Here is a 144179-nt window from a genome sequence, read left to right as displayed (position 1 = left end):
TGAATGAGGTCATTGTACTGCTGACACCAATGGTGTAACACACTTGTGTCTTTGGGGCTCAGGTGGTTTTGATTCTTTGTGAAAAACCGCTCCGAGCACAGAACAGTAAACATTGCTATAAACATAATATTTGTGTACTGTAAATAAATAAATACCCACGTTTCATTGAACGTAACTGTCAACGTTGATGCAATAAGTGTGTGACACTAAAAGTGACACTGAACAACTGAAGCATTTCCTATTTCTGATCTGCAGGAAGAGCTGCTGGCCAGGTCCTGAGTATCAGCCTCATTGAACGAGGCACTGAACACTTCTCGAAGTGCTGTCAGTCCAAATATACAGTTGGACACAGCAGAGTGATGTAGCATTTGAGGGAGCACAAAGGAGAAGCCTCCTTCTCCTTCCCCCTTACCCCATTTTTTAGGCACTTTCTGATGTGTCTTCTTTCCCCTCTCTCCCCATATTCTGGTTTGTGTAACTAAGATTTAGTCTGTTAGGTAAAAAGTGACCAGCACATTTAGACAAACAACGTTGTTGATTTTTAATAGCATTTTATTTAATAGCATTTAAGAAACTGTGCTGCTGTTAAGAAGGATATTTTCTCAGCTCTGATTTCCTGTAACTAAGTAACAGGAAATTTTTCCATAATATGGCTGAGTTATATACCATAATGTATGGATGGAACTGGACTGTAGTTGAATTGGAGGGAATGTGAAGTCCTGTGTGCTTTGGTGCTTTGTTAGTATTTATCATATATTATTCCAGGCCCTGTAGGAGGCTACAGATTATACTACAGGAATTTACTGTGGTTTTCTTGTACCTTATTCTGAAGCATCTGATACACAATTTTGCCTGGACTGCATGGGTCTGGACTCTGATCTTGTATGACCGTTTCTATCCCTTTTCCTTACAATCCCAAAGAATGACCTTTAGAAAAGAATCTTGATGTACATTACTATTTGAACGGAGTTTGCAGATTTTTTTTTTAAATGGGAGAAATTATTTAGGTACAATAAGGGAAAACCAAAATCAGAGATTAATTTTTCAATTTACTTTCTTTCAGGAGCTGGAGGTAGTGGATTTGTGGCTCTGGAGAGGTTATAATGCCATGGTTAGTTTTTAGTCTCCTCACCTACAAGAAATTACTTTTTGAAAGATAAAACGTCATGCAACCCCTTAGGAGAAATTATTAATAATATATGCATTTTATTCTGCAAAGGAGAGAGGTCTTTTGTACACAAGGAAAGGTGTCTGGAGCAAAGCATTCACTTCCACTGGTGTTCTTTTTGGGTTTGAACAAGCTTTGTTTGCCTGCTGTGTAGCTCCATGTACTAGTTCTTTGTAGAAGTTAGATCAGATGCTGTAGGATTCCCCAGGCAAGTGAATGAGGAAGGAAGAAGTGGAGAGGCTTAAAAAAAAACCACAGAGAGAAGGCAGAGTGGAAAATGAAGGAAGTGTGGTAAATAAGAAATCTTGATGATAAACCTACAAAATTAAAAGGTAACATTCATTTATTTTCCATATGTTTGAAGAGGTTCTCCTGGTATCTGTCCAGACTTGCATATTACAATTGTTTCATATGTGTGATAGCTTGGTCGATTTAATACTGAGTTCAGAAATGCTCTTTATTAAATACTGATTAATGACAGTATTCTCCTTAATTCCTTGTCATTGGTCCTGTCTTTGTCCTCAGTAATATACTACAATTTAGCTTTTTGTAAGCTTACCATTTGTGGACTACTGCCCCTTCAAAACTAAAATTCACAAGTAAGCAAAAGGGGACTGTCCTTGACATCAAATCTGCCTTGAGGTTAAAAATGATCTTTGGTTTATGGTGTGTAATAATTGCCAAGAGGAAAGAATTTTCATAGCAATCACGACTCTTAGAAAAATACAGATTTGAGGCATGTAGCACTATGTAATTTGTTTTTATTATCTGCAACATTCATTAAAAGTATAATTGCTGGCATTAACTAGGAAGAATAATGCATGCCTGTGAGCTGCAGTGCTTTTAAAGGTCCATGTTGTTCCTATTATCAGAATTTCTTAATTTATTGGAATAACTTCAGGGCTGAAAAGGTTTTCTTTCATAATGGGTTGGTGCAGTATATCTCTTTCAGAGAAGTGGTAAATCTTTTCCAACGTGCATGAATCTCACTGTTGTAATCCAGTACAAGTGTGCATGGGAAGAAATACATTTGGATTTTTATAGTCCCATCAAAGCTACTTTATGGAAGAAGGCCTGGGAAGTCCCACAGGAACATTTAACTATCACTATCCATCATTATTGGATTGATAATAGACTACTATTACATAAATAAAATACACATCAAGTAAATACTTCAGGGGAATTATCACAACATCCTACTCTGTGTTGCATGTCTCTTAAAATTACCATACACATTCAAAAGGGAAGAGAAATGTAAGAAACGAGCCATATTACTTCCATCATGAATAATTGAAACAATTTACGTATGCTGTGAAATACTTAAAATACATTTTAAAAGTCTACCTTTTTGTGTCAATGTAGGGTTTATGTTCAAGAAAGATGAACTGGAACTGGAACAAGCAAAAAGAAAGGGCCATATGAATAAACCAGGAATTTGGACAGCTTATGTTATGAAAGAACACTGAAGAGCTTATTCTTTGTAGTCTAATAGTGACAAAACAATAGGTAATAGTCTGATTTCATCACTAATTCTGCCTCTTACAGTTTTTAAAGTTAAGCATATACTTAGTGCTTAGTGCTCCAATTCAAATACCAGAAGATTGTCAAGATGATAGAAGTGTTCAAAAATGTCATAAAGCTGTTCATTTTTAGTGTAATTTGTCAGTAGCATCTGTCTGTCTAAGGTTTAACCTAGCTTCTGTTTTTACCTTATCTAAGTGCTTCATGGACTTGTTTGCTGTCTGAATTCAGTAATTCTCAATGAACCCTTTCTTCAAGGTGCTACATGAATGCTATTCATGGAAGAAGAACCCTTTTGCTTTTGCAATCTTTACATGGTGCTTGTGGTATTTTTCTCAGTGTAGGTGACTGAGTATTTTAAAATGCAAAGTTCCTGACTAAAAGATATGTCTGCTCTGGAAGGCCTAGGTTTCTCCTAATCTCTCTCTGCCATAATATTTGCTGTATTGTGTGAATAGTTCTGCTGTTCATTTTTAGGGTTTTCCCAAAGGTGTTCCTGGGAAAAGCAGATTCTTATTTCAAATTGTTATTCCTGTAGGGTCAAATATTTCTGGTTATTATTTATACTGTCTCAAGAATACCTGCTCAGGGTTTTTGCCAAATGAAAGCCAATCATGAAGATGTGGGGGGGAAAAGTATCCAGGGAAATTTAACACCTTAATAGCAAACCCAGAGGGGAACATCTATTATTAAATTGCAGAGATGGGGAAGAGATTTAAAGAACATAACCGTTGACAGAACTCACTAATAGCCATGTAAGGGGTAATTTAAAACATGATGTGTCTTCATGCCAATCAAATGCAAGGCATCAGCAGTCTCTGCACAAAAAGCAATGAATAACTGGTTAGTGCATCTCTCCACATAACCTTCAGCTCACACAGTTCCTTTTTCTGGAAGGCTAGTGACAAGGGTAGTAGAGGTGCTGTGACCTGTATGGCTTACCCATAGGCTGCATCTTAAATTCAGGCTGGTTCTTGGAGGCCCACATAAGCAGAAGTCCTGATGAGGTAATGCTTGAAGTTTTTTTGCCTCTGCTTTTTCATCATTGTGGTGGGTTGTGTCTGGCGCGGGGCAGCCCCGGCCTCTCCTCACAGAGGCCCTGCAGCCCCCCAGCTGCCAGCACCTGGGTACGGGCACCCAGTCCATGCATTCCAACAGAGAAGACTCCTGTGTGCGTCCGTACTTGCCAGCTTCTCATAATAACATGTTGCTTGATTTCTACTTCCTTGAAAATACTTCAGCATATTCCGAGGATGCTTTCAGGAAAGTGATCAGCTGGAGAGGTGATTAAGTGGTTGTTAATGGCAGTAGTGGTTTTGATCCTTTGATTCGAGTAAGCAAGAGTTAAGGGACTTTCTTTCAGTCAGTTGATATATGTGAATTCTCGTTTCTGGAAGGGATCTAGGCCTGATTCTGGAACAAAGAGATTGAAGAAACCTCCAGCACAAAATGCTCTTTAAACTGAGTAGCATATAACGCCAACTTTCTTTGATTCAACTATGAAGAGAAAATTGAAGTTACATCTCTAAACTTAGCAGCAAAACTTCATTGAAGTTAAAATAATGAACAAATAACATGTGTCTCAAAATAAACATACAGGCCATAGTCACATGAAGGGAGGAGGGAGAGCAGGCACAAAATTGAAGACAATTTAGAGTGACAGCCTCTCGTACATCTGTTTCAAGTAGAATGAGTTATTAATAGATATTCAATTTTTCTCCATAACAATAGACGAGAAGGTCATGCTAATAAATGCCTACATTTATGGTAAGCTTTCCATGTTAAAGGTGGTCTACTTTTTGCCATTACTTTGTATTCTTTTTGATTTATGTTTGTTACCTGGACTGGTCATCATGGATTATTGCTGCCCTTTCCATCTTTTCTGTCTTTAGAAGGATTGCAGGGCAGTTCTGCTGGAGCCCAACCTGAAGACCACGTTGCAAATGATTAAGCATACAGAAAACAGGCTTATTTGTTTTCTTAGTCTAAGGGTTGTTTTTGTACACAACCTGCATGTTTGTCTCCAGGCAATTTTGTTTGATACTGGAGGTGTTTAAATGATTCCACCTCAGTGAGAGGTGAAAGAAGGTTAGGAGGCAGAGAGTTCCTAGCTTTTATTGGCTTCTGACTCTGTGTATGCAAGTCTGTTTAGAAAGGGACGACAGTAGTTTGCCTTTTACAAGCACAGGCTTAATGGTTAAGAAGTGTTAAATGCATTATTCCATAGATACATCATTGTACATTTTATGGATGGATATGATGCACTTTGTCTTTCATCTTGGGATTTCAAAGTCCTTACAGACATTAATTAACAAAGTCTTACTGCACATCTGTTTGGTAAGAATGATTATTATTTCCATTTTGTTTAGAAGGGCACATGATTTCCCCAAGTTTCTGCAATGAGTCAGCGGCAGAGCTGAGAATGAAACCTGGATGTTCCGCCCACACCATAGCCCTGCTCCACTGAGTAAACTTACTGGTAAATGTGTAGATTTATGTAAAATATATATGAAACTTTTTCAGTTTCAATCACTTCCTGATGCAGAAGTTAAAACAAAACAAACAAACAAACAAAAAATACAGCAGTTGTATACTGCTGTATACAACTAGTAGTCATGGAGGGTGAAGTGATGAAACAACAGTTTGTGAAAAAGACACAGATATTTTTATTGACTGCTTAACAGGTGCTTGTAGTTCCCTCCAGGAAGATAGTAACTCTGTCTGACTCACTCTGCAAATACTCCTTTTATCTCCTTTCTGGATACCGTAGAGGCAGAAGTCAAGATTTAGGGCTAGCAGGGAGTTGTTCCTGTTGCAGAAAAGTAAACTGCATTCATTACAGTTGCTGAAAAAGGTATTCATTGTTGTTGGTTCAGAGAGATTGGTGAAGCAATGTGGCTTGTAATACATTGCTTAAAATTCTCCCTTTGTGTTGCTAGCAAACGTTTTTGCCTGTTATCCAAATGTGAAGATATTATTTGTTTGTTACATAACGGGATTCAATTGCTCCCCATCCTTATTTGATACTGTACTAGTTTGTAAGATATACTTGGGATTGTGTGCAACTCAATCTGATCACTTAGGGTTCTGTTTATTTTGGAGTTGACCTGAAGATTTCTGGACTGACCTATGATAAGCTAAATTTGTCTCTGATTATAAATCATTGCTGATGACTTATTCTCTTAGCTTGAATAGTACAGGTGTATGCTTTTGGCCGTAAAGTCTTCAAACTGTAATTTGTAGGGATACTATGACTGGGATCTGACCTATGCAGATCTGTGATGGGTGATGGATAGGAATGTTAGATCTGCTGCTACAACCTTAAAAATAAAATAAAAAAAAATAATCTTTCTTTGGCTGATAGGGAATTCTCCTGGTCCTAAAAATCCTGCTGAGAATCAAGAGATTGCTGGAGACTCCTTAGGAATGGTGCTTCCTGAGAGAATCGGGCCAGGATTTGCCTTTTTTATTTAGAATTTAGAAGAGAAAGTGTATTTAAAGGCTACCATTCTCTTCCTACATGAACAGTGGCTAGAGTTTAGCATGCTGTCTGCACTGGAAGTTTATTAATGTAATTACTCAAGCTGCAGATAGTTAAAACATTGAAGGAATCAGGCTGGCAGCGAGCCTAATCACTGTGCAAAAACAAGCCATACCACAGCAATATTAACCTTTACTGTCTGGAGCATTCTTAGTTTCCCTCTAGTGTGCTTATCTAAGCTTGCCAACAGAACACGCAAGGTAAAGACTTAAAGGAGACGTGGTGTGGTTTTTCTTTTTGTTTATTTTTATTCATGTATTCCAATCTTTGCACTAATAGCTTTCATGCAGAATTAAAATAGACTGTGCACTAATCTGCTCTGCGGAAGGTAAAGAGGTGGAAAGTCGGTGGAAAGATTGCAGTCCAGTTCCTCCGGTTGTATTGTTCTCTTACTCCAGGAAGGAAATGGGAGTACGAGGCTTGGCAGCAAATCACTTCGAGATAGTGTGGTGCTCCCTTTAACATACCAGAGCTCTGACCAAACAAGGGCTTCACAAGCTATTTACAGACCTCTCAAACCTGTCACAATGGAAGTGTGACTTTCACAAGCTAACTCAACCTCATTCTTTTCTCTCACCTATAGCTATTTCTCTGTTGTTTACAGCATGCCATGGTGTTTCACTGATGTCATATGCTAAGTGCATCTTGTCAGCCTGACCTGCTTCTTACTTCCTGCATTCATGAGTGTCTTGTGAGTGGGACCATGGAGCAGAGGAGGACCAAGGGCAAAAGGGCAACTGGGAATGTGCAAGCTAGGTAGGCCTTTTTCAGAGGAATTGCACAGATTGTACATCAGCCAGCAGCAGCCTTGGAGTTTGGCCTTTCCTGTTATGTGCCCTGGTTATCTTGCACTTGTCACTAACTCTTGAGAGAAGAAGCATCTTTCTCCTTATGTACATGTGTACAGTCACGACATGATTGTGGGTTCCATATTCTGGTAGAGAAAGCGTAGTGTCCTGAACTGCTTCAGTACTGACCTACCAGTTGAACCATTAACTTGATGAAGACTCCTTTTCGGCCATTTTAGCATGTGTGAGGTCATAGTTTTACTTGCACCAGTAGTTAGAAATACATGATGCTTGTGTAAGAGAGAGAGAAAGCAAAAAAACTTTTCTAGAAAAGTTTCTGTATGAATTCAAGACGGAATTTAAGTTTGTGGAGCTCAGTCAGTCTAGATTGCTTTAGACAGAAGATTTATATTAACAACTTATACTGGCAGTGATAAAGAAGTAAGATATCCAGGAGAAACAGAATCTGGTTATGAGGAAAAATATTGTAAGCTTCAAGGAATCTTCAAAGTAACCGCATTCCTTAAATGATGGAAAGCAGAAAATTGCAATGAAACTCAATTTCATTAACTGGATCAAAGAGGAAGATAGATGTGACCTGCATATCATCAATTCTATCCTTTCGCTTATACAGGATGCAGACGGAGGCTGGAGAAAAAGAAAATCCTTTAACTAATCTTCATATAACTTAATAGGAAAGTCAAAGTAAATTGATTCTCATTTCGTGGACTTAATTCTGGACCTGTGATAATTGAGTTATTTAACTTGCCTTTATTCAAAGAGCTCCCCTGAAAAAGGGCAAGTGTCAGCAGCTATTATAGGCACAGTTTCATGTGAACTGAAGGTGTAAGCACGGATGTATGTGGGGTTCAGGTGATCTGTTAAATGACTCATAAGAAAAGCAAGTGGGAGGTCAAGGTAAATTTGTTGTAAGTCTAGACAGAGAGAGGACCAGTTATAGCACCATCACAGAGAGACTGTGACAAATGACTAGTGTTCAGGCAGTACTTTAGTAATAAGTTATAAAAATTAGATGGAGAAAGAAAGCTTTCTAATTTTAGTATCTGTCTTAGAGTGGAGATAAATTACATCTTAGAAGTGCCCATTTTTCCACTGACTGTAAGAGGGCCCAGACAACTGGATCAAGTGTAGGTGTTTATATACCTCTAATGAGAAGTAAAATAATCCCATGAAGATTTACATATTCCATTTTGTATAAAAATGGGCTTAGTTTTTAACATTAAACACCTTTAATCTCTATAATTGGAATAAATTTTGAAAAATGTTTGGTTCTGATAAACTTTGCATGATTCGTAATGTCCATGTAGATGATCCAAAATTCTTACTGTCTGAAAAAACAGTTGTGTTTCTTATACTACGTGGTGGCTAGGACCTGAAGACTCAAATCTGATGTTGAAGCATCTCTCTCTGATTTGAGACTGAAGCAGTCCCATTTTATACTCCACAGGCTGAAAAACTCTTTTGATTAGCCCATTAGTGCATGGCCAGAATGACAGATTATTCACCTGTAGAGCTAAAGCTGTGGACTGCAGTGTTTTTGGAACGCAGGGGGAAGCCTGCAGTGCTCAGGTGGCTGTGCTGTAGGGCTAGTCTCTTTGCTAATGTTTTTGGCTGCATATGTAGGCACAGATCCAGCAAGGCTTATGTCAAAGACTTGCATTGGAAAAAAACTGCTTTCTCTCTGCAGGTCCAATTTCTGGTTTGGCAGATACATTTAAACTTGGTCATGAAATCATTTATAATTATCAACAGAGCCCTGATACCAGAGAATTAACAGTGGTACTGCTGTTTACCACTTAAGTCATTGAAAGTACTACACATCGGAGAGGATAGAAAAATCGTGGACTTTACAATACAGGTTCAAGACGCTGCTTGTCTAGTGATGGGAGATTCTGTTTTTGCCAAAATGATACATTTGCTGTTGCCAAAATAGGGATGTCAAACTTGGATGGTTTGGCTATTGAAAGATACCAGCTGTTATCAGATGCCTTCTGGCTTTTGTGTGGGTTTCAGCATTCTTTAGAGAGATGAATCCTTAGTTCTTGTCCTGTTGTTTATGTCAAAAGGAGTTAGACATTTTCCTGACTGTCATTTTCTCATAAAAAGCCACCTTAAATCCTTTTTAAAGGATTTACATTTTATGTTGATAATACTTAGGGCTTAAAGGCCTGATTCTCCTTAGACTTCTGGTAATATCACTCAGAGATAATGCTAGTGAGAAAGATATTAGTTACATGTGTGCAAATAAAAGAAAAATTGGTCTGGCTGATACATAACTCATTTAAATGAAAATCAACAGCCCCCATGGAAAAGATAGGTATTATTTTTGCTTGTGTGTGGTTTCTGCAGAATGATACAGTAGCTTGTTCATACATGTTGCTAAAAATTGAGGTTTAAATGCTTTGCTGAATGGGGGTATAGCTGTGACAGCTCTGATCCGTTGTTCATCTCTTGACATGTGGACCATGGAGTCCTTTGTACTTTTATAAGACCTGAATGTGAAGCATGCATTAATACATGATGTTGTGAATTTTCATATTAAAACAAATATTTTGGACGATTTACCATATCCGGTTTTCATAAAGACATTTTTTTTTCTTCTTAGTTAGTCAGGAGATGTATACAGGTTTGAGTTGATAGCTAATGCAGAGCTTCCTTATAGTCTGTGAAAAATAGTTACGGGCACATTTATCATGAGAGTGATTTCTTATACCAGTTTTCCAGTACACAAAGGTTGTCCCTATTTGCAGCATGAATAAAACAGAGAAATCATCCAGCCTTATGCTAGATAAGCTTTTTCTAATTTGTAAATTATGGGAATTATTTGATATTCCTACTTCATTAAAGAAATACTTGGTAGTATAGAGATGTCACTTGTGTCTTTATCTTAGTTTATACTTGTAATTTTTATCTCAGAGTGTTAAAAAAAAAAAAGGGCAAAAATTTCATCTAGGTAGCCAGATTGGTATTTTTCCCCAAAATCACATTTCTTGCTCTTGCCACAGTATTTACCAACATGTTCTGTGATACTCTGGTTTTTGAGACATATAGTTAGGAGTGCTTTTTAGATGTAAGACACTAACACATGAGTTGTTTGCATCATGACCTCATATCCAGAAGGTACCAAAGTAAAGTGGCTTTGAATTTGTCATAAAAACTTTGACAGCAGACTCTTGCATTGAATTTAGGATAGATTTCTGCAGCTAGGTGTTTAACTAATTAAATTCGGAGCAATTTGTCACAGTAGCTAAAAATATGTGAACCCTCAAGACTGCAGCGCTTTGGAGAACTGATGTCAGCTAAAGCAAGAGCCATTAAGAAAATTAGTGATTGAAAATGTTTTAAGCTGAAAGGGCAAACCTATGTAATATTGAATGCATAAAGAAGAGTAAAATTAAGGCAAGGATATGAGAAGTGATAAGAGGCTTTTGTAAATACGAGTTTGCTCAGTGCAGCTCCCACCAGTGCTAGTTTTTGTGAAGAGTTATCAGTTTGATGGAGGAAGTGTTTGTGTGCTAAGAAGGTTACAGGCTATCTGCTTCAAAAAGTGAAGAGGGAGCACAAAGTGATGGTGATCACTGACAGAAAAAAGCGTGGAAGAGTGGTCTGGAAATTGCACTAATATAGTTGTTGAAGACTTCATTGCTTATGGAGCAGTGACTTCATGTAATTTGTCAACTTCTTAGGGAAACAGTTGGCTTGTTTAAAACAGTCATTGCAATATAAACTATTGGAAAGGTGGCCTGCGTGGTTGTTGGGCTTGAGATGCACAGTGGACCAGGAAATAGTACCGAAGTCAAATTGGAAATGTGCAAAGACTTTTTGCATCCAATGGTCCTGGTTCTGAAAGTTGGAATGCACCATGTTCTAGGAAGAGTTTTTCAGGGAGCACACAAACTCAGATCTTCAAAGGTCTTCAAGGATATGTGTTTCAAGTGGCTAAATGTCTACAGTTTGGCATTGCTTTCCTGTTCAGGAACCTAAATGAAAGCTAGATTTTTTGTTTTTCAAAAGCACTGAGCAGGTATCATGACTTCAGTGTACTGGGCTTTTAGAAAATAGGGCCACGAGTAATTGCAGAGTTACACTCTGGAGGGGAATATTACACAGGAGGAATATTTCAACCCTTACAAGTACATATAATCATCCCAATCAAATGCAAGTCCCTGCTTATTGGCTGAGGCAGTAAGATGTATTTTCCCCAGGGTAATACAAAGCTGGAACCCTTCAGTGAGGATAATGTTATACACTGAATGCACTGTCAGGGCTCTAAGTGGGAGGTGAACTAACTGGGTGGAAATGCAGACCAATTCTATATCATTGTATCTCCCACGCACCTTTCCTTATAACAGCTGGACGTGCTGGAAAGCATACATACTATCTTAGCTGCCAAATGTCAAGCCAGTTTTGTCACAAACATGACCGATGTGTGTTCACATAGATTACTGTTACTTAACCACCATGTACCAGATAAATGGTACAAGAGTAACCCCATTGTTATAGATCCTATGTTTATTGACTGTTAAAATACAGCTTTGGTGCTGGGATTCAACTTTTTGAAACAGTTGAGTAGAAAAGAGATGTCACTTACCCATGTTATAGGAAGGGTAAGTAAGTGAGGTAGGAATACATCCTAGGGCTCCTCTAATGCCATACCTCGTGTCCTAAACTATACTACCTCTCTGTTAATGTTGTGTGGTAGCTGTAGGGTTTTTTTTAAAAACTATTTATTATTTAAAAAAAAAATCCCAAACTTTAGCTAATTTTTGTTACATTCATTTTGAAGGAAGTAGTTCCCTTTGCCAGGTAGTTCAGTTATCAAATCAAAATAAATAATAATTTTTTCTACAATTTTTCCCATTGGGTGGGGTATGCATTCCATGGCTTATCAAGTGTTATTCTTGTGTCAACTGTCTGTTTTTATTTTATCATTCTGATGATGTAGGCTATAGGATGTTTCTGTTCCAGTGCTGTGATTGCATGCCTGGATAGCCTCCAGTACAGCCTATTGTTCTTTCTTACTTTGAGTTGCAAGGGACAAGTGAGCTCTAATTTTTAAATTTATTTATTAAAAACTCTAAACAACAATCTTCCCATTCACAATCAAGATCACCATTCATCCAAAGCTAGATCTGTATAATTACCCTCAAGCTAAACTTAGCATTTTCAGTAGTGTTTCCTATTTCCTGTCATAATGGAAATTGTTCAATCTGGCTGAGATTGGAAAGATATTTGAACAGAGATCGGGCACCATCAGTGAGTGGTTTTACTGATATGGACAATTAGGAATCACTTTTCCAACTTATGTATCATGCCCGGGTTTTCTTACCTGCTGAGATACTTGTCTAATCCATCATCGCTATGGTACTTCTGTGGTTCCATGTCAATAATATAGTTTATTCCCAAACTGCTTGGCTTGAACAACTTTTTTCCTCTTTACAAAGAGGCTGAATGAATTATCCAAGGTCAGAGGCTGAGTCTTTGGAGCCAGGTAGTAGATCTGCATCGCCTGAATCCCATTCTTGTGCTCCGATGACAAACATTTCTTACTCATTTATTCTTGGTCCTATGAAAGAGGTGACAGAGAGTCACCAAAGTACTTTTCATTAGCAACCCAAATTAGCAGAGGAAGCAATATTATTAAAGGTCACAATCTTGTCACAGCTAGGCCAGAAAATGAGTCTGTGATCACATTTGAAGCCTGATATTTTGCATATCACCAGAGCTCATTTTCAAAAGCAAGAAGTGGGGGGGGTTTAGCTGAAATCAACAGGGTCTTCATGTTGTCAACTTCTTGAAAAATTCAGGCTACCTTATTGCCACCAGTTTGTTGTCAGTCTGCCATGTTGTGGTTGTTACTGTTCTGCACGTCTTTATTGCACGGCGAGTATAAAAATAAAATTCAAGAACACTACCTTGAAAATAAAAATCAAGAGCTGTAGACTAGTTGCTAGTTTCATGATAACCCAGAACAGTAGGGACTACAGACGTGTGTCCCGTTCTTATCTCATCCAGAAGAGGGCAGTGGCAATACACCAGTCATTTCGTGTTACTCACAAAAAATGCATGAGGGTTTCCTTCAAGATGGTAGACCTTGTGGAAGACCTGTCTAAAGTATCGAGTACTGAGATGGATTTTGTAACTGAGTTAAAGAGTATTGATAGGAGGTGGGGTGGGTGTATTGTCACCAAAATCTGAGCCGATCAGGAGCCCAGTAATTCATACAAAATGCAGATCCTGCTCTATGGAATCTGATGTTAAAACTTCTCTGGGATTAGCATCTGGCCAAGTAGAAAAAGAGTTCACTATTGATATCATCTAATTAGAGCTAGGTAGAATATTGCCTTTTTCCTTCAATCTCATTATTACCCCATTCTCACTGCAAAAATATTATTCACAAAAATTGATTTAGATAATCAGTTGCTTTACTTCAGTAATATTCTGAACTTCTTTTTGTTTGCTTTGAATGACTAATGACATAGGTATGTTTTATTGCAAGAAATGCTGGCATAAAAGGAAGGTTTTATATGTCTTTACATGAACAGGCTTTGAATGGATGTTCCAGCTAGGAATGCTGAAATGGCAATCTTGAAATACTCTCATGCTTCACAAACCCCAAACTGGAAACAGAAACACTGAATAGAATAATGAATGTTCAAGTAATCATGGCTTTTAAAGCTAACAAATGGTGTGAGTGGTAATGATGGGTGTAGGAATATAAGGAACACAATATAACATAATTCTAAGAACATAAAATTACTTCAGAGCAAAGGTCCACTTAGTTCAGTATACTTTCTTCAGCTGTGATCAACAGTCTGCTTGGACAAAAGTAAGAGCAAGGTAAATGCATAGTTATATTTTGTGTGCATATTCTTCCAATCTCCAACAATTTGCTGCTGAGGAGACTTTCTGAACAAGAGGTGGTGTCCGTAATAGCTCTTAGCGTATATTTCACATAGTACATGCTATGTAACTTTGCACAGCAATCTTTTTCTTAAGCAGTCTCTTCACAAAAAAAAAAAAATTGCTTATATAAACAGATATGAACTCATTAATTGGGCTGCTATAAATATTTACCTCAATTTTCATCCTGGCTGACACTCCAAATGTTAGTGAAGTGTGAGATCTTAACACTTTTTGATGAGCTTGCTCATGGATCGAATGTTTAAGATTATTTACTCCGGATCAAGGACTTTGCTTGATGGTAATGAGCAATGATGCCTTGCATCTTCCTAACCATGTTCTATAATTTAATTTATTCTGTTTTGCCACTGTACCAAGAAGTGACATTTGCATGTCTGAATCCTATGGCACACAAACATTTTCCTTTGAAAGGCCATGAATGCAAAATGGAATTAAAGATTTCATACTGAATTCAGTGTGTAATGTGGATCCTCACATGACCCGTTGTCTTAAAGATTGATACCCTGGTTGCCTGTAGTCTGAAATGTATTCAGAAAGCTGGTAGAAATCACTATGCAACTCCACTGGGTGTCATCAGTGGAATATTTTGGGATGTTGGCTTGTTTAACCAATGAACATAGTTTATTTTCTGCTCCAAAAAAGTTATTTAAGAAGTTGTGATTCTTTCTTTTGAAGTCCATAATATGATATTCAAAGACAGCTTGGTTTCAAAACTTCCAATATCACGGAGCTAATTAGTTAGGGACTATGCAGGTAGTCATCCTTTCTAAAAAGTGGTCAAATGAGCAGAACCAACAACAGAATATGTTTGATCTCAGCCTGGTGCTCATGAGACTACTTGTTTCTTAAGTCTAAGCTAAATACTCATTCTCTTCAGATGTTTAAGTAATCCTATTGAGCTGACTGTACATATTTTTGATAGAAACAGTTTATATATAATTTATCTTGCAATTACATCCATTTCAAACATCCAGTTTATTGCAAGATAGTTCTTCAAGCATCTTTATCTCAAAAAATGATCTCACCTGTATAAGCATTTGATATTCTGTCTTTTGGTTGCTGTGATCTGCAGAGCCTCTTTTTGGAGTAATTCTGGGGCTGCGCTTCATGTGACTGGAAGGTAATTTACTAAATGACCAAAATGGAAATATTCTCCATCGTGTGTTTGGACCATATTTGGGCTTGTGAAAAGGAAGGGAGCACAGACAAAGGATGGCAGAGTAGACGATAGGCATAGTGCGTCTTGCTGGTATGTTGTAGGCTGGTCACCTTGATTCATATTAGCTGGGGTTTTGTGTGGGAAGAATTGACTTTAAATTCTATGAGCTTTCTTGTTTTTCTAATGGTGCCAAATAGAATAAATTGCTTGAAAACCATTTTCAATAAACTGGATTTCAAACTAGAGGGACAAGTATAAATTTAGTTTAATTAAAGGGTCTAAAATCAGGCAGGAAGGGAGATTATCTAGCAAGAACCCTTAATCTGCTGGGAGATAGCTCTGTTGCTAGTAGCAAGCCCAGTTAATAGATGCAGCAGAGCCTGGAATGTTTTTGTTTGGTCTCTCAAATTTGTCATGTATGCAGCTGTTTCTCCTCCCATTTTTTGTTCTTTATTTCATTAAAAAATATTCACAAAAATTAATTATGGTTCCATCTACTGCTGGTTGTGCTGTCATCATTTGAAACTATTTTTTTCACCAGTTTTCAGTGGCTAGTAAGAGTCTGAATTTCTCGTCTCTTCTTGTCTGTGCCTGTGTCCCTTGATAGACCCCAAAAGTAACAGGTTTCAGGTCACCTTCTTATGTATCCTGATTCAGAAATGATTAAAATGCCACGTTAGTACTCCTTTCCTTCACCCAAATTTTCCTTTGGTGGAATATCTCCCATGTCATGAATATTTTCAGAGTTTCCTGTATTGTACATGCAGAGCTGTCTCACAGCTCTCAACCTGCAATTACAGCTCTCCCTTATAAATATTTAAATGGCAGTTCAGCTTTCAGGCAGAGTACACTCGTGACAAAGGTCAAGCTTTCTGACCTTTTGTTAATTTGCCCAGTGAAATAGAATTCCCTTGCTCTCATTTTTTGCATTTAACAGAAGAAATTTGCATGCAGAGAGGGTGTTGGCATTTCTCATTTTTGTTGCTAATTTACTTTTGGTATGCTTATTCTAATAGATCTTAAAGAAGAAAGTCACTAGAAAGTTTTATCAGTTATGCATGAGAATATGAAAGATAGAATTTAAGTAAAATAACATTTAGGCTCTTTATCAAGGAATGACGAGAAATTTCTGTTATACCGTGTTGGAAAAAAAATTTCAGCAAACAAAGCAAAAGTGGAAATGTGTCTAGACCAACAGGGAAATTTGCTATTCTAAACGTAGTTGGTGTTTCATAGCCCTTTGCATAGGGCTAGTTGGTGTTTCATAGCCCTTCCTGAGAGATCGATTCCTGCTTAGCACATGAGAAAACTCAAAAGTAATTTACAAGCAAAGAGTACAGTAACAATAGCTGCTTACTTCACAGATGGAAAAGGGCAAATTGTGTGTTTGGGATGGCAAGGATTTTGCCCTAATCAAGAAACAGTCTGATGAGAGCCTGACAACAAGTTTTGAGAATCATAGAGATTTGGAGGGACAGGAGGCAGGTTAAAAAAATGACTCAGTGTGTGTGATGAAAAGTAGAAAGAAATGGCAAAAATAGCTCCCAAGTTGTAGGATCTAATGATCGGGAGGATATGGCTGTGCTATCTGCAACATTGCAGTAAGGAAGGAACATAAATTAGCTTTTAGCTCTCTTCTTTGGGAGAGAGAAAAAAAAAAAGTTTTGGGCAGAGCTGGTTAAAGATAATGGAAGGACAGAGGCTATTCCTAGTCATTCCAATCTCCTTTTTCACTGAAGGTCACTGAAGACCAGCACCTTTCCCTTATGCCCAGTTAAAAAGTGCCAAATACTTAAGAAGTTTCTAAGGTGAACTTTTAGGAGACAGAGCATCTCATGTCTCTGATCACATGCCCACCAAATAAGAAAGATTCTGTAGGTTAATGGAGAATATTTTACTTTTTTTCTTGAAGCAGTACCATTGTTGCAGAAGGATTATTAATCTTTTCTATTAAAATACCAAACAGTAAAAAATTATATTCTGTGATTGTTAATTACGGTATTAGAAGTTGATATTGAGCAATTCTGTATTGACACACTTCTCTTTAGATCCAATAAGTATTTCTCGCCATGATAATGCTTATGTTAGTATATTTATGGAGTGAACATTTAGCTAGCAACGCCACTGGTACTCATTCAGAGATAATGCTTTTTCATGAAAAGAAGGCTGATATTTGCTGGATAGGTGCCTTCAAGGGAATTGAGTTTGCAAGTATTAGAAGAGAGCTGTTTTTAAAAAAATGATATCTGATTTGAGAAGTATGAGCAATGGTTTTGTTTGAATTAGAATACTGTCCTTTCTATTTGAAACAGTAATTTGTTAAAAAAGAATACATCTCCATGTGTAGATGTTGTAGAGATATGAGGGTCTGCAAAAAATGAGATTAAATTTGGGCTTTCCTGGTCAAAGGATTGAGGTCAGGATTTATATACAGCAGGATGATTTTCAGAGTGCGTCTGTAATAGGTTTGAAACGCCAAAAATATTAGGAAGCAAATATTCTTTAAGCCAATATGTTTTGGAAACTTTACATGTTTAAGTCTTCACACCTGATGCAGACCAAAGCATATACAATGCCAAACCAATCTGAACCTCAAGGAATGTTCAGAATCCTATTGAACAGAAATTCATGTAAGATACATGTTGGGATTTCAACCGGATTTCAACCTTTTCAACCGGACAGGATCAGTCACTGGCTCAAACATTAACACCTCCTAAAAACTGGAATCGCATTTTACTGCAAACTCTGTAAAGGGAAAGTACATCTTTTCATTCATTAATGAAAAGCACTTAGATATATATATATATCGGCACTTTAATGATTTAATGATATTAACAGAAAAAAAATTGCCAATACAAATATGTATGTGTATCTGTATAGAATATGTTAATAAGTGGGGTGAATGAATCTGAATGACTTCTACATCTTCCCAGTACAGAATGGTTAAAAAGGGCAGCACATTAATTTCATGGCTAACATGCCATAAATTGCAAAGCACTTTGCTCTGGAAAGAACCACAAACTATTTATGATAATAGTAAAGCATGAAGTTGGAAAATCTCAGTTATTGCTTTGGAAATGAAATTATCTATTCTGAAAAATACAGCATCTGCATGCCCTTGAAAGTTAATGTTTCAATTATAAAATAGAAAATTTGTGCAGAAATACAGGGTGGACTTTCTGCACCCATTGAAACAAATCAGTGATAATTCATACAAGTATTTGCATGTATAGATACAGCTCTTTCAGTGAGAAACAGAGAGGCTTATATAAATCTTTTTTTATATAGGAGTAAAGGGAGACTTAATATATATCAACAGTTTACAACTGTTTTCTTTGCCAAACAGCCCCTACTGATTGTTTCAGATTCAGATGTAGTAGATTTGTACGAGGGAATTCGAACTTGGAGGCATCCTGAAAATAGTTTTGCCAACCTAGCTGCACCTCTCCGATCAGTTTACCTGAAGCAGCTAAGCTTCCTATAATACATTATCTATTCTGCAATTGACACTCCTTGTCTCAATATCGATTTTTGTTTTCCATGTCAGGACAGCATGTCTAAGTGTATGATAAAAGCGTGGTGTAAAAATTCCAGTGTATCCTCACAGTATATAGATAAAAGACCTGCCATCTAAACTGAGCTTTTGGAGTAACTAGAAAACTGTGACGTACAGATTCTTAAAACTGACAGAAAACTCAACAATGAAGGGTGTAAATATAATCCCTAATTCATTAGATTTTCAGGAACTGCAAAATCAAAAATTTATCAGTCATGATAAAACCATTGTAAAACCTAGCTAAAATTTTCATTTTCTTTGTATTTGTTATGAGTTTATTATGGATATTTAAAAGGAAGGAATGCTTGCAATTCTTGGAGCAGAGGTTAAGGCCAGCCAAATACTGTGAAAGCTCTTGTGCTGGCCTTATAGTTTTGCAAGTTGCTCTTTGTTTCTTATTTTATATGCAGCCATAAATGAATGGACATAGCTATAAAGTTGATTAAAGAAGGGACTTAATTAAGGCTTGTAATTAAACTAGTGGAGGAAATTACAATGGAATGGAAAATTCAAAATGAGCCTGTGATGTAAAGGCTAATGGTGTTAAGGCAGTAATCTCTATGAAATAATTGATTCTGTAGCCATTAGTCTTTTCTAATGAGATTAAGGACGAGGTGGCACGATCTTGCTAATTAATTTGTTTTGTGACTTTGAAATATGAAGTAATAGTACAAAACTGGGGATTGCTTAATACACCAGAAAGCTCTCAAATCATAGGACAAATATCATCAAAGTATTTCCATATTCTCAGTTGTAATAAGGATGGAATATTTGACTTAATACTAGAAAATTAAAACAAACATATATTGCATGGTTTAGCCTTACTGATGGAGAGATATCAGGAGATGGATTCTCCAGATGGCATTTGAGATGTTTTGTGAGGAGTTTATACTAACCGTTACTGGCACCAAACCTGGTGTGTGGACCACTCTAAGAACATTAGTGTAGCACCTTTCAAAATTTTATTTTCATATTAGATTGAGCCCTTGCCTGTTAGTTGAGTATTGCCTTTAACAAAAAAAAAAAAAAAAAAGCAAGAGTGAGAAATAAAATTATTTTCATTCCTTCTTAACGAAACATCAGTTGTTACTATCACTGTGATGCAGAGGTTCTCTTATTTTAAGTCATTGCTTTCCCCTCGCTCAGATTTCTCCATGACAGCTCCATGTTTTCAGTGAACTCCATACTGACACTTCTCACCTACGCAACAACTATTGGAGCACTTGTGTTGTATTTCCCCCCTGTATTCTAATATGACAGAAAATATCCCCTCTTCTCTTGCAGTCAAATCCTGGTCTTGGAGTGCAAGATCAGGGGGAGTAGTGCAACAGAAGAGCAAAATACATTCAGAGTGGAGAAATTAGGTCTGCAGTTTTGTGGTTAACAAGTTCAAAAATGATAGTTTAGGAATCATGAAATGCCATGTTGTTTTACTTGTTGAGTCCTTCGATTAACAGCAAGTGTCTTCTTGCAGGGCAGTAATAATTTTGCAAGTGATTAAAAGTTTTTTTTCTTGTTTGAACAGTAATTTTCATAATTCCTCAAGGCTTGCTTCTTAGGAGGTACTACTATTTTAAAAGCTTTTTGGTGTTTTAGAAAGCTTGTTACCTCTTCTCCAGTCTCTTCCGGGTTCCTGTATATATAATTTACAGTTAACCTCAGACATATTGCTGTGTCTGTGGCTGTGTAGATCAGCTGATTTGGATAAGATTTGGTGGTAATGCAGAATTGTAATAAATATTTTTTTTTCTTTTTTCTTCAGTGAAAAAGTGAAACATGAAGTAAGATTGCAAAGCACATGAAGTGGTTTTTGTGCTGGCAAGGCTGTATGAAGAGTAAAGTCTGTGTTTATGTGTATCATTTGTAAAGGTGGTTGCCTGCAGCTAAATCACTGCACTGTGACCCTGTCAGATGTTATAAATGACACAAGGTCAGGCATGGGCCAGTGATGTGGTAGGAAACTGAGGAACCATCCCTGGAAGCTGCAGGCAGTTGTGCTGAAAAAAACATGTAGCATTTTATGTTTCATTGGGGCTTGATTTTTGGATCAGTTCTTTGTTCTAGATCTAGGAGGAACTGTGGGGGCGTTCTGGAAGTAGTGACGATGCTGTCTTTTAGGTAAGATGCAGTACCCCACCTTTTTTTTATGGTCATAAAGATCACATTATTTTTTGCACATAATGTAGTGCTATTTCAATGTCCCAATGGTTTTACTTTTCCTTGTTGGTGAAAATATGCAGGCAGATGTAAAATTTCATAATTTTTCATTTTTTAAAAAAGTTGCCATGTATGAAGTACTATGGGCAAATAGAGATTGTAAGCTTGTTGAGGCATGCAATATTTTTCTCTGCTGTAGGTAGTACAGTGTGCCATGTCCCTTGACTGATACTCTGCAATATTGTATTGCATTACCACAATACAGATAATGAATTTGTTCTCTGTGGTATTTTTAATTTAAAAAATTAAGAGGCATTTCCACAGTACTGCTAGTCCAGGGTTTTCCTTATTGTTACCTACTTAGACTTAATAGGACAGTAATAAATTGTAATAAATTAATTATAGTCAGTAAATAAAATATATTGTCTTGCTTAGCATGTGTATTAAATATATCTTTCTCTGCACACATGCACACACCCACACAGAGTGTAGAGCTGCATAATTATTATACATTGTAATACTACTGATTATTTCACTAATACTGAATATTTCTATGATAGAGGCAGAAGAGAAAGGGCATGTATTAAAAGCAGAGGCAGGTCAGGGTAATCCTTTCAATTTAAGAGGAAAGACTGAAAAGTGTTTTGTGAAGGATTTATTGAAGTGTCTTACATTACAACTACAACATTTAAAAACTGCTTCAGCAGACTGATAACTCTATAATTGTTGCCATGTTGCCTTCCGTGTTGAATGTTATTGTCTTTCATGTAACTTGGCCACTGATTCTTCAATCACAATACATTTGTCATTTGCAATATGAGATCAAAGTCGACTGCTGAATTATTTTTAATGTATAGTTAGAGATTGTGAAATATATGACACGATGACAGCATCTTTCAAATTAATTTCCCAAACACTATTTCACAACCCTGTCAAGTAAGGAATAGTAATGTAATTTGGTTTTGTAGCGATATTGTTTTACCTCAAAGTTAGTAAAGTATTTATACCTCACCAATCAGAAAAAGTTTAGCTGTCATAGAATACATTGGATGTTGTAATCTGCATGAAATACTGTTTTAGACTCCAATGTGACTTAGAGTTTTAAGGAAACTTTAACGAAGGTGTGATTTTTATAGATGCTCCTTAGAATGTCAGTATTCAGATTTAGACCTCTACATTTTGCTGACATTTGCATCTTGCTGATTTCAGCTTGAAAAGAAATACGTGAACTGATAAAGACTTAGATCTCCAATGGACCATGATAAAAAGTCTCATTATGCTGCACCTCTATGTATCAAAACTTTGTATCACTGTATTATGAAATAGCATAATAACTAAGTAATGTTAAAGTTTAAGATATCCCAGTGAAGTTTCTGGGACTCGCACATTGGTTTTGCCTCTTACTCCTTTCTGGAGGTCAGTCACCCTAAAATATTACAGCGTCAGAACTGTTGCTTATGATAATGTCTGCTTTCGGTTAATAGCCAATAATGAACCGTATGTATTGAATCCCTTTTAGATTATATCATGAATAAGTATAAGCAAAAGGTTTTGCATAGGGATGTCATGAGGAAGAAGATTAAATGAGTTAAGATCGCTGAAATACTTGCAGAAAGATCAGCTGTAAAAGCAACACCAAGAAAGATTTTTAAATGAATATAATAAAGGGCAGGAAATGTTGGAAGGCAAAATCCCTAAGAAAATGTTTTTCAGGAAAGTGTCCCTGGCCAGTCAGCTGAAGACAAGGAGAGAGTCTATTTAGATTTATTTAAGTTGAGTAAATGTATTTTCATCTCCTCACTCATCTTTTATAACCATCTGTTTTCGTGTTGTCCATTCCAATGGTCTTCAGAAGTTCCTTGTTCATTTAGTGGGAATTTCCTGGTGTTGTAGCTGTAATATAGTATGCAAGCCCGTGCCTAGCACACGTTTCTTGTCAACTCAAGTGACGCCTATCCTCAAAAATTGATACCTCCCATGGGCCTAGAGGGAAACTGGAATCATTATTTGTGAAATAATTCCTGTTTCAAACTGCTGTCAACTGCAAACAGAACGGTAAACTAGAAAACTGCATGTCCAGCTGAGGATCTTGTTATAAACTGCAGGGCTTCATGCTGGTGGGACAGAGAAAGAGCTGGAATGTCTTTTCTCCTCCTTCCTATGACAGAGATAAGTCTTAGTTTTAAATTAGAATGAAAATCCCAAAATATCAAAGCCCAAAATCAGAGGATGAAGCTTAAAAGCAGCCATTCTCCAGGGTTCAAAAAACTCTGAGGGAATGCAAACACCCCAACTCAGCACCTCGGGTTTTTTATATTTGTTCCTTATTTACAATGGAGATGATGTGAAAAAGAATGTAAAAACAGACTTATTTGCCATTATGAGCATAACTCCTCTGTAACCTGCTTCCTTTGTAAACCATTACTGTGCTCTTTTGGCTCCAAACAGAGCTGTTAAGCAGTAGCCAGCAGTAACTGTGGTCTATCACTTGACCTCGTGTGCTCTGCCTCCTAGGTGATTTTCCTAGAATGACTCTTTCAGTTCTTGAGCTGACTTTGATATCATGTGTATACTATAGCAGTGTTCTCTGGAAAAGATCTGTTTGTAAAGGGTCAACTATTCTTGCTGTTTCTGTTACCTGAAACTTTCCTGATTGAAAACTCTGTAATGAGTATTATAAGGATATGGCTCTAAGAGGTCATTTCTTACCTGCATTTATAGTAATACTGTAGATACTAGAGCTGTAGACTTGTGAAACTCCGGTTGACTCCTTGTCATTTATACTCAGATAGTCCTTTGGAAAGACTAGCATTTCAGAGGAATGGTAACAGCTCTGTTTGAAAAGCTGATTGCAAATCCTGTGCTTGAATACCAAGGCTTGAGCACTTCAGAAACTATCCTGTTCCAGAGTTCCTGTGGCTGTGAGCTTGCATTTTCAAGGCCTGTGCCCGTAAAACATCCTACTGCCCATTGACAGAATGCTTGCAGCAAAATGTTACTGTTACAGGTGTGAAAGTGCTTCACTTCATTTGTTTATGTTTTTAAGAAATAATTTGATCTCTCAAAAACGAACTTTGATAAACTCATACTGCATAAAGTGGCTTCTCAAAACATATCTTCCCCTAACAAAAGGCTTTGTTATTATGAAACAGAGTTCTTCAGCAGTCAGCTTGCACCTTAATGAGTCATTCAGACAAACAGGTTCCAGTGAAGATTGAATTACGATCCTATTCAGCTGACACAAAGCAAGCACTAGTTCTTCTCAGGAAACTCATGAATAAATAAAAGATCCTGTGCTTCCAGGCCCAAGCCTAACAGAAATGTAAGGATGCATGCTTTTCAGTGTGATTTCCCATGTCCTACAAGTACAGCCTTGATGTTGCCATCAGAATTAGATTGGTGCTGATGAAGACATCAAACATTATGTAAGTAAAGACATTTAAAAATAGATGGAAATGTGGGGGTATGAGTGGAAGTATCTATCATTAACTCTGAACAATCTGTTAGACAATAACCTCTGATATTTAGCTTGTGCATATAGGATGCAATTCATATGCCTTGCCATTTTGTGTGTGGAGGGACATTATCCAAAGTTATTTTTAGAATTCCATTTTAGTGAAAAATACGAGTTTTAAAGTCTTTGGAAGAACTTATTCATGCTTGTCATCTACCGAGGCCAATAAATATGTCAGCTCTTCTCTGTTGTTACATTATGGGGTTTGGCACAAATTCAGACTCCAGAGAGTGTTGTGCTACATACATGTAACAACAAGAGTGATTTCTCTGAGAAGTCCACAGTTTAGCAGGTGATACAAGATTAAGACGACAGAAAAAGGGAGTGGGAGGAAGTCATAGAACAACATTGGTGGGGATGAGAGTAACCTTGTTGTGTCACCTGGCCGAGTATTACTTAGTTTTCATAGGTACCAAAGCAACTGAGAATTTTAAGGGGGACGGTTGGATACCTTTGACAAATGCTCACAGGGAAGCTTTTCTTGGGCATAAGGAAGAAGCACAGAGATGCTTATGTGAAAATGCGGCTATTGAGGGATGAAAGGTGGAACTGTTGGCTGAACAGAGGTGGGAACTGATACCTTGATGGTTTTTAGCAGGATGTAGACAGGACAAGATCTAAGTGCTGTTTACTGGGTGGAAGGAAGCTATTGTCATGTTTCCTCTGCTTGACTGCACAGTGTAGTCTGCTGGATGCCAGGCACACTACACTGTGTGGGCCGTGTTTGAACGTTTGTGAAGTTCTTTCCTACCCTCTTGCAGTGTAGCTGAAATGAAGCCATCTCTGCAAAGATGGGGGCTCATCTGAATTTAATTTGCTGAGCTTAATCAGCAAATCTTTCTACTGGAATTTTTTTATTTTCTAGTTTTTGAAATGCAATCTGAATCAAGTATTATGGAAAGGTGCCTTACTGCTTCACAGCTGTGGTTGCAACACCATTTATTTCTAAAACTGTTCTTTCAAGAGCTCTAACATCTTTGCACACAGTTATTTTGACCTGAATATTGCAAAAAGAAGGATGTGAAGGTAGAGCATGTGGTTCAGAGTTGTGAAGACTTTGTGCAAAGGTGAGGACACAGCGAAAGTTCTTGCAGAAATTAACTGCAAAACACCCTCTGTTTTCTGCAGGAGTATGTCTGATACTGGTTTCAGCTTATGGAGTCTTCCAACTGGAAAAAAACTAGAGAAAGATTAAATTACTTCCTATCAGATGTGCCATGGTAAAATTTATTAAAAAGATAGTTATGGAAAGGTCAACAAGGGTGCTGAGGACCTCAGATGGGTAAACCTTTACATTTGTGGGCAGAAAAAAATCTAATGGGTTAGAGAAATTGATCTCCATGAAACACATGATTTAAATACATGACTCTCTTCAGAGGAAGTTAGAAAGTTTTCTGTTGAGAGTAATGTTTATATGAGGAAATGAATCATCATAAACAGAATACTCTGTATTATTAAATACTTGTGGGTGTGCTGTAGCTATAAAATTTATTTAAGTTTTTCGTGCTATAGTCCTGCCTAGAAATCTCATTCAAGAATCAGGTACTCACTGAACAGATTAGAGTCCTGGCTTAGTGACAAGATACAAGACAAAAGCGCAGATGAGCAAATGAGCATCTCAGTATACTTTATCTTTTGTAGTTAGTCTTAAAAGTGAGAAATTCTGAAAAAAAATTATCTTTACACTTCTATTTCTTCTGTTCTTTTAATCAATGCACCTAATACCATTGAATACTCAGCCTTTCCAATGTATGTATGTCACGAGTTATGTGCTGTACATGTTTTAATTCAAGGGATGGCTTGTGAATAGGCATATAAATCTACTGGCCCCATGCACTGCTCAAATCCTTGATGTTGTGCATCTTTTGGAAGCTTTGAACTGGAGTTTCAGAGGGAATTTAACCAGGCTAGTGGAAGTTTCTTTCTTTCACATATTTGCATGCTGTCCTTCCAGTCAATTTATTCCATCACTTGAATTATAGCCTTGTAAATTAAGTCTTAATCGTAGGGTTTTTTGACAGACCTACATCTGATCCTTACGTAGTGGAAACAGCCACTTATCCATGATTGTCCATGAAGTGGACAGTCACATACTTATCTTTATATGTAATCATCTTAGTGATTTGCTAAACTACATCTGGGAATAGGAAGAACAAGTTAATCGCATTTCATGCTAGACTTTACTTCAAACTTCATTTAAAACTCTCACAATGCTGATGCTATGTTACATTATTTTTAAAATCCTTTTTTATTTTTAAAAAACTTTTTCACCATTTTTCATATTTCCTGAGGAAGCAGCTTAAAGTTCATATGATTCTTGACTTGCTGTAGATGGTATTAAAATTGATTGACTTCTGGTGTAAGGAAGGGAAGCTAATTTTGCCTGAAGGGAGTACTGCTTTATTGGATCTTTCTTGGGTTATGAAGCTAAACTATAAACAATTAGGATCTTACCCAAAGATCAGTAGGAGCTTTTCCACTGGTTTCAGTGACTTTGGGTTGTGCCTATCCAACAATTTATGGTCTCTATCGAGTCATTTTGCAAATGGTGTTTGATAGCTGGCCAGAAAAGAAAATGCGAAGCAAAGGATTAAGTAGTTTTGAACTATCCCAAATTCAGGATCTTTTAAGATTCCTCAGAAACATGTGCATTTCAAATTATATTTACACGAAAATGTAGTGTATTTGAAGTGGTGGTTCCCAAACCTTCTTTAAAAAGGAATTTGAGAATGTTGACGTCGCTGACTCCGTCCAAAAAAATTTGAAATATCAAACGTAATGATCCCTCTTAAGCTAGGGAGCACTGAGAGTTGTGTGGGTGAGCTGGCAAAGGATTTCTAATGGTACTTTGTATAAGCTTTGCTGGAACTTTGTTGTTAATATAAAGAGATATTCTGACAAACTTGCAGACTCTAATGATAAACAGTCAGCATTTTTCTGCTTAGTTCTATGTCCCTAGATTTTATAGAAAAAATATTGAAACTAAATTTTTTCATTTACCCTCTGAAATTAATTTCCTGCAAGGGACCAATGACCACACTATTTTAAGTCTTATTTTGGAGGTTTGTTGGACTTCAGTCTTGTTGCCTGCCCTGACAAAATGTTCATGAGCAAGGCTGAATTTATTAGTTTAGGTTGGCTTCTATTGTATGTAATACATTTAACCATCACTTTCAAGCAGCTTTTGGGGGCTCGTGCAATGAAAAACATGTTAATGAAACACAGTGTGTTGTAGGAAGAGCAAATGCTAGTCAGCTAGTACAAATGCAGTTTTAACAAACTGGTCTCTTGACTTGTTTTGTTTTATTCTACACAGTTTGGAAATGATCCATCATGTCTGCAGCCTGCAACATCACAGAAAATATTTGATCAGACGCAGTTTTTAGAAGAGACCCAGATTTTGAAGTCTCATGTCACCACCTTAAATCAAGAGCATCATCACTGGCAGTTTTTAGTAAGTCCTGTCTTTGTTTTTACTATTTTGTGGCAACTGATGAATTAAAGACAAGTCTATTTTTGCAGTCCATGCTGCTTCTTTTGTATCATTGATAGGTTGGTAGGGTTTTTTGTTTGCATGTGCACTAACATCAGGGGGCTGGGGTTTTCTGAGGAGGAGTGTTTGGGGCAAGGAGGGTTTAGCTCCACGATCTTTATAGCAATAGATTTTGTATTGATTTCTTAGAATCTTGTAGAACAGTAGTAGTACTTAAATAATATACATATGTACTAGGGATATAATTTAAGCATTAAATAAGAGTTTAATAAACAAAAATATGATATAAATAGTAATTCCAATGCTTTACTCTGGATGCGTGCATACAAAAGTGCAGGATCCAGTGCTTAATGGTTATGATCAGCACATTCCAATCTGTGTTGGTGTATACATCCTGACACTTGATTCTGAATGTCAGCAGATTTTTTTCCGGTTGGATTTCTATGTGTTTGCATGTGTTCTGATTTTCAGACACCTTTTGCATTCAGAGAAGAACCTTTTAGAAAGGTTCTTTGAATATAAAAGCTATAGGATAATGTTAGTGTACCTGAAGACAACTTCCAGAGAGGAATATGTGTGGCAGTGAGGTGCCTTGAATTCCTCCTTTTAGATAAAATACTTCCGCTTAAGTACAAAGACATTTGAATACATAAACGGACAAATTTCTGTTTCTTTTTAAAATCAGAGTTGCAGATGGAACACTACATTTTGTTTCCTATAATTAATAGCTGTTCTATCTGCTTTTGCTTTCATGACACCAAGGAATTTACTACTTTTTGGACTGTGACATTATAATGGGTGTGATTTATTTTAATTTTTTTAAAAAAAAAACCTTGGTAATGAAAACAAAAATATTGTGAAGAAGGAAGACAAGCTTTTGGAAGTTTTTGGAGAAACTAGATTCAACTAGTTGTCTTGAGTTGAATTTTGGAGTCAATTTTCAGCACTAAATGCAGTTTGGTGAGTAGAGGAGGAGATCTACTGTGTACAGGGTTATCCTCTAAAACTTGCCAGTTGCCCGAGGTAGCTAAGCCATAATTTTGCAGTTGTCCTTTTCATAGAAGTGCCTGCTTAATCAAGCTACTTCTCCCCCTGCCCACCCCAGCATTATTTTTAGCACAGATCAGTTTCTCATGCAGTTCCTTCTACAGCTGCAGAAGCAGTTGTAATGACATATTTGGAAAGTGTAGTGTGCCTATGGGGAGTGAGCAATGGGCAGGTGACTGGTGCTCATGCTACTGCCAGCAGAAACAAATCTTAGCACTTAATAGTGCATAATAATACTGGGACATGAGAATCCTTGTATGAACTTCTATAATTGCAGAAAATGTCTATATTTTAACGACCATTTCAGAAACACTGAAAAAACCACAACTGACTGACTCGATTCAATAATGACAGTGAAACAAATAAATAATATTGATGTTTGGAACTCTACATTGCCTTTATTTGTTGCTTATTATTTGGTCCTAGTAGAAGGAGAACAATTGCTTCTGAATGTAAAGAAATGTCAAAACTTTGTGGCTTGGCAAGGAAACATCTGTCTATCATCTGTTAGCAGTGGGGTTTTTGTTAGTAGCTGAACCAAACCGTGTTAAAATCTTGTTCTTTCTCTATCAAGACTAAAGCATCCAAAATTGTGTTTAGACATACTAGTTCAAGATGAAGTAGCGTAAGCCATTTCTGTTGTTTGAGTTCAGAATTACGTGAAACGGAATAAACTACAAGTTCCAGAGCTTCCATTTAGATATAAACTTCATGGCTTTGTTTCTCAACCTGATGCTGTTTTACAGAGAAATATTATTTTCAAATGAGATAGAATAATATTACTCTCCAGTGGTAAAACAATTATACTTTTTAACATTCAGTTTACAAAGCAAAACCTCAAAGCTGAAATGTGCTCGCTAGATCTCTTTATGTCCCAACATTGGCAGCCATTGCACTGAATTCTCCTTGCCAAAGATACAGATGATTTTATTAGTCTTAAGTTACTCTTTATTTTAGCAAATATGTTTACTATGGTGGTGGTACTTTGATGTGTAAGTAATGATTGGCTTGGACATGTTCTGCACAAAAACAGGGGCCATGTGTTCAGGGATGATATAGTGAGTTTATTACTCTTCAGAAAACATGTTTCCTACTGGGTGACTATAGAGAAGATGGAGCCAAACTCTTTTGGAGATGTACAGTGAAAGCACAAGGGGCAATAGGCACAGGCTGTACCAAGGGAAATTCTTGTTAGATCCAAGGAAAAAAGATCTTTAAAATTAGGGTGGTCAAACACCAGGGCATTTTGCAGAGAGGCTGTGGAATCTCCTTCCCTGGAGAGATGAAAACCTCAACTGGTGAAAGCCCTAAGCAAACTGATCCAGCTCTGAAGTTGGCCCTGCTTTGAGAAGGAGGTTGGACTAGGTGACCTCCAGAGTCCTCCAACCTAAATTATCCTATGATTATATACATATGAATGCTTACTTACATGCATAGATTTTCCTTATTTATGATTATTGATTGTATATACTTGTCCTTACAAAATGGTCCCATTACATTTATAGTGAGTTCAAACAATAGATTCTTGAAATGTATACAACAGGGAGTACTAAAATCATGCTTGGTATTGTATGGTATCCTTCTGTAGACTATCTTAATGATGGTAGGTAGTATTCTTAAATTCTATGGAGAATGTACTGTATTACTTTTAATGTATGAGGGGCAGAGGACTTACTAATAAAGGTTAGTTCTATAAGCATGCTTTATAGCTGTAAACACAGTTTTTGCACTCTGCATAGAGTTGATTGCAATTCATTATTGCATAATTGAAGTTATACCTGTATTTAAACAAGACACGATCCTATAACTAGACCTGCGTATATGAATATTTGCTACTACTGTATACTCTCCCATTTTAAAAATGAGCTATTGTGCCAGCTGAAAAGCATGTAGGTCCATATCTGTGTGAAGAATATGTGCGTACTGTAAGTCCTTTAGACCCTTCAGGACTGGCAGGTGTTATGAAAAATGAGATAACTGTGATTTATTTTCCAATGGTAATGAGTTCTGAGGAGCTTATATGTTGGTCAGTTACTTCATCCACATCTCTTGGTGACTGAGTTATAAGATGTAGTTCATATATCACCTTTGATCTTCAAAGCACTTTGCAACCAATAACTAACAGAATAATTTAAAGAAAATCCATAAAAAGATATCATTTTTAAACCTAATGTTCTCACTATTTTAACATTGTACCTCACTGAACTGAAAGTAAAGGCTTAAAGCTTTGCTTTAAGAGCCTGATTTGAAGCTTGAGGTTCTAAATTTGGTGCTGGATTTATCCATTTGAAGGATATGAGTTTGATTGCATCAGAAGTAATTATATTTAATATGACAAGAGAAAAGTGCATAAATGTGATATTTTGAACGGCTGTTAATGCCTTCTTTGCATCTCTGCTTCTGAAAAGAATAATTACATAGCTGTGATGTGAACTGAATGTTAAGGTCTGGTGAAAGACATTTCTGGTAAAAAAGTGAAGCTAATCTTCTAATGTTGTGTGTAGAAGTTCCCTTAACAGAAGGCATTTGAGAAGTTAGGTAGTTGTTTGTAGACCCAGACCCAGTACACTTACAAAAGACCAACTTGAGGCAAAAATGGGATGCCATTGAAATTAGCAGGAATTTTGCTGTTAATTTCATTTGCACAAATAATTTATGCTTTCAAGAAGCATGAAGTTGAGTTGTAAAACAAAAAGCAGTTGTTTGGATAAAGGTCTTGAGAATAGAATGGAGAAATGATTATTTGCAGGAGCTCGTTTCAGTCCAGTGTAGACTGTGTCTTTGAGTCCATTCAGAGTCTATTCTTACTGCTTGGTTTGTCAATATTGAAGGGGAACACAAGAAATCTAAATGGTTGCTGGGCAGTAGCAGCCTTCTGGATAAAGGGTAAACTTTGGACACTCAAACCAGCCTCTATTTAAAACACTACTGTTTACATAGTATTGTAGTACGGATAGTGAGAGAGCTAGACACTCTGATGCCAGGATTAAAATTTCCTAGCAAGATATTAAATAATGTTTCTTTCATACTGCAGTTACAGTACTTTGGGGGTAAATTTTAACTTACTGTTCACTCCTATTTAATTTTTAATGAATTGCCACAGCTATATCAGTAACAATAACTTTTAATCATTTACACTGAAGATCGGAAGAAATACACGCAATTTTTCATTCTGGTACTGTATGTTTCAGCAGTGGTTTCACTGCAAGAGGAAGATCCTGTATTTTAGTAAACAGAGACCAAATTTGTTATCTACAGACAAATGTTCCCTTCGTCTTCTGTCATTAGCTTTCTGTGTACATAAATATAACAGACTTGCACCAGTTACCTGGTAGTTACCAGGCAACAGCAGCATTTGACACTGCCTGCAGCTGCAGTGAATGACGTGCAGCTCCCTGATTGTAAATTAAAGTGCTCTGAATTTTGAACTGAGGTTGATAAAAAGGACATTAGGGCGAGTATAATGCCCCTTTCACCGTAGTAACAACATATCAGCAGAGTTTCTATAACAACAGCAGTTTGCTGAGATATAGCCCTCTATCACGTGTTCATCATGGAAAAATTGTAATTGCTTTAGTCTTTTGCAATATGTAGTTTTCTCTAAAATACACACTGTACTCCATTTAAGCCTTTTTGCTTCTGTGCAAAGCAGGAATCTGTCATGCTTCCCAAACATTTGCTTGGATTCATTGTTTACTGAGGTCAGAGCACTTGATGTTTATAATAATAGGCAAAAATTGGGCTGAAAGAAAAAAAATATTGTTATTTTTTTAATTTGTAAATATTTTGAGTATTGCTTGCTATTCAGAGATGGTTTGCAGTCTTTTAATGATGGCAGAACAATGAGGCTGGATATTAGTATAATAACCAAAACAGGAATGCTTCTTATAGAATACTTAGTGTTTAGCCTAGACAGCTGGCTCTATGAAAGGAACTTTTTAAGCTTACCTGTCTTTCCTGTGCCCTGTACACATGTGGGATTTTTAGCAGTGAAAGCAACAATATCCATGGCCAAAACCAGTATCTGGATTTTGATAAGTGCTGAAGTTAATCATAATGTATTTGACTTTTTATCATTTTGGGCCTCTCTTAAGCGTTTTTAAACACATGGCACGAAGTGCCAATGAGCTATTTTAATAGTTTATTTCCCTTTACCATTCCATCATCAATTTTCTTCTCCATATCAATGGAACGATGTGTATAACTTTCCCTTTCTGATTATATTTTCTAGATTAACTATTGCCTGTGCAGCTGTAGAATTCTGGTTTGATTGTGTTGATACAGTGTCAGTACAATAAAAGCCTCTCCTATCTGCAGGCTGTGAAGAGAACGTCCATCAAAAATAGATCTTAATGTGGTTTTAAAAAAAAATTTTTTTCTAATCAGAGTTCAAGCAGGTTGTTACATTCCTGAATGAATGAAAGCAGTAAAAGATATTTAAAGCCCCAAACAATGAGATGTATCCAGTATAAGATTGGATTAAATTAATAGCCATGAAAGCAGGCTGACCTTTTTTCATTCTTCCCTAGAACATAATATTCTTACACCCTCAGTTTAAAAAGATTGTTGACTCAAATATGACCTTTTAATAAAAGCACTCTTGTAACATAGTTTCCATCTTTTTTGTGGACTAATCATAGCCATAGTCAGGGTAGGTCAGGAGGGGCACCAGCTAGGAGCAAGTACACTCAAGCACTGTTGCTGCTGCTGCATGGGATCGAGTGGTTTACATGCATGGTGCTGGCTGTTAAGGGAGCTCTGGAGAGATGAGGCGTGCTCAGATGTTCAAAAGAGCATAGGTGAGTCAGGCCTTTAGCAGACTGAGGGCAGTTTTGCCTGTGCTGGATGCAATGCTGCCTTGTTATGATTCTGGAAAAAATATGCTACGTATTTTTCAAGTGTTATAGGTCTATAGTTGTGTTATCTCTCATGAATACATCCATTAATCCTGCTGGATTATAAAATTCAAATGTAAGGCCTTCTGATAACCTTTATTGTGTGTAGTGTAGTGTATATTCAAACAGTGCAGATTCTTACATTAAAAACTAGGCTTTTGGGTTTTGTGACTGCAGGTTTAGGAGACATCCCAAACTGATCTCAGTATAACTGAGATAACTGAGCAGTGAATTCGGTCTAAACAGACAAGAGCAATGAAACATTCTTATCTCTATTCCTCTATAAGGAACAGAACAAATGAGCTAATTAATATCAAAAGAAAGTCAAAGATAGATTCAGGAACTGAAGGCAGATTTTCTCATCCCAGGTAGTGCTTGCAGGGCATGGTTTTTCTTTTTGCATTTTGTACTCTGTCATTTAAATTCATCCAACCAACAAACAGCCGGTGACGCAAACCTTCAGAGGTTCCACCTCCCCTAAAACAATTGTTTTCTGAACCTGGGATCTGAGTTGGGATTCTGTTTATGAGACAGTGTATATATTTTCTTACATCTTGATTTTGTGTTTATGGATGTAGTCTGTATTTTCATAAATCTCACTGCCCGGTGTTCTGTTCATTGCTGTCTGAAAGGACGCCATCTGCATAAGCCTAGCTGTGTATATTATCTTTCTCATAAACGTACTGTCCATTGTCACAGTCCCAGTTTCCTTCTAAATTGCCTCAACAAATGTAATACTTGTATCTGATGAGAAAGCTAAAGAATCTCATTATCAGTTACAGCAAAACAAAAGCCTTATGGAGCAAGGTGATTTATTACTTCATTTTTCTGAAACACATGATAAGATTACATTTTTTGCTTATACTTTTTCCTATCCTAATTACATTTGCCTCTTGTTTAATCATCTTTAGGACAAAATAGTATGTCTGAGGAGAGAACATGATTTAATTAACTTTTGTCCTAATGAATCAGACTGCAGAATTTTGTAGTAGCTTCATTTGCAAGGCTTCTTGTCCAGTAAATTGGTTGGAGACAAAGTATTCAGGTGCTATTAAAAAATATAAGCCTTAAACTTAAACCCCATACTAAAATTTTCAGGCTCAGTGGTGTTACTGCTGAATTCAGAGGTGAATTAGATGATAGCTCTCTGATTTTGGCTTGAGATTTAATTTACAAATAATTTAGGGGACTGATTGATTCTTTTTAGAGGTTGCAGGAGAATTTATATTTTACTTTCAAATAGTTATTACATCAAACCCAGATGATGAAAATGATAGTACATATCAAAGCCTTCTCCGGTAGGAACAGCAGTAACACCTCTGTTGTTGGTTGTTTCATATTCAGGTCTAGAGCGATCTTGGACTCTGCTGAGGCTTCCAAAAAAACTAACCATTTAATACTAATTTTTCTCCTGGCTTTTATGTTATGAAACAACAGGTTCTTCAACTTCTAGTTGTCTTCTAGTTCTCCAACTGAACTAGACTGAGTCCTTTAATGCATATCTAAGAGACTCTTTAGCAGCCTTCATATGGCTGAAGATTGCAATCACTACTAAAATGAGTGACTGGGTAGCAAAAGAATCTCTGTTCTGTTAAAATTGATGACCTAAAGCCAGAAGAGTCTGTATTCCATTTCTAAATATCTGTAAGTCTTTTTGCTAGTGTTGGTGTTCATTTTTTTTCACATAATATAGGCCAAATTCTGATTACCAGTAGTACCACTGAAGTCAGCAAGGTTAGTAATGAGTAGTGCAAGCAAGATACAGGCTTGTCTGTATGAATAATCAAATTGTTCTCTAGCATATAAATGTAGGCTAGATCATTATTTCCCCAAACTTTTCATTGTTTCCTGGAGAAGAACTAGTGATTAGATCTGCAGCAAGGCGGCTGCTCAAAGCTACCAGACTTGCTGTTCACTGGCTAAAATCCACCAGAAGTGTTGGATCAAAAATCCAGTTTATATACATGCTGTACAAAGTGTACAGCACTTTGTAAAGGCAGCACAGCTGGGAGAAAGATATTTTAAATGAAATCCCTTTCTGAATATGGGTTTTAGAGCCTATGATGAGCCCATGGCTTGGTGGTATACATCAGAGATAAAAGGTGAAAAGCGTATTGAATGTCAAAAAGATACATAAAACTGTATTTCTGAGCTGTCCTCTTTCATCAAGCATAACCAGAAAAACTGAGATGTGTGAACAGGAGCATATTAGTGTGTGTTGGAGTTTACAAATTTCTGTCTTAACCTGTGCTTAGGTTAACCTCTGCATGCATATTTTATATGCACAGATTCTGTATGTGTATCTGTGTTTGGGGATCTTTGTACAGATTCCAAATGCAAAGGTGCATTACTGACAAATGTTTTTTTTTAAAAAAAAAAAAGTCCTTCTATGAAGAGTTTAAAACTGACAATGTTAAGTCATGCAGAATGTTTGTGTTTAGATCAAAAGTAACTACATAACTACAAACTACAGTCCCAGAATTTTTAATTCTTATGATAAATTAACCTGAAATTAAAATTGAAAGTACTGTAGTCCTCAGCATTGTCCTTCAGCAAACATTCCTGCAACTTGGAACATTCGCTTTATATCGGGAAATAGTGCAAGTTACTTTCTCAGCGTGAAGTACTGTGATGAGATAGAATGAATTTGGGAGTTGAACAAGACCAGTTTACTAAAGGCATAGAAAGTTCTGCTCCTCTGTTTAAATGGTTTTGAGACTGCATCTCTGATTTGAAGCAGCAGTTGTGATTCTGCCCTCCAAAGAAGCATTCTGGTTCTGTTTCTAATTGATTGAGATTGCGTGTATAAAGCTCTGAGTGTCTTCAGACACTTGAAAACATTCAGTGCGCACTGGCAGCGTGCAAGATTGCAGTTATATAGTGAGGTGTGTGAAAGTATGTAATACTTCAGTTATTCACCACTGAAAATAATTGGCACAAGCAATTCCACTGATGTTGTGGACAGCTCGCAATGTACTTCAATACCGTAAGATTTTGCAGAACAGGATTCTCAAATTGTGTGTATAGTTGTAGCTAACCTGTGTAACTACATTCTAACAGTACCTATTCTGTGTAAAGACATGCTAGCGAGTGTGGAAGTGTGCCCATCAACCTTACCATTTTCTGTCATGTTGGGAGAGAGGCAACCACTAGCTATATGCTGGACTGCAGGCTCAGTAACGTTTGGCAGCATGCTTTGTGTAAATGGCCACTTTTTCTCTCCTTGGGGAGTATGTACCAGTATTGGTACACCATTTGGGTCCTTGGTATGGCTTATTTTCTTTTGGAGGGCCAGAAGTTAACTCCAATGGTTAAAACAAAGAGTTTTGAAGAATCATCACTTGGGATGTTCTCTCTTTCCTTATGCACACAGCTGTCTAGAAGGTACTTGCATTGCTCTTGAAGAAACCTTGATAGGTGATTTTCTGTGTTTGGGGGAAAGTTGCAAGGTAATTGCCTTGCTTCTCAAATCTACTGACAGTGACATCTCATTTTTGGATTTCACTGAATGTTCCTCCAAAGCAGCTGCATTGGTTAATTGTTTTCCTTCTTAAAAAAAGTAATAGTTTCAGGCATATTCAAACCATTAGTTCATCGTTACCTGAGAGGCAGTGGGTGGACAAGGGAAATGAGTCGTGCTTAGATAGCACAGAGATAATGAGCTATATAAATAATTAGCAACACATTTTAAAAATATGCTCATATAGAGCCAAAAGTATAATGGTTTGAGTGCATGGTCTCAAAGACGTAATTGAGACTATTCATTTCAGCAAGGCAAATATGATTTAACTCTTTCTAAAAACTGTGTGGGTTTTTAGAATTCATAAAATGTGAAATGTAGTCATAAAGGAACAGAATATGATTCAAAGCAAAGCACACTACATTAAGACCACTCGTGAACATATTGTGAAACTTCCTGGTTCCTTCTTTAGCAGTAGATAGCATGTTTTGTGTAGTTGCCGTGAAGATTTGGAGATCATTTCTAATAGTCAAAATTCCAGAAAAAAAATGGCATAAGCATCTTCACCTGGAGAAACAATGAATGCAAATACTTGAAATATATTCTACCAGCTGTATCATTTCAGTTAGCAGAAGATAAAATGCAATTCTAAACACAGCCAGTGCTTCCAAAGAAGACTAGAGGATTCCTTTCAATGGGATTTGATCTTTTACAAAAATCCAAGGCTAATATTATTTATGAAATTTTATTGAGATAAGAAAACAGCTATATAACTGGATATCTATTAAGAAGGGGATGACCCCTTATCTCTTTACTAACAGGTCCCTAGCTCCCTGTGGGCAGGCAGGATTTTACTTGCAAATGGCAGGAGGGTGTCTGAGGAAGCTGTTACTCACAGCTGTCATCGCACAATGAAACGCTCCTGTTTCTGGCCACATCACTCTGTTGTGTTCATGTAGCCTATGACTAAGCCATGTAGCTCTGTTTTAAGTATTCTGGCTGAGCTACTTTTGGTATTTTACAATCCTGTGTTTTTATTTGTTTATTAATATCTGTGCTAGCATATTCTCCCCTAATTGCTGACATGTTTGTGTGTCATTAAAAAAGGGCCTTTGTTCTTTAAATTTCTAGTTCAGTTTTATAGATTAGGAGTTAACAGGTGGTTTAGACAAGCGTCTAGGCCTTGTCTTTCAGATGTGATGCTTGCTGCTATACACTGCGTGGTAGATAAGTACAATCCAAAATAATATTTTCCAATATTTTGGCCACATTGCTAATAAATTATATATTCATTTTTGTAAATAATAGTGACAAAATTGAGAGTTATATGCATATATCTTGGGTAGGTTTGTCCTTATCATAGCAACCCACTGAAGAAAATATCTGTTATTCCTGATGCGACACCCATTAGATGAGAACCACTTGCTTTCAGAAAAGGAGTGCTGAAGCCCGGTAAGACCCAGTAATTTTACCTCAATGCTTTATTAGATAAAATTCATGTAGTCTTTTAAGTACAAACTGAAGGTACATGTGCTGGCCTAAAAGTGATGTGTACTGCTGGATTTAAATGTGTGCTATGAAGCAGCTCATGGGCAGCAGTCCAATCCCAGAAATGCATTGCTTTCTTTGATTACTTTCTCTGCTAGTAAAAATAAGAAGCAAGGCCAAGGATATGAGCAGGCAGAGTCAGACTGTGATTTAGAGATGTGATATGTAGGTTGTTTTTTTTTTTTCTTTTTCTCTTACAATTTAAATGGAGATGTACTGGAGGGAAGCTGGCCCAGCTACTGCCCTGACAGTGCCTTGTTTTCTTTGTGGATTAACAGGGAACTCCAATCTGCAAGGCCGTCAATCTGGCCCCTTTCATCAGCACTGAATCACTTTAAAAAGAAAAACAGCGCAGGTGATTATCAAAAGCATTTCCATTTATAACAATTCAGCTCAGTCACCAGAAAATAAGAACATTATATATTAAAAGGGTGTTGAAGGTGGAAATTTATGAAATATATATAAATGTGGCAATAAAATATACATATGGCTGTCACTTTATGGAGCTGTGAATACCTATTGACACTTTAAATTACGGTTTTCCCTTTACTTAGCTTGTCTGTGATATGTACACATCAGCAAAGACGTTAGAGGCTGGAGTCCAAAGAAACAGTGATTAGCATATTTTAAAGTTTCCTGCACTGGCTGCTTAAATACATTTGCATTAATAGAAAGATGAGACTCTTCATGATGTTCTCTGCGTAAGAAAGGCTAAAAATAGTTTTATTAGAACTCTGGCTGCAGTTCTACTAAATTTTAACAGTTTGGGGGAAAGGAAAACACTTTTGAAAGGTTATAATTAATGAGTTATGTGTTGTTGTTTTTTTTAAAGTATACCAAAATAACATGAAGAAATTGGCACAAGCGTGCTATTTTGTGCCTTTGGCATTTTGATGGTTTGCAGCCTAGCTTCCCACTTGAGATGGGGGCGGGCGTTGCTGTTGCCTGCTCTTAGCAGCAAGCCCTCTGCAGCTGTTTAGAAAGGAATTCAGTGTGTAAATTTGAAGATGATTGCACAGAAAGAAAATACCATTCTGAATTTACAAAGTGAAGCATTAAGCCTACCAGTCTCTCATGTTGAAAGGAAATCCAGCATGGTGTAACTTTATTTGAGAGAGCGTAAATTTATATTTAAATAGTTGACAGTTTAAAAATTTAGGTCAAGGTCCAGAAAAATGTAAGGTTTAAAAACATCCAGTTTCCTGTTGTAACGGGATTAAAAAAAAATCACCTGTGGCAATACAGCATGCATGTAATGCTAGGCATACTATTGTGGAGAGAAGAGAAACAATACAGGCTGCAGAAGTGAAGAAACCAGGATTAGATCAGGCACTGAAGTTGTGATGTGTGGCGTGTATTTTTAGGCCTGCTAGTTCCATTAAGTGCTGTCTGGGATGAGACAGAGGAGTTTAGAAAGTAGGAGCTGCTGTTTTCAATTCATTGCTGTAATCGTAAATCGTATTGTCGTGGGCAGGGAGATTATTATTAGAACAACTGTAACAACTGGAACCCACTAGTATTGTCATTGCCATCATTGCTGCGTGCTCTAAGATCTGTACATGTCCTCTGGTAATTTGCAGTTTCTGGATGAGCATAACCATCCTAGTGCGTAAGTTGTGTTGACAGAGGAAAGATATAATGCTGTAAAAGAGATTTTTTGCATATTTTCATGAATGACCATCCTGTTTTTCTGATGAAGTATACGCTTATTTGTTAAGGTGCTGAAGAGTTTAACAACTATATTCTCAGCCATCTTTGGAGCATGGGCCCATGCTTAAAGTTCAGAGAATAAGTGCCATAATATTTTATAACATATCCTTGTAATACATGACCTATAGAATTTAAAACAGAAGGTGCAGGAACCCTCTAGAACTAAAGTAAAAAAGTAGAGTTTTCTTGCTTCTGAAGAAGTTTTCATGGTATGAGAAGCATGCCATTGCAGATAACTAAACAAAGCAGTGTTGTAGAATATATGGGAACAATGCATTTGTTAAGAAAATGATGTATCAGAAATCCAGTGATCTATACAGATGTTAAGGAAATGATTATTGTCTGGTAACTCAGTTGTGTGGATGCAAGGGTAGAGGATTAAAGCTCAGTCTTACAAATAAAACATAATTAGCCTCTTTAAATAAGGTACAGACACTTACAGTAATTTTCTCATAGTTTAGAACGACTTTAGTCAAATGCTTAATGAGACGTTTGTGGATGCCTGACTCCATGTTGCGGTACTCTCAACACGCTTGTTAAAGGACTTACTGTCAATTTATATATTGTATGTAAACTCAACTGAGAAATACTTACTACAGGAAGGATTTATTAGGAATGACAAGCTATGATTTAAGACTTTGGCTTTTTTTTCTTTATGGAGATGCATTTTCCAGCTCTTCAGCTTACCTTCTGTATTTAAACAATTACATTATACAAGTGATCACTACTCAAACATCTATCCACAGTATTACGTTTAACATGTAGTTCATCATGTCTGTGCATTTGGGGTTTTTTGGGGGGCTTGGCTTGGTGTTTCAGAATTCTGATTGTTTTACCTTTGGTGCATGCTTGAGTCCTGACAGCAGCATATTCATTCACCTAAATACTACTACAAGAGTTTGCTGGTAGCTAAGATTTTTCTTGATACAAGCGATTCAATGAACTTAAGCTTGGTATTTTTTAGACTTGTACTAGATCTTCACTTACACGTCAGTTTCATAATTATGAATTTCAATTGAAACCCATGAGTTTCATTTAACCGTAAAAAGGGAGCGTACTCTTCCACCACATGTGCACGTCAGCTTTTGGTGAAGGTGTAGGACTGCATAATGGTCCTGTCTGTACAATTCTGAATGTATCCATGTTCATTTTCATACTTAGGAGTTAAGAACCAAAACTTCTGCATCCATGTTTCTTAAATTCAGTATCTAAAGTATCATTCCACATTGTGATGTAGTGCTTCTTTAGAAGTATTGTGTGTTATTCTGTTTTGAGAATAAATGAGGGGGAAAAAAAGCAGTCCTCAGTGCTGCAAAAAGCTGTACTAGTAGCAGTGTGCCAGGTGTGATATAAAAATGGATGGGTGACAGAATGGGAGACATAAGGATGATTCACAATCTTAGCAGGGAAAAAGTAGTAAAATAGGTAAACTGCTGTGATGGTATGGTGTTCAAAGCACTTCTAGGAGTTTTCCCCAGAATATTTTGACAACCGATGATAATTTGCAGAGAGTTTGGAATATTTCAGCCCAGCTAAACACCCCATGTCAGAACCTTATTCATATTTTTTGAAAGGTTGGAGCCTCCGAGATCATTAAAATCCGGCCCTGAAAGCTCAAGACAATAGTTTTTATTCCCCTATTTCTGGCATAACATTTTCTATTTCAGCACTTAGACTTATATTATCCTATCAGTTGGCTTCTAGCAGAAAATGTGGATTGATTTTATTTTTAAAGATAATCAAGATCTTTTAAATTTCAAAATTTAAACAAACAAAAGGCTCAGTTCATAGCTAATTTTATCTCAACTGTGATTTTCTAAGTCTTAATCTCTTTCCATCTTCAGCTGTGCTCCTATAGAAAGAACTCTGTAATCATACTGCCCACTGTATGGAGAATTCTGAATAGAGCTAAAAGAAACATTTGTGTGTTAAAACCTTTTGTCTTTTTTTATTAACAGTTTTCTATATTTGCATTATGATTTGAAAAGATGAGAGAGAATGTGTTAGTCACACACTGGCCTGTATTTACATGCTAATCTTGGTATTCATGCAAGTACAGTTTCTTTGGGAGATTTAGTTGGAAGAGGAGGAAAGAGTCAAATGTATGCACTGAACTTCAAATCCATGAGCTATAACTTTGTAATGTGAGTAGTAAGCTTGCTAGAGGCAGTTCCTGATTATATGAGAGAGATCTTGGATTTGCTCGATGATGATTACGTTATGGATCTCTGAAACCTGTCTTTAGATGCAGCAGGCTCTGGGGCAATATTAGGCTCCAGAGCTCCCTACCAATTTCATAGCAAACTTGATTAAGCCCTTAAATTGCAGATCATTGCTGACAGTAAATTAATTCTTAATCCGAGTCCTATTCTGCACTACGTTGGGAGACTTTTGCCAGGAGGCCAGTGGCTTGAAAATGGGTAATTAAATTCTGCTGCAAATACATTTTTATCTACCCTTCTGCTTGCAGGAGCTGGCAAACAAGCGAGAGCCATTAATTAATACCTGTAATTTGGTTTAGTGGAATAAGCCCTGCTCCTGTCAGATTCGGAAATGTACACTGAGGCTATGAAGTGGGGAGTAAGTAAAAGATAAAGAAAGCTGACAAAAATGTATTCATAAGAGAATCTGTTCTTATTTCTCTCTGTTAAAAATGTTGACTAGTTTGCAAATTCAGCAATACTTTGGTCTGAAGTCAATGTAGAAAAGTTAAAAAACCCCTAAATATAGGAAAAGTAACAACAGTGGCAAGATGTCTTCTGGGCGTTTCTCAACTATGTAATTAATCCCTTATGACCCAACTTTACAGCTTCAAGGGTAATTTTAGCAGGTTGACCACCTCTGGTGCACATAGAGTTGTGCATTGGTTGTCACACAAGGATTTTTTTTGTTTGGATTTGAACCAAGAAGTATTGTTTGCAGATTTTATTCAGAAGTATCAGAAGGAAACTAGAACCTTGTTTGCTAGCACTGTATTAATGCTATTCTCTTTCCATTCCTCTGAAACAAACTCAGTTTTCTGACTTTTCTTGCATAGTTTTTCCATTTCCTTAACGTCCTTAAGGTTGGACAATTATGAGACTCACTCCTTTGTTAAGGAAAGATGCCTCCTAATTCTCACTAGAGGGAAGCACGCTTCTCCACATTATTTGCCTATGATAAATAGTTTCTTATATCTTAGGAATTATGGGGTACTTCCAGCTCTCCAAACCGGTTTAAGTCTGTCATAAGGAGTCTGACTTTCATTTACATACTCTTAAGATTCCTATCAGAGGATTGAGGTTCATCCAGGGCTCAAACAGAAAGTGGTATAGCAAGAGGGAGGTCAGAATTGTGACACATGCTTTTGAAAGGATCGTGTGAGTGACCAAAGGGGAAAGATGCCTAGACAAAGGATTGAGCATGAGCAGTTGGGTATGTCCATAGCCAAATAGTGGAGGGAACTATCTTCATTGCTTTCTAGTAGTCTTAAAAATTTTCAACTATTTTGTAATGGTGTGAATTATTTTCTAGGAAAGAAGGAACAAGAAGCCTGTGGGGATGTTTTAACGGCATTACTGGCTGGCTGTCTTTAGCTATAAGTCAATCTGAATTATATTCAAGGTGTCTCTTGGCAACCTAATGACATTAGCCTTAGCAGTGTTGTGGCTCATTTACCCTTTTGTGGTTAACATTGCAGATAGAGCTGAGCTTTTGAAAGTAGATGTTTGGAAACTTCAGAAGGTAAAAGGTTTGCTTGGCAGCAAACATGTCTGTAAATTTTATCTGAAATGAGCAAGTCATATAAAATGGAAGATATCTGATAGTGACATCACCAGGAAAACTTCAGTTTTCTGGCAAAAATCATAAGAGAAAGAACCGTAGTTCAATAAAAAATAATATTGCTATACTTAACCTACCTCTGCTTTATAAGGCTGATAAATGCAGAACAAGGGTAGAATTAATTTCAAGATCTAGCATACAAAGTTGGGTAAGTTGTCAAAATGCAAGCTGGGGAAAAGTCCTAAGAGAGAGAGCCACAGAGACAAGAGGAGAGAACATAGGTGAAGCTTATCTGTTTTGGGCAGTAAGTGTTGTATTTAATGATCTCCAAAGCCAATTAAAATAGAATTGCAAGGTATTTGACAGTTGAGGGAGTGGTTAAAAAAAAAAAAAAGCAAACGTTGTTTGGAGAGAAGTGCTTTTAAATGGGCAAGGTCATTGATAGCTGGCTTTGTACATGAATAAAATAATTTACTTCATGTGAGGTTTTTTTTGTAATGAGTGCTTTCTGTTAGAACTATGAAATATGTAGTGAGCAAGCCTGTTACACCACGATCTCTAGTAGCCTCACCATTCTCCTAACAGACAAAATTCCACAAATTAAGGATATGGTAAGACAGGCTTTTTAGGGGTCTGTGCAGTTGTGTTTTGCTCAAGCCTGTGGAGCTCAAAAGCCTTCTGAGCTTAATCTCTTTTTTACCGTCTGAAAAGCATGATCATCAGACTTCATTAAGGATACATGCATGAAAACATAGATATATGCACATATATATATGTTTTTATGTTTATATATTTTAGAGAGAGATATCGAATTTTATACATATTTCTATAGATAATATTATCTATATAAATGCACATGCATGTAATATTGTGTATGTTTAAAATCCACAGTCTGAGATGTGTTGCTTTGCTTTCCAGTGTTATTAAAAATTTAACCTTGTCTCCAGCTGAGACACTTTGTCATTTTGAGAGCAATGTAAATATTAATAATTAAAAGCAATTAAAAAGTGTGTTAAAAGTCATGTAATTTTTATAGGCTGGCTGACTGAATAATGGATGTCCCCCAGATTTTCTAGAGTGCCAAAGTGTTATTAAACAAAGCCTTTTCCCATCCTAGAAAGTCCTGTAGAAATGAAATAACTTATTTTGTCAATTTGGGAATCCAGCTGAGGTTTTGGAGTGAAATTATAAATTATGATCCTGATGAGTCCCATAATCACCATGCTGTGGACTACTCTGAAGGAGCTCTTTCTTTCCATGAATCCAGATGCACAGGATTCCAAGCAACAGGTCAAATAAAAGGAATACATGCAAAAAAAAGGATCCTGAGTATGTTAAGATTTATGTATTCTGTAGTGACCATAAAGCCTACACTGTAACCACATTTTACAGGGCTCAGTGCTCAGAAGTAAATACTACATTTCTAGCAAAGAGAAAGTTTTGATCTCTTTTTCTGAAAGACTGATGAAAGAGCTAAGAAAACAAAATGCCTCCTCCCTTCACTTTTTTAAAAAATAAATTAATAAGTAAATAAAAAAGCCATAGCTGCATGATTGGGTCAAGAGAATTTTACACAAGAATAACAGAATTATCGTGTGGGTCAAGATAGTTGTAGCAGACAGCAGTCCAACCAGATGTTTAAAGTCTGTATTTCTTGACTGCACTGGTGGTTTTTTTAGGGCTAAGCCTTTCAGCATGTAGTTTAAGCATAGGCCTTGTGTGAGCCTTAGGTATGTGATCTTTTTACGTTTCCTTGAAATCACTGTATGAAGGGTACAATACAGGATATAAGTGCTTCTTACTGCTTGTCCGTTACATCGCTGTCTCACACCATTGTCTCTTACAATGAAGCTGTGCCCAAGAAACATTGAGTTAAGGCATGTTCCAAAGAGAAACTCTTAGCTATCACAACAGGTTCTTCCCTAAAACCTTTCTGTCTCACAGTGCTGCATATTTACTACAGTTGCTTCAAAGAACTGCAGAGGACAGCAGGCTGCAATACCACCCATACTAAGGTTAGCACTTCAATCCTGGATTTCCCATAGTGTAAATGTTCTCCAAGCACATTGACATCAGTTCCAGAATCAACATGCGGCCTACCACTGCACTGAGTCCAAAGTTTTATAAAAATGTGAATTTTACTTTATGTACTACTGCAGCTATTTTCTAAAATTTCACATTCTTGAAGCAGTTTTTGAGTAAGAATGAGACAACTTCTCTAGGACAGAAGTAAAGTGGGCTTTTCTGATAAGGAAGAACAGGTGACCTGATGTATGGCTTAGGCATTTCTGTTGTATGTGAGTTCATACAGCTGTGGAAAAGTCTTATTCAGATTAGGTTTGTAAGCAGGAATGTTGTCACAAGTGTCAATGGCAAAGCACTGACTCTTTAACAATTTCCAGAAAGTGATGTTAAATAGCGGCACTGATCCATCAGTAAAAGCACTTTCAATGAGCACACAGATGGATGATTTACCATGTTCTTGGTTTACATGGCCACTGTCTGATGAAGTATCACTGGTGTTGGATTGTTCCAGGCTATAATTGCTTCTGTTATTCCAAATGAATAAAAAATCGCTTGCTAGTCACCACCTGTGGAAGGCAAGTGGAAAAGAAAGAGCATTTACTCTGATTTTCTGAACAGAGTTGTTTAAAAGAGTTCTGTGGCCCATTCTCCTCCACTGCTCCTACTGAGTCCTTGGTGTTGGAGGTTCGACACTGGGGAAGGGCCTTTGGGCTCATACCTTTCTGTGTACTTTCTTTGCAATGGTGGGAGAGGACTCAAAGATCTCTACTGGTCTGGGCAATATTTTGAAAGAACAGAGTTAATATAAAGGAAAAAGTTGTTTCTTTCTGAATTATTTCAGGCCTCTGAACCAACCACATATTTATTCTATTGAAACCTCATCTCATTCATTTAGTAGGATAGTTTATATTTTGCAATGCAGCTAAGCATTACCTTGAAAGAGGAAAAACGTTCTCTTATCTCTTCACTTACCAAAGGCAAATGATGGAAATTAGTTCAGAAATCTGCCTGGATTTCTTCATGTCCTTGCAATGCCTGCACGCCATGTAAATTCTGTCTGCTTTTATGTCTGCAGTGACACCATTGCCAGCCTCAGAGCTAGAGACTTGTAGATCATGATTTAGAGAACAGAAAAATTTGGTAAATCAAATGCTTGACTTTGCTAGTTACTTTCTGTGAACTGCAGTTTATTTTGTGAAGTGTGTTTCTTCTTGGCAGATAACTGAGGGGAAAAAACTACTTTTGCAAAATATCACCAACACAGAAAATTACTATGAGTTTTCCCCACCCCACTCCCCTTTGCTGCTGTATCAGTGTGGTTTTTTTTGTTTGTTTTGTTGGCTTTTTTAACTTCAATTTTGGAATTTATTTTCGGTTCTGTTTCTTGGATTCTAGCCTTATGAGTGCAGCTTCTTGTCACATGAACCGAATTAGATTGACAGATGAGCTGGGACATACCCTTTACAAGATCTCAACTATGCAGATTCTGGAAATAATTTTCCTGAAATAGGACTGCGTCCTTATTTATGAAATGAATAAGACTGCAGTCCTCCCATGTAACAGCATTTTTAGCACATTACCATATAATTAAGTTTAAAACCAAGACAACCCCTCAAGTGTGATTGGGAAATCTCTACCTCTGAGAAAAAGTAGCACCATATTTAGTAAACTAAAAAGAATAGTCAGGAAGGCACTGTAAAAATCTTGTTAAACCAGGCTTAAGTAGCTGAACACCATGGGGTGTTAGCTAGGTGTGGTATTTTATCTAATATCATAGGGAGTGAGCCCTTTTTCTTCAGGGTCAATATTAACCACTTGAAACCACTCAGGATTTTAATCTTGCTGTTTTGGGTGGTGCATAGGAAAGTCATCTGTGCTTTAGCACACCAGATATTTTTGGACTGCAGTTCCCCTTACAGAAAACATAGGTTTGGTAATGTCAGAAGTTTCTGTGAAGTCTTGTCAGAAAGAGAAGTTTGATAGAGCTAACAACTAAAAAAAAGCAGTCCAAAAAAGTGTTTAGTCATTTCAAGTTGACAGTGTTTAGTGAAATTTGATGATGTTTGAGTTCAGTGCCAAATTTCATTTGCAGATTCTGATTTATAGACTTCTAATTTATTTAAAGGAATAGATGTACAATGGTGAATAGTGAAGAAAAGCATGATGATGACTTTGAAGAAAAGCAGAATTTTTTTCAAATTTTCATTTTGGCAAATTCAAAATAACTGTTTTAACTTGAATAATAAAAAATATTCTGTGTTACATTAAAAGGTATTTAAAGGGCTTAATTTTGTTTGTATACTGCAAATAGTACATGTGATGTTTTGGGAACCCTGTATTAATGGATACTTGGTACAAAAATTGAATTTAAAAAAGCTCCACTGTTCTAAAATACTGATGAAATAAGAAGCTACAGAAGCCCGGTAATAATGCGTTTATTATAATTTTCCAAGGCCAAGTTGCCAACTGTGATCTGTGAATCATTAGAAGTCCTCTGGGCATGTTGCTGATTTCTCCATCTGGTTTCCATCAGTCGTGTCCTTCTCCAAACTTCATAGTTCTAAGAGCGTCTGTCAATGAAGGAGATGGGAGCTTGCGTCCCGGTCAGCAGTTGCAGAGATCTGATCCAACTGTGAAGCGGATGATCACGAAGAAGCCGGGGGTTAGGAGTGGGGTGTTCCACGCAATAGCAAATGAATGAGTAGGTTTCTGCAAGAGAATGGTGGCTCACCCTATGGGAGAGTGTTGCTTGCCCACAGTCTCAGCCCATTAATGGAATGAAAGATACAGACTTTTGATAGGAATGACTACTGTGTGTAACTAGATTGCACTTTAAGTGGTGCTTTAGAAGAAATGGAGAGTGTTCTTTTTTTTTTTCAGTTGCAAACATCAAAGTAGAGAATAAAAATGAGATGGTTATTTCTGCTAGTGAACAACACCTTTAATATTTTTCTTTCCCATTTTCTTCCCCCATGATTCCTATTTTGAATCTTTTCTTTAGAATATGGCAATAAAAGTTCTCAAGCAGGTTTGATTTAAGTGACATTAATGTCTCCCACCCTGCAAATGCCTCTTCTGGTTCCTAAGCAGGCTGAAAAATCAGAGCCTGGGTTGAGCTGTTAGAACACATGCAGAGATCTGTGAAGAAAAATTAGCCTTCCTCACAGACTGCAAGAATAGCGAAAAGAAGAATAATGATGAAAGCTATTGCTGAACAAAACGAATTATTTTTAGAAGCCCTGTTCTCTTAGCTCACCCAGTTGAAAAGAGAAGCCATTCTGTGCCTGTGTATCTGCCTGTCACTGTATAGTGTAGACACACTATGTGTAATAAAGCTTTTTCAGGAGAATAGGAAAATCCCTCTATTACTCTTATACTATCTGCTCTTTTGAAGAGTCACTGATTAAAGAACAGTGACTTTTAGGTCACAGTAACCTACACTTCTTCACAGGTTTAGAAATGGTCATTTCTGTGTTACAACAGTGTACCAGCATTTGTTTCTTTGTTCATGTTTTTGAAAATATAAGAGATTTTGTATCTTATTTAATTTGGAAGTTGGGGCCATATTTAAAATGTAACCTCTCTTTTGCATAGTCTCCAAAAATCCATCACCATCCTCATCTTTAGATTTTTAGAATACAAGAGATTTTAAAGATCATAAAGATTCTCATTTCTGAGGATTCAGGTAAAGTCCCATGAAAAAATTTCCAAGAACAAAGACGGATGTTTCACTTTTTCTTTCAATACTGAATTCCTGTGTAGTTTCATTTGTGGACTCCTCTGCACTGTCACAATACTGTAGTATATCAGAAAGACAGAGTTCTAATGCCATGGAAATTAAGTTATTAGATCCAAGGCTATCAGAGATTATTGAGAGCAATAGTGAGACTTCAAGCTCCGTGTTAAACCTCACGGGAGCTATGCGATGTACCTTGTCTGCTGGCAAACCGAGAAGTTATACCAAATCAGGCTGAGAATCCATCTCAATGCCAAATTCAGTCTGTAGGAGGAATCTGCTTTGAATCAGAGAATGGCTGTCTCATGGATGATTAAGGTGCAGTTGGTTCCCTGCATGATAGCAATGATCTCTGGTTAGCTGCCCCTTCTATCAAGAATTACTAAATCTGCAAATGCTTTTGTCACCTTAGTCCTTTGTGTAAGGAGTAGGAGCTTTCTGATTCTGCTGCTTTTGTGATTATTTATCCCAAGTGAGACAATAGTTGTTACTCTATGATTTTTTCCCCTTCTCTCTTTCTCTCTGTTCTGGAGTGAATTTCAGTCAGATAGGATTAGAGCCATCCCCCAAAACTGAGGAAGAAAATAAGTGATTGCATTCATCTGGTAGGAAGTTTTAGGCACATACTAATGACCCAATTAAAGATCTTAACTTTTCAGGATTTACTATGTGTAATGGACTGGGGTTAATGCAAGATGAATGACACTTGAGTGGTCCTTAGGTAGATCCTAATACAAAAACTTTATAGTATTGTTAAAAGAAACGCAGGAGCTCAAAACAAAAACAAACAAAAAAAGCCAAACCCCAGAAGTCCAGCAGATCCTAAACCAAAATGGTTTAATACAGTTCTAACTACTTTATTTATCACAGGATTTTCATATCTAAAAATAACCCTTTATATATCCCAGCACTGAACAGGAATTTGACAGGTTAACAGTTTTGCATGTCTATTATAGTTATGGTGGGCACAACATGATTATGTGGCCTTGGGTTGTTTGCACACACTGATCCTCCAGTCTACAGTCAGATAACAATATTGGTAAATTTTGAAAACGGTGAGGACTAAAGCAAAGAGCTTACTTGAAGTTACATAGGTATTACCGATTTTTTAAACTGAGAAAAAAAGAAAGATTCAGAGGAAGAGAGTTAGGGGTTTTTGTCTCGTTAGTGGCCTGAAGTTTGCAGTGTACTGAATGATTTCCACTGTCTCTTCTCCACCAAAATGTGTGAAAAAAGTAGATAGTTTGGCAAATGAGATGAAATCAACTGCATGCTTCTTTTGGGGGTGCTAATGAAGAGAGACATACTCAACATGAAGGTTAAGCGGAAGTGTAATCATATCTCCTTTTGTTGAACATGTATTCTTGTACTTATTTGTGACACCTGTTGAACTCCCTAACACAACATTACTGGGTATAGTGGGTTTTATTTTAATTTGTTCTATGGATCATTTTGGTAATACTCATATTTACATTGGTCATGAACTGAAATGGATTCGATTCAAAATGAAAAAAAAATGTAGAAGTCTACAAAGGCTTGATCTGTGGTTTTTCATAGTTCTGTAGTAATATTATTTAAATGAATTCAGTTTCATGATAAACAGGAAAGATCAAAGAAGAGATTTTTGATAGATGCTTGTCATATCCTTGATATTTATGTATGGCAGTGTGTTGCCTAGGCTTACAAGATCAGATTGTGCATATATAGTGACACAGACCTACAAGTGATATACTGCAATGTTTAAAGCTCTGGTCTAAGATAGTAAGAGTTCTCACTAAAAGTGTAAATACTACTATTCTAATCTGTGGTGACATTTTACTGCCATAGCAGATGATCATCCTTGTAAACAACAGTGAATTTCTGAATCTGCAGGACTCAGCTGTACACTTGCAGGTTTTCTTCCATATGTTTGTTAACATAACAGTTTTCCTATGTTCAATGAGAATGCATCAACACCTCAAAAACAGTAAAAAGCATTTTGCCTTTGAAAACTTGCCCATGTATAAAGCAGGGTCATGTCTTGCCAGCGGCTAGCAAGGTGATTGAACCTGCTGAGGAGGATTATTGTAGGAGACCGGAGCTAGTGTGGGTATGCACACCATTATGAATAGGACTAGATTTTCTCCCCTTCCCCTCACAAGGCGGTAGTCGAAGGTGACAAAGTACTTCAGGAGTTTGCTGTGCTTTCCACAGAGGCTTCTGCTTATCCCTGGTTGGTGCGACACCCTCCTTTCTCTCTCAAATTTCTCTGTGGTTTCAGTTCACAGACTGGTCTGTGCAGTTTCATTTGGGTTTCACCTCGATTCTTTTTGAATACTTATGAAAATTTATTGGAAATTTGGTCTCTGGGGTTTTTGTTTTGCCTTTTTTTTTTTTTTTTTGCCAGCAGGGTTGGTGCCCAGTCCTATGAATTGTAAAACCATAGTTTAAATGTGGAATGTGTCTGTCACCGAATCTTTTATTCTGTATTAATTCATAGAATGTCAAACATGTGAAGCTAAAACCTGTACGTGATAAATGCATGTAGATTATTGCTGATACTTTCTTAAAGTCACAGTGATACTAATTAGTTTGTTGGGGATTTGGCAGTGTGTTGGAAACCCACATTGTAGGGCTACTGAAAAAGTAATTTAAATTGGCAGATGGCAAACTATTCTGTTGCCAGCTTGTTTGCTTGGTGGTTCACTCTAGTCTCTTTCAAGTTTTAGAAGCTAAGAATTCAGTCCTCTGAAATTCCTGAAATCAAAGACTTAGTGCTCCCAAGATTCAAGATGGCAAGGAGCTGCTCTAGGGCAGCAGTGTCAGGTAGACTGTATTTAAAACAAGAACTTTTCCTTCCTTTCACTTGCACAAAGAAGTTTGAAATGTCAAGTTTTTGTTCAGAATTCTAACAAAACCACAACTGGGAAAGTCAAAATCCTCCACGAAAAGGAATATTACCCAAGAGAATTGTGTCATTTTATTTGCAAAGCACTTCGTAACTATGTACTGGATGACATCTAAACACTGAATATTCTTATTTTGATGGTGTTGTGATACAGAGCAAGCACCGATGAAAACAGTAAACTGCAACAACGGAATTGCACAGCTGCATTTTTTCCAAAGGTTTAGTGCTTGTGTTCACTGAAGTCTGAATTGGTGTTTAAGATGAGGACTTGCCTAGAGGAGATTGGTTTTTTAGTGTACATTTCACTGGACAGCAAAGCAATTACTTCCTAAATTTAGAAATTATTCTCTACCACATTATAGCAGGATTAGACACATTTTGGCATTTGAGCAACTTTCAACACACATTTTGTATATAAGAAGAAATAATGCTATTTGACAAGCTGGCAGTGAAAAAAATGTTTAAAATTGGGATTGTTTTCCAACCTGCCCAGGGAACAAGACAGGGATTTGCACGTTTTCTATGGCAGAGATGTAGATTGCCATAACATTCAGTTTGCCATCTTTACTCTGCAGAGGCATATCACTTCACGGTGGGCAATTTGGGACCCTCAGGGAAAAATGCTCTTTCATTTTCTACATGTGGTTCAGCTAGCAATGGTTGAGTTAAGAGACTGAGTGAAGGAGACAGCATTAACTTAAATCCAGTCATTCTCAAAGAAAGAATAAAGTGATGTTAAGTCATTTGGTTAATTATGTAGTTAAAGCCCATTTAAGGTGATATAGTCTTGGCAGCACCAAGACTGAATCATGTTGAATTATGCTGAAAACAGTAAAGAAAAGGCCCAGATTCTGATCCTCTGAATCAGGCACAAAAACTGAATACAAAACATGCTGGCAGTGAGTTTCATTTCCTCTGGGTAAATAAAGCATCATCTGAGTGTTTGAGGGCCGCAGTAGTTTGCATTTGGTCAGGCTCCTAATCAAGTGGCAGTTTCCATTTTGACAAGGACTGAAACAGAATCATAAGTTTGAAGAAATGGAGTTAACAAGTTTCCTTCAGCTGCCACCTTTTCAGCAGAAAATAAAAAGAGAAAGGTAACGTGGGTTCTCTAGCTAGTTACAGTGTCAATAAGAGATGTAACTCAAATATTCTCCATTGTAGTTCAACTTCACTACACTTTTTCTTTTTTTTTTAAACCACCCTAAGGCTATATATTTTTTCTCCTGACTCATTTTCTGCTTTGTGAAGAGCTCACAGGTCTGTTAAGCAGAACTAAACTTTGCATAGCTGCATGAAATCTGAAATGCCTGAGTGAAAGAAATGGATTAAGCAGATAATCTCCTATCATACTTCAAACAATTTGAAACATAGGGCTTTAAAAAGCAATAATTTTATATGGAGAAATTTAAAAAAACATGGAAGGTTATATTCATGACATACTGCCAATAAATAATAATTTTATTTTCTTAAAAGATTTTCAGAGCACTTTAAAACAGTAAGGGAACATCTTTATGTATAGGCTTGGCCATAGGTAAATTTCTTGTCCATAATGAGAAGAATTTATTCTACATCTAATTCAAATGAATGATACTTATTTATTTCGAGTTCTTCTGTCTGTTCTCTACCATTTGCTAGCATTATTTGTGAAAGAAGGAAATATGTGAGGACTTCATGCCTTCTGCCACATGCTGGGTGCAGTGCTGTAAGGGGAAGTAGAAAGGAAAAGAAATCGTCTTTTGAGTAAATATCACTTGTGGCCTTCACAAGTTGTTCCAGATCAAATCTTTTCTTTGAGAATTAGCCAGAGATAGACAGGAAGAATAATCATCTGAACTATAATAAACATAATCATCAGAAATCAATCTTAAAAATAATTTCTACCATTAAATGTAGCGTAAATTAAAGGAGAAGAAAATGTGATTAAATCAGGCATGGGGAAGAAAGCCTGTAACGTCTTTTTCTATGGAATTCAATTTAGTGTTAATTTGCTGGAAGCTTACAAAATAGAACAACAGCAAACTACTAATGGAGGGAAAGGATTGCTAATGAGATGATGTGCAAATTTAGGAGAAAGCCAAAACACTGTCATTGCTGTTGAGGTAAATGATAAATTAAATGCTAGGTCCTGTATTCAAGTCCTGCACTCTAGAAGGTTTCATGGAGTCTTTCATGGAGGGAGAGAGAAAGCATATGTTTCATCTTGCAGGTAGAGACAGGTGTTTGAATTTTGCCTGTGACGTATTTTACAACATAATTGTTAGTTTTTCATAGAATTGCTTTAATTGCAAACTGCATGATTTGCTTTAAGCTGGTAGATACATGACAATTTTTTTCCTTTGTTTACCACTTGCTGTTTCCCTAGCTCTGCAACAAAGAGGTCCTCTTTCCAGTGTTACTTTGCTACTGGGTATGTTGGGTCCTTTAAAGACCCATAGTTTTATGTTGCTGAGGCTCACCTGATTTTGAATACATGGCTGTGATTGTCCTGTGACCATATATACAAGGGTAGATCTTCAAATTGACAAAAAGCTTATTTTGATATTGTCTTGAGAGACCTGCCATCTCTGATCATGTTTTTCTTGTCTTCCTTATTTGATTTTTTAAGGAAAGTCAGGAGAACATATGCAAAAGGAAATTCATCTATTTCTAGCTTCTGCAAAAATAAATTGTATGACTGAGTCGTAAAATGCTTACACAAGATTTTTACACTCACATAAATGGTGCTAGTCTTTGCAAGTGGGATAATAGTAATTTATTACGAAAATTGAGTTTGCATTCCTAAAAGCAGGTTTTATCCCTGATTTCTATAGGATAGGCTTCGCACCAAACTGGCAATAGAGGAGGGAAGGTATTGGCAGGGTGCCCAAAGTTATCCTTTAAGGAGGTGGAAGGTAGGCTGACTGTCAGAGTAACAGAGACTTTTAAAGAAACAGCAAAATTGTGGTTTCCTTTGGATAAGAAGAATAGGTGATTTCAGAGCTGATCAGCTGTCTGGGCTATGTTTTGGGAGTCAAAAAATAACACACGTAACAATTATTTATGTCTCGCATTTTCTTTGTGATTGGCCCAGCAGCAATCTTTAAGTCTAATCTATAATAACTCTGGAATTGGCAGGTTGCTGAGTTTCATTGCAGTTGATTTTCATTTTCTGAGTGGAGCATGTGTGTGTGGATATAGTTTGGCACATGTATGCAAACATACATACTCCCCTCTCCATAACTCACTTTTTTCTGGGGGAAGGGCCTGATAGTCAGGACATTAAAAAGTGGCCTGTTCAGATTGTAAATGCTACTTTCTGTTACCACACTATGAACTGTGCCGTAGTGGGACAAACTGTGCCCTAGATTACGGTATGAAATAACCTCAAATGAGTGAAGATTACACAGAAGAGTAAAACAGGGCAGACTTTGGGTTTGTATGTTGAAATTGACTTCTGTCATGGGTTCTTTCTTTTGTATATAGATAAAAAAAATGACATCAACATTGTGGAAGAACTTTTTAGCAACTGAAAATGCTAATAAGTTTTCTCACGTGCATGTAAACTGAACAAATGAAACTCTACCTTCTTGTTTGCTTGTGTTTATGGTAGTTTAGGCTCATTCTTAAGGCCCATGCATGCAGGGAGATAAATAACGTGTTTGTGAGAGCCTCTGTTCAAGAGTGGAGCTGAAATCAGTAGTTTACCTATGAAGGGTTGGAGTATTAAATCCAAACTGAATATATATGATGAAATGTAAAACATTTAATCAAAAGCAGCATGTTTTGCCACTGCTTTTCCTTCAGTAGATCATGAGAGTAAGCCAATGATTTTCACATATTTACATCAGATTTTCCACAATCACCGTTCTTCCATTTTAAAATGCACGTCAATGCTGAAAAGATAGTTCACCAAAAGGCAGCCTCCTCACAAACGTAGATATCATTTGCAATGAGGTGCTAAGAAATAGTTCTCATAGATGTACATTCTTGTCAAAGAATGTACTTTTTCACAATGTTTTCAAAATGTTTTTGTGAAAATAGAAGTTAGTTTAGTGCTACAGTCAATGGAAATACTTTAAATAGCAGTTCTGGCACTATATATCCTGCATTAGGAAATTTAGGAGAAATATTAATCTTTTATGTGCTATTATGCCTATTAGAATGACAGACATCTTGATTCTCACTGGAGCAGGAGGATCTGTCAAGACATCTGACCTCCGGTACCTCAGTGATCTCTGGTAATCACTTTTTTGCAGGCAGGTGTCATTCTTCAGTCGATAGTTGGAAAAAAGAATCAGTGATATGAAATTTATGTTTCAGAAAACTTCATAAATGTGCAGCCATCTGAGGCTATCTTTAATTTTCAGTTTCATTCTTCACTTTGCTGATAGCCATATCAGAGAGAATTCGGTGATGCTCAACTTCATTTAAACCTAGTGTCAGTATGATGAAATTTCATCTAGATCTCAAGAAGAGAAAAAGCTTGACATCATTTGCATTTGACATCCCTACACTACAGCATTTAAAATGCATGCTTAACTATTATCACAGACTGTTTTTAAAAATGCAGAGGGTAACTAGCTGCCTTTCCTTCTGTGTTAAAGTGACAGTTGAAACACCATGCAGTGCCCCATGGAAGCACAGGGGCAGAGCTGATCTTCAGCTAATATTATTGATACCTTTGAATTAATATGTTCAGAAATGCAGCTAAGTTCTTTTGAATATTCTCTGCTATCTTGTGGTCTACTTTTACTTTCCCTGAGGTTTCCTGATAGCCGTCATATAAACACATACATTCTCATCGTCTTTTCCAGTTCTTCATGTGCCTAGAAATGCTGCCTCATTTCAAAATCTTAATTTATAATGGGAGGTAAATTGAACCTCCTCTTTGATTAACCTTCTGTTTTGAAATTCAGCCCGTCGCAATTCAGAAGCCTCACTTAAATTTGTTATCTGTTAATATTTAACCCAAACTAATTTCTTTTGCCTTTATTAGAGCTAATTAGTTTGCTTGAGGACTGAAGGTGTCTCAGCATTCCTTGTTACAAATAAATACATCAGGAAAAAAAAGCAATAATTGAAAATTACTTCAATATGAATTAAAAAATGTTAATGAAATTCATAATAGACAGGTAGAAATACAGTTGACAGTATCTGGTCTCAAGTGTCTAAAGTGCTGGAAATTTTAGTGTAGTTTTTAAATGTTCTCCAAGGATTTGTTTTGCATAGAGAATTATAATTACCTTGTGAGAGATCCATTTCTTACTTCATGAATAGATTTTCAGCTGTAGGTTTGTTTTTAATTGATGAGTTGGGAGAGTTCAGAAATTATGCTGATGTGTATGGCTTAGGAGGTGGCTATACAAAGATGAAACATGAGGCTTATTTTAATCAAATATAATCTTTTTTTTTCTGTCATTTTTCAGTTGTTGATTCATGAGGAAACATAATTTTGATAGTTTTAAGAAACACACAGCAAAAAATGTTATCTTTAATAAGTAAAGATAAATTATTTCTGTTCATCGTTTTCCTCAATTGCACTGATAATGCACAGCATGTGAGGATCAGAAATTGTGAAGTGAAAATAGGTTCAGGTGAAATTAAATGGAACTAATCTACATCTTCCCAGAATTTAAACTGAATTCAGTCTCTTTCAGGTTTTGGGATGGTGTATATTACTGCAGGTGTTTTTAAAAATGGGCTTGTCCCTTTGTATGTCTGTGAATGGAAAAAGAAGAAAATTGATGAGTAGACAGTTCAATGAGTTGGTCTTACTATTTCTGGTATTGACTGCAATCCTAACACATTAGGTTTTATACCAAATCATATCCTTTATTAAACAGAGTAATTATTTCATTAATGTATTTCTCAAGCTGGTCTTGTGCTTGCTTAAAACTTGAAATAAATGTGGATACTGGCCGTTTGGTCCAAGCTGTACAGTCTTTGGATTATTTTAAAAGCTCTTCAGTGGCTCAAACCAGATCAGAGATATGCACTCCATCAGTTATTTACAATTTTAAATTATTTTTTTGAAATTATTATAAATTAAACTTTGATCACTTAGTCAATGTTGATACAGTCTCCTGAAAAAATGTTGTCATTTTGAGGTTTCTAGAGCAAAGCAGAATGATACCTGAATGATAGCTGAATGAAAGTATTGTTCAGATGAAGAGCCATTCAAATGCAGGTATGGAGAATGTTGGCATTAAAAGCATCCTAACTTCGGTCACAAAAGGAAGCCCAGAAGCTAGTATTGAACTGTATCTGTTAGCATATACAAGTTGGCAGTATCTCTCAGTTAGGTTACTGGGAGATTAAAGTCATAATTCATTTAGAAGTAAGTTTTAAAATGCATAAGTGTAGGATTTTAATTTTTTTTACATTGTTTTGGTGAGTAGCAGTTTGAAAGAGAGAAAATAAGACATTCTTTGTTACTAATGTTTTGTGTTTGTCAGTATTTCTCTCTTCCCCTCCCCATCCTCAAAGCCTTTCCTGGGAACTTCCACAAAGCTTTAAATTTGTAGCTGCCACAACAATTGATTTTTATGAACTGAAAAAATTAAATATGACAAACCCTAAAGCTAGATATTATTAGCATTGGAATTATTTTCTTTTTGATCTTTAATTCAACATGAGAAATTTTCAACACTTTATTTTGTAAAGGGGAATACTATATTCCAGTAGTCGTAGCAGTAATAGTAATCCTTTACATTGTCCCACCATTTTCAGAGATTTCTTTGAGTAGGGTTATTGCCACTGTCCAGAGTTTAATTTTTTTTGTATTTCCCCTTTATATATCATTTGAGTCAAGATTTATTTTCAGTCAGTTCACAAATCAGGTATATTTTGCATCATTATTCCTCCCCTTTCCATTTCTCTCCTTAAGATTATTTGCTAATCAACTGGTATTTTATACAGGAGATGAATTCTGTGCTCTGATTAGACTCTTCCTGGTTGGTTGCCCCAATGTTCTTCAGACTTAGGAGCTGTTTTCAGGTTCTTTATATTTTAAATATAAAACTTAATTAAATATCAGCAAATGTACAAATCACAACAACAAAGATTGTATATGTCCTTAAGGAGGACATAAAATAATGTGAATTTTATACAAAGTGAGAGCAAGAAAGAGATTTTAAAAGCTATATTCAGGATATGAGTAATGCATGCTTATATTAAAAAGGTTTTATGGGCAAAGAGAAATTGAATTTGCTAGTACTCAGATTGTTTTGAGTGACAGAAGGCAAAATCCTTTTGCAGTCCCTGTAACTGTTTTACAGATCTCATTTAATAAATGAGCAAGTAGCAAAAACATAAACTCCGTGCTTTCCTAATGTGTCAAGGTTTTACCTGGGAAACAACTATGAATAAACTTCGGTTATTTAAATGAATACAAATGCCTTAAGTCCCAGAATGTCCTAGTCTGGCTCAGAGATATAGTAATAGCAAGCTGGATACAGAAGCCGAGTGAAAGCTTACAGAATCTTTCTGTTCAGCCTCAAGCAGTTAATTATCGACTTCTAAAAAATAAACCAAAATGTAAATATTTACTGATGTTACAGATCTCAAAAAGCTTCCCTGTCTCAGGTACTTAAGGAAGCAAGAAGCTGAGCATGGCTTGCCAGCCTTCCTTGTATAAATAATATTAATCATACCTTACCAAATTACCCGTTTTAATGTGCTTTTGCCTCATCTCATCTGGTGGCTGAGAGGTGTCAGGCACAAGAAGGCCCTCCCCTTGAACAGCCCCCAGGGGAGTGATGTTCTCTTTCCAGGCAGTGGCTAAAAGGTCAGCCTCCGCTAGTAAGGAAGATTAATTTTAATTTAACAGTATGATGCGGTACAGCTTGAATGAGCAGAAAGAAACTCTGACTCTTTCTCTTTGCCTGTGCCATCAAGGAGGGAAGATGGATGCAATTGACTATATACAGGACTGCTGTCTGAGTAAGTGGGGGTGCAATACATTTCATTGCTACCACATATAACTCTAAGTAATGAAATAATTAATGGTTTAAGACTGAGGGTGATATACACCTAATTAGTCATGTTGAAGCAAATTTAAGATTAATTGGAGATGCCAAATAATATGTTTGCTAAGACTTGGAAATAGCAAAGAAATAAGTCTGATTGCAACTTTAATGCAGATTTCTAGCTGATTCTTTTCTACCCTGTTGAAAGCAGTCAGGACTCTGGATTCGTGTCAGAGTTTAATGAAGGGCAAAATACTAGGGGGTTTGGATAAATTGCTTCAATATTCCACTGCTCTTAAGCAGTTAGTTTCTTGCCTGAATTGGGGCCTTGGTGATTTAGTTTTCTTTTGATTTGATACTAAGCAGAATAGTACATAAATATCTTCCTGGCAGCATTGATTAGATTTAGGAAAGAGAAGATAAGGAAAAGTAACATGGCAAAGATATTGTTTAGATTTTGTGTTGTTTCTTATGAGATGCTAACACAAAGTATTATGTCTATGTTCTGCTGTCCTCACAAATGCCTGAAAAACTGTCCGTGTAGCCTACAGAGGTGTAGAGCAGATTTATGATGGCAAAATAAGAAATTGTGGTGGTTCTTAAAGGCTTGAAGCCTTGTATGTTTGTGTAGAGTGTGATATACAGGAGGATTTTTGTGTTAGTGTCTGTCTCTGACTCTGCTTTCGTATTGCTGTTCAGTGCCAGTCAAATCATCTAAGACTACATTTCCAAAGTGTTCGTTGCTGGTGACTGCCCCAGTTTTTCAGGGATGTCTACAACCAGCAGAGGAATCCAAAATCAACGAACATTTTTTGGTCTTAATTACTGAGCTTCTCTTTGTGAAAAACAGCTATCATGTATTTCTCCCAGGTTTACTATACCAACTATTGACATCCTCAGCATATACATATATTAATAGATATAAATATTATTCTCATGGAGATACTGCTCTCATCCTCTTCATTTGCACTCTGTCAAATAACCTTTCCTAATATCATTTTTGTAACTCCAAGCTGCAAAGTGTCTTCAAGCAGCCACTGTTTAAAAACTGTAAAGCTACTTTCCTTTTTCCATATGCAGAGGATTTCTTTCCTCCAAAATTAGATATTACTTACACTTGATTCTAGCCCCTATTTTGTCTTATGCTTTAAAAAATAAAACATAATATATTTAGGAAGGGACTTTCTTCTAATTGGCTAGTACCTAATATGAAGTTTTGTACATTAGTGACATTCAAGGTTGAACTAAAGTTCACGTAATAAAATGATTACATTATTTGAAAAAAATAATATTTTTTAGTGAATTCTAGTATTTGCTAGCTGTTGTATTTCTCCTTGATGTCCCTGTGACAGGACTTTAGATGATATTGAGTAGAAGGATAAGAAACAGCCTTGCTTTAGTTAGGTGATAGAGCCATCTTCTCTTTTTTGGCACTTAGGAAGGATGAATGCACAGTTCACTCATTGCTTGTCCAAGGACTGGGAGTAATGAATACATTTCAAATTCTGACTGGCAGACTGTTTGAACTCACAGTTTTGTGATGTGTTTTTCCTGAGAATCCTTAGAAAAATAGTATGTGTAAGTTTTCACACCTGTAAATACGCACATAGTAAAACTACTAAGCTTTGTTAAAGTCGTTACATTTTGCTAAATGGATAGAGAAAATGATATCTGTATTGTTTAGGACAAACTATGTAGCCCTTTCAGGTTTAGTGTTGTGTTATGGAAGAAATCACATTAAGTTCCATTTTTTCCTAGTTTTCGAATTGCATTGAAAATGGCTTGAAAACAGCTTTGATTAACAGAACATGGTACATGGTGATTTCCCATTGTTTGAGAGCCCTGCAGATGAAAAGAAGGCTTCGTGACTTACCTGCATGTTTGTTCTCCCTAAGGAGGGAATGCAAAGCGTTGTTCCGATCTCTGTAAATGGGAATGAAGTGTTTTGAGGTGGGCACTTACTTATAGATAATCTTAGTTAAGGAAGATTTGGTTGGACCGTAGAAGGACCAACATATAGTTTTGTACAGCTCTTCTTAAAAATTCACATAGGGAGAGCAGTGGCCCATAATACTTTATTTTGGTTAACTCATAAATTTGTTCAGTGTTTATATATACCATCTTAGCTTCACAGAAGATGAAAAATTGATTGTACTGTCTTACTTGACGGCTGTAATATTATCTGTTCTGAAAACAGAACTTTTGGAGCATGAAGAGCTGTTTTTGAATGATGCTTCTGGCATCTAACCCTGAAAATTATTCAGCATATTTTTCCCGTATCTGTCTTGAAATGAAAAATTATCTTCTGTTTTCAAGTCCCTTATAATTTTTTAAAATTGTGCTAAACTTTGCATAGAGATTTCCAAAACTATGCAACATATCAGTATAAATTTCTGCTTAATAAAATTACTCTGAGACAATTGAATAATTACTAATGTCACCAGAGTTCACACTTTTTTTTTTTTAGCATTTGCCTCTCTAAATGCGTTGCTTAAAAATATGCCAATCTATGAAAAAACATTTAGGTTGTTGAGCTTTCGTTAATGTTATGCTTAGGTTCAGTACATTTCATCCTTCTTTTTTCGTGCCACAGGACTGGGTTTTTCACCTGCTGGGGCATGACGTTGCCATGACAACAGTTGATCTCGTCTGCTGTTCTCTCTCTTTGTGCATGACAAAAAGGAAAGGTTTTCGAGAAATATTTGTGAAAGCTGATCTAACTAATTGCATTTTAATTATCAGTGAAATAGGACAAGAAATGGCTTGCTCTATTTCAGTAAGAATAAGAAATTTCTATTATAAGAAATAGCACAATGAACTTGACAGTTTAATCAAAGTTGACAAGATCTCTCCCTGAGCTATTCCTATATAAAAGCATCTGCAACTGGTGTGTTAGCAGAATACTAACATACATGGTCTTTAGAAGATCCTATAAGGTATTCTACTGAGAGATCTCCAAGTTCACATTGCCGCTCACCAGTCTTCTGTGCATGTTCTGGTGATCAGCAAATGGAAACCTTAATGCCTTAGTAGATAATTGAATAGCTGCTTTCTGTTGCAGCCTTATCCCTAATGAGCTCCAGTGGTGATCAGAACAACTTTGCTCATGGTTTTTTAGCTGATTTATTTTGTTTGTTCTGCCACTAGAGAAATCGAAGTAAGTGGAAAATGTGGATAGCAGTTCCTTAGGAGTTATCACAAAGTGTGAGTGGAAATTCACGCATGTGCAGAAACCACTAAAACCACACTATGCATTTTAATTATTTTAAAATATTTGGTGGCACTTGGTTTGACCTACAAAAATAAGCTAGATCTTTGGCACATCCACTGGACTCAAGGGAAAAGAACAATTTACTACCAACTGGACATGTAAAACAAAAAATATGCAGTATGATGGTCAAATAAAAATAAAATATTTAAGGAGGCAGTAGGGAATGTCCTCTTCAGACAGTGCCAGCTTGATACCAGCATTCATATGGGGTTAATGTTTAAGCCACACTGTGCTTCCTTTGTGCCTTTATACAAGACCAGGGACCTTGTTCACTCCTTTCTCCCTTAGCAGTGGATGATTTAACATTATTTTTTTCTTTCCCTTGGGTTTAAGTTGTCCCTGAAGGAACTAGAACTGTGCCATGGTAAATGAGAATTAGACCCTCTGTCTCTCAGATACATGGATTAATTTATTGTGTTGAGAAGTGAGTGTAAAAATAATTGAAAGAAAAACCCTGAATAAATATTGATTTTGCTTCAGCCCACAAATCAAATTGATTAACTTTCTAATACTGTCCGAGGGAAAACACTGCTGTAATATTAAGATTAATTCACTATTAGAGGCTTCAGAACTGTATTTTTACTATATCTTTGGCTATGTTTATGTTCTCAGCAGCTGGATGTTATTTGAAAGGTAGAACACAAATGTGCTTGTTTTTTAAAGGAAATAATAAGTAGTAGTTTGGCTAACTTGAGGTGAGGGGTACCTTCAGGAGAATAGAATAGAGTAGACTATTTCTGTTGGAAGGGACCTACACCGATGATCTAGTCCAACTGCCTGACCAATTCAGGGCTGAGCGAGTTAAAGCATGTGATTAAGGGCATTGTCCTTAAACACGGACAGGCGTGGGGCAGCACCCTGAACAAAGGCTAAAGCACATTGTATTGGTGCTCTGGGTGGCTAAATTAGGAACAGCTGTGTTGTCGGTGGTCAAATTACTTTGGTGGGGGCTTGTATTAAAACTTATGCCTATCAAAATAATTTTTAGATGGTCACTGATGAAAGCATTATCAATGTTGCATAATTTGAGTTATTGGAACAGCCTTAGACTGAAAGTATTACAGTGTTAACATACATAAATAACTCATTATTGATGAGAATTGACCTCTCCCTTACCCCTTATTTTTCTTTGAGGTTGATAGGCCTAAAATTACTTTGAATTGATTCTTCAGTCATCAGCTATACATTTGTATACTACTTCTCCACAGCAAGATTATGTATGATTTTGTCATTAAGCAACTATCCAATAATAACATTTAATTGCAAATGCTGAGAAGGTTTTAAAAGATGATACTGAAAACCTAAGTTACACAATTGCTGTCTTTGCCTGTTGGAATAGTGTTGTTTGATACTTTCTGCAGAAGTTAACAAGAAAAAAAGTAATGCCAGCTACTGTCAGTTAGAGACTTCATTCCATCTGTGTTGTGAACTGGAAGGGTGCAAAGACATTTGGTCTTTTGCTTTTGAGTATAGAGTCTAGTTGATGCATTCCACATACCTCATGGAGGAAGCAAGGCATCATAAAATACAAACATAATAGCAAATACTAAATAATGCTATCATGGGGAATGTCTGCTTTTCTACTGTCTTTATGATTACTTCCTTCAGCCATGGTATGTATAAAGTCCAAACATAATGTCTTCAAGAGAACTTGCATGTTTGATAATTCATTATAAACAGCTGCAGATAGAATGTCTGCTGTGTTATTTATTCACAAGTATGGACGCTGTAATAAAACCATTGCACTCAGATATATCTAAAGTCATCACTTTACCCATTTTCATTATTAAAAGAGATGAGAGGGTCTTGTCATATTCACTCTATGTACCATAGGTGAAGAAAATAAGATGGTGAGTGTGATGAACAATTTTCAGTGATGGCCATAGTCTGAGCAGCAGCAAATCAGATATGGTTACATGTGATTCTAAAATAGGGGAATCTTCCAGAAGTTCAGGTGAACCTAATGTTTATCTGCCCTTTTCCTCTCTGATTCTGCAAAACATGGCAGTGACTACCTTATCGTGTAAATCAGTGTTCTTATGGGGGTGACGGATTCGAGGTGGTAGAAAAGATTGTATGGACGAGTTATGAGAAACAGTCGCGTGAAAAGCTAATATTCCAAAGGACAAGACAAAAAGAATGTGAATGAAACGAGTTGGTAGTGCAAAGCTTGTTATCTTAAGAGTCTTACTGAAGTGAAAAATAATACCATGTAGTGATTGTTTGTGCTTCCTCCATAACACCTGGTCCTGGTCACTGCAGTGCCAAGACACTGGTGATTTCCAAGTCCAATAAACTGCTACAGTTCCTGTGTTCCTTATGTAGTAATGCTTTTTAAGAAGTGCTATTTTTATATAGTGCTTCTTATGCTAAATTCAGCCTACTGATTACAGGGGTAAAGCTGCATTTGTTTACCTTTAATAGAAGAAAGTATAATTTGCATGGAAAAGTTCCTGGTTTTAAAATGAAGAAAATAGAATTATGAAGTGATTTTATTTAAAATGCAAGCATTTCTGAGTAGATCGTCCTTTGTCTTAAGAGTGGTAGCGGAAAAAAATTATGTATGCCTGTTAATATTCTCTGTAGAAATTCCTTAGTTTTTAAATGTTAACATCATAAAATGTCAGACTACTTTCCTGTACTACTTGCTAACACGTACTGCATCATGACAATTGAGAGGAAGGATCAAATTGAAATAGTAAAACACCTCCAAAAAAAGCGTCTTTAGTTTGATTATTTTTCATTGCATTTAATAGTTTTCCACTAACTTATAATATGTTGTTTATTAAAAGTGCAACTTTCTAACTATCAAAGTTGCTAACTGTGGAAGCCAGGACTGGATAGAACTGTACCCTTCATGGGACAGGGAGGGGACATTCAGCATCTTTCAGTACTTTCTTTGATCCCACTTTTATTTTATTGGTATGCATCCAAAGCTGTCAGATATAATGGAAGTGGTGTCAGAACATTAACTAACAGTAACAGAACAGCAGCATCTCTTGTGAATGCCATTTTTCTCTGCTTGCTTCTGGTTCCACTTGGATCAGTGCTATATTATATAGTGGTTCGAATTATGCAGGACAGCCTGTATTTTTCTTGCATCATCCACATGCTAATTACGAAGAGAAAATCAGAAAGGTTTTAATGGCAGTTTATTGTACAGGCTGTGCCTCTCAGCCTAGCTCTGTTAGCTTGTCCGTGTTGAGGTTCTTAAATAGTTCTGCTGTGTACTATACAGGATGAATCAGCTTTGCCTTTAAAATCTAGCTCTTGCAAGACGAAAAAAGTGAATTGGTGGCGATGAACCTGACCTTAGAAGTGAGTCATTTACAGGGCAAAAATACATGAGAAAAGATCAGAAGGTTCTTCATTTTTCCTTTTGCTTTAAGTACCTGTAGACTAGAGGTTTTCACTTTTCTCTTGGATTCATTCTATTCATGTATCATCAAAATAGAGAACTATCACAGGGGATTATAATCAGAGTGTTCTAATACAATCATTCCAGGTTACTGGCAAAAACAAGTCTCAAAGAAAAAGAACTACAAATAAATGAATAGTGTATAACATTTTTTTTTAAACAAAAATAATTGATGGATGAGCAAACTAGCACACAGGGCAACAGATGCCTTTCTCCAGGCAATGTAGAACCTTGTTACCCAGACAGTAGTGTCAGATTGTATTAAATCTACAGAAGTCATCCTCCTACCGTGAATTTTTATAGTCAGTCCTCATATCCGTAGGAGAATTTCTACTTTTGCTCTGTTACGAACACACATTTTTGCCTTCATTTCTGCACTTAAAAAGATGCAACTTATATATAAGGTAACACAATTTCTTTTTAATGTCTTTTAATTTTTCATGGATGTTTATTAATCGTCTCGGGTTTTGTGAAGTATGTACTGGGGTGTGAGCCTTTAAATCCGTGTAGTGCTCTGAGCACCCCTTAAAAATGGCACACTGCAGAACTGCTTGTGTTTATATACATTTGGGAGGGCTGTCAATTTTCTGATTCAGTTTACTTTGCAAATTCTGAAAAGATCATCCTTAGTGTTGTTTTCTTAAATCAAAATGCGTGCCTGAGCTGAGAATGCCTGAAGCATTCCTTACATCCAGCAGGAAATATCCTTGCTGTTTGGAATTCTGTCTGACGTGCTAAAGACGTTTCAGATTCTTTTTGCAAATTATGCTACTTATGGTCCTGACATGAATACAGCTTGATTGACATACCACCACATATGTAATATATGTAAGTATGGTTTACGCTTCTTGTATTTAACTTGGTAAAAAAGCTTAAGCAGGAGCAATCTAAGCTCTGTGCAACTTCTGCCTATACATTAGAAAAACTTTGGGTTTGGTTTGTTCTGTAAGTTCACGCTAATCTGTGACAATACTTTCAATTTTTTCTGGGGGAAGGTGAAATAGTTCTACATACAGCTTCAATTGTTTCTTTCCTTATCATTAATTTTCCACATTCATGTCTCTGTTTGTAAAATTTTTGGATGCATGCTAGACTAGTAATTAAATTGCTTCAAGCCCTTGATTTTTTTAAAATGGGTATTGTGTAGCAACATCGTTAGAAGGGGGTGACAGACTGTTCAACTACTAAATGAAACCCCGTGTCAAGACTGGACACTGGTGCGAAGCTTTTTTGGAAGTACGAAGTACTGCTTCCTTTTCACTTGCACATTAGTCTGCTAACATTTCGTCAGCATTTGCCTTTATACTGTGTCTTGGACTAACTGGCTTGATGAGTTCTTAATCTTCACTCTACTTGTCTTTATTAACAGCTGCAGTGGACTGATTTGCATAGGTTAAATGGTAGACCTCATTTGACTCTAGTAAAATGTTGCTTCTTAGGCACAATTAAATTGTCAGAATTGTTACATACAGTGAATAAATGAGGAACAGGGGAGAGGGCAGCAGGGGAAAAAAAGGACAAAACTTTCATTATATTTGTAAAAAGAAGTCAAAAGCTATTTGTATAAAAAAATAGAAAGGATGAGGGAAGAGTGCATGGTAATGCTTTCCACAGGTTTGATTTTTGGACTGGTACTGGTTTGTTGTCAAGAAGTTTAAAGATCTGAAGCACGTCAAGTTTCAAAATAAATTGCGAAATCCCACAAAACCTCCTCATAGGTCCAAGCAATAACAGAGTGATGCCTATTTGTGTATTCCCTTTAGAATTTGGTAGAGTTATTAAACTGTGAGTGGGGAAGGCTGTAGCAGAGAATCCCTAGCATTCACAGGCAAGCTGGAGGCAAGAAGCACATACCCAGCCTACTGCCAGTAAGTCTGTCATTTGTGATGGCTGCCCTGTGTATTTGCTGACCTCTTCTTTCTGTTGACTTGGAGGTTCTGTTTGGAATTGGCAGTTGTAAGAGCTGAAGTGAGAAGTGTTGCCCTGTTGTTAATGCATTCAGCGCTAGCTGCCAAGTAAAGGAGAGAGAATGGAGAAATACTCTATTTATTTCCGTATAGCATCATAAGGAAGCATAGCCTTCCTGTGGAAGAAGAAACATAGCTGGGATTTTCAAAAAGCATCTGTCTCCCTTAAAACATGTTTGAAGTTTCAAAGCTCTTTCGGGATCCAACCATGAAATCCTAATGAAGACAACTCACAACACAACAAAATGATAATCAAATGTGTTGGATTCCCCACCAGATGAAAACCACCCTTTTGTGAGCCACTCTGGCCCCAGTCAAATGGGTGTATACACAACGGGGGTATGACAGCACTTTTGAGAAGAGCAGCCATGAACTGGCAACTTTCAGAGACTGACTGTGGGCCAGTAAGAATTAATACCAGAAATTTGAGTTTTCTGGTTTGTACATGGAAGAAAACAGTAAAAATGTAATTTCCTCTACATTACTTCAGTTCTCTTTTTTAATATATGAATTGCCTATTCGGTGGAGTTTAGTTCTGGGGTAGCTGGGATTAACTTTGATCTTTTTTGTTGAAGGTTTTTATTTAACTAATCTGGAAAATATTGAGGCAGATATTGTTAAGGGACCAAATCACTGAAGTCAATGGATTAGACAGAAAATCACAAACTTCAATGATGCCTAACTATCATTTGCAAAAATCCAGGTGGTATTTCACAGCCACAAGAGAAGAGGAGACGGTGAGGAGATGTATAATGAGTACTGTTAAGTGTGTTTCTCCAAGTAAAAGTTAACATCTGGAAACATTCAACACTGGAGAAACTGGTCATGGGGAATTTTGAGAGAGAACGTAACTGTTTGTTGAAGTACTATCCATGTATACTACACAGAAACTAGCTTGTGTTCCCCTTTGGGCAGTAGTATTGCTGTAACCACATCAATAACCACATCACAGATTGCTTTCAGGAACATGACTGATAATACTATGCAGTAGCTAAACTATTGCAGCTGAATCTACCAGAATTCTTCTGTCAGAACCTTTGTTGTGAGGGTTCATTGTTGTTGAGAGATGACTCAAGTCAACAAATGATTGCAACTAATATTATGGGAATTTCTGAGTTGCCAGTAATTATGACTTGGATCATTTCCAGAAGACATAGGCCAGTAAAGGAACTTGGCTAAAATTTACAAGACTTTGCTTCAGTTTCTGACTTTGACCACATGTTATTGCTCTGAGACCTAATGAGTCATTTATTCTTTGTTCCTTAGTGCATTTTCTGAGAGCAAGCAATCTAAATATTATAAGTGTACATGTATTTATGTCACTTCCAAATACACTGATAATATATACAAATACATTATATCCTTATTGCAAGTACTGCAAGTGGAAACTTTGCACCTGAGTTTTAGTTGCTGGGTCTCTGTCTGTGTATTTTTTAGGCTAGAAGTGTGCCAGTAATTCCTGATACTGTTTCAGGTGATTCTTGATCTTTATGAATGTAGTTGGGCTGGGGAACATAGGTGGTTATTTGTCCTGGCAAATGTGAAAGAATTCTGAGAGAAATTGCCATTATGATGAACAGAGGTATAAGTGAAAAGAAATAAGCTTATAACTAAGGACCAATGAAACAGAGTAGTTACTGCCCTACTTCTATTCATCCTTGCAAATAAAATGATAAAAATGTATTTTCTTCAGGTTTTCTAACAGCCATCTCTCATAAACTGTTTTCCATTCTGGAGAATTTAAGTAGGGTGTGAAAGATGCTGGCCTAGATTGCCATCAATTACTCCTCCTCTCCTTCCCCCCATCCCCCCCATTTCTGCTTGAATTCCTTTTAATAACATTATTAAAACCTGGTAGCTCATTGTCACTTGTTCCCTGTTAAAGTCAACTGAGCAGTATTGATTTGTAACAAATGCAAATTGATCCATTAAAGTCAATGTCAAATCTGGCTTGACAAAAGCCTGCAGTTGTAAGGGTTTCAGAGCAGGTAGTGTAGCTTATTTTCACCTTGTAAAGTGCAAAATAGACACACGATGCTTTACGAGTGACTTTCAGCAATTAATAGGACACAATGATTTATTTGCATATCCAAGGAACTGTTCTGTGCAGTTTGTTGATACTGTAAAAATATTTACTGATTTAATTCACACCTTTAAAAATGCAATGTGAGCTAAGAAATTCTTCTCATTTTGGCCCTCAGAGCTGTCTAGCATCTCACAGAGCCTGACTGCCACTTTTAGTTGCACCCTGAACAACAGATTTAACAGACTTGAGAAATTATAATTGCTGAGCTCCTTATGTGCGAGATGATACGTATATCTGCAATCAGGAGACTGAATATTCTGCGGTTTGTCGTCTTAGTTTAGTTCAGTGCAGTAGCACTGAACACTTAGTCAAGAGAACGGCTTCCCACAGATGATGAGATGTTCTGATATTGAACGATGATGGTGCCGTAACATGGCATTACTTATGCCGAACTAATTTTCGCTACCCTTTGTTTATGTTCAAATTTAACTATCAGACTGGCATTCCAGATGTGGCCAGAAATGCAGTATCTTCTGCGGAATTAATTGGTATGTTAAAATCACTGTTACTCAGAATGGCCTTTTCTGTGAAACATCTTACAAAACTGACATTCTCATTTTCTATAGAAAAAATTATTCACATAATCATACTATCTGTTTAGCTGACCCTATAAATTTTTAACCCAGTGGTTAATTTCACTCAGATTTGGATGTCACACTTTCTTAGATATCAGTCAAGTAGCCAAGGCAGAAATCTGCAAGCTTCATTAGTTCTGATGCTCAGGTAATGAAGCTTAGGAAACAATTTATATAAACAGTTTAACAAATTTTGTTCATTGAAAACACTAGTTTTCTATTCAAAACATGGATCTTGTGTGCAGAGAGTTTTGAAATTGATTTTAAAAAGGTATGCTTAAAATAGCAAGCTTGTTGGTTCATGTAGTATGCAAACCAGTTAAATATCAGAATCTTTAAATTCCTTTTTTAGGGCTTACATTGGTAAATCAAAAATTGGCAATTTAATTTTTTTCTTCATATTGAGAATTTTAAAGAGAAATTGTGATAAACTTGAACAGTTTTTCTTAAGACCTCAGTGGAATTAGTGGAGAAACCTGCTAATAGTGTGGATTTTAATGGTGCAAAATCATAAATTATTTCAAATTACTCAAAAGTGGGCCCAATTTTGCCCATCTTAGTATGGTTTTTGGCAAATATAACCAATGTTTTCAGAAGATAATGTATAATGCACACTGTAGGATGGAAAGGTTACAGATTGCCCAACATGACTGATTGCAACTTTCATAAGGAATTGAATTTAAGATTTCATCTCAGACAACTACCTTTGTGAACTTGTGCAAAAAAGAAATTGTCAGCAATATCAGAGGATGCTGCTGTTTTTTCCTGAGCTGCATGTACTTTGATTTGTGTGACCTGACAAAGTATTTCCACCCCTCTAGTTTGACCTTTGACTGTATATTTGAGTTGTATTTACTTTTCCTTTTTTCCTCCTTATAAGGCCGTCTAAATAAATAAAAATACATTCCTGAGGCTGTAGTTAATACCTTGATCTTTAGGCATAGGTTACTTACCTTTTGACTTCCATCTGCATTTCTGATTTGCCTGCCACTGTAGTACATAGATGCTCTACCCAGATTCTAAAAATGTTTGTATTAGAATGTGTATATATACATATATTATAAATAGATATACATTGCAAGTAAAGTGAAATATGGGAATATATATAAAAATGTGTATAGGAGTATGCATTGCAATTGTTGGCTTTTGCCCTCAAAAGGGCTTCTGAAGACCTAAGTTTGATAGCATTACTTTTTTTCCGGGAGCCAAGTCTCTTTCTCTTCCCAGCTCTAAGTGAGGCAGCCAGGTTTGAGCTCTTTTTTCCATCCACAGGGAGATTTTTTTATTATTATTTTTATAGGCACCAGGCCTGTGAAGTCAGGTCATCTCTCTTCGCCTGCACATCTTTAATCAGATCATCTACTGAAAACATGTGGGTTTACGATAGAGCCAACTGTAATTGCAAGCTAATCTGCTGCTTCTGCACCTTCAGTGCCTTTGGCTCTGTGCCTGATATTACTCTTACTAGTTTGTTAATACCAAATAACGCAAAAACATTGCTTCCTTAAGCACTTAATAGGATGTACTGTAATGGAGATAAATGGTCTATAACACTCTTCACTTGTGTTTTAGGAAAATGAACTGAAGGATGCTGTGCAAGAAAAGAATCGCCTGAGCCTTCAGTATGCAAGTGTGTCCCACAAAGCACTGCAATATGACCAGGTAACATCGTGAGCACAGAATTCACACATTCATTTGTTACAAAAATCAGGCTGCAGAGCAGATAAAAGTGGATTGTATAGTCATTTTTTCTGATTTGCTTGCTTCTACTCGAGAACGTAAAATATTTTAATTAAAAATAAATGACAAAAATTTATTTTATGAACAAATGTTATTTTCAAGTGAAAATTTAAGACATGCTGATAGACTTTAGAGAGGTACGTCATTCTCTGATGCATATTTTCTTTGTATTGTAAATTGCTATTAGGCTTTGGTAAAAAGACTTTTTCGGTGATTTGATGAGACTTGATTGAAAAATTCTCTTATTTTTCTGAAAAACACTGATAGAAATAATTGCTATCTAGTAGGTTTTTTCCCTACCCTTCTGCATTTTTTCTTTGCATTTTCAAATTCCTCATAAAATGTTGAAAAGCTCTTGTCCAGCAGCAAATGTCCAAAACTCTATTTAGCAGCTGTTATTTCCCCTGTAGCAGGGCACGTGGCATAGTCTCAGCTATTCCAGGTCCTGATATAAAAATTGTTTTAATAGTAAGCATTTTTCTTTAATTTTTTTTATGCCTGTTATGGGACAAAAAATGTCTTTCTGACTACAGTGTGATTGTACCTATGGCAAATACTGCATGGAGTAACTAGCATGGGAGGAGAGGCTGATGTGCCTTACCTCACCACATATGCATTCAGTGGAAGAAACATCATGAACCAGCCACTTTACAGGGCTACATTTAGCTAAAAATAAAACTCCAATCTGGGATTTCTACAGGGCTTAAGCGAGTTGCTCGGCAACCTCATTCATATCAGAAGAGCTGTAACTCACATAGGCTCTGATGAAAGCCCATCCTCAAAGCTTGCAAAACAGTGGTAGCTGCATGCTTTGATATCTCGGACATGCACGTGTCACAGAGTAGCCCACTGCTGAATTTCCAAACCAAAGGAGGTCTGATTAAGTCCCTGAGACAATGCAAATTACTAAAATTCAGAGATGGCTATGTATGTACTCTACACTTTGTGTGTAGTGCCTGGTATCGAAGCAGACCTGAAATTTCCTGTTGCTGAGGAATTAAAATTGTTTTTATATAAAAAAGGCAGTGTAATAATACTTTATGATAGGAGGAAGCCATGAGTATCATAGCATCACTTAATTTTATTCATCATCTGTCTAGAATTTCTCCCTTTCCCAATGTTTTTCTCTTCTCTTTATTGTTGTTTACACATTGCCTTTACTCTTTACTTCACAAGGCACATAAAGATCAAGTCTTACTTAGGCAGTTTTATATTCTAGCTGGCACAGGAATAGCATGCAGCATTAATGCAGTGAAGGCTCAGTACATTGGTGACACTAAAAATGTTAGCCCCATCACTATCAGAAAGTGAAGAACTATGCGGTAAATAATGCTTTATTATAGGTAATGTTTGTCTCTTACTATAGTGAAGAGCTTGAGGTACATTGAAAAACCTAGTAAAAGCAATTTAAAATATAAAGGTAAAATGTCAACCTTTGACACATTAGCCACTAAGTTAGTAATAAAATTACCTTTTACTATTGTAGTGTCAGAATGTGCCATACTATGGGTGTTTGTTTCTTCAAATATATTAAATACTGTGAAGGGCACAATGCAACAATTCTGGATGCCTGTGCTACTAATTCAGTATCACAGCCTCAGTAGGATCAAAGACTTGCTTTAAGTTTCTCTTTTTTAAGAGAACTTAACTTTTTTTAAGTTTCTCCCTCTCACTTTTAACAATTTTAACAATACACAATCTTTGCAGTATACCTTGAATGTTAACAAACCTTGTGTTTTCCTTCTTGCGTAGCAGGTTTTCTGAGGTCGAGGATAGATTGTGCAGTTTAGATTACATTTTACTATTCAGAAAGTGTGAAACTATACAACTTTGGATGTGGAGGTTGGAGCAGAATTCTAACAGTTAGGGCTCAGCCCTGAAGGGGAAAACCTGCCTAAAATAATTTATTCTTTTTCACCCTTGAGAGCTGGCCTGAAAAACAGGCCAACTTTATCCAAGCAAATGGGGCTGGAGGAGTGTTTATGCATTCAGTTATGTAGCACAGATAAAACTACTGCTCATTTTTGCACGATGTAGTTGCTGAAATTTGACTCTAGAAAAGAGTAGGTACGAGGCTGGCTACCTTTAAATCTACAAAATAAAGCTAACGTTGTACATAACTTACATGATTTAGTTTTGGTACTCTGCATCACAGAAACAAAGTGGCATTCCTGGAGTGGAGTACTTGTGAAAAGATTTTGTGTCCTTAGGAGTGCTGACACTTGTTTTCTGCTCATCTGAATATATATGGGCTAGTGGTTTTATGTAAAAATACAATAGGCATTATACATTCAGAGTCTATTTCCACAGTACCTGAAATCATACCATTTTCATGGTAATTTCTGAGTAATGTTTTCTGAACAATGTCAATTGTTTGAGAAATTGGCAGGTCACTAAAGGCTAGAATTAAGGCAAATGGTGGGTTATAAGGCTGATGGAGCTTTTCACCAATGAAATAAACTGCTGGTTCATTTTGGTGTGCTGGTTTTCAATAACCAGTTTCTGTTTAAGTGTTCAGGAAGTGGAAGACGCTTGAGCAGTATTCTGGCCTTCATAACTGACTCAAATGAGGGTGCATTTAGTAAGTGTGAAGGTATGGGATGAAAAATAAATTGGTTGATGCATTGAACAGAGAAACTTCACAGATCAAAATGTTCCCTGTTTCTGTCATGAAATTAGAACTGTTTATGATGGCACTCTATTTAGGTCAACTGTTTTTGCCACTGGGAACATTGATGTTTTGACGTGCTCTGTGTGTAATTCAAGTTCATGTATATCCCATATGTTCTTAAACAGCCTGCTTGGAGAGAGCATTAAATTCACATTTAAGAACAAATGTTGTCTAAACAAACAAAAAAAAAAAGCAAATGATAGACTCGTCAAGTTTTATGCTGCCTTATGGGTTATATAAATGTGCGTATCACAGCATTCTATGTGATACACAATATTCAAAGGAAAAAGTCCTGGCAAGAATGCCCTGTAGAAATATTAAAAGTTATCAGTGTTGCTGGAAGTAACAAGAGTAATTATCAGAAGGTGGTTGGTAGATTTGGTTGTGTTCTTTCAAACCTGCAAAATGAAAATACACGCAGAACTTAGTTTCAAAGCTGATCTGCCAAAAGAGGAAGTAGAGAAATTATCAGAACTATTTGTGTATTCCTAAACTTTAACTAATTTAGGTATGGGCATTGAGATCCTAAGTGAAAGATCCTGAGATGTGTAAAATATCTACAGTTCTACCTGTCTCTAATTCATCTCTTTCCAAAATTACATTAGCAGCCTGATAGATACCTTTTGTTCTGATAGCCCCTTCACTGCCAGCAGAGAGAAACACGTAGCAGAAAGGTACCGTGCTCACTGGTTCCCAAAAATTATTTAGGCTATGATGACTAGTAAGTTTTAGAAAATTCTTTACAAAGATAGTCAGTTGGTATCAACTGTTTTAGAGACAGGGAAAACTAAAGCCTGAGGAAAATAACCTTTCCTTGAAACTTGTTCAAAATATTGTACTTCATTCATCCTAAGTAAATTAACTGAGAATCACAGACAATAAGAAAATTGCATCATTGATGGTGATACCTCATTGCTTCCTTTTTCATTCCATTATTCTTCAACAATATACATGGACTGATCTGAATAATGAAATACAATACAAAGGATGCAGGAAGTTAATAGGTTTTGAAAATCCATTGTTTAATAGTTTCCTTAGTTATAAAGAAATGAGGGAAGAGGAAAAGAAAAATCTGTGCACAGAAAAAAAATCCCAAGGTTGACAATAATTGCATCAGTTCTTGTGGAAAACATGATTTGTTCCATTTTCCTCTTTCTTTTTTCTAGTCCACTGCACTCTAAAGAGCCCTCTTACAAAGATGAATACGAAGGCTGGCTGCAACCATTTAGATTGTTTGGTCCATGGCAAAATTTGCAAGTTAACAAACTGGAGCCAGAAGGCAAATAGAAAGGCTGAATCAGTTTCCAAAACATTGCTTTAGAAAATGTCCAGGAGATATCCATGTCAGAGATTGCTTAATGCCATTCGTTCTTTAAAAAAACCCCAAGAAATTACAGTAATTAAACTGAAAAAAAAACGTACTTGTCACTTCCTTAACTGAAGTTAGAAAGAAACATGAGCTGCACCAAGATTAAAGCCTATGCCTTATCCCAGTACTTTGTACTGCTTTGCCTTTCCTTAGTCAGTAATCCTGCCAGGATTGTTCATGCTTCTGCACTGTGTTGCAGTTAAAGGAAAACAAATGCTTCTTGGAACCCGTTCACTAAAAATATTATGGCTCTTTCTTTTGCTTTCTTACCTTCTACCAACATTGCAGGGAAGTGGAAATAGTATGTGAACATTATGTATTTTTTTACCCAGGTGTTTATTGCTGGTGGGTTTTCATTCTCAGTGTAAAAATTGCAGTTTCTGATATGATACAAGCTGTAACAGTCCTTTTATTATACATCAATACAGGACATAAAGTCATAAAATGAGCAGGGATAAGAAATCAAATTTTCAGCTGATCTGAACTGAAGAAAGAACTTTTCCATGGCGGGATAAAGTAGTTTAATATTATATTTTCTTATTTTCTATGTGTGTTTATGAAGTAGTCACTATCGCTGATGATTCACAAAATCCTGTATAAAAAGACTTAGTCATACTGAAGTGGTTAAGCTAGCACCAAGTAAATTAAATTGGAAAACAAATCCTACTAGATGAGTATCTGATCCTTTAAAAACCTTCTGTATGCAAATATTTTAAGGGAGAGCAAGGGTTTTGTTGCAGAAGAATACCTCTTTTGAATTGTAGAGACACTGATTTCAAATGTTAGCACAGACCGATCGTGTATATTTGAGTTTATTCTGAAGTCAATTTGCACTAATGAATAGTCCAGAAAAATGTACGTGAGTTACATTTCTATATATACATTAGATCTCTGACTTTTTATATAGCACCCCCATCTCTGATGCCTCTGAGATCCAGAGAAATTAGGAATTGCTTGATTGTCATTTATTTTGTGTGCTATATAGCTATATATTTATTTAACTTTGCATAACTTATGCATAACTACAATTTGGTTGCCAGATCGTAGTCCTTGTTGAAAGAAAATATGTTTCATGCATACATATATATGAGATGCACGCAGCTTCCTCAGTGAACTTTCCCTTCCATTTTTTACACTTCTTTCCTATTTTCTTTGAAATTTTCTTCCTTTTTCCATTTTAACATGCAGAAATGTTTGTGTCAGATATAGTTTTCCCTTCATTAATTAGCTGTTTGGGCAATAATAACATTTTAATTTTTCTAGGTAAAATCAGACTATGACCATCTTAGAGAAACCCTTCTCAGAGTGACCAAAGAACGAGATTTGGCTGTAAAAGGAAAACACCAGCTCCAAGCCAAGCTGGAGAACTTAGAGCAGGTCCTAAAGGTATGTATAATGCCATGAAGTCCGACGATCCAGTACTTCTATTGCTTGTTTAATACTCCTGATGTTCATTCAGTGAGTCACAGAAGCATAAGTGCATTGCAAACTAGGGGACTGAATGCCCCTATTAGTTATGATAAAACGTATGGAATACAGTAAACCAAGTACCTACAAGGGATCTCAAACTATCAGAAGAGAGACATCTTTAGAGATCTTTATCTGATACTTTATAAGTAATTGGATGTAGGTTTTCATTATACAGTTACTGGAGGTAAGTCAAGATGAGAAGGAAAGGATGAGAAGTGACTATGCTGATGAAGGAAATACGAACAACTGCTAAGATATTTTACTTTAAAGAGGGCTATGTCTTCCACTCTAACTCGATGCAAAATGTTATTGTGGCCTTGTGAAACAAGCTGTTGGTACCAGCTCGTATTGCCTGTGCAGAGAGCATCCCATTGTCAGGACAGGGTTGCAAAACCTGCTATTGTTGTATTAGAGAGGTCTTATTTAGAAAGAATTATAGTGCCTGCTACGTAACTACCTTTCTTTTAACATGCTTCTAGAGAAGCTTGGTACGTTGGTGTTTAGCCATGCTTGTTTTCTAGATACACAGTTGTTTTCATGTCATCAATTTGCTGCTTCCTTTTCAACTTAGAAAAATTCAATAATGCATTTTGAATCCTAAGTGTATTCTTCAGTAGCGGTTTCACCGTTTAGTTGAAGATGCTGTCCTGCTTCTGTTTTCCTGGTTATTGTGCATGTCATGGGACAAACTGATGCTATGAAAAGTGAAATTCACCAGGTGAATCTAACAGAGATGAGATCTAGCTGAGATTATGGGGTAGAGTAAGAGTCAAATTCAGTTGGAAAATGGAGTCAACCAAGAGTTTATTACTTACCAGCTAATTCAAGGGGGCAGTAATTTGTATATGTTGAAACAAAGTGCAAAAAAAGTTCTAGTGGTGGGAAGTAAACAGTGCTTTGCTAGGAAACAGCCAGATTCCCAAAGTGTCATTGATTAAATAAAGATGGAAGTCAGTAACTTGATAAGCCAAACCTGATAGATGGATCAGGAGCAATGGAGAAGGGTCTGAAAGGTCCCTTACAGACAATGAGCTGGTGTCCAATGTGATGGGGTAGAGGGAGCCAGTGGAAGGAAGCATATGATGTGGCAGAAACACTAAGTGGTTTGAATGGGCCACTGTTCTCAGGTTTTCTTAGTTGTAGAAAATATGGAAGTTGTGATGTGGAAAACTGCCACCAAAACATGCCTTGAAGAGGGTTAAGCAAATAAGATTATTTAAAAAAAAAAAAAAAAAAGTCATGCAGTTACAGCTGTTTGCATCGGTGGAGGAACTGCACTGGTGAGGACTACAGTGAGAATTCTTGAGAGAGAAAACACTTGTAAACGCTTGTCTGTACTTCAGACCATTAGAAAAATGAAGGATGTGTTTGTCTGGTTAGAATGGAGCATTGATCCAGTGCTGAAACTTTTTGGACAGACTGCCAAAGAGCTGCTTATTTTTCATTTTCTCAAGGCCAAGGTTTTCCTTTTTCAAACCACTGAAGTGGCTAGTAAAGGTGGGATGGATGGTCTGAGAGTAGTAGGAGGTGCAAATGAAAATAAGTGGTCTGAGATCTTAAATTTCTAACAAGATTTTTCTTTGCAGAATGTTTTAATAATGCTAAGTGGCTTCAACCAATGCTTGTCATAAGTACAATCACTTATTTAAAATTGGATTTGTTAATGATTTTGACTTGCATCAGACTCCCTCTAAAAGGGGAAAAATTTTCTTGCTGTTGGCTGCATCAGAATAGATCTGTGCTTTTGGAGATGATTGTAGTGATGAAAATGGCTACCTGTCTGAATTTTGAGAAGATATTTTATTTTTGGCTTGTTGCACTGGTAAATATGATGTTGAAACCATCTCTCAAGCTTTATTTGATATTGCTCAAGAGGTGAGGAGATGGTTTTCCAGCTACAGATGGAAATAAAAGGTGGTTATATGTTATGTCCCTCTTGCTGAGCCTCCGAAAGACTGTGGGGTTATCAAAAGTAAGCTGACTGCTCTGTAAACCAACTTATTCCAGCAGCTTCTGGAAACACGAGCTGTTGAAATCACATACTAGGCAATGCCAAGGGGAGTTAACTGTTATGTGTATCATTGTGCAGTGAATTACCAATGTCCTATTTACCAGTCAATAGGTAGCACTGATGGAATAAATCTAGAATTATGTGCAAATAAGAAATACATGTACTGGGAAAGGAAAATTAAACTGCTTAATTGCATAGAAGACTGGTACACTGTTATCTGTCTTTCGACTAATACAACTTTCCCCAGGAACAAGTAGGAAGTTTTTCTCTAGCAATGGAAGATGATTTACTTTTTCTGTTGTTTCCTTCCTTTTCTTCTGGGGAATACAAAACTGACAGTTCCACAGACCTTTATCACTAATTTGCTATTTTACTGTGAGCTGTGTGCTAGTACCTATAGAGAGGAGAATCAACACCTAGAAGTTATTTCAACAGATATGGCTTGCCTGTGCTCTCTATATAACGATTGTGGGATTCCAGCTTGATAGCTGCAGAAATTCACTTCTTCAGGGAGCACATTGTAGAAAGATAAGAGGAAAAAAGTCGAGAAAAGAAATGAACTGTGCATTCATGGCCCATAAAACAGCTGAGGATTAGACTTTGCTCTAAGTAAATTGGCATTAATTCTCATTTCATCAAATCAAAATACAAATTATTATTGTCTGGACTCCTATGCTGCTAAAAAAAATCACTTTCATGAGCAATAAAACTCCTTTCTCGTACCCTGTTCAGATACTGGTTTTGCTAGGCTTGTATGTTTTTGAACACTTGAAACTCCTCTAATGACGGACTGGTTTACTTTCTTAAAACAGATTAAAGAACGTACTTTCTTCTTTGGCCATATCGAACAATGTTCATTTCTCCACTCTTTAATTAGGATATCCACTGGCATTTGACTTAATGATTCCTCCAAATTTCTTCTGTAGAAGAGCTGAATCTAGTTATTTGACTGATTTTGCTTAACTTCTACTGAAATAAAACTTCTAATGGCAGTGAGAGAAACATTCTGTAAAGCTCACTGTTCTGCTTAAGATCTCCTTCAAAAGTTTTCCTTCACCAAAACAAAAATTATCTGGTGGATATAGACACGCTGGCTTTTCACGTACAGTAGTTCTCTCCCTTTACCAGAACTCTTCTGAGCTGGCAGAGTACCTTGAACAGACTCGAAACTCTAAATCTCCTTTTTAGCATTAAACCATGCCCAAGCAGATGCAGTTAATTCTGTATTTCATGTGTGTCCTCATATGCTCGGGAAATTAGTAGTTTGAAAAAATGGTTTGCAGCTTTCCAGCCATTGGAAAGTTTTGAGAAATATTTAGCCTAGTTTCCCTGTCAAAAGAGAAATTCAGTTACACTTTCTGTTATCTCAGGATGTATCAACAGAGCAGAAAAGGGAAGATGAAGAACTGCTGAATTAGCTAACTTCTGAGAATCTTCACAGTGCCTCTCACACAGAACAGTTCTGATTTTCTGATGTGTTCAGCCAGCTTTTCCCATTCATTCCACTGTAATGGTGCCCACCCATCTGCAAGCGCAGATGACAAGTCCTTTGATCAGAGTACTTGGGTGAGAATTAAATTTGCTCCTCATTCAGCATCATGTATGAGTTCTGTCTCATAAACAAGACTTTAGTACTTGAAAGCCATTTGAGTTTGTTCTAGCATTAACCAGTTGCACCTTTTAGAACTGTAAAAGTCACTGCTATGGGAAAGAATGGGTTTCTTTGTTTTGTTGCAGCTGTAGGTAATACAGTGCAACCACTGAAACGGTTGGAGCAAGGATGGGCTATTCATTGTCAAATCCCCCTGCTGCCTATGAGGAAGCTGGAAAAACAAGAACTGTTTGAGCAGGTCCCTTAAGTGCTATTTTAGAAACAGTTTATAGTATACAGCTGTCTAGCTGTATAGTTTGAAAGAAAATGGAGATATCCACAGTGTCCCCAGTTTGTTCTCTGCTGCGTAGCAGGATTCTTGCCTTTGGTCTGAAAGATACACCAAAAAGGTTCCTTCTTCACACATTCTTTGAAGGATATAGCATTATTTGCCAGTTGTTTTGAAATATGAAATCCTTACTGTATTTTTCTGTGCTCTTTTAGATGTGAATTTGCTTTCTGATGTTAGAGTAACATTATTAGGACCTCTAGAAAGGGTGCAAAAAGGGAAGTGAAAATTTACATGTTTAGAAAGTTCTAACTGGCCTCACATTAAGGACAGCGATAGCATGGACAAATGGATTGCCAGCACCTACACAACCCATGGCAACGTGATCGTTGCGGAAGCCAATCCTGAAGGAAGATGCAGAAAGAATTCAGCAGCTCAGAGCTTTCTTCCTGCTGTTCTTCTAGTGATCTCTGCAGTCCTCCTCCGCTGCCCTGACCTATTCCCCTTGGGCTTGGAAGACGAAATGACAGCAGCTGATGTGCAGACAGGAAGCACAAAACAGATTTGCAGACAGAACCGATTTGTGAGCAGAGTGGGAGGGGAGGAATTGCTTCTGGTTTGGGGGAGATTTAATTGCTGTGCCAGGGGAGGGACAGATGCTGGGGTGAAGAGATCCTTGCTGCTTTAGATACGAGGTAGATCATGACAATACTAAAATGACTGAAAGATACTTTTAGGTTAACATAGATGACCAAGTGGTCTTTTCTGACCTTAAAATCTACAAACTGTAAATCATTAAATACATATTTTAGGAAAGAGAGAATTTAAAAGCTGGGGAGAATCACAGATCATGTATCACAATCTGTTTCTTCATTACATTTTATAGATTAGCTGTATGGTCACGGTATTAATTATTTATTGATCTCTGCAAAGGACTAGAAAAGTTCTGTAGTAGCTTTTGTAAAAGTACTGAGAACTTAAGGGTATCAAAATATGCTGTACCAAATCTGGTACTTAAATCTTGAGAGAGTGAAGTGAGACCTTTGTTTTTTTTCTGATAATTAAAGGTTTTAATTAAAGGTGTGAGAATGACTTGATTGCCTCACCATTTCTTGAATATAAGAAAAGTGCTGATGCTCCATTGGTGTCAGGTTTTACATAAGACTTGATGGAAGCTGCTGATCTCAGTAAATGTAGCTTCATGCTAATTTAAATAATGAGTAATGCTATTTAGCAAAATAGGTTATGTTCATTCAGATGAGATGAGAATTGGAACCATTATTTTTGGTCATTATTAAATACTGAGAATAGGTATTACCCATGAATAGATCCATTTAACTTTTGTACAATATGCACAGTTCAGAAATGGCTACAGTCAAAATACTGAATCCTCACAAAACTCCTAGAAAACAAGCCATAGTTGAGGGTCAAAAGTGATGAATTGGAAAAATCTTTGATGATTTTTTTTGTTGTTTTTAATCAACACATCAAATTAAAATCAATAAATCCCAAGCAAAGGCCAAACAGAGTATTGGAGACATTTCTGCTTCCTTTGCAAACATATCCAGATTGAGAGAAGTCAGCCTCACTGTGCTGTCCCTCTTTGTTATGAGTAACATGTAGCAGAGAATAACAGCTCATTAAAGGTTAGCAATATGCTTGATAAAATTTTCTCTTGTACACAAGAAGAGATATTTTGGCCTGTTCTTGTCAATTGCAGCCACGTATTTCTGTTTCCAAGTGCTGATTCCTAATAGGTTTGTGTATAATAACTCATGGTGCTGCAGATAAGACATTGTGCTTCTGCTCTGAGAGTATTATGGGAATAATACGTAATTTGGAAAATAAAAATCTTTAATACCAGTTTCACCAGAGAAGGGATCAGAATCTATAAAGAGATCTTTCTTAACTCCCATTTATTAACAGGGTTTTTGAAAGTTATAATGATATTGGGAAAGTAATATTAACCTGTAATGAAAAAGATTTCTATCTGCAAAGGGTATCTTGACATTGTTCAGCTTGTGCTCTTCCCAAGAACCTTTCTTATATTGCTTTGAATCATTAGTAGCAACTGTCCTTTAAAAGTTGTTTTTGAATACTGTATAGTCATTTTTGTCACAAATCCACCTGTGTTAGTTTTGCTCTGTCTAATTTGCTATAAATGATAGGCAGAGATTAGCAAAGGTAAGCTATTTCTTTTGGGTCATCATTTGCAAAACAAATCACAAAACCATATCCTAGATAAAGAGGCATTTAGGGAATTGTCAAGCTAATTTTTTTCCAAGCTTTAATTTTTCAGCACAATGCCACATATAAATGTGTGCCTGATGGATAAAATGGGTACTGTTCACTTGTGCATCACAGAGGCCACATTGCTGGCAGTGACAGAGTCGTATATCCTAAAAGAGATTGCTGTCAAAATGCCTGAGTTTAGCATTGGCAATATGCCCCTAAGTACTGACCGAATTAAAACCCTATCCAGTTTCCAGCTTGCCTGTCGGAGATACCAGAGAGCTTTTATGTGGAGATGAACATCTGCATGCCTAGGAATGGCAACATGTTTGGCTGCAGGTAGAATATGTTGAAGTCTCCTGATAGTTTTTCTGCTTCCTTTGAAACAGCATATGCGAGAGGCTGCTGAACGGCGGCAACAGTTGGAGTTGGAGCATGAGCAAGCCTTGGCTGTTCTCAACGCCAAACAGCAGGAAATTGAACTCCTGCAGAAGGTACGTGGAGAAAGGGAAAGTCAGGTGAGAGAGCAAGTTGCAATGACAGAGCACAGGTCATGAAACAGATCTCCTGGTTTAAAGGCACTTAAACCACACCCACCAAACTGGTTCCTGTTCTGGATTGTTCTGCATGATTGCTGATGCAGTTGTAACAAGCAGATGTTTACTGTTGGATTTATACGGCCGTACTAATTGATTTATAAATGTTCATGCCAGTGAAGATTAACTGACCAGTATATGTAAGTCCTCATATTTCTCAATAGGGAGAAAAGTGATACAAATACATGTATTTCTTTTGTATTTCCATTGCTTCCTTTGCTATTGGGCTCAGGAATATTTGTGCATTCCTTAAATATCAGGAAGGAATCCAGTCTTAATTTCATGACAATCAAAATCCGGGGAATCCACCATTTCCTTGTCAGTTTGCTGGAACAGTTAATCATTCTCACTGGCGTATTAATGTTTTGTTAGGATTTCTTTGGCTTCCTCTTCCAGACACTGGTGATTCTTACTACCTTTCTCCACTAAGTTAGATTAAAGTAAGTCCTTGTCAAGGTACTTACACATCACAGTTGATCTTCTTTTTCATAAACGAAACCATTGTTTAAGTACCTCATTTCCAAGCTCTTTCTCTAATTCACAAATCACTTTAAGTTGTTTTTTTTTCACACTGCAACTTCTCAGTATTCATTGTAATATAAAAACCATGGTATTGAGTTTCAATCTTACCAAAGTCACTTAAAGCTGCAGTTGTCTCAATACTAATGTTGATTTTTCCAATTACTTGACTAGATCAAAACACAGAAATAATAATGCTAATGATAATTTGGTAGAGAATTGGCATGGAGGGACATTCTCAGCAAAATAAAAAGATGTATCTAAATGTAGTTTGCTTGAAATAGAAAGCTTCATTTGGCCAAATGAAATCTTCCAGTTAATTTTCTGTTAGCCTTTTGCAAGTAATCCATTTAGGCATATTTCAAAATGCCATTTCTAGTTATATTCAGCTGTTGTTATTTGAACTTCCACTAAATTTTGGACTTAAATTTCTTGGCAAAGCAAAGAAATCAAAGAAAGTTACCGCTTTTCTGCTTGCTAATTTTTGTTACATTCTTGTAATAAATCCACATTACATGGGTCTTTTGTTACAGATTGGCAACAGGAGACAAATCTCTGTAACAGTGTTTTCTCCAGTCATTTTTGCTGAGCTATAGCGTGATAGACTTCAAGCACAAATGAGGTTGTATTGTATTTGTTCTTTTACTCAATGCGACTAGCTCAGCATCTGTAGCCAGTGATTAAATTCTTGTTCAGTGGACCTGAAGTAGCATGGAATACAAGATCATTTATGTTAAAAATTATTATCTAATAATCTCTTACCACTAAGTTCCACTAGAATTTTAGCTTACGATTCCTATACTAAAATCCACCATAACAATTCATCTATGCCTTACTTAGTAGAAGCATTTAAGAAATAAGTTATCCTTCTTACTGGTTTCATTCATTAGCCTGAAATATTCCCCCTAGGGCTTTGCACAGACATTCATTTTCACCCTGAAACATCTAATTCTTTATGTGATTAAGCTGCTATAGTGTCTTTTTTAATTATTATTGCCATTCATGATAAGGATCTGTGATAACTTAAATGAGCATTCTACCCATCACATCTCGTGACAAAATCTACATGTGATATTCATTCTAGACACCACTCAAAAAGAAAAAGGGCTTTATCTACATGTGACATTCATTCTAGACACCACTCAAAAAGAAAAAGGGCTTTTTTTAAAAAAAAAAAAATTGTTTTCATCCCTTCCAAGCTCAGATTCTTTTTTGTTGTGACATGTTGGGATCCCAGCTTGGTTGAGATGCTTAGTTGCTTCTATAATACTATTATTATTGCTATAGAATAAGAAAGAAGACCAGATTAGTACACTGTATGGGTAGAAGAGGTAAAGTATCCAAAACATTAAAAGATTTTGGGGGGATGTCTATACTGTGCACCATTCTACCTTGTAGAGAGATACCCAAGCTACCTGTACTACCTGCACTACCACTACTCTAGGCGTGGTAGTGGAACTGAGCACAGACCAATTTGTCCTGCTTTAGCCTCTAGACTGCTGGTATCCAATACATCTCCTTTTCAACATTACAATGCAAGGCATATTGTCAGAAAAACAATTTAACCTAAGTAACTATAATACTTTGCTTCCATCATTAAACAGGAATTGCTGGCTCACATTTCATCCAGAGCTGACCTCCCAATGTACCTAGTACATGTGTGTTAAATTCTTTCTTCCTTTTTTTTATTAGAGTCATCTAATTAGTTGAAAAAGTACCATGAAATGAAAGTAGTAACTCCAGGCAGTAACAGGATGACATTTCACAGCATATCTTGTTACTGTCGTAAAGTTGCTGATGAACCACAGAAATGTGCACTTTAAAACAAAGCAAGTTACTGATACAGTCGGATGCATTTGCTGTCACATTTTAATATTATAAACAAAAATTCATTGTGTTTTTAATATCTGTACAGACTGATCAGATTTTCAGTTTAAAAGGAAGAATATATTATTCATCAAGGTTTTGTGTTGATAGGGAATCTGATGGTCTTTTTCTCCAAGAAAGCCTTACTACAAGACAGTTCAATGTAAAAGAGAGATAGCTATTGATGGAGGTTTTCTAATCATTTATCAAGAACTCATGTTCTGGGTAGATTTTATTAAACTTGTAGTAATGGATTACACAAGGCTTTCTATTACCTGTCATTATACATTTCCTAATGCTCCTGGAGCCAATATTTTATCAGGTGCTAGCAATAAGACTTATTGCTGTAGTACAGGAAGAAATATGACTGTGCTTGCAGGACCGAAGTAGGCTTTATTACCATGCATGACAGTGAAGTATAGTTTGGGGGGTATATGTTTTTGGTTGTGACTTTATGGCCTGGCCCAGCTTCCATTGAAACCAAGAAGGGAGTAGGGCAGCCCTCACAGATGAGGAAAATGAAATTAACGTAGCTGTGTCAGTGTCCATCATGGGAGTCTCTGGCCCATTAAATTAGAAAGTCTGTGGGGTGTTGCCCTCTGCTAAACCGTAGGGTTTTAAGACTTTTCTCTGATGAGGAATGTGCAGACTGTGGTCTTTGGGTTACAGTAATAAGGAGCTAAGAGGCAAAGTTAGTGCATCACACTGCTATCAGCCTGACACGATGGTTAACAAAAAGTTTTGCTTATCTTGGGCAAGCTTTAATAAAGAAGATAGTGAGAACTTAAATGGAAATAATGTGAGGATAACACAAAGTTACTGAGTGCTGGGTTTTTTGTTTTTAAGGTTTAGACTTTTCCTGACCAAAATTTGATAACTGAATTTCTGAGCTACATAAAATACACTTTTCTGCTCTTATTGATTCCCTCTTTTCTACTTTGACTCAGATGATTGGACCCTAAATGTTGCACTCCTGTTTAGAGACAACCTTTCTTGTGGTTGCCTTGAAGTGTTTTGTGAGCTATTTACTTAGATGATAAATACTGTTCCTGCATCTAAAGAATGAGCTTAATTTTTTGTTGCAAACCTCCTGCAATGTACAATAGCAAGCTCATTTTTCAGCTTTAATTTAGAGGGTTTCAGAGATATTTCTGATGTGTTCTTGCAGTGTGTTGAGCAATGCTCTCCTGCTCCATCAAAATACCGATGCTATTAAGCTTCATTGAGATTCAGTCTCCTAAAAATAAACAGTTATTTCAGTGGCTTGGAACCAAAGCGCTATAGTAATATTGACGGAGCCATCCCTTCAAGACTGTAATTGGCTTTGGATTTGAGTATACCGTATGCCACTTTATGTGGATAGAGCATACTACATGTGGCATGACTAATTGATTTTTCTTTTCTTCTCTCTTTTCTCTCTTCTCTCTCTTTTCTTAATTATAAAAACAAGGCTCAGGTTGAAGCTAAGAAGGAACATGAAGGAGCAGTTCAGCTGCTAGAGGTAAGAAGATATCCTTTGTGTTACCTTTGCTTGTGGAGGTTCCATTCTGAATGTGATAACTTTACAGTATCATCACTTTTGAAAGTTTCAAGTAATATGTAGGCAAATAGGGATTTTTTTTCTCTTCTAAAGTAATTGCATCCTTTAACAATTATAAGTCAGTTAGGATTGCATTAAGCTGAGTTGTTGGAAATGATGTGTGTCCCTCAATTTCTCTTTGTATAGAATGGAAATCTTAGTACCTTTTTTTTTGTAAAATACTATCAGATACGTAGAAAGAAAGTGATTATTTGTAAGAATTATATTGTTTAGGCTGGAAATATAGCTGCAAATACCAATCAATTACCGAAGGTTCCTAATTAAATACTGTCTAGTAAACATAAAGCAGTATGTTAAAGAGCCAAAATTTTTAAACCTAATGAGAGAATTTGGATACTTTGATAAACCTTCAAAGGATGTGGTAGAGAGAGAACACTTCATTCTTTTTATTGGAAAACTAGATCTTTTCAAGGTAGTCTGAACTGGGAATTTGAAAATCAAGGGCACCAGAAACATATTCGAATTTTTAATTAGAAACATAGAATAATTCTGTTTGGAAGGGACCTCTGGCTATCTGGTCCAACTCCCTGCTCAAAGAAAGGCCCTCTTTAAAATTACTGTAGGCTGCTCAAGGCTTTGCCCAGTCCATTTTTAAATATCTTGGGGAATGGAGATATTACAACCTCCATGGGCAGCCTCTTTCAGTTTTTCAGCACTTTCGTTATGAAGAATATTATTCCTGTATCCGGTCAGAATTTTTCTTTGGATGCTACCCATGTCCATTGCCTCTAATCCTATTGTTGTGCATCACCAGCAAGGGCCTTTCTTAGCATTTCCCAACTACGCTGCAATATGTTTTTAGAATTTGCCAGTGACTATTGGATTTAGTAAGTAAACACTGTTAAATAAATTAAGTGTTGATCTGATTCAAGATGAATTAAGATGATCTGATTTACTGACTTTGAAGGCACTAAATACCTGCACGTACTGACATCATCCATAAAGGCAACATCATCCATAAAGATACATCAAAAAATCTTATAGCAATTGCTCAGTTATGACCTTGGCATGGGGCATTTCCTGTAAATTCATTACTAGCTGTGTTTATGGACTCTGCATCACATTTCAAGCCTTCTTTCAAGTCATTAATCCTAAAGAAAAAAATCTAGTAATTTAGTCTTCTGTGCCTAAGGATACAGAATTGCTTGTGTCTTGTACAGAAGTGACATGAGGAACGGGAGCAAATTCTTACTCCCATTCAAAAACCATGAGCTTTGTTGTCAATTTTAGTTGGAATAGGGCAAGGTTTGCAAAACCTCTTTGTCTTAGGCTGGAGTGAAATTTTTAGAGATTTTAAACTGGGACTCAAGTAGTGGAACCTCTGTCATGGATACATATGGTTACGGTTAAATTACATACGAAAACCCAAAAAATGAAAGGAGAATTGAAATAAATTAATACACTTGAATATCTGCCTTGTGCTGACAAAACCTTTTATTCCCTTTTGCTGTCTGCTGTTTAAAAATGCAGCTGACCCACAATGGTGTGCAAGATAGGACAAATGACAACAACATGTAGCAGAAATTAGAACTCCTATAAGAAGGTTCCTAAAGCAAACAATTCCTCCCCAGTTTTTCAAAACTAGGCTCAACAGAATCTTTAAGTTCCAATCATATTGTCTGATGTACTTGGATAAGGTAAAGTATCAGAAAATATAGATGCACAAGTAAATAGCACACTAACTGCATCCAGATTTCCTTTTGTTCTTTTTTGTTCTTCATTTTTTCATGCAAAATAGGTTTTTGCTGATAACTACCAAACTAGTTTTTCTGTCTGAGGAAAAGGCATTAAATGATTATTAAGTCTTAATATACAGTACATATCATAAAGGACATGAGATACCATAGATTAATTATAGCAAGTGCGTTGTCGACATTTCACTTAGAAATCTGTTTTTGGCAGAAGGTAATTTCTAGTCTTTTTACCTTCTGACAGTAGTTCTGCTGTCTTTGTACTTACTGGTCATGCATTGATGGAAGGTGGTTTTTCTCGTGCATTGTTCATCTTCAAAAATAAATTTTTAAAAATTGTTTATTTATATCTATAAAAGTTAATATTCCCACAGAAAGTGATTTACTCATATGCTTTCATTATCATCATACATATTAAATTTGTTTTGCCTTTAAGAACATAAGATTAAATTATTAATGCCTGGTGGAAAGTATATGATGCAGGAAAACTTAAGTAGAAACAAAGCAGGCAAGTGGTTACTTACCCCCCTCAAGCTAATCAAAATTCCTATTTAGCTGATTTGTCTGCGACCTCCGATTTGCATAACCCCATCAAGGTTTCCTAAGCTTTTGCCTTTTATTGCCATAAGCCCATTAATTTTTAGCATTTTATTTAATCTGCCTTTTGCAATTTACGACCAGCAGTGATACTGATTTCTGAAACATTCTACAGCGTGGTTTGTGTTAATGCATGTTTTTACACATATTAACTGTTCTAATATATTTTGTGTTGAAATGTAAAAAAAGTGTTCAAAACTGGTTTTATTTCTTTGTTTATTTCACATCTCTTCGTTTACTGTGTCTTGTTTGGAATTTATTGCTTTGCACTTCATCCAGAACACCTTGGACAGCATGCAGGTATTTTAGGGCATAAATTCTCCTTTCCCTGTCCTGAATCCTGCACTTTTCCCTTTAAAATGAGTACGATAGTCCTGCCTAACCTTGCATGGGATGTGTGCTAGAACCATTGTTATGCAAGCATGCTTGGCATTTATTGGCCTACTACCAAATCATCAAAATCAGAATTTTTTTCTACAGGAGATTAATCTCCAAATATGGCATGATTTAATGAGAACTCCGATACTGTTTTTGAAAGTGAATTTCTTATGAGCATGCCCAGTAAGAATGGTTTGGTAGTTTATTCAAGATTGTAGCTTTCTGACTGTGTGGATTTTGTCTGAATTCAGATTGTTTCTTTATTAACACAAAGACAATTTTATGTGGTATTTTCACCTGAGGTTGATTTATTGAGCCACCTACTGAAAGCCATTGCCGCTACGTAAACAAACTATGAAATGGTATCTCCGTAGCAGAATATGTGGGCTAATTACTAGTCTGAATTCAAGCCTGTCCACCTGGAAAGTTGCTCATCATCTTACCTGTCTTGTGCGAACAATATCTGTCTTGTAATGGATGAAGTCTACTTCATTTTCAATTTAAGAAGCTGTTTAAGTTTTAGAAATAGCACTATGTATTGTATGAGAAACTTGGCAAGTCCTAAGTGAAATATATCCAATATGGTCTGCAGTAGAGAATGTCTTTTCATACAACCCCTGCTATAGGCAGATCCAGTTTTAGGGAGATCTGGTAGACTTGGCACTTCTGTGCCATCGTTACTAGGATAGGCTATATGGGCAGAACTGTGATACAGAATAAAAATTCAGTACTTCTGAGAGTGTAAGCACATGCCTCACTCTGCAGTGACATACAAGAATATGTAGATTTTCTACAGTGAGGTGAGTCTGGCTGGCTAGCAATGAACTAAGCACCTGCCTGAAGTCAAGAAACAAAGGTGGGTATGGGGATGCCTCCTGTTAGTACTAGATCTTATGACAATTTTTTCTTTATATAGTACCAGCTTTATGCTCACTTCTAACTCATAACCTTGATTAAAAAAATGTAGTAAAGGCATTTTTCTTCCAGGCTTCATACTGTCATGAGAGAACAACTTGAAAATGAAGATTTTAGATACTCAAAAGAAAAGTCAAAGAAGGTGTATACTGAAATGCAAATTAGTTTTAAATTAATAAATACTAGTAATACATTAAATTAATATTTTTTCAAAAGTATTTTTAAGGCAGACTTAGCATCTTGTTGGGTTCTGGATGATGATGTTTTTATTTTTTATTTTGTGCTAGACTTTCCATAACTGCATGTGGAAAGGTCAGTATATATTCTTAGAGAGTTGAATAGCTCATCCTTAAACTTTCCGTTGGAAAGAGGGTATCTAAAAACCCAAACCACTTTACTACTTTGTTTGTTTAATGTTCCTTTAAAATTGTACATAGATGCCTTATTCATGCAGCAAAGTAACAAATAGCAAAGGCTCACATTTTGGTTGCTCAAAACCACAGTGAAAAGATGAACGTCAAAACACAAAAATCAAAGCATTTAATGTTTGTGTAAAACTCCCACAATGTCTCTGTATCTCATTGGGTTTTTTTCATAATCAGTCAGATAGATACCCTGAGACTTCTTTAGCAGAAGTAAATTAATTTGTGTTTTATGAATACAAAGAAATTATATCCTCAAAATTCACTGTAGCTTTAAAAATTTATTTGTTACAAAAAAAGGAACAAACTGTACCACCTTCTGTAGTAGGAAATTTGGATTTTTGTGTTCTTCTGGGAACTATAAGTGTTTTCTTTATCTTTAGCTGTGCTAAGATCTTTGTATAGGTGGTATGTAATATATGTCGTTTTCTTGACATGTAATATGTGCAGTTTTTCTTATATGAACTGAGAACATTTTCCTCTTTCAAGAAAAAGAAACCTTTAGTACAGTTGAATGAATTTAATTGATATCCAGACTTCCTTTGTTAGTACACTTGTTTAACTAGGCCTATACTATAAAGGGGTTTTTAATGAAGGGAAGTGATGCTTGTTCATCATAAAGCATCAGATTAGGGTATAATGCATTAGCTTTTCATATAAGGAGCCTATTACCGCCTCTGTTGAGCTACTTCTGCTTGCAGCGTTTGGGTCACAGCACGAGTCACGAGTGCTCCCCACGCCTCAAATGCCAGTCTTTCTCTGGCACATTTCCAGAGTGCAGACCAACTGTTTGCCCCTACGTGAAAATCAGACCTCACAGATGAAGTTCTCAGGAGCTTTGCTGATTCTTCAGTCTTTGCAAGAGGTGTTAATATGCTCTTTCCTAACCCTCTGGGCACTCTAGATTTGTGTTTTTTCTCTGGTGTATGCAAACAGATATACAGGTTGTTTATAAATGCGGATTGAAATCTAAATGCATTATATTGAAAACATTATTATATCCTTAATTTAGCTGGTACAATGAATGTACAGATTTGGATTAAAGGTTTTTTTCATGCTTTAGCGTCTTCGCTACTCTTATATATTTTTTTGAGTTAAAGTTGTAGAAGAAATCCTGAATTCCCATGCCCTTTTTCATTTTTTTCAGCCAGGGAATCTTTCCTTTCCATCACCTCATCCATTTTTTCACATCAGGAATTCATAAACTGTATGTAGGCAAATTTCCCAAGTCAGCACAGAAGCTTATCTTTTAAGTTCTGTTTTGTTAAGGCCTGATACCTCAAAATTAAAACAAAAATGTTTGCCAACAATGACATTTTGGTACTTCTCACAAGCTTACAAACAATCCCCTCTTGGCTGGTGTCTGGATTACTTCTGTGTGGTTTGGCACCTATAGTGAGGAGCACTATTTCTGAAAGGGATTTGAGCCAGTAGATAGGCCCACATTCTGCATGAACCATGGTGGGGGATTTTTGGTGGTGTTTTTTAATACATCAGTGTTAATCTAACAATTCAGGAGGCTTCAACTTAATAGCCGAGGATGGGCAAACCTCAGAAATATACCTGAGTTTTAGAAAAAGTTGGAAAAGTGCACAAAAGTGACATTCAGATGTGTGTAGAAGTCACAAAGCTGTAGGATCTGTTTGCAAGTGTTCTTGGCAGTGATTTTTTTAGCACTGCCAAAAATTATGATGAGGAATTTCCGCTTTGGAAATTGGGGATGAAAGGAGTACTTACCTCAATATTACAGGGCTACTAAAAAGTTTTGTTTTAAATATGGGTGAGAATTTAGGGGGAGAAAAGTGTGACCTGTTTATCCCAAACAGTTTGCCTATCCTGGCTTCCCGGTACTTAAGAAAAACCTGACGCAGTCATAGCTCACTCTGATCTCAGTCAAATGTCTGTGTTATGTCTTGCTTGTGCAGGCCAAGGTCCGAGAGCTAGAGGAGAAATGTCGGACACAGAGCGAACAATTTAACCTCTTGTCCAGAGAACTGGAGAGGTTTCGACAGCAGGCAGGAAAGATTGATCTCCTGAGCAGTAACTCGGTGGCATCCTCAGATATTCCTGCTTCTCCTGGTAAATCTCTATCCCAGTTAATGAATGGAATAGCCACTTCTATAGGCAAAGGTAAGGACCAGCATTTTATTTGTAGGTATCTGTTCTGCCCTGTAGGTTTTAATATGCAACTCAGTGATGTAAATAGACTTTGATTGTACAAATGGAGGATAGAATTCGCTCCTGTTCCTGTTTTGTGACTCGTTTAAATTTCAGAGTCTCTCTTAAGCCTTCACTGAGGTTGTTCCAGTTTTATTCAGGCATTGCTGTGAGCGGAATTCTCTCTAATTGTTGTTGGGTGTAGTGATGAGAAAGCTGTTCAGTGTTAAAATGGTGTCTTCCTAATGTAAATATCTACTTCTGTGGGAAGAAGAAAGACTGTCTGCACATACAGGCTTTGCTTTAAAACCTTCACTGTTTTAGAGACAGGAGTTGGTTTGCTATCTTGTTGAAGCAGCAGTTCATGGGGAAAGAAAGCATAGAGACCCCCACCCTGCATTAGCCATTGCATAAAAGAAACTTGTAAATAGAGCTGGGTAGAAAATGGGAAAACTGACTGGAATATTTTGACAAGCATGAAAATGTTTTTGGTTTAGTTGCATTTGTTCAACAGAAAATATGCACTTCTCCGTAAAAACTTGAAAGTAAAACATTAAAAAAAAAAATTATGTGGAAGCAAACACTGTCTACAAAAACACAAATTCTGTCACAAAGTGATTTTGGTTGGAAAGGAGTTTCATGGGATATATTTTAACAGACCTGAACAGGGTTAATATCTACAGTTGCTTACTAAACTCTGCAAAGGTGTGTTTAAATTTTTAACTGTGTTTAAAATAATATTTGAACGTGTAACTGCCAGGTGCTTTAAAAACAGAAAAGTCACAACAAAAATATTGTTGATTTGAGTTTTAAAAGACATGGAGACTGTAAAAAAAAAAAAAAAATTAATTTATATCTGTATTGGTGTTCTTACACTTACAGTGCCTAGTATCTTCAATACAGTATGTGTTTTTCCAAGATCTGTGTTGAACTTTTGGCAGGTCATCTCCTGTTGCCAGAGGCAACTGCTCCTCCTAAGTACACAACTTTGTTAACAATTCATTATTCATAAGAAAATTTAAAAGATCAAGGCGAGAGGTTACCTGAGGACACTTGAAAGTAACTTGCATGCAAATCGAATGCTAGATTGTGTATTACAACTATGTTGTTGTCAAGGCTGAGGAGTGTGCTCACCAGCTCAGTATCACCCATGCTAGAATGACTTTAACTACTTGTTCTGCAAAGGAACACTTGTCAGGTAATTTCCATTACTTACAAATTCCCCCAAAGTTGTTTTGAAATGACTATGAAGAGGAACTGGAAAGATGAAATAGTCTTGACTTTTTTTATTTCACCTTCCTAAGCTTCTAGAAAAATTCTGAGGCATAGGGCCTAGAAATCACAAATCATTTCCCTATTGCTACAGATAAGCAGTTATTTTCAGTGAAGGGTGCTAAACTCAATGTGAAACCAAGTCAAAAGGAACCAAGGTGACATCCTTCTTTCATTTCACTTCAGTAACTTTGTACGTTGTTTGCCTTGGGTTTTTGAACACAAAATTCAAGCTGTTTGCAGTCTTGCCCACTGTGGTGTATATTTGCTATAGGCTTTTCTGGAGCTGCAAGTCTTACCTAAGTGGATATTAAAGTGCAGTAAATGGAGAATTCAGAAGGCATTACCTGAAAGCCATAAGAATTTAGTGGAAATTTCCTTAATATCAACAAGATTAGCTCCTCATGTCTCTAAGGACGGGATTTTCAAAGCAACAATTAATTTTAAAGGAAAGGTAATTAGGTATTGAAATGTCCTTCAGGCAGCTAGTGAAGGTCCAGTCTGTATCTCTGGAATTGATCTAAATAGGCCCCAATCTTCAAATAAAAATCAAATAAACTTTTTGAGGTCCTCAGTCAAACTCTCCGAACTAACTTATATTTATTTTTTAACTACTAACGGAAACAGCTTTTAAAAAAAAACCTTCAAAACATTCAAAACATAACAAACAGAAATATTCCAAGAACTCGTTGACTGAAAACACAGAAAACACATCTAGGTCTGTACTGAAGTCATTTAAGGGCCTTGCTCTGGAAACCTTTTCTCATAACCTATTGATTTTTATGCGACTTAGAATTCAGGGCCTGCAGCACTGATGTATAAACGTCAGAAATCCTTGGACGATATTCATTCTCAGTATGAATGCACTGATAACAATAAAGTAATGTTTAAGCAAGTGGGCAGGATTTCTAATTATTGAAATCAACCATTTCACAATAATGATGGTAATGCTAAAGCAAGTTCTTCAAACCAGAAGTGTAATTATTTTTATTATGTGTGAGGAAGAAAGAACACAAGAGGGAACACAAGGACAGCTTTCAAAGCAAAGCAAATGACGGAAATGAGATCAGTTTATGACCAGCTGCTTTGCCTTAATTGGTGATGTTTGAATGTATCAGGAAATGAAATAAACCTAGCCAGAATAGATTAGAATGTAAAAAGTTCACTCTAAACATATAATAATGTCACAATCAGATACAGAAACCTTAAGATTTATTATTCCTCAGATAAAAGGCTCATTTAAATGGCCTTTCTAGATAATTTAGGGAGTCCATAATGAATCAGCAGTTCCAATAAATAAAATGGAGAGTCTAATTGTACTGCAAGTATGGCCAGCTTCAATTCTGCTGAGACATTTAAATTGAGTCTGGTGCTCTTCCTTACCTCTTTGCTTGAAAGGGTGTTCTTCAGCCTTCCTTAACAGATAGTGGCCAGTCATGGGAAAATAAAGGCCATTTTGAGGGTATAAGGATTTTACGAGACTTTACGGACAAAAACCCTGTGGCTTTATAAGGTTCTTCTCTAGTATTTAGAGAAAAAAAGATACATTTCTAGAAGCTGCTGTGTGTTCTTATGAACTGACCTCTTGTATTTTTGATTTTTAACTCTTAGTTTTTTCCAGAGTGCAAATATAGAAGGAAAGGTGCATTTTTTTTTTCTTAGTTTCCAGTGAGTTAACAAGTTTTAAAACAGTCTTTTTAGGTCTGATTCCTCCACATTCTGTTGTTCAAGCCCAGGGACATCAGTGAAATTGTCTTGGATGAACAGGAGAACCTAGTTTGAAATTGCTTCTTATTTTGGAGGTAAAGTTGGGCCAGTTTTTAAATGCAGCCATTTTTGTCTGTACTCATATACTCACAATCCGCAAAAGTAGACATCCTCTATAGAAATGATCAGGAGATTACAGAGATGCAGGAGGTTTCAGGAGGAACGTGCTTCATGCACAGTGAATCTCAATTTTGCTTTTTTGCAAAGGCATTGCTTAACGATGCTTGTGGTTTTTTATTTTTAATCCAACTGTGGCTCTGCATACATAGAATCAGCATGAACTTACATATCTTATTTAAGCATCTGATGACCTTTTAAAAAAAGTCTCCTGTACAGAATACACAGGAACTAACTGCTAAGGTTGTATGATACGGCTTGCCCGAAAACCTGTTCTTTCCAATTTCTTGCAGATATTAGAATACTGTGAAAATGCAGTCATTTTTAAGCTGCTTTAAGAAATGGATCACATTGTGGTCCCACATAAAAGCAGTCCGACAGCATGGGAAAGAGCCTTAAAGGATCAGCTTCTGTTACTTCACACACTTTTTCATCAAGAGACAGGAGTTGATGGCACCCAGTGCAGATTTTATTGAGCAGGGAGATGTTACATTGCACAAGTAGCCAAATGAATAGAGCAACAGAGGACACTGAAGGCAGCAATAAGTCCAGTTAGGAAGACAGATCCATTTTGCAGAGCTAGATTTGGGGCAGAAGCTGTATTTCCACATACATTGATGGATATGGATATAGACTTACTCTGATGGGAAGTGAGGTATCTAAGTAGGCTGTATCTAGTTATTAACACCATCTGGAGCCATAAATGTGTCCAGTCGCATGATAGAATTACAACTACCACACAGTTTTCTCTCCTATGTATTACGGACTCAAGGTAAATTTTATGTACCCTGTTTTGCAAGTGGAAAAAATAAGACGGTTTAATATCTTCCAGTATTTTGATATTCCTGGAGTTCTTGATAATGTGTGTTCCTATCCTGGTTATCTTCCTATATGTAGACAAAGCAAGGGCTATATTGTCCAAGAATCTTTCTCCACATTTTGTGTGTAGTGCAACTAATTTAATAACAAAGCTTGAAAAATCCAGGAGGTATGAGACCAAACAACAGTTTCCTGAATGAATAATCACAGTTGGACCAATTATTTATAGGCTTGGCGCTGACAGGCTGATATGGCAAGCACATTAACAGCAAACAGAAGGAGCTAAATTGGCTAAAGGTTTCTGAACAGGGATGACTTTTCTGTTATATATGTGAGAAAGGTTCCAAGAATAAAAAATGTGCCCTTTTCCAGCCTGGAGATTGCTGTAAGCAGGCTGCTTGTAATTAATGTTTTGTATGATGACTTGTATATTTCCCTGCTGTCAATGTGCTTAAGCTGTCCTGCTGTAAATTACAGTGATGCAGAGAGAATTAATCATATTGGACTAAGGAGCACACCAGAAAAACCCTCTGATGATATGTTTTGGAGCTTATTCTCCTCTGCAATATGAATAAAAAGGTTCCACTGATGATTCCTGGTGACGTGTGTCTGGGAAGCTTGCAATTCAGTAGCAAAACATTGCTGTCCAGACTTCTGGCAGAACTGGAGAGGAAATGCTGAACCTACACATATCCAGGGTCTGAAAAATTAGAGCATAGGCTCGTTATGTTAATGAGAGAGAGAGAAAGGACAAGGCAGTCTGGATATCTAATGGAGTCAGCAATGCCCTAGACTCTGTGCTTTGCTATAGCTTCTGCTGATGCTGCAAGTATAATTAGGCTCAGTTTACAATTTCCTGCTTCTTTTCATGTGGTTTGGGGACTAAACTAACAGTAAAAGGGAAAAAATGTAGAAGTATTTTGTATTACATTTTATTAGTCTCTCTTGCAACCTTGATGAAGTTGTTCTTTTTACTTGTCTCCCCTCACCATTAGGCCTGGTTTTCACTTGAGTAAATAGGAGATGAGTGTTCAGCCTCTTGTAAGGCTGCCTCCTTAGGTCCTTTAAATGTGCAATATAAACAGCCTTTTCCTTTATATTTTTAAGTGCTTTAAAAAAGCACAATAAAAATAGTCAAAAAGCATTTCTGGAGATTTTTCCTTTTTCATAGTTTATGTTTTCCAGTTTTTAGAAACTGGAGAGATGGCACTGTGATCAAATTATGTGGTTTAGTACTGGTGTTAACGAGGAGCTCTTAAGAAATATGAATCTTGGAACTGACTGCCCTGCAAAAAGCCAAACCACTTCCCTTCATTTCAAAATGAATATCCTGCTAACTAAATTATTAGCATTTCAGTCGCTTTCTTAAAAGATAAATGCATGACTTGATTCTACTTTCCAATACATGACAGAGTCCCTGAAAGGAACAGAAGGGTTCCAACAGCAGCTTTTTAGTGCTGGGCATGTTAAACAGCATGTCAGATAACTTCTCCAAAGGTATCAAAATGCTCAGAACAAAGGTGGATTTTTTTTTTTAATTAGGGGAAACTTTAACTTTGATTTTTTTGAATTAAAATACCTTCACTTTCTACATTAGGTACCATTACATATTGTTGACTTATGTAATTTACTGAAAGGCTGGGAACTAGTAGGCTTAGCTACGTTTATGCTCTGCAGTCTACCTACCTTAGTCTTTTTCTAGAATGATTTCTAACAGGAGGAGAAAATACCTCACTGCTGCTTATTAGTTGGCAGTGTTTCTGCTTGAGAACAATTACTTATTCTCATATGTGTTTTGTTCACTGCCAGGTCATGAAAGTCCTTCTGGAAGTCGTTGTGTGATTTCAGAGTTTATACGACCCCTTCAAGTATCTGGAGACAAACCAGAACAATTGTCTGTCAAACCTACATTCCTGTCCAAGTCAAGATCTGGTACCCCAAGATGCAGATTTGATTCAGACGTGAGTCTTTTAAAATTTGTTACTGAAAATGTATGTTTTGGGGCCAAGACCTCTCTTCTCCAGGGGACCAATGCAGGTTGATCCACCTGCTTTTAAAAAGTCAAGACATGAATGTTCTCATTTTCTGAGATAAGTTGGGAGCATGACCAGTGGTAATTTACCTGATGCTTTCAAAGAAGTCTCAGCTGATATCCAAGTTACACAGCATAAAAAATGGGTGTGTGAGAACCTCAAGCTTCTATGAAAGCCTCAGCCTTCAATGATGCATTCAGAGTGCTGTACTATTTCTGTGCATATGAAGTGTAAGTCAGCATTTCTGTCTGTGTCTGTCTTGGTCTGTGTCTATGTTACACGGGTTTATTATTATGTTATTATATCTACCAAAAGGTGTGACTTAGATACAGCCTGGAAGAGAAATTCCATGCAGTGCCCTGTCCAGGCAGGTATGCTCTGACAGAGAAGTAGCTCATTCTGCAGGACTTGTTCTTTGCCTGGTTTTCATGACATGTGAATTTTCTCACTAGAACTAGGCTGATACCGCCCGCTAACAGCAGTTTCCAGCACACTCTCCTAAACTGATTTTGAGCCTGTAACCTGGAATTGCAAGTTGCAGGGTGTTGTCACTAAACTCTTCCACTGTTCAACTTTACAGCTTGTATTTAATTGTACTTTTGAAAGGTTCTGTTCTTCCTTTCTTAGAAAGGTTTTCTGGTTTTCAGTAGAATTCTAGCAGAAAGCCAATGGGAAGCTCAGAAGAGCTTTACAAAGGTGCCATAGCAAGTTAGTTGTTGATATTTAGGACAAATGGTAACTATATGGAGGTATAAGACACATTTTGAAAACTTTATAGAAGGGTATTATTGTCTATTAAATATGGTAAGCCTGTTTTATATGGGCAAACAGCCATGAGGAAATGATCTTCAGATTTTACCCCTCACCTTACAGTCCTGAATTCTATTCTTAATCTTTACAGGAGTAAATAAATTGAAACTGTGTGCATATTTGCTATCTATTTTATATTCATTGCTGCTGAACCTGTGTAAGTTGATAGAATCAAAATGTTTTTAAATGGATCACAAGCCTGAGTATGGTGTAGGATGTTCAACAAAATATTAGATTCTTGTACAGTAGGAATTCCATGGGCATATCTAAGGATTATCCACAAATAAATATATGTGTATATTTATGTGTAGCAGCATTACTGAAAAGTGGGAACATTCACTGCTTTTTGAAGAGGCTACAGAAAAAGCAGCCCGAAGTAGTCAAACCAGAAAAAGCAGCTTAGCAATGAGACTTAGGGAAGCAGAACTAACAGCAAGGAACAGAAGAAGTGCACGTCAAATTTAATTCCCTTTTTCTATTATTTTCGAGTTATCTCTCACTGAGAATGTCAAGCCCTCTTTTGCAGAATTGTTCATTGTGTGCCTTCTAGAGTGTAATTATGTGATACATACTTACATTATGCAAGCTCACAGAAATTAAGCTCCATTCTTTTTTAGAGGTATCCAGACCCAGGGGGAGAGTGTATGAATAAAATCTAAAAATGGAGCATAATGCTGTGAAGTCTGAAATAAAAAAAAAGATGCTCTGCAAAAATATATCTGCAACTTCCCTGATTGTTACTAGTAACAAAGTCTTCTAGAATAAGCATTTTTGGGTTAGTTATGAGCTTTGTGACATGCCCATAAAAAGGTATCAGGATGGTAACCCTTGAAAATTTGCCTGCATCCCCAAATGCTACCCAGGGGAGAATACCTGTTAGCTGACTATTACTGTCTTCCTCACTGGAAGTGGGGTGTTGGCAGAATAGTGTGTGTCGTGTTAACCCAACAAGCTAACCCACCTCTTACGAGTTAATTCAGAGGAAAAGTGACTTGCCTCAGTATTTTTCTGGTGTGCTTTTGTTCCATACTGGGAACAAAGCAGGGACCAGTTTAGGCCTGAAAGTTGCAGTTCAATATTCACTCTGTCCAGATTGTAAAATTTCGGTCAATTTTTGGACAACTTATCTTATTTAAACCTAGTTTAAACCCACTGTTAAACCTAGTATTTCTACCTTAATTAAAGATCTCTCAGCTCAGGCGAAAAGTTGTTCATTTTTCCTAAAAGGGTTCACAGCGTGCTGTAAAAGAAGTGGAGGAAAGAAGTGCATCTCTCACTTTAAAAACTGTACTAGGCTTGAAGCATAACAGAAAGAATTACTATTTTACCAGTGGGATTCCTAGCGCAGAGCTAAAATAGGTGGAGTCTGTGTTGATTCAGCACCACAATTTCATCTCCAGGTTTTGTAGACCAGATTTGTTAATGGAATAAATGTGTCGCTTTGCAGAATTGAATTAAATATGATGGTAAATTCAGAGGAAATATATTATTTCTTTCAGTTAGTGGAAAGGGTGGAATTCAACAGATGCTGCTGCTGTGGACTGGATTGGCAAGGGGGTATATTTTATGTGACACTCATTGTTTCCAAGTGTTTGGAAGTTGACGCTTGCACCAGCTCTAAACTCAACATTTGTCTTAAGTACTTAGTCACTGGTATCAGGTTTCTACTGTTGTTTTCTGATTAAATTATTAGGGTATCACCCTAGGTTGCCTATGTGATCATATAGCTATACCATGCCCAGAAACACTAGGCATATCTCAACAGGTCATCTTGGAGTAGCTGAGTTTACTGTACTTCATGAACACTTTAGTAAAAGCTTAGTCAGGAGGGTGAGGGGGTCAATGAGACTCGTATGGTTAAGTCGTGCTTATTTCTTTACTCAGCAGCATGAAAGGCAATGGTGTGGTCAATATCACATCTCCTTCAGCCATCTCCACTGACCAAATGACAAAGCACCAATCTACTGGGGCTTTGTCAGTTTTGCAAGCTTTTGAGGAAAACTGACATCCAGTCTCAGACAGGTGATCTGAATCTCTAGCAAGATGTCAAGGAATTAGCTCAATTTCTTTGCCCTCTTAGAATCTGAATTGCAATTCTTTTTTATGCTAAGCCATTCTAAGTAAAATGAACCAGTTCTGTTCCATGTTAGAATTTAATTTTTTTTTTTTTATGTTGCATGTTTGCTGTCTGACTTATATTGCCTGTCAGGAAAACAGTGCATGCATCTTCTTGAAATCGCATTGTCTTTTTTTTTTCTTCTACAGATGGATAATGATCAGAATTCCAATACCTCAAAGCAGAGATATTCTGGGAAAGTCCATCTTTGCATTGCCCGTTATAGGTAACAAAACCAGTTCATTCCATATATAATATATATTTGTGATACTCAACATTTGGTTTTGCTTCACTTTTATTCGTGCACTGAATTATTACCTGGAACCAATGTTATGGATAGCAGACCCCTTTCCTGTTTGCACTGGCTGCAAAATAGTGCCATTTCCATGTGCTTTAATTGTCAGAGAAAGTTTAACATGGCATGGCTCTTTTACCCACTGCTGTATTTCTAGCTTGCAATGTCTAAATGAGATGAGAATGTCTACCTCCTACTTTATAGAGGATGTCTCAATCTGTTCTTATAAATTGCTTTTTCATCAATGCAAGAACAATTTAAAGTTCCTCACATCTTCACTTTGCACATTAAAATTTCAGATATAAAGTACTATCATGATAAAAATTCCTGTGGCTAAAAATTTCTTTCAGGATGGAGATGGATTTAAATACTTTATAAGAAATTTTTGTCTATTAGTGGCTTGTTTTAGCTTAAATTTACTGGTTTTGTCTTTATTTAACTTGTCTCTGCTGAAGTCAATAAACTCGTGTAAAAGACTGCCATATAAAGTAAATGGAATGGAATGGAATGGGACTGGAAAAGACCCCTACAAGTGAGTTTTCTTTAACTGTCTTTAAAAAATGAAGATGATTTTGGCCAGTGTATTCAAAGAGACCTAAGTGAGAAACGTGTAAGTAAATTCTACAGCAAAGGATGTGGTTTTAAGTGTATAGCGCTTAAACAAATAGTTGCGTTTCATGGCATTCTGTTGGTGATACAGTTACAGTTCACAACAACAAACTGACGTCTCAAAATATACGTTTCAGGAGGGAAGCAAAAAGATTGAACTGAGGAATTAGCTTCCTGTGCAGCCTTAGAACTGTGCACCTTTTTCTGATTAGTGTTCAGTTGTGTGGGGGTTGTAAGTGAACGCTCATGCCTTCCATCTGTACTCCATTGCAGTTACAACCCCTTTGATGGACCAAATGAAAATCCAGAGGCAGAGCTCCCCCTTACGGCAGGAAAGTACCTTTATGTGTATGGAGATATGGATGAAGATGGCTTTTATGAAGGTATTTTTTTTTTAAATCTGTGAATTCATGCTAATTCATGCAGATTCAAATCAGTTCATCTGTCAAACATGCTCCCAATTCTTTCCTTCATCTACTACCAAATCAATTGCTAAAATTACCCCTATCATAATTGTGTTAATTAACAGAGTTTCTGCACCAGCAAAGCTGCTCCTTGCAGGCATAGCTAATTATAAGATATTTTATATTGTCAGCTTTTCCTACTGGCAAGATTTAAGTTGACAAGAAAGCTTACTGGCAGTTCTGGTTTTTGCCTCACTGAGCCTTTACATTCTCAAGCTGTTAATGTTGTTTATGTACAGTTTTCACTTATATCTTCTTCCTTATCTTGTCCACTTGCAAGGCCTTGACATGCAAGAGGTATGCTCCTTCAAGGATTTTAATAGCATTGTCCTTTCTCACCAGGGGAACTTCTAGATGGACAAAGAGGACTAGTCCCTTCAAATTTTGTGGATTTTGTTCAAGACAATGAGACCCGGTTATCAAGCACATTAAGCAGTGAACAAGATCAGAATTTTATCAACCATTCGGGTCCTACTTTGGAAGGAGATCTCTTGGAGATAAGTCCACCAAGTCACATAGACTCTAGTGTAATCAGCAATGGTGCAGGGACTCTGGATGTGAATATTGATGAAATTGGAGAAGACATTGTGCCTTATCCTAGAAAAATCACCCTTATTAAACAACTAGCCAAAAGTGTCATTGTGGGCTGGGAGCCACCGGTAGTGCCACCCGGATGGGGAACAATTAGCAGCTACAACGTTCTGGTTGACAAAGAAGTACGGATGAACATAGCCTTGGGAAGCAGAACGAAAGCTCTTATAGAAAAGCTTAACATTTCTACTTGTACATACCGAATATCAATTCAGAGCATTACAAACAAGGGTAACTCCGATGAACTGCAGTGCACTTTGTTAGTTGGGAAGGATGTCATAGTAGCCCCCTCTAATCTTAAAGTGGACAATATAACCCAGATTTCTGCTGAGCTCTCCTGGCTCCCTACAAATAGTAATTACAGTCATGTGATCTTTCTTAATGAAGAAGAATTTGACATTGTCAAGGCTGCTAGCTACAAGTACCATTTTTTTAATTTGAAGCCCAATATGGCCTACAAGGTGAAGGTCATGGCAAAGCCCCATCAGATGCCCTGGCAGCTTCCCCTGGAACAACGAGAAAAAAAGGAAGCCTTTGTGGAATTTTCTACGTTGCCAGCAGGTTTGATATTTTTCTCCCTACGCCAAAACTCTCCAGTTAAGTTTCTCTGAAAATTCTAGATAAATTAATCTAACCTTTAGCTTTATGCTGTAATCCCTGTCACATTCATGAGCAGACTGGGGACTATTAGATTCCTTTATGGTATCTAAAATTAATTCCTGTCCTGCATTATTCTCTTCTTTGTTCCTGGGTAAGGACTGAAGCATTTTTGGGAGATAAATGAGGGAAACCCATGCTTATCATCATCACAGAACACACGCTAAGTGTTTTATCAGATTAATCTCCATTTGTATTTAATTTGCCCAGTTATAGTATTTTTGGTAGTAATTTATTTTCGTTGGTGTGAACAACACTGGTTTAAAAAACAGTTGCTACTTCTGACATGTTGCTTGTATGTTATTTGTGCATCTTAAAGCACTTTTTACAGGGATGATCCAGCCCTTTTCTGTAATGAAAGACAACACAGACATCTTAGAGGACCACACAGTCATTTAGGGGTTGTAAATGCATTTTGGTTGTAAAGTTGTAATCACATTGTACAATTCGAATTTGTAAAGATAACAAATTGGTTGTGTTTTGGAAAGTCCGAGTTTTTTTCCCACCTTGCTTTTACTTTAGGAATGTTGATAAGTGTTACCAGTCATTTCCCAGTATTTAAGAACAGTGAAGTACTGTTGAAAACTAGAGCTGAAATAATGTCGTGCATTTAAAGGATAATCTCATGATTTTGGGAGTGTATGGCAGTACCCGAAAAATTTGAACATCTTTCCTTGTAGATTCATCTAACCAAGGTCATCTAATCAAGGACAAGTAGAAGACTCCTTATATATTCAGACTTCCAGAGCAGTGAATGCCTCTGAAGCAGGGACAGTCAAGTACAAGTGACTCCTGGCGAGTGAAATTTCAATAGCATGTACTGTGCTATGGCTTAATTGATTCCCTGCTGGGATTTGATTCTAGCAAAGGGGCAGGAATTAGTTCTGGTCTCTTCCTTGGCTTGCGTGATTTATATGTAAGGAGACATGCAGGACAGTAATGTTGGTTGAGTAGAAAGGGAGTTAAGCTTGTATGTCTACTGCTTTTGATGCTGTTGATTTATAGTTTCAGTAAAAACGTCCTCAGCTCAGGCGTTTAGTCTTTTGTCTTAAATCATTTCAGTGAGATAAGTGGTAGTGCTATTATAGAATCTGCTAGGAGAGGGGGCATTTTAAACTTTGTATATGTTCAGGGGGAGTCGGGAGATACTGCCTAGATGGTGGCTTGAACTTATTAGATACGTTGACTTCTTTGTTATTTGGGAAAGGCCTTTCGAGTGAGTTTCCAGGCCAAACACTTAACATGCTGTATCTCCCTCTAGTTGCTGAAGTATGCTAAAGCAATAAATGAGCTGTTCTCTGTTGAGGAGCTAAAATGCAGCCAAGTCTCTGCTTTTAGATCCAGAAATCCCAGAATCTTCCATACCACTTCATTTCACAGAGAGCATTTTTACAAAAGCAAGTTAACTTTTCACTGTTATATAGCAAAATAAAATAGCAACTGTTGAAGTGATTAGAGGCTGATGCTTGTATTTCAAAAGTCACTGAAACAAAGGGAAAAGGATGCCCATGAAATCAGTCAGCAATGGGAGTTGCCATCATAATGTGTCATATTTTTCTCTGGCAAATATTACTGGCTTCGATTAATCACATATCTCTTCTTCCAAACTACAGTTAAAAGAGAAAAGATAGAGAAAGTGCCTTTAATGTGGCTAATACTGGTTTTTCTCTCAGACTCTGGATTATTTTTCCACCTTAAATACCTTCCGTTGATCTACATTGTAAGGGACATGTTTCAAAGATGATTTTAGAGTATGCTGAGAGAGCAATACAGATATTCTCTGTGGAGGGAATCCGTTGTTATTGTGCTTCTCTAGAAGATGCATGGGGGTGAGTGATGTCACATAAACCTTTAGTTGTGGTGAATGTCAACTTTAGCAGACAGTGCAGCATGAACTGCAACGTAACTGGCCACAGGCAGCTGCTAACGTTTGTGCTGACATTTTTCTAAGGGCTTCAGAAATGTTTACAAATGAATACATGTGCCTGCTTTATTTGAAGCTGAGAAGCTCTGCTCTTTACTAGTGGGTTCAATGATATCCTTGCAGAAAAGGATTATCCATCAGCCACTTATACCAAAAAGGGAGTGGGGATCAGTGAATATTTTAAAATTTTCACACTGTATCAGTCTCAGGGGTTTTTAGGAATACATTAAGCAAAAATGAACTTGAGATAACTGCTCACATTTCAAAGCTAGAGAGAGCAGTTGCATGAAAAGTACAGGACAATTAGAGGTCACCTTTTCATTTTTCTCTTTGCATAGCTATATCATGTTTTGCATGACTTTTAAACTTGAAAACAGATTGCTTCCTGTCGGACCAAAGCTGGGTGACAGCTCTTTAGTAGCTGAGCAATTGAACTCCTCTTCTTGATTCATCAAAGCATTAGAATTGCTTAAGTTAAAATAGAAGTAGTTCTCTTTTGGGTGCTCAGATCTAAAAACAGACATAAGTATGCACAGGATCAGGACCAATGGCACTATTATGGGTTTTGAGCTAATTTAGGTACTAAATTCATGAAGACCAAACTGTAGCAGAATTCTGAAACAAACATTTATGTTGATGACCAAGGCCATCAAGACTCATCAAAAGTAATTTCCCATTTAATGATGGGGGGAAATAGACACCATACTAAGCCTTGGGCATTACAGTTTATTAAACCTATCTCTGTTACAGCCTGTGAAGGTCGAGATAGACTCTCTGGGGATTGTTTGGTTTTGGGAGAATGGAAGGAAGGTGACTTGTCCTGCAGAAGCAGATTAATGTCATTGTCATAGACAAGATACTGGACTAGATCAGATGCCTTCTTTCTTGTAAGCTGAGGAGCTTTGCTGGGTTGGGAGTGCTGGCTGTCAATAAAATAGGATGGTCAGGGAAGCTGAAATTTAATCCTAAATCAAAATCTACGTCTTGGCCAAGAATAGTATTAGGTCAGTTTGCATACTTTGGCCTTGCAAGTTAAAAATACATAATAGGTGCAAGGGATGTTCATGTTGTGCCTGTAGTGTCCTGAACGTGACCGTAATTTCATTTCCATGCCCACTAGAGGATGAAATTCAGTGACAGAAAACTGCTGAAATGCATTGATGTTTGCCAGTGTAGCTGGAGGCTGAGGCCTGTGTGATATTTACACTTCTATCATGAACTGTTTGGTAGCAATGAATACACACAGTTAAAAAATATCTGTAGCTTTTTTGGTGGATAAACAGAAATTGGTCGTGCTTAGTTCACTGGCAAAAGCAAACTCACAGCAACCAAGGTTTGTATTCTCCCAGCTATTACCCAGAGATGGCTACGGCTGAACCCTGCTTCTGAAATGTTTTAGCATGAAACACTTCTCAGGGTTTGACTATTAAATTAACACAACAGGATGCCTGAAATATTCATGAACTAATAATCGTTATGATATTTTTACTTTGGCTTTCTGTCCAAAGTACAGCTATTTATAGTAGGCTAATAATGTATTTTAATTAAGGATGTACGTGGTGTGCTATTACACTAACATACTGTAAATGCCTTAAAAGGCTAGTAGGCGTATTTTTTTCTTCAGTGCAGAGAAAAGACTTCGAGTCCTTTAAACCAGCGTGCTGCTGGTTCGGCTTGCAGTCCGCATTGCACCTTAGTGTCAATGTGCTTCTGGCCCATAAATCGTGACTTGGAGCCCCTGATAGTCCAGAGAGGCAGAATTTGAAAGTGATTTCTGAGTATGTTGTTTGCATTCAGTGCAGAGATATATACCAAAAAGTCACTTGCTGTCACCTGCAGCAGTTTTTCATGAAGTGCCACTCCTGGGCCTTTTTCTCCCTGCATTTTTCTATTAACATCTTCTGCATTCAAAGTAAATAGCACTTATGCAGCCTGGAGGGATAAAAATAGGTCCAGAGCCAGTTGCAAGTACAGACCATCTTGCAAAGAAATATAGCTTAGTTATCTCAGTTCCCAGCTCCATGACCTGCTGAGTGTACGCTTCTGTTTTTACATAGTAACTGCAACAATGATATTTTGTCGTCTTAAGAAAAAAAAAAATGCTTTGAGATTTGTAGTTTCCAACTTGCAAGTATATCAGTTGACGTACATACTTCTGATCTAAGGCTCAACGGTGACCAGTCTTGTCTTTCTCAGGTCCTCCAGCTCCACCTCAAGATGTTACTGTACGGGCTGGCTCCAGCCCAGCAACTCTACAGGTGTCCTGGAAACCACCAACTCTGACAGCAACAGGGACCTCCCATGGCGCCAATGTCACAGGCTATGGTGTTTATGCGAAAGGTCAACGGGTGAGTTCTCCTTCCAGAGTTACAGTGACCACCTACATTAGGTGAATTTCAGCTGACAGGTAAAGGCAACAATAAACATGTGACAGCACTTGAATGCGTGCAGGGTTTTCTCAGCTTTCAGTAGAAACTACTCTTTTGTTTGTGCGTAACTTGCTCGTTAGCTTCCTTTCTATCAGCACTTAAGCTTTTGGACAAATGGGTTGAAAGGATTAAAGGCAACTGGTAGTAATTGATGTGGAGCCCTAATGTGGGCTCTTGCAGCCCACTCTGTGTTGGCAATCATTCATTCCATGTTAAGACTTTGAAGGTTGTACTTCAGTGGGGTTGAGGGGAGGGAAACAGATGTCTTCATGCTAGTAAGTTGCTTGTTTGTGTACTCAGGTGGCGGAGGTGATCTTTCCAACAGCAGAGAACACATTGGTGGAGCTAATGAGACTAAGGAGTTTGGAAGCAAAGGAAGTTACAGTTCGAACTCTCTCTGCACAAGGGGAATCAGTGGACTCTTCTGTTGCTGCCATTCCATCTGACCTACTGGTGCCTCCAACCCCTCACCCCAGAACTGCTCCCAAATCTAAGCCATTAGCAAGTGCCGGAGCCCCAGAAACCAAAGAAGAACATTTAGGTCCACATTTAAAAATGGATGAGTCATGGGAGCAGACTCGTTCGGCATCCCCTGTTCATGGACACATGCTTGAGCCACCTGCCCCTAATTTTCACAGCCCGCTTCAGGGGAGGAGGTCTCCATCGCCTAACCGAATACTCCCTCAACCTCAAGGCACACCTGTCCCAAATACTGTCGCAAAAGCCATGGCAAGAGAAGCTGCACAACGAGTTGCAGAGAGCAACAGGGTAAAGGCAAACTTGTTCTTAAGGCTTTTTTGGGCTGGCTTTATTCATTGTGGCACTTTCCATCAAAGAATTTTTTCATCATATGCTTTAAGGAGCAGCTAATCATTCCTAAACCCTGAAGATCTATAGCTTGAGAAGAAGCAGTGTGCTAAAATTCTATGCCATCTTCCACAAATATACTTGTAACCATAAAGAGCATTGATCAGCCTTTGATCAGCATAGAAACCCCATAACATCACTAGAAATGTTGTCTCCAAAAATGCAGAGCCTTACTTCTGGAAAAAAAAAAATAGTAATCATCAAAGTTTGTGCTTGGATCCTGCAGGAGTCAAAAGGGACGCTTATGCCTATGTGAGAAAAACCAACCGAGTACTGAAGTACTTTGAAAGAGACCAAAACAATATAAGGACAGTTTAAAAATGGGTCCGGAACTAGGCAGATAAACAGAAGTCCTGAGCAGACTTACTGTGAGAGCTAATCTTTTTGACAGTTTACAAAATGAGGACAGAGTCTCATTTCTATAAGGGAATCTAACCAGCAGTCAGATAAGAGACACATTTGTATTCTAAAACCATCTGCTTTTTCAAAATAGCAAATAGCAGTTTAGATGCAAGTAAAGCACTATGTTGTATGCTGTCATGGATCCACAGGCAAATTTACGTATTTGCCCTTCAAGAGTGCCCCTTTCTCAGTGCTACACCTTCACAGATATTTACAAATGCTTCAACACAGCTGCCATATGAAAGCTTTTCATTACAGCTCCTTTTGTAGCTGCTAGAAGCATCACTGCCCAAAGGAGACTCCCTGGTTTTGAGACCATTATGACCCATGGCTGCTGTAGTGACTCAGATGTTTGCTAGTTAGTTTAAATCCCATATTTGAGGCTCTTGGGTCAGCACAGCTGATGTATATGCATCCTGACAACGTGCTCTGGTTTTCCTACCCAAGCATACAATATTTAAATACTCCCAGTGCTCTGGGCAGTTACTTTCTCATCACAAGCTGCTCACAACTGTCCGTTACTTGTTTCAAGCTCCGGTGTCACTTTTTTCATACATTCTCTTGGTCCTTCATCTGGCAGTCATCAGTTGTTATGTCCAGTCTTTCGTCTCCCATTATATCTCCCAAATAACTCCATTAATTTTGACAGTTCACACATGTCTTAGCAGCCCCAACTTATTGACTGTCCCTGTTTTGGGACAGAATTGAGCCAGTGGGTGATGATACAGCTTTTGGGAAGCTGGATAATTCTGGATTGATAAGGTCTGGTTAAATACATATATATGCATGTGTACATTTCTTCCTTTTCTTTATAAATAAAGCAAACTGGAATAGATGTAATAGAGGGAGAAAAGGCAATTAGTTTCTTTGGGACTCTGAGGTGAAAGTTGATTTAACAACCATATAGGGAAAGAGAACGGAAATACTTTTTCAGGTTTTGAAAACTGCTGACATAGCGTATGCTTTGAACTTTGTTTAATTACATTAATTTTAGTGATGCTTGAAATGTTTAATTCAGGGATCTGGACAGAAGTTTACAGATGGATTCACTTAAATTAAATCAAAATCTGCCAGTGATATTTGTCATGTTTAGTCCCCAGTAGTAGAAATACTTCCATTGTGGTAGGCTGCTGCAGAAGAAGCTGTTTCTTCTCCCTGCCCTTCATTCACCCTGTTAGATGCCTGATGGTTATTGTCATGAGAGTAAGCAGCAGGATTCAGTAGCTGAGGGTGAGAGTCACCTCAGAGCAGAGGAAGAGCATGAAGTCTCATTCTATAGCTTTTTTTGTACTGAGGTCAAAAATGCTGTAGTGGCTAGGTCTTCTGCTAACCCTCTGCCAAGGGGAAATTAGTGTCTTCGTTAGCAGCCTCTGACTGTAGAATACTGAGAATTTGGACATAAGTGGTACCAGGAAGAAAGCTAGCAGCTGAGTTGTTGGTCACATAAAAGCATATAATTGTTTATGAGCAAGAGTAATACAAGCAAAAAATTCTTGAAAACTCCTAAAAGGTTAGTCAGGGAAAAGTAGCATTGCTTTAAACCATGAGTATATTTAAAAGTTGTGTTCTTGAGTCCTTATGTCTTCCATTTTTTCTTGCTTTGCTAGATGGAGAGGAGGAGTGTTTTTAGTGAAAGGAGCAATGCAGCCCAATACGCTAACTCAGATGATGAGGAAGATGGCTATGATTCTCCTAATGTCAAAAGAAGGGGGGCTTCAGTTGATGATTTCCTAAAAGGGTCAGAACTTGGAAAGCAAGTAAGTAGCCTGGTCTTGTTATTGTGTCAGGTGTCTGACATGAAACAAGTATTTTATGAAGCTCAGCAGGCTATCCAGGTCACCAGCTGATTATTGTAGCCACATTGGTAAACTATACAGACAAGCAGCTAAATTGTGGGGAGGTAGATGAATGTCCTGTTACTGGAGCATAACACTGTCTAATGGGAACAGAATGCTTGGCACCATGCATCTATAGATCGTTATCCCAAGCAACAGTCTTAAGCACTGGAAACTGAAAAAAATGAAGCTGAAAACATTGGAACAGAAAATGTAACTGGAATGTCATGTTTGGGCTCTGGACTTTTTCTGTATGATGTGTTACGCCTGCATATGAAAACATTATGTGAAAAAAGGGAAAAGGGGAAGGATTTCTGTGTTCCATAAAAGCCATAACCTGTAACCCTAATTAGCAGAAAACCAACACCGTATGTACTTGGCATGCTGTCATGAAAAGAAAGCTGTTGCCAGAAGAATTTTGCACATCTGCGCAGCTTTTAGTCTGATCCCAATGAAAACAAATACAAAGTAATCTGTTACATTATTTTCAAGAGGGATGTAAATTCTAGCAAAGAGTTATTTTCTTATGTCTTAGCGTGGTCGAATAATCTCGTTAGCCAAACATCTGATCTCCCATGTTGAAGGGTCCAAGCAAGGGCATACAAGGACATCGTATGAAGGGTCCAACCAGGACATCGTACCAGTTCTGAGATTTTCTGGCATTTTGGTTCCATTTACTATAGAAGTTTAAGCATTTATAAATGTATAAACATTGCTCCAAATTTCCAGTATTCTAAATATGTGGCTTCGGGATTTGATTTGGTTCCATCTTCACATACAGTGGTTCCCATTTTTAGAATACATACAATCATGCTGTGCTTACAAAATGTGCTCGTGGGTGAGATGCATCTGTACCTCTCTATACAATTAAAATTATTCTGGACACAAAGAGGCCAAGATTTTCTTACAGGACCAGTGACCTTATTAAGAAGGCCCAGTGTAAAAAGTTTAGAGTGTTTGTAAGGGACCAAGATCAACTTCATTTTTCTGTTAACCATACTTCATATTTAACCTTGGTAAATAAACTTGGGGGTATCTACCATGTGAGTACAAAGTTGCTGTTCCATGTGGACTTACTACCTCAGACCATTAAAGGGTGGTTTGGAGTGTGTCTGCTTTACCAAGCTCTACAAAACAGAAGGTTTGGATATGAACTTTGGAAGGCTGGGAACCCTTAAAGTTATATTCCTTGAAGCCTAAAAAGATTAAGCTCTGTTATCTACTAGGAACATCCTCAAAGCTAGATTTGAAATCTCTCTGGCTACAAGTATTCTCAGATCTGATTAGGTTTCAAATTTAGTTTTCATGTAAGGCTGAAAGAATTCTTAATTGCTTTAAAACACTATGTCAAAAAATGCACTTTGAGAAATAGCGGTTAAATGATGTCTGGCAAAACAGCTGCAGTGTGTTAAGTGTAAATTGATTATTAAGTGTTTATTTTATAGCTTCAGAGATATACCTATTTGTAGTTTAATTGCTCATTTGCATTGTTTATGAAAGATGATCGCTTTTACTGCTTAGTTTGTTAGTGAATAAATAATGGGAGAACATTGGAGAAATCTAATCTGTGGTGGTTTTCTCCATAAGAAATTATTAGTTTGCTAATTTCATTATAATGCTCATGTGCTACTAGTATCTTCCAGAAGCAAGTGCTATTCTGTATGCTCATTCCCTATCGAGGTCCTTGGCTTTCTATCAGTTGACTTGCCTTACGCCATAGATAAGAGTAAAAAACCTGCAAGCAAATGCAAGTAACATTGTTTTTTCATCATGCTTTTTATTAGCATTAGATATAGCTACTAATGGAAATCCTTCATGTCAGTCGCATTTTATTTTGTAGGAAGATATATTGATTTTAAAATCCTCAGTTTAAAATGCTCCACAGGGAAAGGTGGCATGGATCACAGTTCTGAAACAGTGGTGCAATATCAGTCTCACAGACTTTCTTTGTGAACTTAGACTTAGAAAGTTAGTCTTTCTTGCCCAGATCCTCACAAGTATTTATGCATCTAAATATCTCAATACCTCTGAGGATCTGGGTCAGTGGGACTGTCAACCAAGACTAAAATGAGAATAATAATTCTTTTCTCACAAAAATGTATGAAGATACTGTTTTCTGCAAGCTGTTGATTTGATTTGTTCTGTAAATAGATAGTAAGGACAAGGGAAGTAAGTATCAGAGATAGACCTGAAATTCAGAGACATCTTGGGACATTTGCAGGAAAGGCAGTGCTAGAAAACATGTGAAATAACAACCACAAGTGCATGGACTTTATGGCCATAAGGGTTTCACTGGAAATCCGCATGTGTAAAAGCACCCAGCTGTTGAACATAGAGAGTATGCATGCCCTACTACATACAGAGCTAACTGATTGCAAGCAGAATTGCGTAATTATTGCTTATATAATATCTCCTAGTTACATTTTATACCTCAATTAATGTAGTGCTCGAATTAGAAGATTTATTTAAATAATTGAGTGGCTGTTTAGCAAGGCATTCCTGTTACTAGAACCACAATGGATAAGTCTTGGAGACGGTTTGCTAGGTCTCTGTAGCCTGATTGCCCAAGCAATCAGGGCTTTATTCCAGCCGTATTGGCCTTTGATAATCTTTAATAATCTACAACCACAAGACATGGTGCACTTAGTTGGGCAAGTTTTGTCGTAGTGTGCCAGTGCAACCCCCGAGTCTGCTTGAATACAGCTGAGAACAGGAGTGCACGAGTGAGTTTCTATGAAAAACAGGACCAAGATTCTGCTGGAATGGAACTGATGAAATAATAACATTTATTATAAGAGCCACAAAGTTTAGATGTGGAAAATGAAGCATTAGAATATAGTCTGATCTTTTAACTTCAAAAAGAAACCCAAAACATTGTGAAACTGCAGTGGCTTTTTTTCTAAGATAATCCTAATATAATGCATCTGAAGGATCTGAAAACATTTATGGGCTTGGCACCAAGAGTTACAACTGAAGGCTTTACCCTACAATCTTTTTAGCTCCAGAACAAAGAATTAAAAGAGGATAAATTGTCTTTTGTATTTGGAGGGCAAATCCATCTTCGCTTTGGAGAAATTGCTTAGTGTAGACATTTTCTTCTCATTGCTGGGATTGATTGATATCAGCGTGTTACGTAGCTATGGGAGTTGATCTGGTACCACAGAAATTATTTCTTCATTAGTATTGCTAGGGGAAGGAATGCAGTCGTTTCTACCATTCTAGTACTTCTAAAATATTTGATTCTTCAAATATTCTACTGCAATCTGACAGTCAGATGACTCCATTTGAAAATTTGTCCTTGGAAATACAATGAGTTTGGTTTATGATCTGATTTGTTAGATGTAATGTTTGACAGAGGCCACTCCTATTTAACATTAGCAATTCCGTAGGACATACTTTTTCCTCCTTATCTTCCAACTAATTGGAAACTTATAGGAACTTGAAATATTTGGACTAATTTTAAAAGACAATTAAGGTTTTAGCTAGTCTATTCCTACACTGTTTAAGAGAATGAAAGCTTCAAATTCCATCTGCTAACTATATCATACAATGATGGTAACATCCTGCAGGAATTAAATGCTGATCACTTTTAAATTACAATGTGTTGTAAGAAACAGCTGTGAAGAACAGATGATATGAGAATTATCCTAGGGCTTTTACAATTTGGTCAGCAAGTCCACTGATGCATGAAGAACCTCTTTAAATCAAGGGAATTTAATCAAGACTAAAACTAGATTTGATGCTGTGAATGCAGACATCCTTTTTTGTATCACCTATGGGATTAAGATTGGATTTCTGGAATTGGGAGCATAAATGGGCAAAAAATATTTATACATGATGTCTTCACTAGAACAGAGCAGCAAGCCGCATGATGTAATTTATATGTGGTTATTAGTGTGATATTCAAACGTAGGAAATGCTGTAGTACTCATTGGTGTTATACAAGGATTTTCAGCATTACAGTCAGTAAAGATTTTTCTCTCTCACCCTGTCAATTAGCCTCACTATTGCCATGGTGAAGAGTACCATACAGAGAGCAGCAGAGGTTCTGACTTGTCTGATATTATGGAAGAAGATGAGGAAGAGCTGTACTCCGAAATGCAGCTGGAGGATGGAGGAAGGCGACGAGTCAGTGTGACTTCACACAATGCACTTAAGGTAAGTGTGACTGCAGGGAAACCTTAGGAGTACCTCCATATTTTGATTCTTCCTTCAAAGCATTTCTTTTAGTCAATTATGGATTTTGCAGACCGTTACAACTCACACTGTTGTATATGCCTAGAACTGGGGTGAACATTGTTTACAATGCCAAGGCCACTGTAATACATTTATTACTTTTTCTTTTTGCATTATTTGATAGCTAATCTTTTAGCTAATGGACTATTTTCCTATATGTAATTGTTGAAGTTGCAATTTCTGTTCTATATCTGGGGACCTTTCCCATGTCTATGCGACAATATACTACATGTGCTACCCAGACAATGAGTTGTTTCTGAGCAAGGAGATTTATATAATCACACATACATATAGGAAAAAAAACAACTTAGGTTTTTCATGTCCAAGTAATTTGTCCCTGTTTCCAGTGCTAGTCGATCTCTTCCACAGGCTTTAAAGCATGCTTGGAAGAGAGGGAGTTGGATCAGCTTTGTTTGACAAATGCATTATCAGAAATCCCCACCGGAGACAATAGGAAATACCTATCAGAAATATTGCTTTAACACTACACTGGAATATTCATCATGAAAGACAACTCTAGTATAACAATTAAAGCATATGTAGAATGTTGAACCTACTCAATACAGAATATATATTTCCCATAGTATATTTGCCCGTGTAAATTGTATTTGCTTTTTATGTGTCTAGCAATTACACTAAATTGTGCTTTCTTAGAAAGTTGGATAACTTGAATGATAATGAAACCCACAGGTTGATTTTTCTTCCAATATGCTGTTAGTTAACTAAAAAACAATACTATTTTCTCATGCATATGAGAATTTTGACCATTCTTGTAACTGCTTTCATGTACTATAAATTCAGTCCTTTTATTCTAATACTATCTGGAATGAGACAGGTACTTTTTCAAAAGAAAAAACAATCAGTGTTTCTATTATTCTGCTAACATAAAGGTTGAAACTGAAATCCTTCTGCATGCTGCCTCCGTCCCTTTCCTCTGGGGAAAAAGTGAATTATCCCTAGACGGTTCTTGTTCTTTATGCATCAGGAAGTATATTTACTTCTCGGTTTTAAATTAGTATTGCCAATGTTGATATTTAAAATGGAAGGTCCAGACCCTTAATTGATGTAGTAAATCATTTTAGACCTGTTAAAGTCTGCAGGCATACTTCTCTTGATGGAGTAGTGTATGTGAGGGGTACATACCGAATTCCATTCTGCAGAAATGGAATTCAGTATGCGAGTACTTCCTGGGGAAGGACTCCTGGATGTCTGAGTCTCGTTTGGAGAATATGGCCCACCATGCTGATAAGCTTTTTGATATAAAATGCAGGTCAGATTCTGATGCCAAAGTGCTCGATAATTTTCCCCTCTTTCACTAGATCCAATTTCACTTTGTAACATCAATAATTAACAAAAAAATGAAAAACATGTTTACTGAATTTTCCATGATGTAATCAGATTCCTGTTCCTCTTGCATCTGAAAATATGCCAACCATGCATTGCAGCTGTAATTGAGTATTCTCTCCCGAGTTAATAGATGCCCCCAAGTAACAAGAAGACATTTTGCATGCAGATATATATTTGCTTTATTGGGAGATTATTATTCCCTCCAATGGTTCCCTAAAACAAAGGCTGACACGGGTGATCGAGGGAAGATTCAACTCACTTACCTGATCTGAGCATTCTAAAATGTGGGATATTTGAGCTCCAATCAAAACTATCCTTGTTCACATTTATTGACTTCCATGGCAGTTTGTCTCAAAAGTTTCACAAGTGTGATACACATTTTAAAATTGAATGAAAATAGGTGAAACGAATATAGTCATAAAGAACTTAGAAAGTTCCTAATGCCTGAAAGGGGAAGACATCCAAAACCCAGTTAAGTTTAACTTGCTCAGAGAGAGAGGCATTGCTGACGTCTCCAAGATGATCCTGTCGTTATTTATGGGTGCTGTTGTGTCCAGAGACCTACCTGATCTGGGCATTGAGAAAAGTACAAGGAGAGGTGATCTCCATGATGTAGAATCTATAAACCATGTCAATCAAAACCAACAGCTCCTGCATCATTATTCTCTTGTCTCTTCTCAGAGTCCAGCAAAGATACTGCGTAGGATTCTTCTGTCACACCAACCTGTGTTTTGTGTAAATGTAATAGAAAAATTACAAAATGTATCTATCATGTTCAGAATGCTTATTTTATCCAGGCTGGGATAGTTTCTACCTACTTCTGGTATAAACAGAGACCTTTACTTACTTCTGGTAATAGGCTGATTTTCAAATATTGGTTTTATCAAGCAGGTACGAGATTATGATGAGAGATTTGATGACAGTGCAGACCAAGTGACATCAGAGAGCAGCCTGCTTCTCAGGGTTCTTTCTGTGGAAGCCAAGCTTTAAAAATGGTGCAGGTTTTTTTACAATTTTACAAAGGAACCTAGAGCTCCTTTAATGATGTCTGCAGAATAGCTCTCCTCTGGCAGGAGATTTAGGAGTATTTGCTACTCATATAGGATGCTTTAACAGATGCAAAGCAAGAAAGCTTGCTAGAACGGAATTGTCATTCTTAGATATGGGTTCTGATTACAAAGAAAAATTACAGCAATTTGGCATGGGGCAAGGAACATACTAAGCATTAGTGCTCTGTTTTAATGCCATTCTCATTCACCATGCTGGAACCTCTATGCAGCTTTTATTGCTTTGTTTTAAATGCATGGGTTTATTCTCGTTAAGAGCATCACTCAGTTGTTTGTACTGACCTCTCATGTTGTATCTGACACCCAGCAACTTCTTAATCATGTCTTTATTTTTCATAGATTCTCATTCAAAGCATGACATCCTTTTCACTAAATAAGCTGCATGTCTTATGTTTGCCATTGCTCTAAAACTAATTCTGTCTTTATTTTTCTTTTCTTCTCCCTTTTCCCTCCCATTTTATTTTTGTCACACACTATTTGTTCCCTGTCTGGTTTTTAACATTACATAATCTTAAGGAGTGCGATAAGAATAAGACCACTGAAGCCACTTTTTTGGAACAGCCTGACTTTTCACAGCAGATACATCACAGTAAAAAGCTTTTCAGTATTCCAGAAGTAGCTGAAGAGGATGGTGAATACTCTGAACTGCTGTACAAGCAGGGTTTAGGTATGCCCTATAAAAAGAATCCCACAATAGCTAGAGACTCTAGACCACCTAGGCCCTACAATCAAGACCAGCAGCACAACTTCTGGTACCCAGCCAAGCACAGAATTTCAGGCATGGAGGATTTTGCTGCAGACGACAAAGGATGTAAATATAGCCGATCCTTATCGAGAAGCCCAGACAGTGGACTAGACTGTGGAAGTGAAGAAGAAGAATCTCGTTTTAATTTCAGATATACTTGCGATTCAGTTTCTGCCAACGTTGCATCTAGCTGTTGTGCAGAGACTGCTAACTGTTCCTGCAGGAAAAGCATGAGGCCATTGCTTGCTCGCAGGAAAACTTTAACCAGACAAACCAGCATCGAAGAAGATTTTGGTGACCTGGGTCCTTCCTTTGTAGAGCCCAGGAGTGAACAGGTCAAGCCCAGTTATGAGAAAAAGTATGAGACTCAGAAATGTAATAGAACAGATAATTTGTCTAATGAAGATGTTCAGGGAGGCTGGAAGACCGACTTAAAAATGGCTGACTCTAGGGCAGCTGGTCTACTTGCAAAGCCATCCCACAGAGATGCAGAAGACTCTCTGGTGTGTGAAATAAATCTTCCTTCTAACATCTGCTTGCCGAATCAGTCTACTTTCTTTCTTTTGTTCTTTTTTTTTCTCTTTTTCTTCTGAGTTAATTTTGAGAGTCCGTCCTTTGGACTTATATGCTACATTTTTCCCAGTTTTTTTTTTTCCTCCCCATTCATTTTTGTTTATTATTCTGCATTTTCCTTTACAGTCCTCTTTTGTGTCATGCTGAAATCAGTTTAATTTGCTTTACAATTACGTTCCCACAGAACAAATTACAATAATGGCTGCTTTTATTAAAGGACAACTGAATCTAAATTTTAATTAAGGGTTAGCTGAACTATAATTTTTCCAAAAGATTGTTTTTCTTTATTTTGCCCATCTAAATGTTGCTTTAAAAAAAAGCTGCATTTTAACTGGAAAAATATTTCATCAGTAATTTTTTTATTTTTTTTTTTTAATGTCGAGGAATTCATTTCATCATGTTGTTTTATTCACCTCATTCCCAGAATTTTCAGGATATGGTCTTTATCATGAAACATCTCCGGACAAGAATCAAGATTCTCCCCCAGTGTGACAGTGACCCAGATTTATGGAGTCACAGGTTTCATCATATTTCCATTTTCTACCTTATCTCTGCGCTGTCACTACTTTGCCTTCCTTTTTAGACCATCTCTTCTTGCCTTTGAAGTTGCAGACTGCATCTCTGCATGAGAATGCAGGCAAACAGCTTCTTCCAAAGGGAGAGGCCAGGGCCGTTCTGTATCTTTCAAGGATGCCTCTGCGTGATCTTGCCTATTTGCATTTCTGTCCATTAATCTATAGCAGAGTCTCCACGCTTTGATAGATGCATCCGTAGGCTTCCCTGCTCCCTAAAGACCAAAGCAAGTTCTTTACCCTCTCAGTCTGCAACAGTCCAGAGTGGAAACCCCAAATCTGATGTGTTTCATGTAAGAGTAGAAATCAGCTGCCTGCTCTTCTAGCCTAGCAGTTTATGCTGAAATGATCCTTAAAAATTTCTCCCATTAAAATTGGTGCCCAAGCTGTATTAATCTCAATTACTGCATGATAAACTCTGGAGAACATTAAAATAGTACCATTTAGTTATTCAAATAGCAACATTTTCTGCAAGGATAGTGAACAGAAAGAGACAGCCGTGATGTGAGACGAAGTGTGTCTACATTCCTTTCTGCATGTTTCAATGACCTTTAAAAGGCTTTAACAACTGAGGGCCATTATAGAAAAGCAGTGTGCTCAAAGACGGAAGGATGTGCACTTGTTCACATGCTGCAAACTGGACAAAGCTATATAGCTGAATACAAAAAAGGCTTGCCTTTTCAGTGCAGTCCAATCTCCACAGCTCTCATGACTGGTTGTACTACTCTTCAGGAGATTATAACGTCATTTTAGCAGCAACAACAAAGGCAAAAGAATATTTCAAAAATTATTCTTTTCTTTTCTTTTTGTTCTGATGTGTGACTGCTGGTTACAAAACTCTGCCATAAATCAGGGAACCATTTTTTCTTTTGCAGGTTTGCCAGGCAATAGTATTTACTTTTCAGCTAACCTTTCAGTTAAAAACTAAGTTTAGTTGCCTTTAGAGCTTATGCTTCCAAATGTGATTGACCTGATTAATGTCCAACCATATAACCGTAATGTTACCATGCATGTAACTTACAAACCTGTTTTTTCTGTTGTTGTTTTTTAGCTTTTAGGTAATCCATCATCTGCAGGACGGCCTGAAAGGGTGGAGCATGCAGGGCGAAGGTCCTCTCATGGCAGTGCAGTGCCACAAAGGTCTCGACCAATGTTGGTCCCTTCCATTGGTTAGTTGGACAGATTGGTGCATTTCTGTTCTTTGCAGCCTCAGAGTTGGGAAGGCGGTCCTTAAAAAAGAAACAACAGACACTTGTCTTGAACCATGGTTACTCTTAGTTTAAATGGGATTAAATGGAACGAAAAACATCTCCATCTAAATATGAGTGTACTGGGGTCTCACAGGGGGCTGAATCAGTAGTCATTGACATCACTGGGAGTCTTTCCATTGAATTTAGTGGGTGTTGGAGCTTTTCTAAGCTTGGTTAAGCTTAGATACTGTCAGATCTTACCTAAGAAGAAATTATAATGCAGGCAGGCTACTATATGATCAGTAAAATAAATGTACCCATTCAGCCATCCATTCAGCCATCCATCTTTCCATTCATCAACTATCATTTTGCATTCACTTTCCATTTTCTTGACTACTTTTTGGAATTTAGCAGGAAAAATGGAAGCTGTTAAATGTAACAAGTTAGCAGAACTTGCATATATTTACTAGATTTGATATTTCCTACAGAATCATCCCTATTCTGGTTTACTTATGACTTACTTAAACTGTGTGCTGGTGTATACCAGAAAATCCAAAAAGTAGTGCAGAAAAGATAATGGAATCAAGACACTATGGACAAATACATATCTGTTAAAACTTGCACTCTATACTGACAAATAAGAAACATTCACACTGAAAATCAGGAAACATATGCAAAAAAAATGCAGAAAGATTTCTGTGAGCTATTAGCAGAGCTTTACTCCATGAAGATGTAAAGTCGGTCCAATTCCTGTCCCTAACCTGGACTTTAATTTGTGAATACTGTAGGCACCATCAGGAGGAGAAGGAGGCAGTGTCAGGCAATTCTCACCTGACATTTATGTATGTGAACAAGGGATGTCACAAATGGGGATTATCAGAAAGAAAGAGACTGATCATTAAGGAATGCTTTTATTTTTAAATATTAAATATTTTTCCCTTTTCATAGAATCACGCTAAAATGCCTGTACTGTAAATTAAAAGCAAAATCCCCCTAGTGGGCGCAATCATTTTGGTATCTAGTAGGTAGTAATTATTATTATTGAGACCATAGATCAGAAAACACACACAGCTGTAATGCGTGAAACTTTCTCAGTGTCTTCAATATAGCATGGCTGTTCTGAGGCCTGATTCTCATCCCACGTCCTGGTGTAAACCAGGATAATCTTCACAGATGTCAATGGAATTACACTGGTATGAAAATGGGATGGGGGAGAATCAGCTCCAGGGAGGCTCTTGTGCTTCTATTGACAGGTTATTGTTAGCTGAAACAAATAGCTTTTGGATGATGGTGTGAAGACTGTTAGATTTTCATGTCCTTTTTCTTTTTCTCTGAAAGCAGCCTTTTTTTCTCAGGAGTAAAGATTTCTGGCTTATGTTTGGACTACTTAAAGCAAGCTTTGTATCTAAGTGTTTTCTTTTATATTGTCAGCTATAACATTTTTTAATGAATAGCGAGAGAGTAGGCAGGTTTGTTTGAATTAATCCTTTGAGTTTCCTTTTCATTTTAATTAAAAAATAAGGGAAGTGATTAAATTTATCAGAGCTCGCTTTCTGTCAACAAAGTTAGGACACGGAAACCGCTAAGTAATGACTTCACTGTTTAGTAGTTCAATAGCAACAGCTTAGGAATCAGATAAAGAAATTAACTTCTGATAGTCAATCTGTGCTCAAACAGATAATTACATAGAAAAGAAAATCTCAGATTTTGTTTATTTCAGTGTAACTCAAAGAATGAATTAGTGTATTTTGTATTATGTGCAATCCACAAATGCTCTTTGGGGAAGTTCCATTAGGAATAAATTACAGTATTGTCTAATGCTGGTAACAAGCAAACTACTGAGCATTACGTACAGTAACAAAGAAAAATGATTTGCCATGAAGCTGTTGAAAGGCCTTAGGTGGTTTAGAGTTCAAGAGTCCTATTTCTGACTAAAAGACTAGTGATTAAAATGGCTGAAAGGTATGTATGCAATATTTCTCGCTTTCAGCATGATACTGTAATAAATCACTTTGAGGATAAGTGAAGCAAATATAAACACTTGATAAAACTCTGCACAAAAGTTGCTTCCTGTAAGCCTGCTGGAAAAAAAAAATCCAGAAGATATGAAATGTATCAAGAGTTCAGATAAATAAAATGTGGTAAAAGTAGGCCATCCAAAAGTGTATCGTAGAGCATTGTATAAACTTGAACCCACTATTTGGAACTCCCACTGACAGAGGAAGTTTCCCATGATACGGGCTGCAAGTATGGTTTTTGAAGAAGGAAGTTATTATTGTTGTGTCATTCTAATATGTAGTTCCACAAAATGAAAAGCAGAGTAAAATAAAAGGAAAGAAGAAAGTAAATACGGTTGAGCCAAAGTTTAGACTGCTTAAATACATGACTGTTGTTGGCCTCAGCATATAGCTCAAAAATGTGGATTCCAAATTTCCTGGCAGCAGCTTATTCCTTCACATGTACACCTGGAGTCTTTACTGAGTTATTCAGCTAAAGGGTCACTTTAGTGACGGGAAGTTCTTAAGGCAGCTCTGGGAGGTTAAATTAGTGGGAAAGACCTTCAAAACCGTAATGTTCTTAGGATTCCAATGATAAAACCTTTCTCCAAAATGTTCCAGAATTTAAATTCTTTGAGGTATTTTCTCCATTAATCTATAAATACTTTGGATTAGTATCTTCTTGCAGGTAGGATTTAAGTAAATTAATTAATTTTTGTTTTTAGGTTGATACTTTAGAAGGTGAAACACAGTTTACAGTGCTCTTGACCTTGCAGATCTGGCAGGTAGGATTGTTTAAACCTCATAATAAAAGATGATTCCTATCCAAAGATCTAACAAACAATATTTACACTGTATGAATTTTAAAAAGCATAAAATTCAGGTGCTTTAAAAAAAGGAGATGATACACATTTCTGTGATTCCCCTGCTGAAGAAGGATTTCTAGAGGCTGAGACAACTGGCAAAGCTTATGCAGTGTTTAGCCTTCCTACTATATGCAAGTCAGAAAAAAAGGTAGGCAAAGCCTGCCCACAGGAGCCTCCGCAAAGGCAACTATACAATATGTTTTAATAGATCATTCCCTTTTTCTCCGTAGAAATTACAATGGACAGTAACAGTGAAGGCGGTCGGTCTCGGTCAGGTAGTGAGGGAAATATTTCACCCGTAAAAGAAGAAGCTTATTATCGCAGCATTGGTGGACACAAGAAATGGCCTCAGCAGCGTACCATGGCCTCTGAATATAGATACGGTATGCCGAACATTATTCATCCTTTATGACAGACACATTTTAGAGCTGCGTGTTAACAAGTGCGGTTTCTGTATGACAACATTGCATGCAATGCAGAATGCCAGGGGAACTAGCTCTTAAGTCCTGTCTGCTCTCAGGTAAGTTTCTCCAGCTCAGCTGTAAGGGACAATCCGCCCCTAGTCCTCTGTCCTGAAAGTGCTGTGCAGCCACCTTTCCATACTCGACTGAGTCCAAGCACACTGCATTGCATGAACCTCTGTGAAGCTATGCTGCTACTAATGCCAGTCAGTATTTACTGTACACACCCGAACAGCCATTCATCAGAGTGACCACATTTCCACTTGATTCATATAGACTGGACAGGGACAAACAGTAGCTGGTATATCACAGCCCAGCGTCCTATAATAGGAAGCAGTTACCAAACGTTATTCTGATTTACAGCTTGGGCTAAACGAAGATTCAAAGTCTTTTCAATGACCACACAGGACTTTGGCTGTGTCACCTGGTGAAGACAAAAATTATTCTTATTTTTAGGAATAATTACATCTTAATGACAAACTTGTATTACATGAGTAAGGCAGTTATACCCACTACTGATAGTATTTGTTGCTTCATCAACATAGAACTCATTACATGATCAACAACTCAGTTTTCATAGTTCATAACACAGTAAATTGAAGTGTCTAACATTCAACCCATAAAAGCAGCCCAGGCCATATATAGAGCTAAGAAACACATTAGGGTTTTGTTGATATCTATCTGAAATGAAACAAAAGGGGCCCTGAAAGTTTAGGTGAATCATGATTTAATGTTGAGTTTCAGAGCAGACATATCTGACTGACTTACAACCAGGTCATCAGCTTGTGTACATCGGTGTCTGTCAGTGAATTCAATGCAACTCTGGTTGCAGCTATGCATCAGTTGGGAATCTGGCTGCATCCAAAGACAAAGATTTTACATACACAATTATGTGTGTGTGTATATGTATGATATACATATATACCTCTTGAAAGAATAAGATAAGTGGCTAATGAGCTAATCAAGAGGTTATTTGCTTTCTGGTTCACTGGAGCAAACGTGACTGTTCTGAGTCAGATTGTTACAAGCCAGTGCTTTTAACAGAGATACATTTGGCTATAATTCATGTTTGCACCTAACCCCCATTAACTGCAGTTGGAGTTGGATGCAAAAATCAATATTTTTAATTTAAAAAAACAAAACAAAACACCCCTTAACCCACCTGTTTTACATTGCCTGGTGGGCCTGAGTATGAACCGCAGAATGACTGCAACCTGACTGTGGGAGGAGAACAGAACAGAGAAGAATCCCATCCTTTGTGTCCCATTGCTTTCTGTCCCACATGTGCCCTTCTCCCACACTTCCTTTCTGTGCTTTGTGCCTGCCTAAAGCTTCTTGGCTGGAATTTTTCCCTGCCCTTTTGCTGTTCTGCATTTTTCCCTATTCACATTCTTTCTTGCGCTCTGGACCCAAGAGTTAGTAGCTGTTCCCTTAAAGCTGTGACCCTCTGAAAATTTTTTCTGGTGGTTTAAAAATACCAATGTTGAATAAAATGCATCTGATATAGAGGCAAAAAGAGGAATTTTTGCCTCTTTTTCCATAAAAATGTTCCATATTGAATGTTCAAACTATTACCAAAAATGAGAGTCTTTAATTTGTAAGAGGTGATTACAGTAAAAATTGTGTTAATATGAAAATTGTCTGGAAAAATTTTGATACAGTTGAACTACATTTTCATCGTAATTCATAACATCACTTTCTCAATGTATTCATTGTGAAGGATCTTGTAAACTGTATGATAAATGTTGATTCAGCAAAGAACAAAAGTACGTGACTCCCACTGAAGTTAGCGGGACTTGCACAATAAGCCAAGTTTTTCAGAAGTGGCTTGTGATTTTGAGGGCTTTATTTTTTGGGACTTCAACTTCATATGTCTTGAAAGAGCCTATTTTTTGGGAAAGCGCTGCCACATGCTCTTTCAAAACAACATTAAAAGCCTTTGAAACCCATCAATCAAAACACTCCTTGTTAGCCATTTTGGCCTAATTTTCTAATTCAGTTTTACTGAAGTCCATCCCTAAGTATGCTGTTGAATCATGAACGCATTCTCCAGGTCCCTTGAAAAGTCTGAAAGACATATGAGACAAAACGTCCGTTCTCATTTTTTATGTCCTAATTGATTTGGTACCCTGCAGTGGACAGAGTTCAGTGCAGTGTCAAGTGTTGTGATATTCATGGATGATCTTTCCTAATGAGCTTATGGTTAAATACAGTCATAGCTAACCATTCTTCCTGGATTTTAACACATTTTATTACTGTTTGAGTTGGTTTGGGGCACTGTTGGCCATGTTAACTATTGACTGTGTTTAAACACAACCATAGGCAGTGCAGTTCCAACCCTGGCATAACTAACACTACTGAAATATATTTCTTCTTGCCTGTCTGGAGAGAAAAGGTTATAACCATGTTTTAAACCTGGTACCTAAAACATGGTATGTCAACACAGCTGGGATGTGCTTTCTTGTGTCCATGAAGAGCAGAAGCAGCTGTGCTGGAAAACAGGTGGATCCAAAGCATGGTTATTTTTGCAGTAATGATAAAGCCTATCAGACTCATCATTATGTCACTCTTAACATGCTTCATTAATTTATGGCAAACTTTAGTAAGCCTAACAAAAATTGCTTTCTTACCTGAGCTGTATTCACATGTGTAAATGTCAGTGTGGTGTAGGAGATCAACACCACATTCAGTGCATGCAGATTGTATATGCTTTTTAAACAAATAATAACTTGCTAATTAAAAAAAACCCACCAAGTTTAATAGGACATGCATTAAGTTATTGGGTTTTTTTCACTGAAATGCCAAACATTTTTCAAATATCAACTGGAATAGATGAAAGATGACGCCAACTTGTATTACTGAATTGTTCTTTTCTGGATTTACTTTTATAGACGGCTATGGTGGTCATGACCATCTTTCTCCAGATATTTATGAAGAATCAGAAACAGATCCTGGCACAGAGGATATTTCTACTCGAATATTTGTTGCACTCTTTGACTACGATCCGCTGACAATGTCCCCAAATCCTGATGCTGCAGAAGAAGAGCTGCCATTTAAAGAAGGACAGATCATTAAGGTGGGATCTTAAAAGCAAAGGAAAAGAAGGACGCAGTTTTACAAACAGGGTCTCCTTTGTTCCCTGTGGAGAAAGCAACTTGTGTCACTAGGGTCCAAGGTTTTTTTCCTCCAGAGGTTCAGGCTGTAAGTCTCGCTGGATCTGGAACCTAATATCTAGTGCTAATGGCTTAAAAATAATTAGGTAACGGGCAGAAATCTCAAAGTTTCTATAGATAGTTAGGGCCAGACTCAATTAGAGATTTAGGTGCTAAGACCAAAATTGTGACTCTGAAGCCCGCCATGTCCATTGCCACAAACCCTGCAGGAAAAACTGCTGCAGAGAGGATGTCTTTCCTGCAAAGGTACCACAAAGTGCTTAGTGTTGTACCCTCATACGTACCAGAGCTGCCGTATCTTTTTTTAAATGCTGAACACTCCTAGCTAGTATACACTTAAGATTAATTAAGGACCAAAAATTATTTCTCTTCCAGAGTCATCCTCTTCTGAAACTGGGAAAACCACTCCCTTTTCTGACTGTTTGGTATAAAATACACAAGCTGCCTTTAAACAGGGCGCAGAAGACAAATCAGCCCTGTTTCAGGTGACAGGGACAGTATTAGGCTCTGTCAATGGTTTTAGCCAGCTTGCCTCATCTTATGATTGTGCAGCTGCAAGGCAAATTTGTTCAGTTTGCTGATCGGATTTTAAAAAGCTAGCAGCTTTTTCTGTGGAGTCAGCAAATGGAAGCATCCCCTCCTGCAGCCTGGTGTCTTATCCATCTGGTGAGAGGCAGAAGGAACAGCTGCTGGTAGTCCAAGGGCAACTGAGATTTAAGTACGATCTGAAAAAGAACCTGAAAAAATATAGACTCATTTGTTACACTACTCATTTCAAAGATAAAATTGTAACTTAAGCTATTAAAATACTGACTGCCTTCCACTGTGTTGGATTGCATGCTAACACAAATGTCCATATCCTAAATCACAATTTTTTTAGTGTTAAATACTTTGTTAGGTATTTTGCTTACCTCCTCACATGACAGAAGATTTATGCCAAAAATATGAAACTTGTTTAAGAGCTTATTTTTCTTCGCAAGAATGTTCATTTCGCTCAGGTATTTTAATTATCTCTTCACAAATATGTACCTGTTTGGCACTGAAAAGTCTAGCGAGATCCCACATCAGATATTTATTCTCAGTGATGTTTATTTTATATTTGGAACCATGGTGACTACTATGTGATCTGCTGCTTTGAATTTCTCATCAAATTGTTGTGAAGATGGACTAGTTTGCATTTTCAAAATACTTTTCATACATTACCTGAGCAGTGGGATGGTGGAGGGTCAGTTCCACCAGGAGCTGTATGAAGTCTGGCCCGTACATGTGTTACGGTCACATAGGCTGTGCTGTGTGAAGTAGTAGTGGTGCCAGGTAAGTCATGGATATATAGTGAGTAAAACTGAGAAACATTCCTGCTCTAGAAAGCTCAGGCTATTCAACGGTCATCTTTAATGAACTCTGATTTGAACTGAAGGGATTCCTTTGGGGATTCTTGTTTGTTTTTAAAGAAAAGAAAAAAACAATTAAGCAAGGAACAATCTAAACTCAGTCATCAGTTTGGCCTTAAGAACATAATTCTTGTTTAGTACAGTCCTCAGTCTAGGCCTTTGTATCATGAGCAGCCTTTATGAATTGACTGCATTTTTAGAGTTTAAGAGAAATTTTGGATTTACCTGGTCTCATTGATGAAAATTCATGCTATTTTTATACCTTTACTCATGTTTTCTGGAAAGACAATAGCAGAGTTTAAGTAAGTACATGTATCAAGTATATGATGTATTAGATAGGCATTTTTGATCACATACAGGTTGTTCTATTCAAAGTTACAACACACTTGGCACAGTTTTGCAAATGCTTCGTTTTGAATATAGGTCTTATGGCACCAAAAATGGTGCCATGTGAATAATTCCATCAACACGAGTGTAAAGCATTAAGTATACTTCTGGCTCAGCACAGGGAGAAACTGATGACTTTTAATGGTGTCTCTCACTTGTTGTGCATTTCACTGCTAACAAAGAAAGTCCAAATTCTGCTTATGTATCTGAAGCCATAATTCGAATTAACATAACAACTCCAGTCTGTAACATGTCAGAGTAGTCAAAAACTAATATAATTCCACATCCAAACTGTAGTCATCTGTCTACGCTTTAGTAACCTTTTAGCCTGTATTAGAATTCCTAAATGCTAAAACCTTTTTTGACCACCATTACCACTCTTTGAATAACAGGTTTATGGGGACAAAGATGCTGATGGATTCTATCGTGGAGAAACCTGTACAAGAATTGGCCTTATCCCATGTAATATGGTCTCTGAGATCCAAGCAGATGATGAAGAGATGATGGATCAGCTTCTAAAACAAGGCTTTCTTCCTTTGAACACACCAGTTGAGAAAATTGGTAAGGAAAAATATATACGCTTCACTTCTCCTAACTTTTGGGTGCTATTAACTTGGCTGGATCTGCTTTGCCTTTTGTTTTTTACTATATGCAGATGCATCTAAATTTTACAGCAATTTACTACACCATGGGATACATTCTGTGTCAGTATCTGGATGACTTTATTCAACTAATATTTAATCCTGGTCACATCTTTTGCTGCAAATGAGGACTTGTATCTTCACCGCTCCACTCATTACTTTCTTTTCTTATTTAAAAAAAATGGGGTTTGTCACCTGAAAGATTTCTAGACACAGAACATGATCCCTGTGCTTTGGAGTGTGCTGTGCTGAGGTGCTTTGTGATACGCTCACTGCTGCAAAGCATAAAAAGAATCACTTATTTGTTGTTATTTTTACTCTTCTACATTTTCCTACTTTACCAATAATTTAAAGGGATGGTGGCAAAGGGTTATGTGTAATCTCATTTGGGATAGCACTGCATATTGTGAGATTTTATGGATATCGCAGTAACAAACCCTTTAAAAAGCAGAGTGAGGCCAAACAGTTCTGTGTTGTGAACCACTTGTGTTACACCATTGGTTCAATGTTGTACACAGATATACAATGCAAGTATCTTAACTTAGATTTCTTTCTAAAAATAAATGTCATACAACTACCTCAATATGTTTTAAAATTTTCAACATGATTCAGAGAGTATAAAGGGCTGGAGTTGGTTCAGCCCTGTTTAAAAGTGAACTGTAAAAGTGGTTGCTAAAAAACCCAAAGAAATCTTCCACAATTGTTTTCTTAGTTTGAATAAAACCTTATCGTTTCCAAAATCATATTAGTAAATGTGAGACAAGTTATTTTTTGTTGTTTTTTTAAGATACTGAGGTATTTAAAAATTCTCCATTGTCCATGAAAGGGAAGAATGATTTAAGTTCTTAAACGCTTAACTGAGTTCCTAATTCAAATCTGTGTGTTTATTTACTTATGCCACATAAATACAACAAATACCCCCTCCCACAGGCACTTGTAAATCCCACCGCCCATCTGCCCCTCTAGGTATAGCACATACGTGTGCATTTATAGGACAAAAACTTGGGACAGGCACACAGGGGGACCTACAGATGTGCCTGAACAGGTTGGCTGCCTACAGCATCACGCTGCACACGAAGTCATTTCAGCACAGGTCTGCGTCATCTGAAGGCTGTTAGAATGAGATACCTAACCTGCCTTAGGTACATCTGTAAACGCAACTGGGGCCTGAGGGGATTAAGAAGTGTCTAAATACATTTCTGCTTCTAGCAATGAGGTCACATGTGGGTCCAGAAAGTATCTTCCTAAACAGCTACGACTGGAACTTACTGCTTTCGGTCCTGCTCAGTGCTCTCAGTTCTTAGCCAAGTCAGCAAGTTGTTGATACAGAACACTTGTGGAAATGGAACCATTAGCCTACGTAGCTCCCCACAATTTGAATTTTTTTGGCTGTGTAAGGGTCATATTTTCTAAATATAATTGGATTTTTCTGTTGTGCTCAACTGGCAGTGTCCCTGAAATAGCTGAGAAACCAGAAAGTCTTTATCTTGGAAAGAGGGAGAGGCAATTTGTGACAGAAATGTTGCCCTGCCTTACTTTTTTAAGCAATTCTTTTTATTCTGGGATGTTTCTGAGCGAGCTGTTAGCAACCTACCCCCAGCAGTTCACCTTTAAATATTTTAGCACTTTAAAAGCATCATGTATTTTCTCTTTAATATGGATTTAAATTGCTAGCCATTCAAAAAACAAACAACAACAACTGCTCTTACTACTGGATTTGGAAAGAATAGTTAGTATGGCTTAATTTTAAACTAAATACAAATTCTGAATAGCAGAGATCCACGTGCTCAGACCCTGGCTGTCACAGAGGCTGCCCACGTGGATTTTCAGCAGAAGCAGGCTCTAATTGCCAGTCTGTCTCGTATTGTTACTCATATTTTTAATGTCATATCAGACACTTTACATGCTGTGTTCATATGACTATATTTTTCTTAATCCTTTGCCCACATTAAATCCTTAAAAACAGAACTTTGAACAGCTTCATATCTTTTCTTCTTTTATTTGTATGCATTCCTTTCCTGAAGTCAACTGTGACCGTTTCAAAGAGAGCACACGCTCTGTACACCGCAGATCCAGAAAGTCTAAAAGAGGTCTGTGCTAAGAACCAATAATTTGATTCAAGCTTTAAATTAGCTGAAATGCTGTGAGCTGTCTAGATTTATTTTTTTACGCCTTTGAACTTTCGGAAACCAGAAGTTGGAAAATACTGTCACATAGCAATGACATATAGGGTCCCTTCTGGATTCTTTTCTTGGTCGTAGAGGGGCCCTTGACCCTGAGCGGTGGGCAACGTCTTGCCCCAGAGAAGTACTTCAAAACGGAAAGTGCGACTCTGAGACAATCATTTAGGTGTGGGTTGATCCAGGCTTTGGGGAATCAGGGGGATCGGGTCCCGCGTCTGTGATCGTCCGTGCCTTCATTTTGGAACTCTCCTTGTGTTCTGTGTAAATCCCTTGCACTGGTGGCTGGGAAAATAACTCCAAACCACCCACTGCAAAAGTAAGTGATCTCCTCTGAGTGAATGCTTCAGTGTCAGCTGGTGGGCGACGTGACAGCTGAGAGTGCATGCTACACTCAGTACTTGCTCCCACATTAGCCGCACCTTTACCGTTCGCCCTCCTGCCGGACCAGCCATAGGGTGCCTCCTAACCCCAGGTTTCCTTTGTCACACTGCATAACGCTCATCAGACCTGCCCTCAATGCCTGTCTGTAAGTAGCACTAACAAGCATGTTTCTCTTGCTACAGCAATCATCTGCAAGAATCATGCTACTGTTATTCAAATTTCAAATGAAGCCCATCTTGGACTTCTCTGTAAATGTTTACTATCAATCAATAAACATTTCTTGTGCATCCTGGAAACTAAAAATTTTACTCCTTTCCTTCTGTTCCCCACAAAGGAAACTTGTAAAATTAAACAGGACTTGAGAATGTGTTTTTTGTAGTCAGAGTCTTGAAAATATTGCAAACCACGTACGTGACGGGTAGCCTCTCTGGTCTTGGGACAGCTGAGAGAGTGTCCGTTTCTCCCTCCAGTCTCCCAGCAGAAAGTTGAAGAATAATCCCAGGCACAAAATTCCTTGTGATTAGGAGGGGGGAGGGAATAGGCAGTAAATGTGGAAGTTTGAATGAAATGAAGCAAACATGAATTTTGAATGTTTGGCTTTGTACCCCCCGGTAACCTCTGATTCTTACCGCCAAGAATGGCTGAAAATTTCGGCACGTTAGTTTTGCAGATAAATACTGTTCAGAGGAGTCAGTGGCTTAGAATCAAGAGGGCAAGGCGACTGTTAAAACATGACTTCTGAAACGTACATGCTGTTTTGAAACCTTTATCTGTGTTAATAGGTTTGGTAACCTGTGACCTTTTATCAGTATGCTAGAGAAATATCCGCATTGTTACTGCAGTGTGAAAATGACGTGGGGAAAAATTGCTCCTTGTGGGGTTTGTTTTTTTTTCAAAATAACTTTGATAGCTTTCCTTCCCTTTCCCTCCTTGTGATCGGAACAGAAAGAAACAGACGGAGTGGCAGGCAACACGCGGTGTCTACGAGAAGGATGGTGGCGCTGTATGATTACGATCCAAGAGAGAGTTCTCCTAACGTTGATGTAGAGGTATTGACGTAACTGTTTACTGTGTTCACCATTCAGGGAGCCATAATTTGGTTAAAACATAGTTGGTATTAATAAGCACTATTACACATTTACAGGGGATGGGGGGAAAAAAAAAGTTCAGAGTTACAAACGTGTTTGGGCAGCTGTCTATGACCAGCTTATGACTTCTGTACAAGTAGATTTATGGTTCTTGTTCAAACAAAATCAAGTCATATCCTTTGTAGGATTTATTTAATATGGCTCAGTACATTATATCGTCAGTTATGGCTATATGGTTGTGCAATATATGTGTATACATATGTATATAACAAAAGTTTATAAGGAAAAAAGCACAGAGTTATAAATAATAGGGAATGATTATTTTCCACTTATTTTCAAATTTCCCTTGTACGTTTCCACGTAAGCACGTGATTATTTTTGAGAAGCGTCCTAGCTCATGCCAACAAGCCGATAGTGAAGCGTGCTGTCAAACCTCTGTAGCCCACCTTACAAGTCCTCCAAAAAGCAACCCTCCTTTGCGACCCAGACCAGAGCAGTGTAGAGCAGAACAGCACTCATGATGCGTTGCGTTCTCCTAATCGATGTGTCTGAGCTTTCGTGAATGTGTGTATGTCGTCTGTAATCATTTTTTTAATCACAATGTAAGGATAACTGAAACAGCTGAGCATTAGCTAGATCTTCATTTACAAACCAGCTGACCGTTAGCTAGATCTTCATCATGGGTTTATCTTCCATTTACCTACAAGCAGTCTCCCATCTCTCCATATTTGTCATCAGCAACAATGGAATCCATTTTACATTGTCTTTGATGTTACACGGTAAGTCCCTCGATCCAGATTTGATACAATTTTAATTTATATATGCATTGTGGTAAGAATGTCAGGGTACACTCAAGGCTCTCAAAAAATACTGCATACCTAGGAGCTTCCTCAGTTATCCTTTAAAATGCTTTTTTAATTGGTGAATTGTGGAACAATTTGGAATTTTTTTAAAGAAGAAAGTGAAGTTTGAAATACGTGGGACTTGATGCTTTAAAACTCAGCCAGAGTTGTCTTATAAATTCTCACTGAACCAAATCTGGTTCTAAATTATTGTATTTCAAAGTAGTTTGGGCAACAAAGCAAATAATTTGTAGATCTATTGCACACATTTTATTTGTTATCTCTCTTTCCCATGGCCAAAGAAAATTAAAAATAAGTTAAAAAAAAACCCCAACTAATTAAATTACATTTAAACCACAGGCAATTAAAAAGAGCCCAGTACACTGCAGATCAGAGACTGGAGATGCCAGTTACGAAGCCTTTATGGTTTATGAAGCCTTTATTGAACAGAATGCAGTATAGCTCCACAATTTTAGATCCGGAACTTTGTGTTTCAGGAAAAGCAGTCTCAGCTGTCCTTGCACCCGTGAGTCCTAGCGCTCAGCTCGGTGCAGAGCGTGGACCTGAACCTCGTCCCTCCTCTGTCTTGTTCCCTCCTCACAGAGGGACGGATTTCCAGGGACCCGTGAAGTCATGTGGTTCACAGCTTCAAAGTTTGTTCAGGTTGCTCAAGGCTTCGCGCAGATGAGTTCTGAGTATCTCCAAGGTCTGGCGGCACTCAGCTCGTTTGTCGCAGGGAGTCTTGTGGATGGCTGGAACCTCGTGGCAGAGGTGCCAGATATAGCAGGCAAAGAAAAAAAAATTTAAGAGATAACAAAAGGTTTTTGCTCTCAAAGTTCAATTCAGTTTCACCAACTGTGTCTTAACATAAAGGAGAGGGAAAAGTATTAATGGATTTACTATTAATAAAGAAAACGTTAACCTTTGCCTAACAAACCATACACTGTCACGTGTTCCTTTTTCTGCAGGCTGAGCTGACGTTCTGCACAGGGGACATTATCACTGTCTTTGGGGAAATTGATGAAGATGGATTTTACTACGTAAGTTGGCTTCTGTTTGGTCACTTCAGACTGCTCAAACTGTCAGAGCAATCTTCCCTAGCACAAAGTATTAAATGACAGCCTGGGGGTCTTCAGGTCACAATTCCAGCTCGTTGTGTTGTGGGAATAGCCGTGATCCTAACGGAACAAGACCGTCACCCCAGTGGCGTGCCTGGAAGCACTGTCAGAATGGGCTTAGCACCACCGCTCCCGTTGTGTACCTGGGAGACTGCGGTCGCAGGCAGCCCAGTTAGAGAGCTGGGACACGAAGCCGGCCTCACAGCTGCCACTGCTGCGTGGCCTGTAGCAGAACCTGAGACGCTCCCTCAGCTGGAGGAGATCACACGGCACTGCAGAAGGTTCACTCTGGCCCCTTCAGAACGTTTTCAGAGTGTTGTTCACGCAGCAGTAGCTGCCTCGGGAGTTTTGTAAGTAATATTTGCCTCGTTTAGTTTGCCGGAAAATGTGTCTTTTGATCATACCTGTATCTATGCAAACATGTGAATGACTTCTAATGGGTAAGGCATTTCATGTGGGAGAAAAACCTAGATAGAGCCTGTCCCTATGAGAAAGGGTGGTTTGATTAAAATCAGTAAGATAGTTCAGTAGTCTTTGAAGCACTAGTTAACTGATCATGGTACCTTGTCACTCCTTTAAGACGAGTTTAATCATGGGAGACAGTATTCCAGCATCGCTCGCCCAGCTGAGCTGTCTTCGAGCCGATAGCAGTTGCCAGTCTGCATCTGGAACTTGCGTTTTCCATTTCCACGGTGTCTTGGCCACAGAAACAGGCCGAGCTGTCTCTCTCAGATACATTTGAGAAGTGACCCCTGTTGAGACCCAAAGGAATACTTTGGTCATCTCAGAAGTGCCTGTAGGTTGTGCAGCCTAGCACCGCACGTATCTGTGGCAGGGCAGTCCTAAGGATCCAAGTCTAGAAACGGTGTGGGAATTCAGTTCCCACTTCTCCATCGCGGATAAAGAAAACGGGGTCATCTGCTCTCCATTACACACGCTAGCTCTTGTGATCTTCAGAAGCCTGTAAGCTCTTAAGGTCCCAAGTGACCTTAAGCAGATACTTCCTCTTCCTCGCTGGCTTTGAAATAGGCAAAGTATTTCCTTACCTTCTTGGGAACCTACATTTGCTTTAATTAAAACATTCACTGAAATTTTTGTCATGTTGCAGGGTGAACTTAATGGACAAAAGGGGCTGGTTCCTTCTAACTTTCTTGAAGAAGTGCCTGATGATGTTGAAGTCTATCTATCTGATGCACCCTCGCGATATGTTCATGACACACCGATGCGTACAAAAGCAAAAAGGGTAAGCAACCGAATAAGAAAAACTTAAATTTTTATTTTCCATTCCATTCTGTCTCATATATAATTTAGACATTACTTTTAACATTTTAAATCCATTTGCCCATTTAAAATTAACTTTCAAATATATAAAGTAAAACATAAGGAAAAATGACTTGACTTAGCCTCCCACTAGCTTGTTACATTTGTAAGTGAAGAAACTAAATTTAAGATTTGATTGCAGTCATCACGGTACCTTCAATTATAATTTGAGTTTAAACAGCTATTCCCTGGTGAAAGTAGTTACTTCCTAATGCTTCTAAACTACTCTTACTACATGCAATATCTAGATGAAAGAAAAAGTTCTTGTGGACGAAAGACTGGTACACGCATTCCTTTAAATACAAATTGTCAGTGCAGCTGATTGACAGTGTTCCTCTTTTAATCCTTATGACCTCTGATTCCAACTGGCATTAGTTAATTGCCCAGAGACTTCTCTTTTATGAAAGACTAATCATGTTTAGAGTATCTCATTTTTGGTTTTGTTTCATCACTGCAATACTTTTATATATTATATATTTTATATATATTTTTATTTCTTTGCTCATCTGCTTGGAAACAGAAGAAGAGTGTTCATTTCACACCTTAATAAGGCAATGTAGCCTTCACGTAAGTGAGCAACTGAAGATACCAATAGAGATTTCAATTAAAGCTACCTGGCTATCTAATGCAAGTCTTGAAACTTAGCTGTGGGGGAAAAAAAGAAAGAAATATGTCTCCAAAACCCTTGGCCACAGAAGAATAGGCTGTATGCTTTTACTGCATCTAGTCAAGTCAATTTAGTTTCTTCAGGAGACAAATCCGTTAAAAGGAATCCTTAGAAATAAGTCAATTAGACCTCACTTTATGAAGGTCAATGTTTGGAACATATTTCTTCACGAGCTAAATGTTTATGTTTACATAGAAAGGAGAGTTTGATGTCCAACTACCCTACAAACAAAAGCTGCATATTGCATTGTTAGCCAACCTGGGATGTAAAACTTCCAAGCTCCTGTGTCAAGAGAAAAGCACAACACCCCCAACCCTTAAAGAACAGACAAATGAAACGTAAGCTGATCCGTCCGGTACTTTACAAGGGTATAGTTGGTTCTGAAGCTCATTACACTCAAATACAGCTACAAATTGTCTGCCTTAAAATGTGTTTTCCACGATCGATTATACCCCAGTTTGCCTAAGACCAACTATTCAACAATTCTGAAAAAATTCCTTCATATGGTACAACTTACTTGGCTTTTCCTAGAAAGCGCACATTTGAAATACTAGCAACTGTTTGGTTTACCAATGCAATAAAAGTCTCAGTATGAAACATGCAGCTCACTGAATGAATGCATTAGACTAAATATATGGTATCTTCAGGTGTACGTTGGGGTGCTTTACCAAGTTGGTTTTTTTTTTTTTCATTAGAATTAGACCTTGATTTAAAATCAAAGTAGGCTTGAAGCCCCTTTGCTTAACTCACTGTTGCACAACGAGTCAGTAAATTGCTGATGTTTTAACTTGAACTACAAGACAACAGGGGTCCCTAAGGCATGGATTCTGCTGTGAAAATACCATCTTAATTGATAGTATCACATTTGTCAGCCGGGCACTGTAGTTAGGATAGGCTGAGTATAAGTAGTTTTAGCATTTTCATTCAAGTGCTTTTGATGATTGAAAAAAAATAGCTGTTTAAAGTATTTAGGAATGCTGTCATCTAACTATCGTACAAATATTCACCTTCATTCAGCAACCTCATAGCTGCAGCATACGCATCAAGCAGTCAGGGTCTTTAAGCTTTCTTTGATTGCGATTAAGGTTCATTTTAGCTTTTTCTTTTTCCTTTTCTTTTTTTTTTTTTTAAGCCAGTGTGCCATCTTCTCAAATATGTACATAAAGTTTGCTAGCCAATTTTAAAGAAAAGGCATTTAAAAGACATTAAAAAAATAAGTGATCACATAGCATTTTAAGTAATTTCTTCTGCAAACAGTTTGGCTTTTATAGATTGCTAATCTGTAGTAATTAACACATTTATTTTTCTTAAATCTATAGCTAAAAGTATCCCTCTTCATTTTTGTACTATCAGAGTACTGAAATGCAAATCCAAAACGAGTTGTGTGGCTTTTGTGGCCAGAACTGTGGCAAAACAAGTGTATCCAACTCTTTCTTTGAAAAAGTATAACCAAAACGGGGCTCTATTGGAGTGTTTTCTGTTGTCTGTACTTTTTCTCAAAATGTATGTATTTTCCATAAGCCCATATGGTATTTTAAGCCACAAAGAGGAAAGGAATCAGCCCTTTTGTTTAAGTGGGTAATGGGACAAGTGATATTACCAACTTTCTTGATGATAATAGCTTGTAAGCTTTCAAACATTCAATAAATTATAACAATGTACCTAATAGGTTCCTCCTGAGAATACAGGTACATCACGGAGAGCACCATCCCCCACAGTCCATCTCCATTCTGGGTCACCTACGTCACCTATGGGTTCTGGTAGTCCCGGGAGAGGCAGGGATATGTCCTCGAAAAAGAAAAAGGGGCTGCTTTCCAAAGGCAAGAAACTGCTGAAAAAGCTTGGTGCAGTGAAATGATTCATGTACTCCTGGACAACTTGTAAAGCTTCCAGTCTGTGTATTTTTTTTTTAAACGTCAAAACTAGGGCTTTCATGACTATGCAGTACACCTTTACCAAACCTCTGCATTTCTAACTCTGACATCAATAGAACCATGTGAATTGCTTAATCAAAAACAGCAAGAAAAAAGGAAGTGGATTTGTTGTCGCAAATATTTTTTTCTTTAACAAAAAATATAAAAATGTTGTGGGATTAAGACCAGAAGAACATGGTTTTATTTGCAGTCAACTCAACACCTGCAACTCCATTGGAAAAATCTCAGCCTTTAGTGTCTCCCTTAACCATGAACGGGGGGAAGAAAACTCTATTCATTGATTCCTGGTTCAGAGATCACCCCACTGTATCTAATCTTTATCATAAGCAAAAATGGTCTTGAAACTCCTAGTTTAATCAGCCTTGATGTTTTGCCTTATTAATGCACAATGATTTGTACTGTCTAATAAATATACAGCGTATACTTTGTATGTACTGTGTATTCAACTGTCTTCATCTTCCCTAAAACATGGTAATTTAAGATCAGGTACTATGTTACTGACTCCATTAATGTCTGATGTAACTCCTGGGAGTTTGAAAGTGCTGCGCAAAATGCTTTCTTTCCGTTTTTTGCTTCTTTATTCTTTTCCAAACCAAACCCCTTGTATTGATTTCTTTTGTCAACATTGTCACTAAGCTGAAATCAGATACAGTGAAGTTATTCAGAGACTCACCCAGTTCCAACTGTACACCTCCAGTTTC

At 37.2% G+C, this 144179-nt stretch overlaps 1 protein-coding gene across 2 annotated transcripts; it reads left to right on the top strand.

The window, feature by feature from the left end:
* Positions 1–79221: 79221 nt before the first annotated feature.
* Positions 79222–143402, top strand: RIMBP2 (RIMS binding protein 2). Of its 2 annotated transcripts, XM_072880077.1 has the most exons (23): positions 79222–79344; positions 85941–86045; positions 89983–90033; positions 92700–92720; positions 96061–96265; positions 102077–102228; positions 105376–105452; positions 106404–106513; positions 106937–107746; positions 111963–112114; positions 112496–112963; positions 115072–115221; positions 119299–119457; positions 122466–123197; positions 124891–125008; positions 128123–128275; positions 131245–131429; positions 133697–133865; positions 135970–136035; positions 137455–137558; positions 139408–139479; positions 140666–140800; positions 143214–143402. In XM_072880077.1, the coding sequence occupies exons 2-23, from the start codon at positions 85944–85946 to the stop codon at positions 143400–143402; spliced, it is 4380 nt and encodes a 1459-aa protein (XP_072736178.1). In that variant the 5' UTR covers positions 79222–79344; positions 85941–85943. The 2 variants fall into 2 exon arrangements, with proteins under 2 accessions (XP_072736178.1, XP_072736177.1); XM_072880076.1 differs by lacking the exons at positions 92700–92720; positions 135970–136035.
* Positions 143403–144179: the final 777 nt, after the last annotated feature.

This window comes from Ciconia boyciana, chromosome 15 (assembly GCF_034638445.1).
Source record: "Ciconia boyciana chromosome 15, ASM3463844v1, whole genome shotgun sequence".
Classification (NCBI taxonomy): Eukaryota; Metazoa; Chordata; class Aves; order Ciconiiformes; family Ciconiidae; genus Ciconia; species Ciconia boyciana.
The sequence above is the reverse complement of the archived record's forward strand: the minus strand, read 5'-3'. Positions and strand labels throughout refer to the sequence as shown.

What these genes read in the sequence shown, in the direction of transcription:
- RIMBP2 (XM_072880077.1), top strand. Translation starts at nt 85,944, where the DNA reads ATGCGAGAGGCTGCTGAACGGCGGCAACAGTTGGAGTTGGAGCATGAG. An exon ending in GAGCAGTTCAGCTGCTAGAG is followed by an intron (nt 90,034 to 92,699) that starts GTAAGAAGATAT and finishes CACTTCATCCAG; the next exon opens with AACACCTTGGACAGCATGCA. An exon ending in AATGTTGGTCCCTTCCATTG is followed by an intron (nt 125,009 to 128,122) that starts GTTAGTTGGACA and finishes TTTTCTCCGTAG; the next exon opens with AAATTACAATGGACAGTAAC.